The sequence below is a fragment of the Pangasianodon hypophthalmus genome, chromosome 20, assembly GCF_027358585.1.
Source record: "Pangasianodon hypophthalmus isolate fPanHyp1 chromosome 20, fPanHyp1.pri, whole genome shotgun sequence".
In the NCBI taxonomy this organism is placed as follows: domain Eukaryota; kingdom Metazoa; phylum Chordata; class Actinopteri; order Siluriformes; family Pangasiidae; genus Pangasianodon; species Pangasianodon hypophthalmus.
In genome coordinates this window covers 14,000,679-14,144,857 of record NC_069729.1, presented here as the reverse complement: position 1 = coordinate 14,144,857, position 144,179 = coordinate 14,000,679, and the positions used below count along the sequence as shown (strand labels likewise).

Genomic DNA, 144,179 nt, shown 5'->3' with positions numbered 1-144,179 from the left:
AAGCAAGCCGAAACAAATCCATAAATTAAGACAAATGTAACTATTCTATTAAGAAGAAGTTCGTTTATTGTTGTGCAACAATTCATTAGAGCCAGCACTAAGTGGCTGTTAAGTGACTGATCTGGTATGTCTCTAGCTGCAGTGTGCCATATATTCCTTACTGTGCTGTGGGCCTACATCACCTTCCTTATGGCACATGCCCTTCTGTTTATTCACCATGGCTTTGGGGATACTTCTGGTCAACAGTCGCAAAACATTTGCTTTGAGTAAGGAGTGTCCATGCTCGGTGTCCGTGATCTGCATACAGTACATATACTGTGTTATTTCTCCCAGTTTTCATATCAAACCATTCTAGTTTAACCTCACTTAATTCACACCTAATTCGCCTTTTCTGTAATTTGGATCCAGATTTACACTGCTAAACAGTATTTTTTTTTATTGGCATAGGCAAGACTCAAAATAACTTTTGCCTCTAATAAATACTCTTTCAGTTCTCTTTCTCTATAAAGCTTTGCCTTATATGGATTTTTGTGGGTGTCACTAAATGCAAATCAGCTGGGCTGTGCACACACTTTGCACTTTATGGGTGTTTGGAATTCATGAACATATGCACATGAGTTTGAAGAAAATCAGCATTTCCTAAACTTTTGTAAATCTGGTGGCAATTGACCAAACAGGGGATAAAATAGGGAAAAATCCAATAACAACAACAACAAAAAAAAATCCAACAATATGAATGCAAAAACCTAATATGAAACCAACTGCACAGTATTAATTACATTTTCTGATCAATATGAGATATTAAGGTATAATCCTGAGAAAATTCTCATTAGACCTTTGTCTTTAGCAGTTGGAAACAGACTTCTACAAATATATTTCCTGCAGTCTGGTTGTTTCACTGGTTGTGCAAATAGTAAAACACTTTAGAGTAAAACACTTTACAGGAGCTAAATTGATATCTTTTCATAGCCACTGCCATGCATTTTGCATTTTTAGGTAATCTAAAGAATGCATATTCATTAAGGAAAACACACAAAAACTGGACAAGACACGCTATTTTCCTCATTTAAAATGTGTGATCCTGTTAATAGATCGTTTATTCATTTGTTCATCTTCTGTAAACATTTTATATGGCATCTATTCCAGGAACACTGGATGTCTGCTGTCCCACTGTGCTGCACTGTTAATAAATCAGCCTGCATGTTTTTTTGTAGGTGTAACAAGTTTGCATATGTTGCATTACATTAAGTAAATCAGGCCCTTAAAGGCAAAAATGAATTGATTTCCTTCTTTCTCAGATGCTCATTGTTTGCTATTGCCCTTTGTGCTATAGCAACCATTTCACCTCCAACCTACTTTAGTCAACGGACACTAGTATGGTAGGTTCATCTGATGAAATGACCAATGTGTGTGGACACAAGGTAGGTACCTGATTAGAAAATTAGAGTCACTTTCAAAGTAATCACTTGGTGCGTTAAAGTAAATTAGATGCAAATTAAACTCTGCAATACACTCTTAACTTAAAAAAAAAAGTTAAATCTAGAATCCTAAAGCATTCTCGGGTCTGTCCCCAAGTGTGGAACCCTACAATAGAGTGTTAGTGCTTTCAGAGATGATCCCACATAGGGTTCTACATTTTAAAGAAAGCTATGAACTCTTAGCTGTCTGAAGAGCGCTTGGGGAACCAAGAGTATAAGATTACCCTTAGAATTTAAAACATTCTGGAGTATATGAGACTAAACGTGATGTCGAGTGGCACGGTGGTGCAGTGGGTAGCATTGCTGCCTTGCTGCTTCAGGGTCCTGTTTCGATCCTGAGCTCATATTCTCCAAATTTGTTTGAAGCCCCTTGGTTTCTTCCCAACTCCAGAAACATGCCAGTAGTTGGATTGGTTATGCTAAATTACCCATAGCTGTTAATGTGCTTGCATGGTGTCCTGTGACGGACTGGGGTCCCATCCAGGATGTCTTCCCACCTCACACCAGTGTTCCCGGGATAGTCTCCAGATCCACCATGACCCTGACAAGGATAAAGTGGTTATTGAAAATAAATGAATGAATTGGTTATGAGACTGAATGGGATGTTTCTGACCTTGAATTTTCAAATAGCTATATTGGGGACAGGGAATGCAGACCTCCTACAAAGACTGACTCATAAGTCAAGAGAACATTTGAATACATGAATGTGAAGCTCCATTTTGCTCTTTTGACAGAGCAATAACTGAAGTGGTAACAGGCTTTGGCTTACAATCTGTATTATGTCTCATCCACCTCAGAGGATTCATCTGTCAAATTTTTCAACACATGGTTGTTGTGGTTGTTAAAGACTGACTGCTCCAGGAAGATACTCATTTGGTGGCTTACAGCTTAGAGAGGCATGCACAATTTCGCACCAGAAAACTTAGAATATGACTGAGACTCATTTAAAATACCAATAATCACAATAATCACAGTGAAAGCCTGGCAAAGCAATGATTATGTTAATATGTCCAATTACTTTTGAGCCTGTGAAAATGGAGGGACTCTGAAAAAAAGGCTGTAATTCTATATACATATATAAATAAATATATATATATATATATATATATATATATATATATATATATATACATATATATATATATATATATATATATATATATATATATATATATATATATATATCACCATGTAAGCCAGGCTCAAAAGATTTTACATTGTTCTTAAACCTGACAAGAGAAATTATTTTAGCTTCTTTAATTGCAGTCTGACAAAAGCTACAAATAAACAATTTGTGTCAGTGTATTTTCAGCACAAGTTGGCTTAGTTACCATGTGAGTTGGATTATTGTGATCTGTATACTCCTCTGTGTTAAGATCCCAGTTAGAGTCCCTAATCATAAAAAGAAGCTAAAAAAAATTTACTAACCTGACAAACAATTAAATACATAAAAATAAAATATAAAAATACAGTATGTCTTTCCTAAATTAGTAACTAGTATTCCAGTTCCAGGTATTCCGGTTTCCTCCACCAGTACAAAGACATGCGTTGTAGGCTGATTGGCATCTCTAAATTGTCCGTGGTGTCTGAATGTTTGTGCAATTGTGTCCTGCAATGGGTTGGCACCCTGTACAGGGTGTCCCCCACCTTGTGCCCCAAGTTCCCTGTGATAGGCTCCAGGTTCCCCACAACCCTATGTAGGATAAGCAGTACAGAATATGGATGGATAATAATTATTATTATTATAAGCTTGCAATGAGCAAAGATAAAGGTCACAGGAAATAAACTGATAACACAGAGTGCGGGGATGAGTTTTTTGATGAAAGAGATTGTTGGAAGGGAATTAAAAATTTTGGGTGGTATGACACTAAAAGAACTGCCGTTAACTGGAGTCTACATCTATGAAACACATTCTGAGAATATTAAAGTATGTGTAAATGAATGGAGGCTCAAGAGCAAGGGCAAGACCACGCAGTGCTTTGAAGCTAAATAAAAGTAACTTGATAAAAGATATGAAACAAGTAGACTTTACAAAGCCAGAGAAATTCTATGGTCTGATTTTCTGTGTTCTGAATGTGTTTAGGTCTGGAAATTACAGGAAGTCCAATGAATAAGGCCAATGAACATTAGTCTAGATAGACAGTTCCGAAGGCTGTCTAACAGTTTCTAAATGTTTAAAAGTAAGTGAAGGACAAATGCAAGCAAAGTTTCAAAGGTGGAAAAATAGCAGGCTCAATCAAAAAACCTTGTTTGGCATCAAAAATATGTGACAAATGACATCTATTTTACTGTAGTTGCAATTTGTACAGAAAATATGGAACAGTATCACAGGGTCCATAATATGTAAATATTCTAATAATTGTCTTAATATTTATTAAAAAAGTAAACACAAGCTGATGTCAGACAAAATTTTTAGGAACTGTGATAAACATGAAGAATTTTGGCTCAAGTAATATCCAGCTGATGTTGTGATTACAGACTTTTTTTTTTCTGCTAATAAACTTTATCCTAAGTTTAATGTTAGCTGCTTTACCAGTGTTCATTTGACTAGCTCGCTAAGTGACAGCAACTGAAACACCATGTTTTACTTAACGGTTAGTTAAAAAACTTTATATCACAGCACTTTTGAATTGTTGAATCTGATTAGTCAGAAGGTGTTGATTATTTTGTATAACAGCAGCTCTGACAATAGTTCCAGCTGTAATTCAAATGACAGATTTATAGCAGACATTTGTTCTAATACATTACTGTTTCTATAGTAACAACTCACTCACAGGTATTTGTATGGAGGACAATTTGCATAATCTAAGGCTAAAAATAAACAGATTTTTAAAAAGTTACATATAATATGTAACTATGTATACAAAGTAGGTATACAAAGTATGTATAGTGTGTATTATGCATACGAAATATAGAATCATTGATATAGCGAAGTTTTCTGTAAGAAGCCGTTTATTTAAAATTTATGAAAGGAGTCTCCAGTGTCAGTTTTCCACCACAGGAAAGTTTTCAGGACAGAGGACTGACTTGTTGGTGATGTGATAAGCTGTGATTTTTTTGTCTTGTTTAAAAACCGAGAGACGGGTTAGGGAACTGTTTATAGCTGCTGTAATGTAAGTGATTACACTTAACTTGTCTCACAGATGTTCAGGAGCTAACTTGTCTCACAGATGTTCCAAAACAGTAAATGTAACTATAAATGGTTAAAAAGTTAAAAATGTGTCATTCGTTAATAAATTAAATTAACCACTGTCAAACTGCTGTGTTGTAAGAGAAATCAAACACTTTAGGTCACGCTGAAAATAATCAATTTTGGTGTGGTAAGAGCACGTTTTCTTAATAAGTAAATCAGTCATGTGAAAACAGGATACTTTCCAGAATAAATCCTGAAAAAAGAGGAAAAAACACTAAAGGTTGCAAGTTTTGTTTTTTTTATAATTAAAGATTGATTGAAGGCTTATTTGTTTGTATTTTCATTAATTGCTGCTTAGTATTTTACTTGGGAAACCTGACAACCTGATAAAACTTTTAATGCTTTTGGCATAAAATCATCTCCATAAACTATTTGTAAAAGACACAAGAGGCTCCTGACATTTTCCTGACATTCACACACAGTATAAAGAAATACCGTGACTCATCTGCTGTTTGTATGTTAACTATCAGGAACTGGTTCACTTACTAATCAGATATGTCCTTCATTATAATTAGTTCAAGAGAAGCACTCCAGGCTGTCAGGAAAATAGAATTACTGTTGATCTTAATACAGAGTAACATATCTTTATAATTAATTGGCCAATTCATCTGTATCGATCGCAGGGAATGATAATTAAGCATGTGTTGTGCATTTCACCTCCAGATGCAGCTCTTTGTCTTCTTCTTATGAGTATGTTCCCCACTTACATTCTGCATCATAAATAATGACTGTGGGATACCCTATGAGTTCTGTAATTAAAGTGAATACTCTGCACATCCACATAAAAGCAGATTTCTACCAGGAACTTTTTTTTTTTTTGGCAAAATATATTTATCTATATCCTAATCCATAGGAATGAGATATTTTTCAAAGCTATGGGAGAACAGAGCTGTAAGAGTTCTAGACACTGAGCTGTGTATTGCCTTCGAAGGCTAATTGCTTTGTTGCTAATCAGAGGTGAAACTGGTTAAAACAAATAAGCATTTCAATCAGTAGATGATGGCCTCAAGGCACGTTCTAACAAAAGTCGCATCTGTGACATTCAAACAACAGTTGTCTTTGAAGTATTTTCTACCCTTGTAATTAAATATATAATAATAATAATAATAATAATAATAATAATAATAATAACCTTCATGTTATGTAGAAAAAATGACAATGAGTTATTAAGTGGAAATAACGACATAGCACTTTTTGCTTTTTTTCATAACTTGTTGGTCAAGGTTTCTGTAAAATAGCACATTTCCAACACTCAAGGTCACTGTGCAAAAAAAAAAAAAAAATAGAAAAGACCAGTAGGAAGGAGAAAACTGTTGGGAGAAAAGAAATGTTTTATGTGAGAAGGAAATGCAGTCACAAAGGTCCTGGGGTGTGATATTCAAAGGTTTGGGAGCTATGGCTCTAAAAGATCTGCTCCCCGCTGATGTCTGGACCTGAGAGTCTGATCAGCAGTGTCTGGCTGTAGAGCTCAGAGATAGAGAATAAGACAGGGCAAAGCCATGTATTGCTTTGTAAGCAAGAAAAAGGAGTTTGTACAGGGAGCCAGTCTGGACTGTCGGTGTAATGTGTGCTGTACGTTTGGCATGAGTAAAGACTCTAGCAGCTGAATTTTGATTATGTGGGAGGTATATATGGGCTAGCAAAGCTAGGTCTTTGCTCTCTTTCAAGAAAATAAAAAAATAATAATAATCATAAAAATAAATTAAAAATAAAATAAAAAAATAACATTCAGTTTTTGTAACCCACATTATCTTATTTGCTGTAAACGAATGGCTTGGAGTGAATTATTCTTTCATTTTACTCAGAATAGCAGCACCATTAGGGGTCATAAGAAAAAAGTACACATGTAAAGGAGAGGCTAGGGCTGATTTCTTTCTAGCTCACACTGTAGATTTTTGCATGTTATCAGTTGGGCCAGGTGTTTACAGCTAAAGAAGATGTGTGTATGCATAATAGCCTTACGCCTACACGTACGAAGAGACCCCGTGCTTTACGGCTCCTAATGATTTTCTAAAAGTAATGGTAAATTTTTTGCCCTCCGCTTCAATATCATAGCTAGCTCTTACTGTGTGGGAGTCTATTTAAGTTTTTATCAGAAATGCCAAACAAGAGAGAATTATAATATTCTAAGTGTGAGGTTATGAAAGCATAAACCAGGGTTTCAGGTTCTTTCAAACTCAGTAAGGGTTGAAACTGATAAAAAGTGATTTTTGTGAGTGACCAATACTTAGTAACAATTAACAATAATTATAGCTAACCATTATTTCCTCTATCTTGAATAGAACCCCATGTGCAGCTGAAGAGAAGCATTATGCTGCCACCACCATGCTTCACCATGGGTATGGTGTTCTTTGGATGATGTGTTATTTTTTGATTCAAATATATATTAGACTTATGCCCTGAAAGTTCTACCTTAGTCTCAACAGACCATAACACTTTGTGCCACATGGTTTGGGGTGATTTAGGCAGACTTGAATGTTTTTGGTTGGTGTTTGTTTTGGTTTTTTGTGAGAAAGGTCTTGCATCTAGCCACCCTGCTGCATAACCTAGACATGTGAAGAATAAAAGAGATTGTTGTCACATGCAGGGAGTGACCAGTACTTGCTGGATATTCCTGCAGCTCCTTTATCATTGCTGTAGGTGTCTTGGCAGCCTCACTGATAAGATTTATTCTTGTCTTTTCACTGGTTTTAGAGGGACATCCTGTTCTTGGTAATATTACTGTGGTGACACCCCATTTTTTCCCCCCATTTTTTCACTTATTGATGGTGGCTTTCACGGTTTTCCATGGAACTAATGTTTTGGAAATTCTGGTACCCCTCTCTTGATTGATACCTTTCAACAGAGAGATGGTTTGTAAACTCTTTGCCATGGCTTCTTAAAACCAAGAAAATGTTAAGAAAATGCTAGAGAAGTAGCTGATCTTTATTTGGGGTTAATCAGAATCACTTTGTTGATGACCAGTGTATGATAATTACTTTTGAACATGAGTTTGAATGTGATGGATGAATTCTGAGCTCAGTCACATGCCCCATTATAAAAGCGTATGCACACTTGTGCAACCAGGTTATTGTAAGTTTTTTCTTGTTATTTTTTCCTTAAAACATTTCTGTTTGTTTTCACTTGAATTTTGTTGGTTGCCATATCACATTAAAGGTGGATTTATCTTGGTTTCATTTTTTTTTTACATCACAAAAACCTGCAGGTTTTGACAGTGTGTGAAGACTTTTTACTTTTTTCCACTGTATATATGCAAGATTCCTGGAACTTTGTAGTATTCTATGCCACAATTTAGAGATACTTGTTTAAGATGGCCCTTACTCTGCCCTTGCTGCTTCTGAGAGAAGAGTGAACGTGTCGTTGTCAATATGCACTTCAGAAAACTGTAGTTCACACAGAAATGTCAGGATATGCATTGGTTCGTGCTTGCAATGAAAAGATCACCACAGCTGAGACATTTCCTGTTGTTATCGAAGCTCACCCCAAAGGCTTAGACTTCAAATTAATAAGATATTAGCTATATCCATTTTATGTGATATCTCCAAAACACCTCAAAACTTATGGTAATTTAAAAGCAAGAAGCTCTGAATGTGATAAATTAAGGATTTTCTCCACATATGGTTTTGTGGGTGTCTTGAGCTAACTATAACAAGTTACTAATAATGCAATGTACAAAGAAAAAAAAAACATGTTCAGAATATACAAAGCTTAAGCCTGCATTTTTTTTCAAAAGACCAGGCCAAATGTCAAAGCAGAAATTTGATTGACAGAATTCACAACAGATTTGGAGCACAAAGGTTCCCTGAATGTCAGGATTAAGGCGCAGAATGCACAAACCATCCTCATCATGGAGTAATGGGTTCACTCCTCCACAGGATTTGAGCAGCTTCCATTAATTAGTTTTCTTAATTAACCCAGCATGAGTAAACATTAATATTCCATCCTCATAAGATAACAAAAGCCTGCTTTCCACTGCTAAAATAAGGTGACTTTACTGTTTCTGCAAAGAGTGAGTCTGGAAATTGAAGGCCTGGAAAGATATTTTGTGTCGTTGGTATTGCAATTATCATTCATTGGCAGCCTTAATTGTCATGCAAATAAGTTTTGTGCTCATAAGTAAATAAATAGGGAAAATTAATCACTATTGGATTGATTGATTTTCTTTATCTGCTATGCTGAAAACTTACTCAATCAAGTGCCTCTGTTACAGCAAAACTTAAACTTACACAGCGCTAAACAGCGTTTATTTTTTCCTTTGGCTCAGAAAAGTAATCAAGTCTTTTGCGAAGACAGATGCAAAACAAGTTGGTGTCCCAACTTTGGCTGGATCAGGCATAATAATCAGACTCGCTTTAAATCTCAGAGTAAGTTGTCAAGGAGTCAGGAATGAGTTTGCAGCACCACTTTGCACGCTGCTCTGCCTAAATAAATAATTTTATAATATATTGCCTCGTCTCCTCTGAGGTGGGACAACAAATCAATGCCGATGGCTTCAGGCCTGATGACACATGGAGACGCTGATAAATCAGTGAGAAGGACCTGCTCTTAATTACCATTTGGGCTGATGTCAGAGGAGCCAAGCGATGACGAAGCATTCGGTTGCTAAAGAAGTAACATTTACACAGGGGGACAGAGACGAATGGACGATGCATCCCGAGATCAATCAGAGCCCTTCAGATCATCTTTCATCTCCCAAAGGCCATTCCAGTGCACTGATCCCTGTGTTTGTGTAGCAAAATTGAGAAAGGAAGAAAACAAGGTGGTGAAAAAAAATGTAACTGATACAGACAGAGTGAGAAGAAAGACAGAGAGGGAAATGAAGAGAGAGTGAGGCAGATAAGACTGAGTAGGGAGCTATTGATTGTTTTCATCATGGTTTAATTGCAATTAAATGTTGCCCAAGGCCTTGTGGATCTGTTTCACTGCTGTCACAGTGCAGGATGTGGCATTGATGAGTACAGAACGCCTGCCGACTCCTGGCAGGAACTCCACTGCTAATGCATTCCCTGTGAGCATGTAGCATATTCTGAATTAGCTAGCTAGATGACAGACTACGAGCCACGGGATGCCATTAAATTGCCTACTAGCAGATATGATTTACTCGAGTAGAGCTGAAAGGGGTAAGATAAGCCACCGCAAGTATTTAGGCAACTGTGTAGAAAATAAATTGTGACCATATTTATAGGAAGGAACAACCATTTTATTTATAAAGAGAGCACTCAGAGAATGTTTTAGGGGTTCAGCGTTATAATAAAAAAAATAGGAGCATTTTCTGATAAAATAAAGTTTATAGCAATAGTTTAAGAACAAAACTTTACAACTTAGAATTCCCCCCAAATGTAGTTGATCAGACATTTAATGTTGCATACAGGTTACCCAAAATCTTTTTTATCTTAATATATTTGTATAATAAAATGTATTGGATCAGACATTTGGTGTCCAACATTAACCTCTTTAGTTTTGCCCCGGAGCTATGAGGCGAAAGTTGCATATAAGTTACCCCAAATCTTTTTTTTATGTTAATATACTTAATATATTCAAATAGTATTGTTAAGCTACCAACTCTCATTGTCAAGAAAAAAAATGATAGCAGTGACACAATTTACAATTGAAATATACTGTATTATAATCATCCATATCACTTCCACTTTCTGCTGCGAATCTGCCTTTTTACTTTGGAAGACTGGGCCTAAGGGTAAATGATACAGAAAGATTCTGAGTGGCTAAGGTGGCTGCCCCACAAGGTTATACCACAAACTGTGTCCTAAACCACATCAGAATGTCTGTGTAATATCACTCATGAACTGCATACAGATTGAGGCTGATATTTACAGAAAGATTTTGAGTATGACAGACTTCCATTACTTGTTATCCACATCATAGCTCCAGTACCAGATTAAAGTAGCATACTTTGGTTTTGGCTGATCGCATTTGGAGTAAATTTAGTAAATGTTTTTTTTTTAACCTAAAAAAAAAATATTTCTTTTTTACAGATATATTATAGTATATCGGAAAAAGACCAGAGATCTTCAACTGTCCAGCTTTGGTAAGCCTGTATCCACTATAGCCTCAGATTCTTGGCTGACAGGGATGAGATGCTTTTCTGCTCACCATGGTTGTAAAGAGTGGTTATTTGAAGTAGCTTAGCCTACCTATCAGTTTAAACTTATCTCCTTTCTCCATTCTCTCATTAACAAGGCTTTTCCACCCGCAGAACTGCCACTCACTGGATGTTTGATGACATCAGGCACCAGCAACCATGCTACAGGCAAAGTGACTAAGATTGCATTTTTCCCCATTCTGATGTTTAATATGAAAGGAAATAAAAGGAAAATGGCAATGAGTCTTTTGGGATCCAAAAGAGTTGGTTCTTACTGGTGAGCTGAGCCAGAATTCTCATAACTACTTCAAATGTATGCAAATGTATTACATAAAATATTTTTAAATAAAGTATATCAAACAAATCAAACAAGCAAATATTAAAATAATGTCCCAGCAAAAAGAAATGCACTGTTTGCCTAGAAATACTGATGGACATTTTTCATTTTCTTTAGAACTACTGGTGCAAATTCAATCAGTCAGAATACATGTTGGCTGGTAGGCAAACTGGAAATGAACAATGCTGAAATACTTCTTTTAAGTTGATGCAATGCTCAATTATAATGAAAGTCTTTGAGCCTGTCCAACATAACAATATATGATTTTGGTCTGGTATGAATTTACCCAGTTAAAGCTTAGTTTCAAAAAGGCAAAGCAAAAATTGGCTCCAGCTCCAACAGCACCTAATGAAATTATATGATAACAGAACACAATCTCCCCCATATGAAAGTAGGTGCTAACACAGGCAATCAATCATAGCTTATCATATATTTTGTATGGTGAACCATTAAATCCGGCTCACTTTGATGTCTGGTTTCATTATGCATTACCTCTGTTCACACTAGTGAGGATGATCTGTGAGGCAGCCAGCTTGAATTGGTGTTATTTTGGATGAATCTCTTCCTAGATAATATTTTTCTAGCCTACTGCATACCCCAAAATCAGGCCATATCTAAGGGCTACACTTGCTTCTTTGGGAACTGCTTCAGAAAGCTACACAATTAAAGAAGCATTACTGTAGAAGCATGATTGCAGTGCAGTGTCGCAATCAAATTCACCTTTTCTATAACCTTAACAATATTAACTCTGGGTGAGAACGAAATTGCAGCAAACTTGGCCATTGATCAAGCAATAATGGCTTCAGTCTCTACTGATGATTACTTCCTTCAAACCCCTCAGATAGATACCTACTTCCAAGTTTCTCCAGGAGAACAGAGTGTAGACTCATCCAAAGATGTATTATAAAAATTTGCCATGTATAATGATACCGAAGCCCTCTGGTAACAATATTACAATCCCGGTTGTTCTACAGAAAGATGGAGAGAAAAGAAACATCCATACCAGTCACTATTTACAGTATTCTCCTGTAATATCACTGTTCTGAAAATTACCACTGAAATTTCTCTGTAATTGTACCCATTGATATTTGATTGCTTCAGCACACCAAGCAATTCTCTCAGTTATCAACAACCTCTGTTATATGCTCATGATAATGTTGTGTTGAGAAAATAAGGGGACAAAAAACAATTATTTTGCACTTGCCAAATGATAATGTGTGCAGGGAATATTGTGCTAGGAAATGAAGGAGTGAGACATTCTTGCAGGATGAACTACAGTAAACCTGCAGTCCAGTTTCAGTTCAAACACAAGGTGTAAAAATGGAATAAAATGCAGTAGCTGTGTTTCAAGTAGTGTTTGAAGGCCATTTTTCATGCTGAGAATTTCACCACCTGGATGATATACAAGTGTGGACACTCAACACCACAAACACGAGGAGCAAAAAAATTTTATATGGAAAATTGGGGTTCTAAAATAGAGCAGCTCAATGGTATGAAATACACTGTTGCATTTAAGACACTACATTGTCTAACCCTCTGGGGGAACTTGTACTTGTTCTGTGTAGAACCTCTCAAAAGTAGATTCCACTTGCAGGAAAAGTTCCAACTTCCAACTACAATCCTTTTACTTCATGTGTAAAATTATGCAGATATAGGTCAAGAACTTCAGTTAATGCTCAATCAAACATCAGAATGAGAAAAATGTGATCTGAGTAACTTGTGTAACCTGAGTAACCATGGCCTGGTTGTTGGTTCCAGATGGGCTGGTTTGAGTATTTCAGAAACGACTTATCTCCTGGGATTTTCACACACAATTTACCCCGAATGGTGCGAAAAACAAAAAACATCCAATGAGCGATTCAATGCAAGTGGAATCTAAAGTTTTGTGGGTGGAAACATCTTATCCATGAGAGTGGTCAAAGGAGAATGGCCAGACTGGTTCGAGCTGACAGGAAGTCTATGGTAACTCAAATAACCACTCTTAACAACTGTGGTCAGCCAAAAAGCATTGCGTTCCACTCCTGTCAGTCATGAACAGGAATCTGAGGAATCAGGAATTTATTTATATATCTGTAAGTATATATGCATTCTATGTATGTATGTATGTATGTATGTATATATACAATGCATGTATGTATGTATGTATGTCAGCATCTGTCTGTCTGTCTGTCTGTATATACATCTGTCTGTCTGTCCATCTGTCTGTATGTCATTATATGACTACACTAAGCTCCATTCATGTAGTTTTTTTGTTCTTCATGACGTGCATATCATATTTTCTGCGGTACGTCCCGCTCAATGTTGTCACGTGCCTCGTTTTAGGTTCAGTGCTCAGGGAAATGTCCTTGGTTCTGTTCAGAGAACTACAGCAAATGCCACATGGCCGCATGTCCATAAGCAATCTCATGTCTTTCTAGACATTAGTCAATACATCAGGCTGAAGAACAAGAAAACAGAAGTCAAAATCAATATCTTAACTGAGCCAAAGCAAACCTTGGTGGGGAAAAATAAAGCTTTCAAGTCAAGGTCATGAGGATAATGTAATGGAATACTGCATACATCCGTGAACCCAACATTTGCGATGTGGATATAAATCCTGTGGGTGGAAGGTTCTGACCTGTTTTATCCTGTCCATGTAGATGACTTTCCTTCTCACTCTTCTCACGCTTCATGTGTTATGATGCAGTTTGGCTGACATTTTTACTGCTAATACTCAGCAGAAGGTAAGTAGTATTCGTACACCATCCCATAAATATGTCTTAACAGTAATTCATAGAATATAATGTCCAGGGCTTAGGAATACCATGCATTTCATGCAGAGTTTGTGTAATATGAACGAATGAAATTCTGTGTGGAAAGGAACAAGGTTTCATGTTTCAAATCCAGACACTGCATTTTAAGAAGGACCATTTGTCCAGGGGAGGGATTTTATGATGTGTTTTGTTGATACTCAAGCAGAAGCTCCAAGTTTGACCTAGTAAGCACCTTACTATATCTCAGACCACTGCAGTGTTTGAAATAAACTGCTGAAATTAGTCATTTGTTGAGGTTTTTCAAGTGTGCTTGTTCATTTTCCACTGTGGTGGACAAAGTGAACAGAAGAAACAGTGGGAAGAAGAATTGTTCCTGTGTGCTGGACGGGCAGCCAAAACCCCTGACATGAAAACCAGCATTCGTTCCTCATTTCCTTTTCTTCCTGCTGCGATTCCTCAGCAGCAGGATGCTATCAGCTGTGGAAGCTCTTCTCATGTTTTTGTGTTTCCAACTATCTGATGGCCTCCCGGTTTATCTGGCAAAACAAGGCTCCTGCTGCTGTCATGGCTGTGACGGTACGGGAGAGGAAGATACCTGCAGAGAAAGAGTTGGTGCAGAGAGGTTGATAGGACGAGAAAATAGATGACTCACTCCTCAGTACTAAATTACTTCCAAAGAGCAGGCAGCTCCCAAAAAACTGTGAAATAGATGCTGAAGACTGGCTGAAGTGTGTGCATGTTTTCTGTTCAGTGGGGCCAGTGTTTGTATTTAGTGCTGTTGGGAAATTCTTTACAGGAGAACAGAGTATTTACACCAATTTCTCCTTACTCCAAGTGTATTTAAAATGTGAAGCCATATGTAGTGGTTAATGTTTCCTATTTAGTTTTACCTCAATAAAGGGGCAGCTGGTGTAAGTGCAGGGATAACCCCTCTGTCTTTCAGATAAAAACAACAACAAATATAAAATTTCATTTTGGCTTCTGCATCAAATTTTTAAGGCCACTAATGGTCGTACAAAAAATACACAGAATGGTATCAAGACACAACACCAGAGCTGATTTCTGCCTAGCCCAGACTGTACATTCATGCAGCCTATCAGTGACAGTCATGTCAAGTGATTACAGAGTGATACACCCCCTAGATTTGACCTCCATTTGGGCTGATATTTTTCAGCCCATGTCGCTGACACATTTGTAACACATCACCAGCAGTGATTGAGAAGGTGCACGTGAAATACATTCACGGATGTAATGAACCCAAACAAGGTGGATTATTTACTCTGTCATCTTTTTTCCCCAAAATGCCTTTGGAGGAGAAACTAAAAGTAGACTAAACACACACTGTCCAATCAAAGTTCATATTACACAAAAGGATAGACAACAGAACTGTAAGTTCTGAACAACTTTTCTCTTCACCATGTTTGCTATTCTTCTACATGTACTGTAAAAATTAATAGTGATTATTTTCAAACCAGTATATTAATATAATCAAAAGTAATTCAAACTACATTTTCAGAATATGAAAATGGTGATATACTGGTTTACTATAATATAGCAATCTGAAATAGTTATACCAGTTACTGATAATAATAATAATAATAATAATAATAATAATAATAATAATAATAATAAAAAGCCCATTGAAATCTTTACAACAGGGTGGTCTACTTTTCAAAGAAATAAAAATGAAAGAAAACAGGATTTTCTGTGTTACTGTACTGATAAATTACTGAACATATTTCACTGTTCACTTAATTGACTACTTGAAAGCCACCACATTATTATATTGCATTTCAGTCATGTGATATACTGAAAACCATGATACACGGTTCCTGACTCCTATTATTCTTCAGGTTTGGCTGAGATACCTGTACAACATCATAGTTTACTCACTATTAAGTTAAAAGTTCTAAAACTAATGTACCATATTCCAGTCTTTCCGAGTCATTTAACAACTCTTTATAATTTGAAAAGTAAAGCTCGCACAAAATCCAAGCACAGTTTATTTTTGTCCACATTAAAACAGTGGCAGAAGTGGAGCAGCAGCGAACGCCCCCTAAGATTTCCTATCTCAGAGCCCATCACCGCAAGCCATTAACTTTCAAACCTCAATTTCCTCCCTCGCACTGTACTCGTTTATGGGAATCTTCCCTTCATTGAGAGATGGTGCACTATCAAGAACAAACATCTTTAATTAAAACATCCCCACCACTTCCTTCCCTTTCATGTGCACTTTGGATTCATCCCTCCTGTGCATTGGGACTGAGAGAAAAAGAAAAGAAAGCCAACAAATCGGTGTGAAAGTGTTAGGAGAGCCATGTTCTTTGGCTAACCTGACCCAATGGCCCTCACGTACATGTCACTTCAGGCTCAATTACCGTGCAGGACGACTATCTCTTTAATAGAAGGAGATAACAGCATAATCCCAAATGCAGACTGATTTAATGACTTTTGCTTTAATTAACAAAAATACAATGATGATGGTAATGGTAGTGGTCCCTGGTTGTCTTCGGCTCCATTGTTTGAGGAGATCATGCATTCGGCCCTAATGGGGCGCAGAAGGAAAATCTGAAAGGACATTCTTTAAAGAGATGGGCTAAAAGTGAGAACAGAAGTAATTTAAGCCAATGCCAAAGTCAATGTCAAAGCATGAGAATTTCTCTCACTTCAACTTCACCTACTTATGACTTTCTTTCCACCAACATCTAAAACTACTTAGTGTCAAAAGTAGATGATTCTGTTGAAAACAGGAATTCTCACACAAGTACCCATAACATTTTTGCCCTACATGGACACTCAAAGATTTTTTGTCAAAATGAGGCATTGTATGACACACAACTGAAAGGTAGGTCTGTTTTTCATATCCTTTTGCCAATGGAATTTGTGGCCTTCCTTTCATTTTATTTCCCACGCCATGGCAATTACACTCTCATGGTTACATAATTATCTGAAGGCACTGAAAAAAAAAAATATATATATATATATATATATATATATATATATATATATATATATATATATATATATATACATATATTTCTCTTGAACTTTAAAAGTAGCACTGTTCTTTTGATAAAACTCAGTTCAAACTTTCTTTATAGCTAGGAGACTGGACTGGCCCATGAAAGTAGCCTGGGGGCTTTTCTGGAGGCTCAGTATTGTGTCCTAGTGTATGTTCCTTAGTGTAATGATTAAAGAAATCTCTAATTGATCTAACTTCTGTAAAACTAAAGTCTGTAAAAATATGCTGATTTTGCTTTGGTTAATATGAATGCTAATAATACACCAAATAAAAAAAATAAATAAATAAAGATTTTTTTAACATTGTTTTTGTGTATTGTCACATTTCTCTCATTTCAGAGCTCAGTTCATCATGGGAAATATTGTTGATACTGAAAACATTCATCTTATTATCTCGCATTTTAATACACTCATAACAAAGGAACTCCTGAATAGTTTCAAGGATGGCTACACCCATGGTCAATATGGCAACTGACGCCATTGTGGGCTACTAATCGAAAGGTTTATCCCAGGATCACCAAGCTGCCACAGTTGTCCTTTAACCATTAATTGCTCCAGGGCACTACAATCTCTGAACCCAAGCTCTGACCACCAACTTCCTTTCAATATGTGAAGAAAAGCATCTCCTTATATTACTTGTGTACATGTTTAATGACAATAAAGGCTAATTTTTGGTTTAGTCAGGACATCATTCAAGATATCAAACTTCCCAGAAAAATGTTTTAATATGAAAAAAAAACAGCCTCCCTATATAAATATAGCAAATCATTTATCTTCTTAAAGAAATTCTTCAGCAGGTCCAGATTCTGATTTGTTTATGCTGCTAATGCACAGCCATGATTGAGTGATCTGATGAAGTGATTGTTTTGCTCATTAGAATTCCCTAGATTTCATGCTTATCTTGAACAAATTTGTATCATTTAATGGCTTTTCACCACATCAATCACATTCAGTATGAAAGCTGTCTCAAAACATGAGTCATTATGTTCCCATTATATCAGATCATAAGATGTGAGAATCCATTTAGGGCACAACTGAACAAACATACGTAAAAACTTTAAAATGAATGAGTTGTTCTAAACAGGAAGTGTAGATAGGACAAACTAAGCAAGGACATCTATTTACATAGTTATAGCAATACAAAAACGTAGAAAAGAAACCCATTATTTTTTCATCAGTTCCCAGAAATGTGAACAATATTGATAAAATTCAGCCTCAAAAGATTTAGGGAAGCTCCTGGCTTGTGGAAGCTCCTTCTAATGGCAAATGTGTGTGCAGGTGGGAGTGAAAATAAGATGGAGGAAGTGAGATAACAAGGGACATCCCCATAACATTAGTGGACATTCAGTTTTGGTCTGCTGGATGGAAATCCCTATAGTATTATGCAGAAATGTTAGAAGGAGGTTCTGGTAACTTTATAAATGTTACAGATATATCCTACATTGAGAACTTTAGTGCTATAGAGCTTGCTTTCATAATACTATTATAAAATACTAGTCCATATTTATGGGCAGAGAGGAGTCAGGGGCTCAGTGTAAGCTTTTCTCAGGGAGTTGAGGATTTTTAGCCCCTAGTCTCACCCAAGGCCCCGGGTTTTGGCTTCCTGCATTAGCATTTCTGATTTTTAGTGGTTACCGATGGGATATGTTAAGATTTGAATCATGCACCAGCATACGTGCAGAGTCAGGCTGAAAAAAAAAATGAAACAGTTTTAGCACTTCGATTTACTCTAGCTGTGCATAAACTCAATCTGGAGTCAGTGGCCCTTTCATTTTTCTTGATTGTCAGTTACAAAATTTGACTCCAACTGTTGCAAAATTTTCCAATCTCTGGTTGATCAAAACAGACTGGGGTCTGCGTTCATCCTGTACAAACTCACCGCAGAACCAATCATGAACTTGTAAATTACTTATGAAAAAAATCTAAAACATTTCTAACAACTGGGGGCCCTAATCTTAAAGGGAGCCACTAAACTGCAGCCAAGACTCTCAAGAAATAAAGGTACCAACCTGTACTTTTACTTGTTACTGTTGTGGTGCCTTGAAGGGTCTCGCTCACTTGGGAAACCTTATGTGGCTTTAACGGTATATGTGTGGTCCTTCAGGTCCAACTATGTACCTTATATGAAAAAGATACATACTGAAGGTACAAAAGAAGTATCCTTGATGGTTGACCCCAGCAACAAGGAAAGGTACAGTTTGATATCTTTATTTCTGAGAGTGTAGGCTAGTCTGCGGTTAATCCTCCCCAGTTCCAAAAAGGATAAATATTTCTAAATATTTTTTGACATTTGGTTACGGCTACGGCATCCAACTTTAAGCAGCTGCGTTTTATAGTTTGGCTCAAAAATCAAGTAAATTAATCAAGTAAACCACGCATTGCCAAAACCACGGCAGGGGGCAGAGCTTTCTCTTACCAAGCCCCAAAATTATGGAATAGTCTCCCAGTTAATGTACGTGAAGCAGACACGGTCTCGGTGTTTAAGTCGAGGTTGAAGACTTGTTTATTTAACCTAGCATTTAGCGACTAGTGTTTTTATCAAAGGAGTAGATCTGGGGGACTCGTGGATGTTGAGTTTTATCTCCATACGGTGACTGTGAGTGTACCTAACCACTTTCCTTCTCCTTCTGCCGAGCTACACTCCTGAGCTGCCGGTGATCCAGACCCCACTACGCTCTGGACCAGATGAGCATCACTCCTGAGCTGCCGGTGATCCAGACCTCCCCCCCTTCACTCTGGACCTGTCCACCGGCAATGCTTCATACTGCCACGAAAACGCTTCAGCTGTTTTCCATGGACTACACCAACACACATTGTGCTCACACACACGCACACTACAGTGTAAACCCATATGAGGATGGGTTCTCTGTTGAGCCTGGTTCCTCTCAAGGTTTCTTCCTATCACCATCTCAGGGAGTTTTTCCTTGCCACCGTCGCCCTGCTTGCTCATCAGAGACGGCACACACACACACACTTCACTTTACTTTTGTTTGTGTAAAGCTGCTTTGAGACAATGACCTTTGTAAAAAGCGCTATACAAATAAAAATGAATTGAATTGAATTGAATTAAATGCAATGCAACAAGTAAATTTTGGGCATAAAAAGGGAGCCAAGTGTAATTTTTGATTCATATCTTGCCTGAGATTGCTGTCTTCAGGATTGAGTTGTGTTTGTGCCATGGCAAATTCATCACTGTCATTTCACAGTGAAAGTGGTAAGTGTTTTTCGACGGTTAAATACCGGCTTTCGAATTTCGGTAATTTCTTAAAGTAAAAGTGCTCTGTGTTTGTTAAGAACTTAAGAACTTAAGAATTAAGTTCTACAATTAATTAAGAACTCTCTTATCAGGCTCTTGCCTCCACTTTTCTGTACTTAAGTAATGTGTTCAGCACATTATTGTACTGATTGATGACTAAGAGGCTTTATTAATCTTCTACTTGCTCCTAATGAATCAAGACCTGAATGCTTCAGTCCAGGGTCCAGACATATTTTTGCCAAATTCATACTCACCAAAGATATGAGTCAAGACTTCAGGTGCCATGCATATGAATAAAGCAGGTAAGCAGGTTTGGATTGACGGTACTCAAAGCATAAGCTACAAGAAAATGAACAAGTTTATATAAGATTGGAAAATTTGCAGGAGAATAGTGATTAATTTATGAGACAGCATAGAATAAGAGGAAAATTATGTTCCTCTTTCGGCTGCTCCCGTTAGGGGTTGCCACCGTGGATCATTGGTCCACATATTTGACTTGGCACAGTTTTTACCCCAGCTGCCCTTCCTGACGCAACCCTCCCCAATTTTATCCCGGCTTGGGACCGGCACTGAGAGCACACTGTTGCGTGCAACCCCAGCGGCTGGGTTCAGGAATCAAACCCAGGCCGCATCGGTGGCCTAACCACTAGTCTTCCAGGGACTCAAGAGGAAAATTATGTAATATCTATAAATAGTACTAATATAAAAATTTCAATATTAATATGACACAAGTATAAAATGTCTACACAGATACCCTCAGTGAACGGAGCTAACCAGAAAACACGGCATGATACTGTAATAAATAGTGACATTATCAGTAAACTTAAGCGAGACTGTGAGTAGTGGTAGTTACCCCTATTAGCTTGTGAAGCTGGAAGCAAGTATTCACCACTTCTATAACTCTTACAAGAATGTTCTCAGTCCTCCATGTTCTTACAAAGTCACTTTTCAAGAACATTTCTCCCAGGAACACAAGCCTGTGGAGTTTGGCTTGGATTCCGGTGTGCTTTGTTTCCAGTTTTTTGTAGCCTTGACCCCAGGCCCAGTTGTGGACATGATTATCGATTTACCTTGATTCACCTTATCTGGCAGAGTTCTGACTCCAGGTGTGGAGTTTGATGATGTTTCTCAGGAAAGCTGAAATAAATTAGCAAGTATAACCAGCTGCCTGTGGCTTCAGTGCATTCCCCCAGCTAATGAATGCCAAATAATCTTCCCATATTAACCCTTTGTGGGTTGTGTTCTATATGTATAAGACAGGGAAAAGCAGTTTTATTTATGTAATATTTGTAATTTGTAATATTTGTACTCATACTTGTATAGAAACAAGTTACCTTTGTTACAGTGGATATAAACAGTAGTTCCTTCACCAGCCTCTTTCTTTTTCTCTCTCTGCCATGCTACCAAGAAACTGCAAAGCCCCCCATCTTGAAGACTGTCTTGTGCCAGAAAACTAAACCTGATCAGGGTAAATCAGGGTGGCATGATGGCACAGCAAGTAGCACTGCCTCCTTACAGCTCCAGGGTCCCAGGTTTGATCCTCAGGCTCCTGTCTGTGTGGAATCTCTGTGCATGTTCTCCACAACGGTGTCCTCTGGGTTCTCACTCACCTCCCAAAAACATGCCAGTAGGTCTATTGGCTAAGATAAAGATGTTCCTGGGATAGGTTCTGGATCCACTCTGACCCTGACAAGAATAAAGTGGTTACTGAAAGTAAGTGAGGATAAAGTGTTTAATAAAGACGAATGAATAATTACAAAGAGATTATATATTTAAAAATGCCTACAAACCCAAAAATAGACCAAACCTCCCCTACCTGAAGGTATATATCACACCCCACTCTGCACAACCTTTCAAGTCTCTACATTGGCTCAACTGGACCCACTATTCCTCAAGGCACAAAGAAGACATGTATCAAGACTTCTCTCTATACAGGCACCCAGGTGGTGGAATAAACTGCCCTCAGCTGTCCGAACAGCTGAGTCACTGGCTGTCTTCAAATGAAGAATGAAGACCTACCTCTTCAATGAGCACTAAATTAAATTTTTAAAAACCTTTGACTTGTATTTTCTTGCTGTACTAACATCTCTATAACAGGGTTTTAACTTTTTTAGGTATTTTTAGACCCTGACTTATTGAACTAGCATGAGGATATATTTTAGATGAAGCCTACAAAGCACTTCTTTAGGATGCTCTGCATAAGGGCGTCTGCTAAAAGCTGTAAATGTAAACATAAATACGTATACAGTGTACTTATACACTGCTCTTTGATGGGTTCAAATGTAGGTGAAGTTTTATTTTATGGTTTTGCATATGGATTTAACCCTGAGTAAATACTGTTCAGTTTTTTTATAACCCAGGAGGAAAAGCTTTCAGGGTTTATCACCCTCAGCATGGCAGGAAAATAACGTTGGTGATAACCGTGAGATTGTGAGCACCTGTGGTGGAAAACTTCAGCCTGTAATCGATCATTCCTCTCTGTGTGATAGTATATAAAGAAGTGGCATAACAATACTGAACTATGCGAGTTCTGACTGACTGCAGTCATGCTGAGATTCCTTTTGCTGAGTGTCCTGGTGGCCCTGGGTAAGCCATCACTCTCATACAAACCTAGAAAATTAGATACATTCAGCAAAAAAAATAAAAAAAATGTAATGGATGTGACCTTAAGATTAATATTTTTTTGCTCATATTGTACTTGTTTTTGCTTAAGGCTGCATCAGACCACTACTGTTCCTGAATAACAAGTAGAATGTACTTTCACTGAAAGTGTATAAAAGGCTGTGGATGTATGTAACTGTGTATTGTGTGTGTTTGTGTGTGTGTGTGTGTGTAGCTCTGGCCGAAGAGAGGCCTGCGCCCAGGTACATGGAGAATATGGGGGAGAGAGTTGTGGGTGGAGAGGTGGCCCGACCTAACTCATGGCGCTGGCAGGTAAATTATTGTTCTTTTATAAGGAGTTGCAGACATCAGTTTATGGAATTTGCAAACTTAAAAACTCCCAAACTAAATATTTACCAGTAAACAAACTTGTTGAGCAAATGATTTCAAAATTGTGATTTATATATATATATATATATATATATATATATATATATATATATATATATATATATACGCACACAATCAAAGTAGAATTTTGTATAAACTATTTGTGCAGTCACAAATGGCTTCAGGTTGATGATATGTGATCACACCTTAACAAATTAACATTCTCTCTCGTTCTCTCTCTCTGTAGATCTCACTTCAGTATTTGTCTGGCAGTTCCTACTACCACACATGTGGTGGAACTCTGATCAGGTCTCGTTGGGTTATGACTGCTGCTCACTGTGTCGACACGTGAGTCATAAACTCATATAGAACACAGTTTAACATGGGTTATTAACAACATCAGATCTGTGTAGATAATCAGATTGTGCTCTATCTGTCAGAAAATGTCACAGCACAAAGGTCATTACAAAATGATCTCTACAGTCCAATAAGATTCAAGTAAATTCAATTTTGTTTGTTTTATTTGTTTAGTGCTTTTAACAATAGACTATAGAAATTCAGACTGTATAGAAATTCAGATGAAGATTTAAATCCCTCATGAGAAAGCCAGCAGTGACAATCACAAGGAAAAACTCCTTGATATGACATGAGGAAGAAACCTTCAGAGGAACCAGACTCAAATGGGGACATCCTCTTCTGGGCAACACCAGATAGCGGGATTATAAATCATTACAATATTCAGGTGTAGAAGCATGAAGTACTAAGTGTGTTGAAGGATGTTCAGTATGAGCTTCTTGTGAATAGGAGACCTGAATTGACAGTACACAGGACAGTCTTTATGATTACAACAAACATTAGAAGATAGTTAGTAATAATCAAAGGAAAATTTTTACTAGGAGTGTAATGTGGATAAAATAGGGGTAATATGGTCAAACTTTCTGGTTCTAGTAAGGACACTAGCTGCTGCATTCTTTACTACTGGAGCTAAGAATATAAGAGATAATAAAAGCATGAAATAGTTTTTCTTCACCATGCACTGGTATTATATTTTTTGAAACTGAAAAAAGGCTATCCTAAGACTATTATCTACATGGGCTTCAAACAAGAAACTGGACTCCATAATCACAACAAGGCCTTTTACTGCTGCACATGGTGTAACTAAAAAACACCATCCACAGTGACTGCATCTGTAGAAGTAGTTTTTATTGCCAGAATTCATTCAGAAAACATAACTCAGCATCCACTGTCTAATGTCCTTTATACATTCCGCAATATTATTAAGCTGGCATTGGTCACATGGCCTTGCTGAAACATACAGCTGTGTGACATCCACGTAGCAGTGGAAGCTAAGACAAAAACCATACTTTGCTTTGTATGCATAGAGAATTCACTATTAACATTTACAATGTGCAAGCCCAGAGCCACAGAAGAGCAGGAAATTTTTCAGTCTGTCTAAGAGAATATTGTGATCTATGGTATCAAAAGTTTAGATCAAGTTTGAGATCAAGTAATATAAGCATGGAGACACAAGCTTGGTTGGCAGCCAGTAGTAGGTCTTTTGCTATTTTAATCAGTGCTGTTTCAATACTGTGATAAGGCCTAAAGAGAAAACATATAACATATAAAATATAATCAAAAATTAATTTAACAAAAGATATTTAATGGGAAGTAATGAACTAAAGTGAAAGTAAAAGAACTAGGTACAAGAAATTAAAAAAATGAAATAAAAAATACTGTTGTCTTATTATTGTAAAATACTAGTGGGGAGACACAAGTGGGGAGACAATATCTTTTTGTTTTTAAATAAGCAGAAAAAATAAGTGAAGTAATAATATATAAATTAATACTTAACAGTCAGTGAAGTACTGATATTTCTATTGACAGTTTACTATTTCTACTGATATATAAACAATGAAAATATACGTATAGATATATAAACAATTGTTATGTGTTTCTTATGTTATACAAATATATCTTTACAGGCAGAGAACATGGCGTGTTGTCCTGGGAGATCATGACATTTATACCCAGGAGGGCACAGAGCAGTATAAGACTGTCAGTGCTGTCTACATTCACCCTCAGTGGAACTCCAACAATGTTGCTGCAGGGTACGAGATCACTAATACTAACATTTCACTGTACAGAAGATAAACTCATTATTGATACTAGCTGCAAATATTAACAGACATTCTGCAGTGTTTCATCATATTATATGAGCATACAAATAGAATCACAGAGCCAGTGAGGTTCTGAATCTGAATCATCGTGCTATAGAATCTGAATTACAGAACAAATGAGCTTCTATATGTGACTCAGACCTAAACAACTTCTGAATTTGAATTCTAGAGCTAAAGCACTTCCGAATCTGAATCATGAAGTCAAGGAGCATTTGTTTAGCTGTGTCTTTCCACCTCAGTTTTGGCTAAAGGAAAGCGTAAAATTATCTATGCTTGGAAACAAGGAGACCTCACATGCTCATCTGTTCAGATCTATCCTACTGTCCTCCTGCCAATTCCCTATTTGCATGTTTACTTCAGCTTTACTTGATAATGTCTGACATTGTTGGCATTCCAACCAGTGGCATTCCGATGGCCTTCTGCTGTGTTATCCAAGGCATTATAGACAGGATCACCCATAAGACTTTTGTGCACCATGTCAATGGTAATGCACTGGGCCTCCTTGACCATGTAATTTTCATTATCAAGAGGACACTTGGAATCATCGCCACCTTTCCCTGATTGTGGGATGTACAACATTAAGCGTACCTTTTGGTTGCAATCACCTAAGCTTTAAATGAAGGGCTTTTCATAGGTGACTTGATTCACCTGTTCCACCTGGATGTCATTAAATCAAAGTCCAGTGACCATTTTTGTGATCAACAAAGTGAATTCCCTCACTTCACAAGCTCATTCTGGAATCATGCTTCAATTTTCCATCATTGCACAGAATAGAGACAACTTGTCATGCAGAAAGACTTAGGACCCAGACTGAATATACCTGAGCAGGAATTTTTTTTTAAAGTCGTTTCATAGTCATTATGGTTTTTTATCAGACACAAAAGATTACTTATTCTACATTTAGACTCATAAATTCAGTTTATTTCCTGCCCTGTTCTCAGGTATGACATTGCTCTGCTGCGTCTGTCTTCTGATGCCACCCTGAACTCATATGTGCAGCTGGCAGCTCTGCCTCCCTCGGGTCAGGTCCTGCCCAACAACAACCCCTGTTACATCACGGGCTGGGGAAGAACTCAGAGTCAGTGAGCTAATTACACCACAGTATTGTTGAATTCTTGAATCTGGTTAGAAGGTGTTTATTACTATTATTTATTTTAATAAAAGCAGTTCTAATAGTAGTTCTGGACTTGGTGGAAACTCCACATAATCTAATAGTCTAATATTTAGACTAATAACTCTATTTTTAATAATAAACTAATTAACAAGTTAAACTATTTATCCAGGAAAACATGTAATTGTTGATATGGTAAAGCATTTGGTAAGGAGATGTTTAAGGAAGGAGTCTCGGGCGACAGCACTTTGTTAAAGTTAGTAAGTATTCTGCCATGGGCGAGTCTTCAGGACAGAGGACTTTCTGGTTTCGCATTCGCATGACAATCTGCATTTTTTTCTTAGTAACGTAAAGAGAGAGAATAAAAGAAAAGCTTGTGAGGGAATGACTGTTTATAGCTGATATAAGTGATAACAGGAACTGACTTGTCTGGTGGACATTCCATAAGATTAAATGTGTCTATGAACAGTTAAAAAGCATGGCATGTCATTCATTAATCAATTAAATTAAATAAATTTTAATTACTGGCAAATATATAGTGTAAGAGAAATAAAACACTCCAGGGTGGGCTGTCATAGGAAAATAATCATCTTAGGGGTGGTAATCACACCACCCTGTCGTGGACTATTTTCCTATAACAGCAAACTTCATTTAATCGCCAAATTCAATTGGGGACATACAGTATTTTATCTTGGAAGGAAGGTCAGGTCAGAGTTCAGCTACAGGACATAGTTTATATATGGTCTTTCAGGTCAAATGCACAGTTTGACCTCTGATTCCCTCTCCCTTGCAACTTGTTTTATACTGAGCCAGAAAATTTTGTTTATCCTAGCAAATGATGGTCCAATATAAAGGTTTGAAAGTGTGCTAGATATGTTAATTTAGAATTTATCTTAGGTTAAATTTAATGTTTTGTCATCTCTCCAGCTGGCGGCCAGATCTCTGCTCAGCTGAAACAGGCCTATCTGCCTGTGGTGGACCATCAGACATGCTCAAGCAGCAGCTGGTGGGGCAGCACGGTCAAGACCACCATGGTGTGTGCTGGAGGCTACAATGAATCTGGTTGCCAGGTCTGTGTTAAAATATGTTGATGAAGGTCTTCTGTTGTCTGGGTCATTTTAAATGTATAAATAGACAAAAAAGTAAAGTGTGACTTTCTACTAATACACCAAAAGAGATAAAACAAGTCTATGTGTGCACAACAGTAAATATAATAGTTCTTTTATGACTACAGGGTGACTCTGGTGGCCCCCTGAACTGTCAAGTCAACGGGCAGTACGTGGTCCATGGAGTTACCAGCTTCGTGTCATCCCTGGGCTGCAACACTGTGAGGAAACCCACTGTCTTCACCCGCGTCTCGGCCTACATTAGCTGGATCAGTGGCGTAAGTGCACTTACTCTTTAGCGCTTCATACTGACACTTCAAAATTAAGAAAGATTTGTTGAAAAAAGTATGCATCTTTAATGGGTAATTCCCCAGTTTTATTACTACTACTATGTAGTTGTTAAGTAAATACACAAGTACAGCCTTGACATAAACAACATGCTAGTTAGCTAGCTAGCTAAACTTGAGTGTATGCAGTTTAAACTTCCATACTGATTTTGTGAAATAAAGTTAAGATATGGGGTAGGTTTATCTTGATGTTTTCTTTACTCTGTAAGATCATCAGTAAGAACATTCAATTTCTGTCCCTATAGAAAATCACAAGAACAAAGCTATTAAGTTACTTTTGACTGATATTACTTGCTACATGATCTTATTTTTCTGTATTTCTTTCCCCATTAATTTCAGATTGTTGGATAAACTGGATGGATATGTTGAAGCCAGACTGACATCTGAATCACATGTCCCCTATGCACACAAGCAATGGAGCAAAAAAAAATCTGCAATAAACACCCTGTATCTGTTAAAGTCATTCTTGAATTAGTTCTTGTTTTTTGCAATCAAATGCCCAGAGCATGCATAATTCTTTATTACAATACATGATTTAGCAATGAAGCTGTTCAGTTGCTCATACTGAATAATATAAACATGATCCTAATGCCATAGCTGTAAATAAACTAATAAGCTGAGTGAATCTGTTCTGTCATGTTCAACTCAAAATCTACCAGAAAAACACAAACTCAAAATTCATGAATATGAACCAGAGAGTTACATTTGGTAAAGATACTACACAGCAAATAATGTAACTTTTAGTATTTGGTGTTGTTTAGCTAGATTATTGATAATGGTTGGAAAATTATTGAACAAATCCCATAAAAACAGTAGATAACTGTCAGCTTATGTAAGCTATGTGTAAATGGCATATGTGATTCTACACCCTATTAGTCATCTCAGTCCCTCTAAAATATTCAGTCAATTGATCTTCCTATATCTTAATTCAGTTCCTTTAAGTTTATAATCTTTACTTGTTAATGCACAGCAGTAAACAATCTGTGTCCCCAGACTCAGTTTAAACTGAACTGTCTAGTGCAAGCTTTCCAGATTTTTTTGCTCACACCACAAGTCCAAGTCTGCTCACTGCTGGTTGATGTTTCTATGGAGAATTGAAAGTCTTCCACTTTGTGATGCCTTCACCTGATTGGCTAAGCAAAACATGGCAGCATCACTCATTTGTGTTCATTTGAGCTTCACTGAACATTTGCCAGGAAACATCTGGATATGTATTTTCTAAAGTTAGATCACCCAAACCAAAAAACAGACATTCAGCCTACACTGCAATTTCATTATTTTGTGTGCATTACCATTAGCTAGCTAAGGTTGTGTGGTTTTGTTAGTAAGAAATGAACAGAGAATCAAAACAAGATAAATAGTTTTACTCTCTTATTACTCCTTGTTCAACTAGTAACAAGCATAACTTTTCAAAATATTAAGATCATTATTCATTTAGGCTATATTTGGATGTGGGAAAAAATGTTTTACACATAGCACTGCATGAGGACAGAGAGACGCCAGGACAGTGACACCACAAATGAAGGCAGGGAGAAAAAAAATAAACCAATTAATAATACAAAAAAGCCTGTGTCAAAGGCAGTGCAGAGAAAGAGAGAGAGTGCAGGGTGAGAGGTTATAAAAGATTAATTGTAATGTGTTTCCTGTAATAAAGTACTATATTTATGGGCTAAGAGTCAGTTGAAAAAATATATAAGTAGAACTCGACACCATCTTGCCCAACAAGTCCTTCTTGTTATTAATTTGTATGACTGAAATACCCTTAAAATATACTTCAAGGCTATTGAAGAAAAACTAGACATTTGCCCTTTTTGTGACCTTGACCCTGTTTGGAGCAATTCCAAGATCTAATCAGTTCATGTACTGGTTACAGTGATAGCACCTTGTTCTTGAGATATCACTCTAACAAGGATCCCAGATGTACAGATAACAACTGCAGTGGCAGAGGCATAAAAATGAATTCCTAATATTGTAATCAAGCAATTTTCCCAGTGTCCACAAATATGTTCTCTGAAACTCTAATAGAAACAAAAGTAAACCTATGAACAATATAAAAGTTCAACAGGTATTGTACAACCATATTATTTGCTATAGACCTTTGCTGTCAAATCTGTTACTTTTCGCAAAATAATGTATTTGATTAAGCCATGTGATTTTGATCAAATCAAGTGATGTCATTACACTGGTACTTCATGACGAGGTATTAAACTGTAGAGTGTGGTACAACCTTATTTTTTATTTTATTTATGCCATACCATGTTAAGGCAATCATATTACCTTTTTTAGATTTCATACATTATGCTGTTTTCCCGTATCCATCATCACATGAGGCTGACATATGCACAGAAATGTAAACCTTGTTATAGTTAAACCTGTTATTTAATAAGATATCAAGGTATGTACTGTGCAATACGTACAGTAACAGGGTTGACAGTTTGCTATAGTAGAGACTATAATAATCAGAAAGGGTATTTCTAATTATGTAAGAGCAAATATAGTATATAAGTAAAAAATTAATCAAACATTTAGAGATAAAGAACACTGTTTAGAAATGGCACATGCAGCCACAATATTATACATTTGATCATGAATGTGGACAAATGATCATCAAAAGATTTGAAAGATGAGAACAACACATATTCATGGGAAAATACAGATTGGCCAGTAAGGCTGTAATTTCCACCACCATTATCAAAAGACCATGTAATTGATGGTCTTCTGTCCAGAATCATGGAGATCATTTAGTGCTCTACTGACGTGGAAAATTCTCACTGTTTGTTTTGAAGCACCTGATTTACTGAACTGGGCTGAGTTTCCCCAAAAGCACTGCAGCACTAAGATCATTAGTAAATGCTAGAGTGAGAATTGCATTGAACACTTTCTCTACAAGTTAAGATAATTTTAACTTTACAGTGCTTCTGAAACTGGCATTAATGAGACAGTTCATTAGTTTCAAAAGTTAGCTCTGTTATTTCGACAACTACCATTACTGTTCATATTTTGCTGTTGGATGGGCCACAGTTTCCACAATTATTAGTAAATCTGATTTGCAGCATAAATGGGTTTTGTTTCTATTATAAAGTTTTACTGTTTTTCAAATGGTTTATATGGTTTGTTAATGGCTTGTATAATGACACAGCCTAATGTGTATTTAGTAGGTCAATACTGTAGTCAGAGCTGAACACACACGACTGTCACAATGGCTTTATCCAAGCTAGGAAAACCACCTTGTATAATGCACAAGATAAAAGTATATTTTGACATACAGTTTTACAGTTTGAGTACTCCTGGTCAAATCCCAAATTTTGTTGATTTTTGAATTGAAAAGTTGTAAGAATTATCTCTACAGCAAACTTTTTTTTTTTTAATTCCACAAATATAATGCACAGTTACTTTATATTTGATTGACTTAAAAAATAAGGGAAAAAAGATAGTAATTTTGGACACCCTTCCAGTTGTAAAATCCCAGAACTTAATTATCATATTCAGACTTAATTTACTTGTTTGGACTCATTACTCAGGTCAAGAATTGTCATTAGGAAATGTCATTAGGAAATGTCGGCAATTCCAGAACATAATAAATTCTCCGACTTTTCAAACCCTGTGCTAACTGTGCCAACTGAGGTTCTGAAAATGAAGCCAAGTGATGTCTACAACGCAAGGGAAGAAACCAAAGGAAGATACCAAGAAAACTCTCAGATAGTTTGCTGGGCAGAAAGACAAGCAAAGAAAAAAAAGATAGCAATGACCTACAGAAGGGTTTGGCTGACACAGGAGAGGCAGGGCACTGTTTTACTGTGCACTGTTTCTTGCAATACAATCTGCATGGAAGAGTCATCAGAAGGAAACCTTACCTGCAACCTCATCACAGCAGTCAACATCTGAAGTATGCAAAACAACATCTAGATGAGCAAGAGGCATTCTGTGGACTGATGAAGTAAGAATGAAACTCTTTGGCCACAATCACCAAATGTTCTGTATATTTAGAGAAAAAATGAGCAGCATTTGATAAAAAGAACACCTTGCCAACTGTTAAGCATTGGGATGGATCTATTGTGCTTTGGGGATGTGTCGCAGCCAGTGGCACAGGAAAAAATGCATGAGTATATGGAAGAATGGACTCCAGTAAATGTCAGAAAATTCTGGAAGCAAATATAACAGTCAATAAACTAAAGCTGAAAAGAGGTGGGCTTTTCTACAACAGGACAATGATCCAAAACACACCTTGAAATCTAAGAATTAGAAATGACTTCTAGAAAGACTCCTAGCTGGCTACAAAACGCATTTGCAAGCTGTGATATCTGCCAAATGGGGTGTTACTAAGTACTGACTTAGTAGGGTGTCCAAATGTTTTGCACATGCCACAATTACTATTTTTTAAGGTTCATTATTTGCAGAAAAAAATTTTATTAAAATAGTTTTCTGCAAAGGTTTTTTTTTTACTTCTTTTGACTTAAAGAATCAACAAAATATGTAATTTGGTAAGGGGTGTCCAAACTATTGCATACAACTTTATAGGCCAATTCCTCATGTTGATGCGTCCCCTGAACCCCACCTCATTTGCTCCCCATGACAACAAAGCTAGGTAAGGGTGCTAAGGGTTCTGTGCATACAACACTATTAGAGTAGAGTAAAATTACCAGAAACTTGAGTGAAAGTCTAAATAAGGGGCACTCTATAAGCAGATACGGAAATTAATTAAATGAATTTTAATCAACAAAATCTCTCTGCTATATAGATATATAGTGTTTTTCATTCAGGATACAGAGATCTGCTTGTTATTTCTCCATCTTCTATGGAGCGCCTAAAGTGTCAAAATATATGCTCTCCTTTTCTTTTTATACAACAGTTAGTTCCAGTGCACTAATTTGATTGGACAAGTGGCATTCCAACAGTGCTGATATTTAGTGTAACACCACTGGTAGATTTCACTGTTTGTATCACTCTGCTTATCAGTGTTCACTACATAAAATTCCAATTCTAGCAATAGTTTGTTACACTGAAACCATTACTATACTTACTGTCGGCTGTCAGTCAGACTGTGCATTATCAACACACAACACTTTATCCAGTATCCTTCTTTGGGAACTATTATTGCTGACAGAGCAAAAATAATAAACAAAATATGTGGTCATATTGTGGTGAAATGTCAGTCACTCGATATTAATTACTTAGAACTGTTGTATAAAAGCAGTATTGCACGAGGAAGAGTGCTGTTGTACTGCTGTTCAGCCTGTGGCATCGCGCCTATGGCCGATTCACAGCCATGCTGATATCCAATACAACAGTACTCTTGATCATGCAATATTGCTTAAATATGGCCCAATTATAGAACCTGTGACATAATTTCTATGACAGCAATGACATCACTCAGTCAGAAAGACAGACACTTTATCACAGTTTGTTCTAGACAAAGCTCACAAGCTAATCGACAAATGTAAAATCTGCAAAATCATGCAAAAGTACAATGGCATGTTGAGAATAATGTGAATGTAATGTAAAATAAGTGTATAAATTTTTACTTGGACAGTAGAATGAAAAGGTGACAATGAAATGCTTTTAAGGATGAATGAATTGAAAAAATCTGTTCATTCCCTCTGAAAAAAGCAGAAAACTTGTGTTCTTAATTTGTAACAAAATCATAGACTCAGCCGTAGAACCATCAATCCGTGGGATATGGAGCTTCAGATATCTTTTGCACAGTTTTCTGGCCGCAACCTTCAGAATGTTGAAGACTGTAATCTGATTGGCTCTCTGCTCTTCCATGTATACATATTTCCATCCACAGATTTTTTTGAATAAGCTTTTTCAAGCAATATATAGTCACTGGATTAAAAAAAGTTAAAGTTTATTTAAGAGTTTTGTGTGACATGCTTAGTAATGAGTAAACAAGATGTTCTTGTGTGTTTACTGCAGGAAAAGGCATGTAGGTAGTCATCTGCCATGTCAGTTAAACTGCCTCTTCCTGTGAAAGTAGTCAGGTCTTGGCAAAATTTATTGATGAAACATACCAGACTGTGGTGAAGCTAGAGGTTTGGCTTGTGGGCCTAATGAAATTGTGGTCATTGTGAAGAGTGGTAACATGAAGCACCACAATGACACCAACTTTTAATAAAACTATCCTGCAGAACACAAAACTAAAACTCTGTTCATTGGTCTTAAAATTCTCTGGTCCTGTAACTGTGGAACTTTGGTAAGTGGACCTCTAAGTTTTAATATTTGGCATAGCTCATCTAAATAAAAGTTAAAAATCTAAAATTATTATTTGATTTTAAGTGTGTGGCTGGAGCAGTTTGACAATAATGATTTTAATGATGTTAATATCCAATCATAAGGCTAGTATATAAAGAGTATATAAATGCAATCATACCACCTCTGACCTCAAGGACTCCATTTGGGGGTTGGTGATGCACATCAGGGGTAAGACTGTGGTTTACTATGGAACTGCATGTATTTTTACTTATTTAGCATTATCTGTTGTTTTGGCCTTGGCTGGCTATACTTCTATATAAGTCTTATGCAGAGCTGGATTCTGCACCCAGTACATAATGTCGGCCTATATATATTAGGAAAACAGAAGTCTATACAAAAATTAAAAAATAATCTAAAATTTGACTGTTTGTATATTATATTGATGCCTACCAGTAGATGGTAGGTAAGGTATAAGTAATTAAGTTTCACAGTTTTCTGAAACAGATTCTTTTTGCCTATAAATAACTAAGGACTTATTCACCGCTCTGTTGTGTCTGTCTGCTCATGCACACACACCCTGAATTTGTATGTGCAGCTGGAAGCTCTGCTCGCCTAAGGTCAGGTCGTGCCCAACAACAACCCCTGCTACATCACCAGCTGAGCCAGAACCCAAAGCCAGTGAGAGCCAAAGGCATCTGGCATCCAGACACTTTTATGTCCTACTTTAAGAACTTAAGCACTTCATGCTTAGATGGGAGAAGGCTGTTTTTAAGCCTCTCATTTGATTTGTGTCAAAATGGCCACTCTTTTCTCCCTAAACATAGAAAAACACTAATAATTATTTTACGTACATGAATCTTTATGATCTCATTAAGAAATTACTAATGTTTGTAGATTTAACTGCACGCGCACACACACACACACACACACGTCATTAGGATGGAGGGGCTTTTGGTGCTATGTGACAAATATTACTTGCTTTGTTTCTGCTTAAAGCTACCAGCTGAGGAAACCCATCATCTGCCAAAGTCTGCCTGCAAAACACACACAAATATCACACTTTACTACAAAAAAGTCACAATACATTAATTTACTTCAGTGCTAAAATATCATGAATATATTATGTACTGCTCTACTGATTTCTGGTTTGATTTCTGTTGCGAACAGTGGCCAAACAGGAGAATACCTTAAAGGGGAAAACTTAAGATCAGTTTATACAGAGTCTGACAACACTTTACATTATATTAGGCTCAGATATAGCACTGATGAATCTATCGTTGTTATACCTCTCACCTGTTCTCTATGGGCAGTTCATCCTTCCACTTTCATCCCCTAACCCCAATTATATCAACTGAAAACAAAAATATATAATAAAGAAAAAAATATTTTAAAAAAATTAAACTGTTTTAATTTTGTATTAAATTAAAATGTAATGTTTTAAATAAATATCAATTTCTGAAGCTAACATTTAACATAACATTTTAAATGGTCACATTTTGTTTTACAGTATTATTTTACAGGCACCAAGAAAACAAAAACTGCACTAAAAAAATCTTGTGTTTTGTTGGATGCAATTTCATTGGTTTATGATTCAATTGGAGAAATATGCACAGCACATCTATCTGTGTATGTCCCTAATAAAAGATCAGTCATCTTATATCCGCATATTCAGATATACAGTTTTGCAATCAGAAACTTAAATTTACTTGAATCATTTAAATTCAACTGAAATAAAAAGAATGTTTGATAAAATACATGTTTTATATCACAGACTACATAATTTACCAATTTGAAATGTCAGGAATTTGAAGAGGACATGGATGCAAGTGCATATTTCTATTTTAATAAAAACTGAATGATACAGACACCGCAAACTTAGACACCAAAACATGAGCTATGATTTCAAGGCAAAAAGGCATACATGGACTACAGCGCACAACATGACAACAAACAACAACAAAAGACAAACGCTAGACAATGTGTGCTGTGCAAGACAAGATTTAAATACAAGTGCTCATTAAACCAAAACCTGAATCAGGTGCAAACAGTCATGTGCCATGATCCGGTGAGGTGCGGTGGCTGATGAGAACCGTAGTCCTGCGCCGAAGTCAGAGCAACCATGACAAAATCATTTTGATAAAATAACATCCATAGCCCCATTTCCATTACAAATATATACAGTAATATACAGCACAGTAATATACAATCCATTTTATGGCAGAAAGAACTAAATAAAAAAAATTAAAATGGGGTAGCAATTTCAGAATAATGAAATGATATCTAACCAGTTCAGTCACTACTGCAGATTTTTCCCTAAAGCTAATACGACATTCATTTACTTGACAGATGCTTTTATCCAAACTGACTTACAATTGATACTCTGACAGTCTGGGGATGTAAACTCACAACCTTCCTGTCACAACCTTAAGGCAATGACACATACAGATTAAAGCATCATGTCCTGCATTGACATTCTCAGTTCCCTCAAGAGCAGTGGCTCTTACATATCCTTACATATCGCTCTAATACATGAGCATCACGGTCAGTGAATGTTTTCTTTCAACCCAGATGTCTTTTCTATAGATGTTAATGTAGGAATGTATTTCATTTTCCTATTGAAACACAGCCAGCAGAGCCATCTTTGTGACTGGAGCTCCTGCCATCCAGCCCCAATAATGAAACTTCTTTTAAAGATCTCTTCCCTTAGATCTTTTCTTTTTGCCATATTGGTCCAAAATCAAGGTTAATTAGGACTACTCAGCATTTATATACATCTACATACATGGTAGAATCTTAATTGCCTAATTGTATCATGCAGAAGTTCAGTCATTCATTATGTTTCTATGCTCAGTTAATCAGGTTTTCTCTTTAATTCATCACCTGTGTGTAGTCCTTACTAGTACTTGAGATGTAGATAAACAAATTAGTTTACATCAAGGTGAATTTACACAAGCAGCTTGAAATTTAAATGCTATTCTCGACCATTTTCAAAAAAAAAAAAGATTAGGAAGAGGTGAAGAGTTAGATACTCTGTGTATGCCCTTTTGAGTGTGTTATTTCTTTGCTTTGCTCACTCCATATGTCTTCTCCTGCACTGTTTCGCTCGGCTGAACAACCACTCAGTAAACACTGGCCTCTGACAGCAATTCAACATGCTCAATCAGCCAAACAGCACACGACACAATGCAAAAACTACAGGTGACAGTCGTCTTGATGTGTCACAGCTTTACTGACTGAGTAACCTTTAAGGAAGTTCAGCTGAAGAATTAAAACCTAGTCCTTAATAAATCTATTCCCTAATAAATGACTTGTTCTTAAAGAATGCTTACCCATTTATACACAAATAGAGTAATATATTTGTCTTGTACATACTATCTTCACCTATTTACCTAATGTAGTGCAAGAGTCATTTCATTAACAATTTAAAGGTAGCCTGATAATTTACTGTTCATTTACTTCTTAATAAAATTATGAAGAAGCTAATTCTACTACAGTGTAACAACAGCATGCACTAGGGCACTGAGTGACACTGTGAAAAAAACATGCTCCAGCTATCTTTAGTGCTATAAAGAATGCAGCACGCACAGCCATTTTATCGGACACCAAAACGTGACATTTGCTTTCAAGATACTGATTAAGCCTAACTGGGAAGAAAATCAGACTATGTCGATGTGACTTCATGGAGCTGCTCTGTTTGTGGGAATATCTATAAAGAGTCTATGTTGTACATTTAAGCTTCAATCAGCTGGTATGTTTGTTCTTTAAAATGTATGCTATATTTCATGGGATGTGCAGCACTTTAAACTGTATAATGTAACATGAATTGACATAATCATATCATTGCAGTATACTGGTGTATTGTCACAGCCCTACATCCAGCATTTGTCTTTAATCATTATAATCATTATAATGTTTGATGCAAAATTCAAACTAACACGTCTGGGTGTACAAAATTTTCCAAAAATATCTTCTGGGATATTTGGTTATCTGCCACATCTGATGCAGCCCATCAAGGACCTGATCACAAGCTCATAAATGGAACCAGGATTGATACAGCAGGGAGAAATCTACAGTATTTGTTTAATTCTTGCTAATTTCCTGACCAATGATTTGTTTTTAAGACCATTAAAAGCTTAATATTTTGCCATTTTGGGCCCTTTTTTTTTGCCCAGGCATGTACATCCTGTTTACAACTAATCAGAGTTCCACACACAATCTATTACTGTAGATCAAAGCAGCAGCAAGATTAAATACACACTCTGTGACTTCAGTACAATGGTGTCAATAAAATGAAAGAGCAGGTTAGAGACCTGTTACCTTTTCTGATCTGTTATGTGAGATGAGTGTCTCTACATTTTAACGTAAAGTTAAATGTCTTACGTATAAAGTATAATAATAGTTTTTAACACCAGAATCCAAAGCATTCATTCACTGCCATGCAGCAGAGCCAAGTTTTTGAGTGTCTTCTGTGAAAACCTCAAAGGCCCGCTGATACTCCTGCAGAATCTTCACGATGCTGTCATGACCGAACTGCAGCGCATCATCCAGAGGAATGTTTCCCCACCTGGATGAACAGAAACACAAATATTAGATGAATTATTAGGTGGATCATCAAAAGATGATGATCCACAAGTAACAGGAATGTGTACCTCTCCTTACTTTGCTGTAGCTAAATCTCAAATAATGTTCAATTAGGTATATAGTGCACTGTGTGAGTTATACCCTAAACCCGATGCAGTGGAGAACCCAGTCTGCAAAAAGTTAAGCTCTTTTACCACCACATGACCAACCACATTCTGCTGCACCACATTCATCATGAAGAGCTCTCTACTGATGTAACTTGTATGTGGTACAGTAAATACTCTATGCAAATGGACATGTACCATAAGAAGTAATAAAGGATGAAGATTTGATAGTTTTTAAGAACCCTCTGACCTGTCCTTCACAAACGGGTTCACTTTGCATGTACGTGTCAAAAACCGCACAACCTCCACGTGACCTGAAACGACAACAAAAAAAAGACGTAAATATATTTAACTAAATAGTGATAATTATAGTAATTACTCTTAGCAACATATTTAGAAATACAGACATATATTCTTCTACAGCTATTTTCTGCTACAGCTATTACTTATTAATCTACCTTCTGCAGCAGCAACATGAAGTGCTGTACGACAGTCATAGTCCTTCTGGTCCAAATCCATAGAAGACAGTGCAAACCTGAAGGAAGAGAGATACACAGTTTCTAAAAAAATATGCAAAAACATGAAATAGTCACAAGGAATCCAATACAAGGAATAATTACATTAAGTAAGCAGAGAATGCTACGTGGGGGGAGATATCAGATTGGTTAGCAAGTTTGCCTCACTCTTCCGGGGTTAGGGGTTCGAATCCTGCCTCCACCCTGCGTGTGCGGAGCTTGCATGCTCTCCCTGTGTTTCCGGGCACTCCAGCTTCCTCACCCAGTTGCACCCAGTTGGCATTTCCAATTTGTCCATAATATGTAAATGTGTGTGTGTGATTGTGCCCTGCAATGGGTTGGCACCCTGTTCAGAGTGTCCCAAGCCTTGTGCCCCAAGTTCCCTGGGATAGGCTCCAGGCTACCCTGTGACCCTGTGACCCTGTGTAGGATAAGCGGTATGGAAAATGGGTGGATGCTAAGCAGTGAATTACCTCCTGAGGGCTGAAACATCTCCACTATGAGCTGCAAACATCAGGTTCACCACAGACTTGTTCTAAAGATGGTCGATTAAACACAGAGATGAGAATATCAAAGTTCATTATTTTCTGAAAAAAATATAATGGGTGAATGTTTCTGTGAATCACCAATAGAAGCAAATACACTTTTACAAATAAAATATCCTTATTGACTGTGTGAAGATTGCAAAATAACTCAACTACGTTTAATGCAGTGGTGTTTATGTCCAGAAGATGGAAAAAGCAACTAAAATGAGACCTAAACCACATATGGTTTTGACTGAAATAAAGAAAGAAACTTAAACCTCCTGAATTTTTCCAAGTAAACTCACAAAGACTAAACTATGATCATATTGTATAGGTCTGAATTATATATTAAGTGAAATAAGTCAGACTTTTGTGAAGCTAGACTAAATCTCATACATTTTACCAGACAGTAAAAGCAAGATGTTGTTAGTTGGAGGTGTCATGTTGCACAGAAATGCTGTTATATTTAAATTTCTTCTTAAGTTTGCAGGATATCATTTTAAGATAATTTCTAGGCCTGTAATAATCATAAAAATTGTAAAAATATTTTAGAGAAAGACTGATTCTGAATATTGCAATGGTATAGATTTCACTGGCCTTTTTTTCTTAAAAGGCAGCCCACAAATTATATGTAAATGACAGGTAAATGACAGAGAAGGTGAAGGCTGGCCAAAGGTTTCTTTGAAATTGCAACTCACCTGGCAGGCAGCAGAGGGCTGTAACTACACATTCAAAATGCTCCTTTAAGATTGTGTTATAAGCTAGCGCTAATATACACTATATTACCAAAAGTATTCGGTCACCTGCCTTGACTCACATATGAACTTAAGTGCCATCCCATTCCTAACCCATAGGGTTCAATATGATGTCAGTCCACCTTTTGCAGCTATTACAGCTTCAACTCTTCTGGGAAGGCTGTCCACAAGGTTGAGGAGTGTGTTTATAGGAATTTTTGACCATTCTTCCAAAAGTGCATTGGTGAGGTCACACACTGATGTTGGTCGAGAAGGCCTGGCTCTCAGTCTCCGCTCTAATTCATCCCAAAGGTGTTCTATCGGGTTCAGGTCAGGACTCTGTGCAGGCCAGTCAAGTTCATCCACACCAGACTCTGTCATCCATGTCTTTATGGACCTTGCTTTGTGCTCTGGTGCACAGTCATGTTGGAAGAGGAAGGGGCCCGCTCCAAACTGTTCCCACAAGGTTTTTAAGCATGGAATTGTCCAAAATGTTTTGGTATCCTGAAGCATTCAAAGTTCCTTTCACTGGAACTAAGGGGCCAAGCCCAACTCCTGAAAAACAACCCCACACCATAATTCCTCCTCCACCAAATTTCACACTCGGCACAATGCAGTCCGAAATGTACCGTTCTCCTGGCAACCTCCAAACCCAGACTCGTCCATCAGATTGCCAGATGGAAAAGCGTGATTCATCACTCCAGAGAACGCGTCTCCACTGCTCTAGAGTCCAGTGGCGGCGTGCTTTACACCACTGCATCCGACGCTTTGCATTGCACTTGGTGATGTGTGGCATGGATGCAGCTGCTCGGCCATGGAAACCCATTCCATGAAGCTCTCTGCATACTGTACTTGGGCTAATCTGAAGGTCACATGAAGTTTGGAGCTCTGTAGCAATTGACTGTGAAGAAAGTCGACGACCTCTTTGCACTATGCGCTTCAGCATCCGCTGACCCCTCTCTGTCAGTTTACGTGGCCTACCACTTCGTGGCTGAGTTGCTGTTGTTCCCAAACTCTTCCATTTTGTTATGATAAAGCTGACAGTTGACTGTGGAATATTTAGGAGCGAGGAAATTTCACGACTGGATTTGTTGCACAGGTGGCATCCTATGACAGTTCCACGCTGGAATTCACTGAGCTCCTGAGAGCGGCCCATTCTTTCACAAATGTTTGTAAAAACAGTCTGCATGCCTAAGTGCTTCATTTTATACACCTGTGGCCAGGCCAAGTGATTAGGACACCTGATTCTGATCATTTGGATGGGTGACCGAATACTTTTGGTAATATAGAGTACATTTATGAAACTAGCAATTAATTGTTAATCCTTCTTAAATTCTTTGTCTTTAGAGCCTCGCTGCCTCTCATGTCTTTAATGGAAAATAATGCAGTTTGTTTCCTACGAAACAAGAGCAAAGATGCCTTCAAATAAAAAATATACTATAGAGAGTAGAAAACAGTAACGGTAGAAAACAAAGTCAATATTTGGTATGACGACCCTTGGCTTTAAAAAAAATATATAGTAGTCTCAGGTACAATTTTTGCAGTTTTATAAAGAAATTAGCTGTACGTTTTACTGAGCATCTTGAAAATCAGCCACAGTTCTTCTGGAGACTTTGATTGTCGCACTTCCTTCTTATTTTTGCAGCAAAACCCAGCAGCCTTCATTATGTTTTTTGTCTGAAAAGTGGCATGTTACATAAGAAATTTGTTGCTTTCTATTACAAAAAATAGGGCACCTGAGACTTTTGCACAGTATGCGTATACCTGGGGAAGAGAAGAGAGGGCACCAGGATGCACTATGGGAAGAAAGCAAGCCAGGCAGCGTGATGCTCTGGGCAATGTTCTTCTGGGAAACCTTGGGTCCTGGCATTCATGCGGATGTTACTTTGACACGTACCACCTACCTAAACACTGCTGCAGACCAAGTACACCCCTTCATGACAACGGTATTCCCTAGTAGCAGTGGCCTCTTTCGGCAGGATAATGTGCCCTGCCACAATGCAAAAAAATTGTTCTGGAATGGTTTAAAGAACATGACAAAGAGTTCAAGGTGTTGACTTGGCCTCCAAATTCCTCAGATTTCAGTCCGAGCAAGTATCTGTGGGATGTGCTGGACAAACAAGTCCGATCCATGGAGGCCCCACCTTGCAACTTACAGGACTTAAAGGATCTGCTGCTAACGTTTTGGTGGCAGATAAAACAGCACACCTTCAGAGGTCTTGTGGAGTCCACGCCTCAACAGATCAGAGCTGTTTTGGCAGCACAAGGGGGACCTACACAATATTAGGCAGGTGGTTTTAATGTTATGGCTGATCGGTGTATACAGCCTCTGATAGGTTAGATCACGTCCTATTCAGGACTGTGAAAACAGCAGGTGCATTTTATCAGCTCTGGTTAGGGCATCACAGTCAGTAAGTGTCTTTTGATTGACAGTAGAACTTAATCTATTTGGTGTCATGACAATATAGTCGGTCTGCAACTTCTACAATTTCAAAGCAGGTCAGAAAAGGTTAATCCTTCTGTTCTATTGGGGTCAAAATAACCCCAAAACAATTTTTCCAACATGAAATGTTATGTCCATGGATCCAAGAATGAAGCTAAAAATCCTGGGCCCTCTGAGAAAAGCTTACATTGAGTCCCTGATCCCAACCCAATATAACAGTCTTAAGACATAAATTCCATAGTCTGTATCTGGCTCTGGACCCTTTGAACCATTCAGGGATTTCTGTGCACTTATCTTGTCCCTGCTTGGATCTAATTTCCTAAATAATATACATATTACATGTATATTACAGAAATAAAAATGATAAAAGTAATTATGTTATTAGCTACCCCGTTCCCACCATTTATTATTTGCACTCTCATTTACTATCAGAATCCTCTTTTCTGTCTGTAAAATATATTGTATAATATATTTTTATTGTATTAATATATTAATATAATTTTATTTATTGTATTATTTTGTAAATATATTGTAAATATATTATTGTATTATATATTTTATATATACATTCTTGCTGTAAAATCTAAAAATGTGGACTGCATTAATCAGCCATCACACATTGTTGAGACCAGTAAGATTCTTTATATCAGAGCTACAGCACCATCTGCTGGACAAAAATCCCAACTGAACTGATAGGATTTTGCAAAACAATAATAGTTTTCAATATTTGTTCTCACCCTTTCATCACCGGATTGTCGACGTGGATCCTGTTTCTTAACAAAGTGTCTCAGATTGTCATAATTATGGAAGTTGAAGTGGGACACCAGTTCCTGATTGAAGAAAATGTCCATGCAGTATATCAAATCTAATGTCATATGAAGCCTAGATTGTTAGATAAAAAAGTGAACACGCTTACAGCTGCAAAGTGATATAATAACTGAAAAAAAAAAAGATTTTGGCAATAATTCATTAAACGATTCGTTACATGCATTTAAAACTCCAGGTCAGCATAAATGAATGACTCAAATAGTAATTGAAAAAAAAATCTTTTGTATTTGCAAATGCACTTATACAAATATCAAATAATAATTACATGCATAAAGACACATTCAGTGCAATGAAGAAAGGGCATATTGATACAAATATACTTATCACTGCAGTACATTCTGAAGTGATGTACCCTACACAGGAAACTTCAAAGGAGGACCACCCGTGGCAACTATCTGTAGTGTAGTTACAAACTGAAGTGATGAAAGGCGTTTACTGCGAAGGGTCCTTAAAATGTCATTTTTGAAGGGAACAACTAATGGACACACTGCTCCTGGGCAATTTTAGCACTGAAATCTTGGCTGCAGCAAACATTCAGCATTAAGTACAGGTCACGTTCAAGTGAAAAACAATTCACATAGCCAGTCAAACTTTTCAAACACTCCATATTTTTGCATTTTTGTTTAAAGTATCTCATTTTAAATACTCTAAAATTTGAAACCCTAATAAAGGGAAAGTTTATTATAAAATGTTTAGTGAATTGAGAAATGTTGGAAGTGACTATTTTATTGGAACGATCTAGCACTTTAATCAGGCACTTGTAGCACATCACATATTTATGTTTTAAAGTTAATAGCTGCACTTTATGAATCTTTTATCTGTAGGCTAAACGAGTTTACCTTCCGAGTCTGCCTGCCTTTAATAAAGCATGCATTTAGAGTCCCATCAGGATCTAAGAACAATCAGTTTTAGGTTTCCTTATTTAATTTCTATTCTGTAGCATTTTGTTAGGTCTGTGTCAATAATAGTGATTAAACTTTAGAGAATAAACTCCATGTGTTCAAAAGCTTTTGCTTAGCAGTGTATTTAGTAATATTAAATTGTAACTGAAATGTAAAAAAACAGCTGCAAGTAGTAGTTCTGTAGTAAACGATCTCTGTGATTTTTTAATAATCTCTAGATTTTATGGAGTTTTTTCTACTACGTTACAAACCCAGAGCATTTGTATTTGTTTGTCTCTACAAATTTACAAAAGCAGACTAAGTGAACAGAAGCTCCTAAATGAAACTGGTGGCAGCGTCGAGAAATGTTTGTTTCTTAGTCCATTTGTTCCTTACTAAATTGCAATACGTGTTCTTGTTTGCATGCGCGTCAGTGATTGTGTGGAAAAAAACACACTGGAATTGGCTTTATAAAATAACGTTTAAGCATGGTCCAAATGAATGGTAATTTTAACTCCTACAGAGGGGACCCATCACAGTTCTCACTGTGAAGTTTTGAGCATGCAGACGAAGTAGGGCGTTGTTACAATTACTTCAGAATGGACCGCAGTCTATATTTAGGAGAAATCAGAGTTTAAGCTGACCTGACAGAAGCGGATGCCTCTTACACTGTTCCCCAGCCTGTCCAACGGTGGTGACCAGCACATGACCCCCATCACATTGGGCACCACTAACAACACGGCTCCTGACACCCCCGACTTAGCAGGCAATCCCACCTGACACAAAAGCACAAAGCTCACACATTTATATTTTCACACTTTTACAAAATTATTAAACAGAATATCTAAGTTCTAAACAATAAGGCATGACATACTAATAGCATAAGCTTTATTTATACAACACCTTTCCTTTCCAATAAACTCTCAAGATCTTCTTCAATGATCCTTCCTGGGTGTGTGTTTATGATCTAGCCCTGCATTCATAGCCTGCTTTTTTCCTTATACTCTTATCAGCTTACACTTCCCACATATTCTATAATTACAACCAATTTCAGCCAATAAAATGATCAAATGAAAAAGATAAAATGATAATAAATTCATAATTTCCCATGTTTTCATCCAAATCCAGTTGGGACTTACATGAAAGGCAAAGTGGCCAGAGTAGTCATACATGCCGCATGAGTGCATGAGGCTGAGTGTGTTCCTCACAGCCTCAGAGCTCAGTACTCGCTCGCCAGTGATGGGACAGATTCCTCCGTTGGCCAGCGTGGCCGCCATCACACTGCCTGACTCACATGTCACCTCAATAGAGCACAGCTGAGTGGGGAATAAAACACAGAGGTTTCTATCTTATCATCATAAATCTGTTTGTAATGTCACCCAACATTTTAATACCGACCTCTGTTCACAATTTAGAAGTGTGTATCAACTAATTTCTCAATCAATTTATCTCATTAATCTGTTATACTCCTCCCAGACGCAATAGATAGATAATTATTCATTTAATAAGAAAAAATGTTAAACAAGTGTTCCACCAAAGACCAAAATCTTTGTATTTAAATGCTGTTCTAATTTAAGGCTCAGATCTAATGGGACTGTAAATGATCCTATATTAAATGCAGATGCACTTGGATGATGAGCCAATTAAGCCTACAAAGGACACAGAGACAGTGCTAGTATCATTTGTAAGACTCAGTTTACATCAACAGTGTTTTTTACTATGATTTTCCTATTTCAGAATATTTAAAATAATTTAAGTTATTCAAAATCTTTTAGCTAATGATAACCAAATGATGACAGCTTCTTCTTTTGACTTGATCCCTTTAGCCTCCAACAGCTCATCCAACAAACTTCCCTTCAATTAAAAAAAATCACCAAAGGAGAAATGGCTAAAAGAATTCAACAAGGGCATCTGCGGCTATTTCTGTAGCCATGAAAAGTAATTATCAAGTATTATCATAGAATAGCTAGTCATTTACATTCCCTGCAGTCATTTCCATTTTCAGTGCTGTGATATTACCCACGTGCTTCAGTACACTATTAAACATTACAACCTGTGTTAAAAAAAAAAAAAAAAAGATTTTTTTATGAATTCTTAAAGCCTATTCGTATTGGATTAGTTATTCATGGAAAGGTGGGGAAAAGACAGCCCAGGAAGCAGTCTTTTCTATTGTCTCCTGCTGAAACCAAAAAAAAAAAAAAAAAAAACAAGTACTGACTGAGTTTAACAATAAAACACAGAACAATAAAATACAGATGATATTTAAAAGACATTTTAAAAAAGCCTACATATATATTATGGGCATGTAACCTACTAATGCTCAAGCACAACTTGTGCAGCCACAAGCCCTTCATCATAAGTCCTACATTATAATAAATGTCAAACAATGTGCTGGATATGCCTACATTGTGAAGACAATGGATCTCTTATCCATATGAATTGAACATAATCATATGATCTACTCATTAGGGTACAGCTAAACACTAGCTGGAACCAGAAGTAAGCTCTGGGATAGTAAAATGTGTTCATGGCAATATAGCAAATCACAGGTGTTATCTTTAAAATTAAATAATTATTAGAGTATTATTACACACTTTTTAAAACTGCAGTCTTTATTAATATTGTTCTCTGCTTTTCCAATCACCCTGGATGATTTTACATCAATTACAAGTGATCAATTCATATACAATTTTCTGTTATGCTCACCTGGAAGTAGAAGTCTAGAGCATCAATCATATCTGCCCCATGAGGAAAACACTGCAAACAAACACAGCCAAGTAACCAATAACTGTTTTGTTGAGTGGTTTAATTAAAAACTTGAAAGGCAATTACAGAACAAACCTTTTTCTCTTTCAGGTAGTAGCCTATTGCAAAGTTTCTGTCTCCCGTCTCCTTTTCTGACTGAAACCTATAAACAGAAACTGCTTTACACAAAATCAATGCCAAAAATATAAAGCCAGTTAAAGGCAGCAATATAGATGTTAAGGACTCACGTGGCATTACTGAAGCCTACATATTCCTTGCCTGCCATTTTCTGCACAAAGTCCATCACCTGAAGAAGAAAAACAGACCATCTGTTAGAAAACGTGCGTCACAAAAATAACAATAAGAATACTTTTATATTCAGACTAGAACAAAATTCCCTGTTTGAATATTTTTCACATTTTTTATATTTACAAAAGGCAAAAAAGGGGGAAAAATCACATTTAGATGTTTAAGATCGCATGTTCTATATTTAGTTATCTAAAGTAAATCTATCATAGCACATTACATTAACTTTTATCTATGTTTTGTTCATGTGGAAAAAAGACCTCAGGATATGTACATGGCATTTATGATTTTTTTAATTCTTTGCATGGTTAATGCTTTGAATGGCTAACAGTCACCTCACCTACTGTTTCTGGAAATCTCCAGCTATCATTAAAAACAAATGACTTTTGGCCACTTTTTCACATTGCTGACAGTGTAAGTGCAGGGTAAAAGTTATGGTAATGGTTTTGATTTTTTTTGTTTACACAAACACAAACTTATTTTGTGCGTATATGCAAATGAAACTGATAATGTGGGCAGTGGTGTTCAAATGAATACTAAATCTTTTAACTAAAAAATATGATTTTAAACAAATGTATCTGTTTATTTTTTATTAATACAGTTGCCAGTGTCTCCATCATGTCCCAAATAAGAAAAATTTGAAAGTTCTATTTCAGCCACAATTTACTGTTGACGTACTTACATAGTCAAATTTCTCTGCTTTGTTGGCCCCAGGCTGAAGGGGGAAAAAAAAACATTTAACACGCTCAAACAGGACAGTAAACAGTACAAATTAATACATAGACTAAAAACAAAATCATATTCAAACATGAGACAGTTAAAGTGAATCCTGTCAGATCTGTTATAAACCTGGCTGGGTTACTGTAATATCACAATTCATATAGATACATTTCTTTCCTGCACTCATATTCTACTGAAGATGGCAAGACAGGAACACACAGATGATAGATTGAAAAATTTGTTCAAACTTGATATACTTTCAAAGCCTCCCCTTTAATTGATTGGACAGATGCCCATATACTTACGCCCAGCCAGTTCAGGTTATCAGTCAGTGCAGTGTCATCTTTGATTGTGGGGTCAGTGACTCGCCAGTATGACGTACACTAGCTACAACCAAGCATGATGGATATGTGTTTACCTTGATAAGAGAGCTGATGACAATTGCTCCTGCATTCACCATCGGATTGTGAGGTTTATCTTAGAATAAAAAAAACACTTGTTAAAACAGATACCACACAAATTTTCTCAAACCTTCTAAAACCTGTGCTGTAATAAAAGGCCCTTAAACCCTTATCTGAGCCTTAAAGTCGAATTGCACCCTTTATGCCCTGCAATTCCTTTTGTTTATGAGAGAGTGGTTGGGGTATATGTAGAAAAAAATCATACATAGCGATAAAACAACCAATCAAGGAAGTCATAAACGTCATATGCTGTCTTTGATTAAGGGGAATGAATATGCATGTACAGGTTTGTCAAAGTGTAAAAACTATCACTGTCACTGAAAGTTTGAATTAGAAAATCTGTGTTAGTAATAAACATGTGACAGGCAAAAATTATTGCATCATAAAATACAAGCAATCGTGTATGCAAATGCAAGCAATTGAACCAGGGAAGGGAGCAGGCATATATTATATAGGTTTTGGGGGAATTTCTGATTTGAATATTCACATAATTTGAAATTCTTGATGAATAATAAATGATATTTATCATTCAATATAGATGGCTGACACTAAAAAAGAGCTGTATCAATGAAATTTTAAATAATTTGTTTAATTTGGTATGTACTTGTGTAAATATGCTCTTTCTAAATGTTTGTCTACGTGTAATAGCAGCAAACACAGCTCATCTCAAGGCCACTATGCAGGACAGCTGAGTGTTCAAGGACTCCCCAAACACTGATCAGGCATTTTGCCCAAAATCAGAAAAGGCTTGCATGAATCAAATTCTTCTCAGCTATTTTCCAGGTGAAGTGTCATTAGAAGAGAAATTACACTTCTTCAGTAAGACATTTTTTGGTTTATGATGCAGGATATTAGTAGAATATTGCTAGTGGTTATGCTACATGAGGAAATATTCACCCAAAAATACTAATGTGCCCACCAAGTGTAAGGCAATTAGCATGATCCATCTGCAGAATGTTAATAGTTCACCACTGGCATACACATATTAGTGAGGTAAGCAATCCTTGTGGAGGAATATTTTGTTATTATTAAAACAGAAGTAGCACTGATCTCATGCCCACCATCATCATCAAGGGAGAGCATGTTGAACTTTAGCCCACTGGGCTCCTTCCCTACAAAATGGTGCACATGTTCAGTTCCGTGCTCATGTACAGCAATGGCATATTCCAGTGGCTTCACACATGACTGCAGGCAAAATGGCACCTTGGTGTCACCTACTGAGTGCCTTTTAAGGAGATAGAATTCACAATTCATAACAAAATCACTGACGTACAACATGCAGTGGTGGCAACACATAAGGTTTTGTGCAATAATGAATTCTTCTTTTTACCTCTGACCGTCCACTGTGCACAGTGAAATCCCCCAAAGACTGGGACTGAACTTGGCAAGGTGTGGAATGTAGTCTGCTACCTGACACACAAAACGTTTAAATTTCAATTTTCGTAAATCTTACAGAAATACAAGATTTGGTGAAGAATATAACTACTCACTTGACCTTCGTGCTGCTGTTTAGCTCTGTTATAGATCTGATTTATGACACCAACAAATGTATCAAACTCTGGAATGATAAATTTCTTTCTGAAAGCTTGGGAGAGCAGGACGATGTTTCTGCCTACACATCTGATAGAGAGAGCCTGAGTTATGAGTTATCTCACCATTCTTACATTCAAGTCAAGAATACCCATAGAACAGAATACCCATAGAATAAATAGATAGAATGGATAGACTAGGAAAGTCTAGCTTGTCTGGAAAGCAGTCTGCCACTCAAACATTTGAGATGTTCTTCACATCAGCAAAAACTGGACATTCATCTCCATTCCAATCTTCTCATTTGTTCAAAGTGATGTGCTTGTGAATAAGAACAACTAGCCAATCAGTTTTCAAACAAACATCAACTTTAGTCTTATTCCAAGCTATTCAAACTTATTGGAGTTAACTGTTAGTACCAAATTCTTTCTGGTAATTAATCAAAAATACATATAAATTTAGTCAATAGCTTCCAAGGAACAGTCAATTATCAGGTTTGTGTAAAACTATAATTCAGAACTTTTACCTTCACAAATCAATTGATTTTTTTAAATGTATGCCATAATTAATCCATCTTTATTATTATCATTTAAATCACTGACATTTTTATGCAAACCAGAATGCATATAGCAAAATGTGTATCATAGTCAAACTACAAAACACATAATTAAAACATAATACAATTATGTCATGATGGACCACAAACACACACCTGCGAAATAGTTTGTGGTCCATCATGACATCACCATTGGATTCTCGGACAGCTTGCCGCAGTTTGTCCATACAGTCCCGCAGACGGGGGTCAGAGGACAGCAGACCTGTGCTTTTAATAGCCTGAAGCACAGCATACAACATACAACACAGAATAAAACAGGTTTATAGACAATCAGATTTGACTTTATCATTTGCATTCTACTGTGATTTAGTCTTGAATTAATAACAAAAGTAGCCTATAGTGTTGCCCAAACTAGTAATATTTGTGACACTCTACTCCATACACCAAAGGAAAGAGACCACCTTAGGACCACCAGTGAGTGTTGTTATCAAGTGCACCTTGATGATAGGCATACCTGACAATATTAGAAATTAATGTATAGGTATTTTTAGGTGTATCTAATAAAATGGCAGCTGAGTGCATAATGAAATACTGAACAGGTTAATGCACTGTATGTATTATTTAAAAGTCAATTTAAACCCTGCAAATTTTGCAGTCATCGGCACTTTGATTTTACTGATAAGTTTTTAGGTGAGTGATGAAATCTCACCATTTTCTGTGTGTTCAAACTTTGTCTTTTATAGCTGACAGTGTGTAGTTAATTATTGACTCACACTGATGAAATGAGAGATGGGGATCCTGTCCTGCCCATCAGTTATGGTGTGGAACAGCAAATCCTCCAATCCTGAGAAGAGACCTTCACCTGCCCTACCTCTGAATAAATACAGAGAAAACATTAATGGCCAAGAGATTTCTGGTGTTTTGGTATCCGACATTTGCTTCTTTAGTTTTGCACTGGAGCTACGTGCCTAATGTAGCTAACAAATATATAAACAATATTGTAATCCATATTTACAAAACCCTGTCGGATGTCGCTGTGACTGAATTCTGGAAAACCGGCAAAAAAAATCAAGAAAAATATGGGTTTGACCAAAATCTATTTTTTTTCTGTCAGTAACATACTTTGACATCTCTACTTTAGAAAAGATAAATATAAATATGTGGGTATGTTTTTATTTAGGCTACTTTCTAACCATTCCTTGGCTTTCTTCCTGCAAAAATCATGTTGTGTAAGAAATCTAACAAATACAGTGGTTAAAAACAGTCAGTATGCTTAAAGATTTCTAAAATCGTGTGTGATTTTCTGATGCAATGAGTGCAACAATTTGATGACATTATTGGATAGTTATATGTCATAGTGAAATGGACATAAGAATAATCCAATCAGTTTGTAAATAGATGCCGACTGTCCATGATAAGCGATACTCCTGCACCTTCACATCATCATCATCAAAACACAGAAGAGCGATTACACACTCTACAAATGACAGCAAAGTTTTTAAATGTTTCTCTGACCAAATTCAAATTAATAGCAAGAAATTTAGCCAACAGAACAGAACTGAATAAATGAATCAGCAGTTATTTCCCCTCAGATGTTAATGTGAACATAGCTCGGTCAAGAGAGGAGACAGTGATGAAGCTCATGTTTAAATGCTGTGAGGGACTTTTACCTCAGGTCTTGAGACTGAGGCTGATGTGGAGGATGCTAATAATCAAAGCATAACTCATTCAATTTAATTTTTTACAAAATTTTCAGTACCATAAGTAGATTTGGTATGTATAGTGGAGTGAAATCTTTAAACAGGATTTTCTCCCTTTTCACTTTTGGGGTAACCAGGCTTTAAAATGGTATATCTTTCCTTCTGGTTGAAAATTATACAAAAGTGAAACATATTTCAGCTCAGGAAAACGTGTAGCTAGTTTTAAGAACTGTATATAGTAGAAAATGTCAGAAATTGGCTTTGTGAAGGGTTTTCCCAGGCCACCACACATACTACTGTCAAAGTTTAATAAAGGTTAATATAAAATTGTTAATATTATACAACACTGAAAGTGGTACGAGTTTATTATGTCTATTGAACTATGTGTTTTTGTGTAAACTGTGTTAGCTTACCCCTCTGGTATTGGGTGTTCAGTATGTTCAGTAGTTGTTCTGCTGAGGTAAAGCTGTGAAGAACCGTTACTGAAACACCGCCTCTGTCGCGAGACTCGGCGCGCGCTGCCGCAGTACAAGCCCAGTGCGCTGCTTTTAGCGACATTTTCCACAAGAAACTCCATCATTCCGACATTAATCCGCCCAAAAGTTCTCAAACAGGACATCATCTTCCACTTGCACACAGACGAAGATTAAACACACAGTTTTTCGACAGTCTCTGGACTTTGCAGAAGGGGCTCGTGCGGAAGACTAGTGCGCACGTGCGGCACTGAACAGCAGCTGTCTTTAAATGCACAAATCAAATCCCTCAGTGTCGTGTGAGCACGTGCCTCAGTGGAAGAGATTAGGCATGAGGAATATCTGACCTTTTGTACAATGCAGTTATAGTCAATATCACAAATGTGCTTACATTTAAAGATAGATAGATAGATAGATAGATAGACTTTATTGATCCCATGAGGGAAATTCTTGTGTTACAGCAGCATGGTCAGTAGATGGACCAAGAGATTGAGCATTTACTTATTTCAAAATTCTGAAACCTTCTGTTTATTTCCAGTTTTGAATGAAAAAGAAAAATCCCAGGTTTTCAGTGTGGACTCAGACTTTTGGACCCCACTGTAAAAAAAAAAAAAATCACTGATCAGAAAATTACCAAGAATTAAACAAATGCACTCCTGAGAGCTCATCCACCACCATTTACTCATTTACTTGACATTTGCTTTCAAGATACTGATTAAGCCTAACTGGGAAGAAAATCAGACTATGTCAATGTGACTTCATGGAGCTGCTCTGTTTGTGGGTATATCTTAAAGAGTCTATGTTGTACATTTAAGCTTCAATCTACACAGAAAAATCCTCAGGACATATACTTTACAGAGAAAATTATATTGTTATATCCATTATTATTAAGAAAATACTCTCTTAATTGCAGCTGGTATGTTTGTTCTTTAAAATGTATGCACTTAAAACTGTATAATATAACATGAATTGGCATAATTACTACAAAACTCCTCATTGCAGTATACTAGTGTATTGTCACAGCCCTACACCCAGCATTTGCCTGAGGTATGTCTGCATACACTCCTGGGCAAAAAAAGGGAAAAGCTATCCCATACTAAGTTCCGTTATCTATTTTGTTTAATTCTTAATTTCTGACAAAGGATTTGTTGGTAAGAGCATTAGAAGCTTAATATTTTGCCATTTTGGGCTTGCCCCCCCCCCCCCCCCCTTCTTTTTCCCCTTTCTTTTTCCCCCTTTCAGGAGTGTATATTAATTATTTTATCAAGTACACTTACCATACACGTGATTTTGTTGGTTGTAATTATGTGGTATTGGTACAATTGTGGTCAGGTGCAGCAGAGTTAGAGGTTTTTAATCCCTTAAACTTTTTAGACTTTATATTTATTAGTTAATAATATCATCTTGTCTAACTCTTCTATGGTGATTTTTTCCAGGAAATTTTAAAGTAAAAATCTGGCGGGGGAAAATTAAAGGTTATGTCTATTAGCAAGTACAAATAGATGCCCTGGCGGCACGGTGGCATTGCTGCCTCTCAGCTCTAGGGTCTAAGGTTCAATTTTACACTGTTTCTGTGCTTGCACTCCCCATGTCCATGTGGGTTTCCTTCAGGTTCTCCAGTTTCCTCCCATCTCTCAAAAATGTGTTCATATAAAATAAATTTTGTCTGTGTAACAGACATTAGCTATTAATTGTATGTGTATACAGTATAGACATATGATACTTATACATCTTATGATATATACTTAAAAATATGCCAACAAGATATAGAGATATATGTACCTTTTGTGATCTTTTATGATTCTTAAAACATTTGATTAAAATAGAATTGTAATGTGTATGATTACTGAATGTATTTTTCCTGTAGTCTTCGGTCTCAAATAATAATGATGGATGTAATGCCAAAATTGCACACCCATGGGCAATTTAATAAATATTTATTACCTTGTAACAGATTTCATATATAAATTTCTCATATGACATTTGCTAACATTATTCACATGTTCTGTTTGTACTTTAAATCTCACTCTATGGGAATATAGATGATCGTTTTACATGTAGAGTTAGCATAATTTGTAGCTTCACGAGTTTATAGATTACCTTTTGAAAAGTTTAAGCTCCATCCCCCAATTAGTGGCAGTTTCAGTCAAAACCCTTACCTTGTAATCTAAGGAATAGAGTGATTACTAATGTTTTAAGATCTGATATGTAGTTCTGTCTGTTTTTATCGATCACAGTGTTTCATACAGTTTGGGAAACCACAAGGAAATCTGTATGATGTAATGAACAACTTGATGCAGTTTGAAGTGAGTATCTAAGGATTTATGCATGCAGTTTGAACGATGCAACATCAGCCTCGTAGATCCAGTACATAATGTCTGAAGCAAAGTTCAGACACTAGACATGTCCTGTCCAATTAACCACATTTGGGTTAAAGGGTAAATTCAGTTTTTGGCAGAATTATTCCTTTAATAATTTGGCCAAGATGAATCATTTTAAATGAAAAAGGCATACACACTGTTGAACAAAGAGTTGTAGGCTGACAATTTTACCTTTGAGGGGTTGATAAGATTGTTTAATTCAATTTTATTGATTTACAGGTATACATTGGTGTAATTTACTTTATTACATAAACTTGACTTAATTGTATTAAATAATGGTTTTATTCACATCTTTAGTGTTTCCGAAACTTATATTATACTTTCTTTAAAATATTGCTGTTGCTCAGCCAAAAAAATTATAGTGAGAAAAAGGCACAGGCTGGTTATAAACAAAATATTTGGTCAGACATTTTTGGTTTACTGGCAGCTAAGGCAATTTTGAATTGATCAAGATGTCACCTGTAACATAGAAGAACAAACGATAGCAATTTCTCAACTTAATCGAACAAGGCAAAATATACACAGGCAAGATCAGTTACTTTGCATCACTTAAATACAGTGGAAATACAAGTAAATCATCCTTTTGAGTATACTACTTTAAACTCTTGTCTAAATTACTTAGGGAACACTTGATATGGTCAATTTCAACTTAAGTTTGGATCTATAAAACACTCTTGGCAGGCCGTGGCAACACCAGTCTTAGTGCAATGTCAACAACACAAGCTGGCATGTAAGAGAGAGGGATCCAGAGGAGTTTGGCATCCCAGCCAGCACTGTATCGGGTCCTTGGGTGAGCAGCAGACAGAGCATGCTCCATGCAGTTGGTCACTTTACTCAAATCAGCATCACAAATAGCATTCATAATCAGCCTCTGTACGTTGATGTCTGGATTGAGAACAGCAAAAAGAAAAGGAAAACACAGAGGTTAAGAAATGACCAGTGTTTTACAGGCTAAAAAAGCACCACGAACCATCTGGTAATTTAGAAGCTGGTGATAATACGTGCAGGGTTGCCAGGTCTTGGCAGAATTTCCCAGCCCAACTATGCCCCAAAAACCACACAAAAACATCTGAAATTAGTTCAAGTTTGGGCATTGGAAGAAAGAGACACATTTTTTCTCCTTTTTCTCAGCCTTGCTATGGAAGAGTTGTTTACCCTGGTGAGCATGCATTTCTGATACAGTTATTATCCACGCCATAATTAATAACTGACTAATTAATAACTGTAAGTAAACTAGTTCAAGTGGTCATGAGCTGGATTTATTTAACAGTACTCAAACACGTCACAATATAGTACCATAAATAACCATGGATTTTCACGATTACGTTTCACTTTAACATAAATATAACATTAATATGGTAGATAATTAGCTAACTTAGCAAGCAGGTTTTGTGGCTAAAAGGTTCTGTTTACTAGGTTATTCTCTAAAACTATCACATAAAAAAATGTGAAAAATGTGAATTTATCTCTGTGATAACAAATTTTTAAATAAACTAGGGTTAGTTCGGCATCCAAGGTATCCAAGAGAAATTAATCATTTAAAATCATACTTTAAGGTGCATGAGTACCTTAAATATAATATCAGGTATACCTACACTTATCCAGATATTTTTCTCCATAGCTTTCTTTCACTTCAGGCGTCAGTTGGTTCCACAGGCGATGAAGTTCCCGTTCGAGTGGTTCCAGGCTTGTCACCTGGGTCTTGAAGAACCCAGGTTCTATTATACACACTTTGATTCCAAAATGTTGAATGTCCCTCCTGAAACAAAGATTTGAAGTGTTTGTATTTATGATGAACTCATAGCACAATCTAACTGTCATAAGATACAATTAATCCTTAATTTGGCAAGTGTATTGTTATATAGGAATTTTTTTTTCCACTTTTCTTGTGCCACATGGAAGAATGTGCTGCGTCGGAGGTTTGAGGTTAAAGATCCAGCCTTGGCTGGACAGACAGTCATTACAGGCATACTGCTATTAACTGCTACCTGGATTTGAACTCAAGATCTTCTTGTTGAGGTGCTTAAAGGAATACTCCAGTGGCTCTTAACTTGGAAATACCTGAGGCAATCAGAAAAGGCTTCCACTGCAAACTTGGAAATGCAGTATCCACCTCCGTTCGCTGCCACTCTGCCCAGCACTGAAGCCACATTAACAATTCGGCCACGGGCTCTCTTGACGAGTGGCAGAAAATTCATGGTCGTCTCGATCACACCAGTCATGTTGACCCTTAGAGTGCTGTGGAAATCCTCAATCTGCATCCATTCAGAAGGACCCATGGGTAACGAGCATCCTGCATTGTTCACGATCCCCCAGAGTCCTGCCATTGCAATAAGTGCAAATTTGTTGAGAACTCACAATGCAGCTAACAATGAAGTAACCAGTTAGCATATTTCACCTGCATAATGCTATCAATTCAATATTGTGTGACTGAAAGCAATCTCCATTTACAAAGAAAAGAATGGAGGAAAAGTAAATTGCAAAATCCCACTTATTGCAACAGTAGCCGTTCATCCAAGAAAATTTTGGTGTACTATGTAACATCACTAAGGATGACTGTCACCACTGAAACTGTGAACTCCCAAGATCCTCAGAGAAGTCATGAACTACAAACCACACCATTACCTATCACATGATTAGACACACCCATTCCCAGTCACACATATTCCTTTACACATCTCGGGCAGATCATTGTGGAGTCTGCCTCCTGCCTTTGTTTGTATTTGTTCGCATTTGACTGTGTTGGCCTAGTTATTGATTTTGCTTTAACCCAGTCCAGTCTGATGTTTAATCGCTTGAACTATTTCCTGTTCTATGTCTTTGAGTATCACCCTGCCCTTTGGTTTTATCTGCATCTAACCTGCCCATGTCTGATAGTCTGGAGTTTGCTTCTTTACTTTTGCATCAGAGCTACTATGCTATTGTAGCAAACAAGTAATGATTCACCTGTTTCCCTAAATCTTTTACACAAATATTGGCCCAATTCTTCATATATTTGCTTCAAGCATCATTGTGAAGTTACCCAATTTAATTTTTTTCAATAAATTGTAAGTTATTGTGACATTACTGAAGAACTGAACACTGTCTAAAAAAATATATGCAGCTCAGATATTGGAGAATATATTTACATAATTCAACAAATATTTACTTGTTAGCTCCATTAGCTTTGTAGCTGCAATGTAAAATGAAAGAATAATCAATGGGATTAGGAGCAACAAACATTTGTTTACATTATGCATTAGGATTATGGAATCCCTGGTGTCACAAAGTGTCTTCCTTTCATGTTTAAATATCTCAGGAAGAAAAACAATATAACAGGGACTGTGCTTGTCACATGTGCAGAACACAGAGCATGAAGTCTATTTTTTTCAGAAATACAAAAGGTGCACACAAGACCTTAGGGGACAGACACTAAACCTTTGGGGGAAAATGTATTTTGCAAGTGCAAACATAAGTGGATCCTTATTCTACCTCTTTTTCTGGCATTGTATGGCATGACTGCCAAAATCTGCCCCCTATGGAGTTTACTTCCATTCTGAATTTAACACACACTATCCAGCTAATAAAGGCCTTCAGGATATTCAAGATCATCTGAATATCAGAGCCATGTGTAATGGAGCTAAACTCTACTGGGTGACAGATGAAGAGCCTGGACATTTCTGGCTGTATCCCAAATGCTAGTGTTCAGGGTATAAATGGCATAAATGGGCTAAGCCCCTTTATTTTAATAACAAAAAAGATATCAATATATTATTGTTTATTGTTTATTGATTATGTTGGACTTTAGTTTAATTAGGTGCAGTAGCACCACCAATGGTTGCAAGAAAAATACACAGAATGGTATGAAAAAGTGACACTGGGGCTGATTTCTTTCTAGCTCAGACTGTAGATTCATGCAGCCTACTGGAGCCATGTCAGATCGTTACACAGAGTGACACACCCCCTAGATTTGTACAGTTGGGGCTAATACTATCCAGCCCAGTTCACTGACACATCCATAACGTGTCATCAGCCGTGACTGAGAAGATGTATAAGAAAAAAACTGGTGGGGTGTAACAAACTGAACAAGGTGGATTATTTTAAACTAGCTCAATCTGGCGACCTTATTAACTGTTGTGTCTGCTGCTCTTCCCAGTGTGATTTCTTCCCCAATGGGTCTCTATTAGTGCTTGTTGCATTTCCCATTTTTTGCAACATCTAGAAAGGCTATCAAATCAAAAGAACATCAGCTTATATCTGTCAAATAGCAACTTTTTTTTTAAATCATTGGTCAAGCAAAAGAGATAGTATTTAACAGAATTTAAAATGTATAGAGTTGTGAATGAGAATTATATGAAGGTTAACATTTGTTGAACAGCTGATATACTGTATATGATGGAGCTTTGCCGCAACTCCTCCCATGTATGAGGTACCACTTTTACACATTTACACTTTACATCATTACTCAATCATTTACATTATGTTAAATGTCAGAACCAACTCACAATTTCTCAGTCTTTATTCTGCCATGCACTAGTAGTGTATTATGGATAATACGCATGGTCTCTCAACCACCAAACCTACACTGTATAAGCACTCAAAAATAACAATTATCAAGAAGTCTTGTTACGACTGATTCTACATTCAAGTATTTAGGAGTTTTTTTAAGAAACACTAACTATACATTAACTAAGACACAAGCCTGGTGTTGTACACTGACCTCTGTCTCCAACCTCTTTCTTCGTCCATTCCACAGCGTTCTGAATGCTAGCTGTTCTAGTAACATCCAGTATGCAGGTCTTCAGATAAGGTCCCGTCACTCTCTTCAGGTCATCTGCTCCTTTTTCTGTCAAGCAACCAGCCAACACACGGAAACCACGTTTGTCCAGTCGTTTACATAATAGGTTCCCGAAACCTGAATCACAGCCGGTGACGAACACGTACTTCTCTTTGATTTTGTCGATTTCCAGGCTGTCACGGTACAGCCATATCAAAGCCCACAACAGCACAAAGGCACCAAGAGCGTACGAGAACAGGTGATCTTTACTGCATGGAAAAAAAACAAATTCATACATAAATACACTCATGTCAGTATGTAAAGGTACAGTCATGTCAGAATACAAAGGTACAAAGGCACTGTCTCATAATACAGATAAAATTATTATAAGATCTTAAAGAAATTCTAACATAATCTCTATATACTACATGTGTGGTATATGTGCAATTACCAGCACTTTTGCCACTTTTCCTTGTACTAAGAAAAATACAGAAAACCATTTTCTCAAATTTCACTTATAATGAAAGGGCAATTGTATATCATGCACCCTATGGAAAGTGTAAGTGCTAGGAATTTGGATAAATCTACACAGGAAGAGCTTTGGTAAGACATTCTCTGATGTCTGTCTCATTGTAAGACCCTTATTGCTAGACTGTAATGGTTGTAGTTTTGAAAGGTTTTAAATGTTTATTGATGGAAAACAACTTCCCCAGACTCTATATAAGTGAGTTTTGAGTAGAAAGGTTTTCCATACTTTTCTCAGTACAAGCAAATGTGTTGAAATTCTTCTGTGTAGTAATCACATGTATGATATAGATCTGGTACAAAGGCATTTAAAAATAATTACGCAGACCTGTAATGGAGTTGAAAATGAGATTTTGACTTCAATTTTTTTTAAAAAAATTACTGGGGTATTCTGCACTTTATAGTGAGATTTTATTCATCATATTTTTCAAACATTCCTACCTGATATATTCGTATATTAGCTCCATGTCCATGGGGAGTGCTGAATGATGCAGGTTCCAAACAACAACTGTAGAAAAAATATTTATATCAATAAAAATTTAAAAACTAAATAAATAAATAAAATAAACAATTCAACCATGTCAAACAAAGACCTCTTGAGAAATATGTTTCATCTACTTAAAATGTGAAAAATAAATTTTTATGTACATTTCTTTTTCTACACTACAGATTGCTCACAAGTAGCCCCAAGCAGCCCCAAGCAGCCCCACTACTTGATAAATGCCTGGCTTTAATTAGGTGTGTTCACTCAGTTGGCACCATAGCCTTCATTAACTTTGGTCAGTCAGTCAGAAACATAGCTTTGCCATTATAACCTTTGATAGTTTGGTTAGCACCATGGGCTCAGCGAACACACCAGACCCATGGTAAGAAAGCATGTGAACTTTTATTTACTGATGCTTGTGCTTCTTGGCATGGTCAATGGGCAGTAATGTAAAACTTAAAGAAACAAAAGTGAGGCTTTTCAGCTGACTTGCGTGCATTCATGTGCTATAAAAATAATCAGCTCACAAGATTAATGTAAAAATGGAAATATGAAATATCAAAAAATGTCGTATTTTGCCACCGCAGAAATGACTGGTATTCTTCCAGTTGCCTATTTTTCATATGCTTCAGCCACAGCAATTCCTGGGAATGAAATCTAAAAACTTTTTACATATTAAGTCCTTTCTGAGAAAATAACTCCCCTCCCTGATCACATTACTGAAAAATTGCAAAAGGAACTTTTACATGTGCTGGAGCAGACACATCACCCAAATCACCCCCATCCTGTGCATACAGCTAATTCAGAACTAATTACTAATTACTTATAAAATAAGTATAAATAATAATAAAAGCAACATACGACGCTGTCAATTTCAGTTACATAATGAAATAGATTGCAAAATTTTATATATAAATATTTGTGATTGTGTGGGAGTATATTTAAATTATACTTAATATCTATATCATATTTAATATATATTGTATTTCTGCTGTTGCAGAATTCATCCAATAAGACCTTGTTAATGCTAATAATATACAGTATGTGTAGGCAAACATAACTTACACAAATTGTAATTAGTTTTGTGATTTGTGTAATCTTGTATGCTATGTCCTATGTTGAAAACACCCTCACAACCTAAATTCAGTCACATAAGCATTGCTTTGGATGGAATTAATGTAAATTAATTTAGCTTTGCTATACACTTTATGACTAACAGTTTTAAAGGTACACTGTTCAAGGTACACATCCAAGCCAGCAATGTGGTGACCATGCCACTTGAATTGCTTAACAACTTACAAATACATGATTGAGCAAGATATATCAATACACAATATTATTGATATATGCCTACTGTATGCACACAGTGATAAGAAACTGTACTTACAGGTCATTAGACACACACAGACCTACAAGAAGTATGGATAGATTATATAAATAGATTATAGATTAACATAGATGACTAGATTAAATCTATAAATTAAATCTTAGAAATGTATATAGTAATCAAATTATCTGTAATCTGTAGAACTTCAAGCATATAACTTACACTACATGCCAGTACAGATCCAGCCACTGTTTTATTTAAGTGTTAAGTGGGAGCATGGAACAGGGACACACAGTCAAAGGTAAATCCATACTTATGACCAGGAAATCAAGTAGAAAACACAATACACTTAGAACCAGGAAGCACAGGAGCAACTATGAAAAAAATATATACTTGACCTAGAAACAATAGCTTAGAACTGCTGTATGCACATAAGTCATTGCAAAGACTGACAGTTAAAGAAGGAGCTTAATTAAGGTAGTTGGAAATGAGGAACTGTCAAAACAGACTGTTAGTAACACCTTGAAGAGAGAAGGGTGTAAGGTAAGTGGGAAGCCAAAAGGGTCACAAACATACATGTGCTGAGTCCGGAAAGCGAAAGTGGTCAGAATCATTGAAAGTTTCACTGTTTTTTCTTCTCAAATTTTAACAATATGTTCTTTTAAAATTACAACACACAAAAATGAACAATTTTTTAAAATGTTAACCCCTGCTTAAATGCAGCATTTCTTTACAAATGTGTATTTGCCTTATAGCCTTCGGCCTTCTCTGATGTGCATTGGTTAAATGCAGTTTTTCCTAAAGGATAATAAAGTTTATCACAAAAAACCTTTTCTATATGCAAAAAGTTGCTAATGTCACCAAACAAGTCAGGACCATAATATAGTGCCACAGGAATGAGTCCTGAAACCTGGAAATGAGTTAGCATTTTAGCACTTCCGGTTCTATCGTCCTGAAGTCAATGGGTTTTTTGAATGGGTTTTTGGTTAAATGCCTGAAATAAGGTCTGTGGTTAACATAGGCTCAAGATATTTTCACGTTTTATTCTATGATATAAAATACATCAGCAATACTCCACTCATGATTTTTTAAAGCTTTTACGTGTCTTGAAAAAAGGCAGTTGCTAACAAGTGGTTAAATGGGACTACAAAAGTTGTCAGGGTAATTAAACGTCATCACAACGAACAGGAAAACATCTACTATAGGAATAAACAAATGGAATTTTCTCCAAATACTGCAACAGGGACACATTCCCAAAAAAAGGTGGGGGTCGATTCATCCACAAAAAGAGCACCTTGGATCCTTATCAGGGAACATGTTTTTAAAATAAAGATTGAAAGAGTAGTCGGAAGCTTAGTGGTGGTGACGTTGAAGTCATGCGACTGTCGTGTAGTTTGTTTATAGCCTAACTTTAGCTTGGCCTACAAAAAAAAAAACGACATCCCTGCAGCACTCTATAGCATCCCCAACCACTAAGACTTACCACTAGCATGCATACTCAGTACAGAGAAAACAAATCCAGAATATATCTATGGCGCCCTCTTGCCTCTCCCAACCAACATCATGTTTTAAGTAATTCTCTTGAATAATCATCTTTTACAAAGTGAAAGCACTAAGATGAGGGGAATAGCTATGTTCAACTGAGGTTCTGACACTTTCATCAAGTTTTTTCATCAGGGATTTTGTTGTTGTTATTGTTGTTGTGGTTGTTGTTGAGGAAATGTCATTACATTTCATCGTATATTTTGAGTAGCTAAATTATGATTTAGTTATTTCTTTGAAAATGGTTGTTCATTAACATTTTAACATTTGATTGATTAAAGGACCCTGAATATATAGTAAATACAAATGTGGAACACGGAGACTTAGAAATACATAGTGTAAACTCCATACCCATTCACACTGCAGCCTAAGTTCTTATACAATTTGACATCATTGGAGCAGATGCACAAGGCAGTGTTTTTGGAATGCATGACAAATCCTGAGCTAATGCTATTATGAAACAAAGAGGCATTGCTATTGCTAGAGAAGTATGAGAATGTCTTGACTGTTTTCTCCCATATTGGCCAAAATGTCAAGTCTTTCGATGTTTCAAACCTATATGTGTTTTCAACATACAGATTCAAAGAACAACAGAATGAAAGGAAGAGGCTAATGAATTCAGAGTATGCATATTATTTCATCAGAAGTAGTGGATGTATAGATGCAATGTGGAATATATTTATTTCCCACATTCACTGTTATGACTGGTGGTATTTCACAGTCATTTTACAGTAATGAAGGTTTTAACAGTTTGAAAAATTAAAATGTCATAGTGATGTGTTCGTGGTAATTAATTAATGCAATAGCTTTTGACGTCACCAATTTATTCATTTGGCAGACACTTTTATGCAATGCAACTTACAAGTGATGTAAGCAATGGGCTGAGCACTTGAGGGTTAAAGTAGATTATTGGGTAACCACTATGAATTATTTAGTAACTACAGTGAAACTAATTGTAAACCCCTATTACCTATATTTTACTTTAAGGTTCCTTCACGCACAATTGTGATTATCATTGTTATTCCCTAGTTTTTTGTTATTACTTATACTACTCTACATAATATACTTGCTGTACTTACTGATGATATTGGTATCGATTATTTAACTACAAATCAAACATTTTTCAGCAATTTTTGTTAAAATCGTACATTCAAATTTACAAACACCCTGACCGCCAAAGGTTAAGTTGATGAATAAAGAAACTATCTATGTTCATTTTATGATCAGATTTGACTGTGCACAACTTTGATGAGCCAGTGTGACATACTATAAGCTTTCAAAAACGAAGAAAACTTCACCATGTAGCTAAACACTCTAAAATTATGGGGGCGGCCACTTAAAAAGGACAATGGAAGAATTCCTTTTTTTTAAGCCCCGGTTTGAAGACTTGTATGGAATTGTACAGGAAAGATGGAAGTTTTGAGGATAATAACAGTATCATATTATCCCTTTGTATCCATTATGTCTATCTTATGATGATAAGAGATGAAGTTTTGGGCATGTATGAAGAGAAAAGGTTTTTGTCTAAGACAGATTATTATATGTTAGCTACACTGGCCTCATAGCTTCATATGCAAAATTAAACAGTCAACAATCATGTTGATTGGTCACCTGCATTTGGATGGGAATTTTTTTCCCCAAAAAATACGTTTAGGGATTTACATACACTTAAATCAAGACAGAGCAGGACTGACTAAAATTGAACCAATAACATTTTCTGGTCCTGCTTCAGTTGCACTTATGAACATCTCTGGTTAGTCAGATTTGACTAGGAAACTTAATTGTTCAAACAGTAAAATTAATATTATTCAATAAATATTGTAACTTAAACCAATTTGGCATTACATGAACCAATATCTGTACAAATGATTAGATGTTGTATGTTAGAAATTTTACACAAGGCTAAATTGCAATCAGTGGAAAAGTATCATATTTGTCCTACCCACTCTGTTCTTACTAAAAGTCCTGTGTGCCCTCCTGAGCGTGTCCACTTGCTGCCTCAGAATGGGAAGGTTTCACAAAGGGCTTTATCCCTTGGGTTTATCCCTTAAAGCAGGTCCACTATTTGTAATCTCCAAGCTGTGCATAATGCTTCTTATTTGTGAGTGCATGTGTGTGTATCAGTGTGTGTGAGGGGCGGATCAGAATGACATGAGAACAGATTCCAGAAACAAAATTCCTAAATGCTTATATAACAGTCTTTCCTCCATGTTAAAACTTAAGATACTGCTGGAATGTCTTGTTATTCAGTGTATAACTGTATTGTCATTTCATTCATGTCATTCATGTTTAATTGGTTTTGCTTCTACTCAGATTAGTTTTACAGCCATATATCCAAGTTTTTTTCACTGATTCTCAGTTTAGATTTATGACCTTGCATTTGTGTTTCTTGGATTTGTAAGACGCTAATATAATAAAGTCCATAAAGCTAAGCTCCTAGTTAAAAAGTTGCAGACATTTCAGAACCATAGTTTTGATAATGTAATTGCAATAATTATGAGTCACTGGATTAAAGTAATAGCTAAATACAAAGATTACTCAATGTTTCTTTTACTTTGAATATAGTCTGTTAACCAAACATGTTGGCTTTCTTTAAGTTTGTATTGGAGCTACAAGGCATGGTAGCGCTAAGCTTCCTTTACATGTTAGCAACTCTAATGAAACACTAAAGAAACAAAATCCAGACACCAAATACATTCCCCTCTAAAAGTATTGGAACAGCAAGCCCAATACTTTTGTCTTTGCTATACACTGAAGACATTTGAGTTTGAAATCAAAAGATGAATATGAGATAGATCAGAATTTCAGCTTTCGTTTCCTGATATTTACATCTAGATGTGTTAAACAACTTAGAAATTGCATCTTTTGTTTGAACGTACCCATTTTTCAAGTGATCGGAAATATTGGAACATGTGACTGACAGGTGTTTCTTGTTGCCTGGGTGTGTCCTGTTAGAGTGGTTGTTTAAATAATTAATAGCTCTGAATGTCTACTCTTGGTTTAGGCCTGGGTTTCACCTGTGAAGACTGCATTTGTTGTTCAAAAGGATAAACGAACATCAAGGCCAGAGAGCTGTCTATGGGAGAAAAAACAAATATTTTGAAGCTGAGAAAAGAGAGAAAATATCAGAGCCATTGCAAAAGCATTAGGCATAACCAATACAACAATTTGGAATGTCCTGAAAAAGAAGGAACCCACTGGTGTATTAACAACGTGACATTGAAAAGTTTGGCCATGGAAAATAACAGCAGTTGATGACAAACATTGAGAGAGCTGTGAAGAAAACCCAAAAACAACAGTCAGTGACATCTCCAACAACCTCCACAGGGCAGGGATGAAGGTATCACAATCCACCATTCAAAGAAGACTTTGAGAGCAGAAATATAGAGGCCATACCACAAGATGCAAACAGATTGGAATTCACAAAGAAATACAGAGATGAGCCACAAAGGTTCTGGAACCAAGATTAACTGCTACCAAAGTGATGGAAAGGCCAAAATGTGAAGAAAGAAAGGATATGCTCATGATTCAAAACATACAAGCTCATCAGTCATGCACAGTGGGGGGTAGTTTCATGGCTTGGCTTTGCATGGCTGCTTCTGGAACAGGCTCACTAATCTTTATTGATAATGTAAGTCATGATGGTAGCAGCAGAATGAATTCAGAAGTCTACAGAAATATTCTGTCTGCCAGTTTACAGAGAAATGGATCCAATGTAATTGGGAGAAACTTCATCATGCAGCAAGATAATGACCCAAAACACACTGCCAATACAACAACGCACTTCATCTGGGGGAAAAGTGGAAGGTTTTAGACTGGCCAAGCCAATCACCAAACCTAAACCCTATTGAGTATACATTACACCTTCTGCAGAGGAGACTGAACAGAGAAACCCCCCAAAACAAACAAATGGAAGAAGCTATGGTACAAGCCTGGAAAAGCATCAAAAAGAAGAATGCAACAGTTTGCTGATGTGAGTGGGTTGCCGGCTTGATGCACTTATTGCAAGCAAGGGATATGCAACCAAATATTAAGTGTTTGTCGGGGCTGGAACTCGAACTGGGGTCGGCGGCATGAGAGTCAGATGTCAGAGTCAGAAGTTCAAAGATTTTAATGAAGTCCAAAGTCTAAAACTGCAAACATAGAAAAAAGGCAAAAAACAAGAAACAAAGGTTATCCACAAAATTCAGTTGGGAAAATCCAGAAAAAAGATCCAATGAAAAAAAGGCAACACAATATCTCTTCAAAGGAGCACTCCTACATAAAAAGTCTCAAGAGAACAAAGGCAAAAATCATAAAAGGTTTCAATAGTACAACAGGCAAAAAAAATAGAGAACTTACACGAGACACGATGGGCTGGCTTTAACACAACTTAAATACCAAGTGAGGAAACTAAGGAATAGGGCAACTTAAATACACACTTAAGGCGCAGCTACTGAAGCACCAAAACTTAGGAGGGCCCCAGACCCCTGGATAGAGAGATGGCCATGATGATTACAGTGACACCTGATGGGGGAATCGACGACGAGCAAGGAGACGGATCGACGTCCTCAGCCGAGCGGGGTGGGGGGGCGGAGCGAAGTCTGAAGTGGGGTAGGGCGGGTGGAAGACGTCTCCAGCCAGGATGGGAGCCACTCTTCAAAACATTCTCAGAGTGGGCACGTGGCATCAGGCCCAGCCGTGAGTTGGTCCAGAAGGGCCCTTATGCGGCTGCCTTGCCGAAGGGTTAGCAGTCACTTAGACACCTCACAACCACTGATGAGATGATCAAGGACCCACTTGAATTCTTCTGCAAAGGGGGAGTAGCTGGAACTGAAGGGACTCTGAGTTTCCCAGATGGCTGCAGCCCACAAGAGGTCTCTTCCTGAGAGGAGGGTGATGTATGCAATTTTGGCTCTGTCCGAAGGGAAACATGATGGCTGCAGCTTGAATGTGAGGGAACACTGGGTGAGGAATCCACAACAGGCACTGGGGTCTCCCAAGAAGCATTGTGGTGGAGGCAGGTTAGTCCCAACACAACAAAACAACTCCACAACAAAAACACAAAAAAACAAGTCCAAATCCTGACAGTGTTATTTATTTTAATTTACTTTAAGTCTATCTGTTCATGGTCTACCACCAAAGGTGCCATGTTCTACGTTGTTTAACAAATCTAGATGTAAATGTCAGGAAATGAAAGCTGAAATTCTGATCTGTCATTTCATATTCATCTTTTGATCTCAACCCAAACTGTCTTCAGTGTATAGAAAAAAAAGAATCAGCCTTGCCGATCCAATATTTTCGGAGGGGGCAGTATATATATCAAACACATGGGAATCTCACTGTAAAACACAAAAACTGGTAGCGTTACTGCTCTTTTTCTACATTATCCTTCCTTGACCTTTGGGCCTGCATACTTTATACAACAGATAAAGTCACACCTACTGCTAAAGTTTTTTTGTAGTTAATATAATAACAATAATAATAATAATAATAATTTGTATTTATTTAAATATAATAAACAATACTAAAAGATTAAATAAAACTAGATTAGATAAAACTGCTATTTGGGTAGAGTGTATATATTCTTTTACACATCACTAGGCTACAGTAATAATTTGCAAGTAAAGACACAAATAATAATTCAGTGAGACTGTGAGGTTTCGAAGTTAACAGTGAGGGCAGATAAGTGACCCTCATGGCTTTGAACATTAACCCAGTAAATAACAAGCTGACAAATCCTATTGCTGTGTGTGAGCACTCTTTGTTCTAAATAAGGGAACACTGTACAAGGAGCAAAAGCAGATCGAAAACTCAGTGTGGTTTCTTTCAAAGGACTTGCATTGTATAACGCTAAAAATCTGTTGAACATGTGAGAGGTAAAAAAAAAAAATCATCTCTATGCAGTACCACAGAAATTTATAACCCCGGCAGGCTGTGTACAGTTCAAATGGCCATGAATAAGAGCTGTTTTTACTTTAAAAAACATTTTCAAAAACAAAAGAAATTTGACTTCTCAACCAGTATTTTATCCTGCTTTATACTGCAAATTCAAAAATTGCTTTCTTTCTGAATGGAGGCAGCAAGCATAACACACACTTAAGCTAAAACAATTAACACATAACAGTAATAGTGTGCATGATTTTCCATTTGACAAATATATGACACTTCTATTTGGGGGAAAAAATGAATCAAACAGTATGTGAAATGGACATTGAAATGGATTTAAACTATGTATAATTTCAAGAATTTTAGTCTTACATATTTACCAACTCAGTAAAATTTCAGGTTTTTTTTTTGATAAATAAAAATATTAAAACATTTGTTCACTTGCCTATTTTTATACAGTACTGTTGAAATGGTATGTTGAAACTGTACGGTATTTATAATGAAAATACAGTGGTGAATTTCTCCTACCTCAACCTGGTTACATGCTTCCTTGTGATTTTACTGCTTGCACAGTCATTCTGAGGTTATAAATATGGATTTTAAACTAAGTGTATTATCTATAATACCACCACACACACCAACCCATTACATTCTGTGGATTTATTAGCATCAGTGGCAATCACACAGATCACCAATGATATCTTTTTGTTTGAACTGTTTTGAATCTGAAAGCCACATTTGTGAATGTGATTGTAGGCTATTTGGACTAACCACCAAACACACTGTAGCTCCAAATTGTGAATGTGCTCTTGTGTGGTGTGGTGCTATATAAATGAGAATATTAGATTCATAAGCAGGGTTGCCAGGCCTAGGCTTCCAGTGACATAAGCAGACAATGAACAGGCAGAATTCAAAACTTGTGTGGAGTTTGCATGCTCTCCCTGTGCCTCGGGGGTTTCCTCTGGGTACTCCAGTTTCCTCCCCCACTCCAAAGACTGTAGGCTGATTGGCCTCTATAAACTATCTGTAGTGTAAGAGTGGGTGTGCTATTGTGCCCTGCAATGGATTGGTACCCCATCCAGGGTGTCCCCTGCCTTGTGCCCCAAGTCCCGTGGGGTATAGACTCCCTGTGTAGGATAAGTTATATAGAAAATGGATGGAAGAATGTTGTGTCTCTTTTTGTGTCATGTTAACTTTATATCACAGCACTGTCAAATTTTGGAATTGGATTGGCCAGAAGGTGTTGATTAAGTTTCCAAAGTTACTGTCTTACATATTCTAGGCTAGTAATAACCAGATAAAATGTGTTGCTGTTTAAAAAGAAAAGTGTGTAATGTTTGATATAGTGAAGTTTTCTGTAAGGAGCCATTTATTTAACATTTATGGATCTCCACTGTGAGCGCTTTGTAACAGTCAGTAAGGTTTCCACCACAGGAAAGTCTTCAGGACAGAGGACTTTTGCACTTTGTAGCTTCTCGCTAACATGAGAAGCAGCACTTTTTTCTTATTAACTTCAAGAAAGAGAAAAAAAGAGAGGATGGTGAGGAAACAGCTGTTTGTAGCTAATATAATATAACTGATAATAGGAAATAACTTGTTTCATTCCACATTACATGTAACTATAAACAAGTTAAAAAAAGAGAGGTTTCATTCATTAGCACAGCAAACTGCTGTTGTATAAGAGGACTAAAACACTTTGGGACATGCTGTTATTGGAAAATAATCATTATCCTTACTTATCTTTACTTCCAGCCTTGTTTATTTATAAAAACCCAGTAAGCACATGCTGCAACTTGCCGGTTTAGTACACTGACATTTCATTTACATTTATTAATTTTTATTCAAAGTGACTAACAAGCGAGGCAATCACCATCTGGCTTATCTGTGCTTCATGTTCATGTTGGACTTGTGTCTGAGCCTTCAGGACTGTTACCCTCCATCCTGACACTAACATACGACAATGCAAATGCTGAATCATTAAAAAAAAAAAAAAAAAAAAAAAAAAAAAAAAAAATATTTACAGACACAAACAATAAAACATTTGTAATGCAAACATTTTTTTTCATAGCTCAGTGTTATAAAAACACAGCTTCTCCTGATATGAGTTGTCTGGGTGAAAAAACATTTCCAGACAAAATACATAATCTTTTAACAACATCATCTGCAAACATGTCTAGGTTTAAGCTGAAAGTCTCAGTCAGGAAATTAGCAGTTCGTCATAAGCAAGTCCATTCGTCCGTCCCTGTAGCAGTAATCCGAGATCTACACTACTGAAGAATACTAAAGCGCAATGTGTTGTCCCTGTTCTGCTGTCCCTCTGCAAGGGCATTCTAGGACGATGCTGTCTGAATCTGGCCTTTGTGTACATACTCCAGAGCTGTGGCGATAGTCCTCATGTCCATCTCAATGCTGCGTGCCCAGTTCTCCACATCACCAATTTCCTGATTTAAAAAAAAAAAAAAGGAATGGGTAAATGGGCAAGATTTAAAAAAAAAAAAAAATCTGTCTTGTACCATATTTTCCAACCTGTACACACAATTTTTCCCTATAGCAGTAGCTGTAACTTATAGTGATGCAAAAAGAATGTTTGCAATATGTCCAACTGTTAGTTCTTAATGGAAAGCTTGCTGATGAATTACAAGGTTTCAGTATTAAAAACTGCTTGGGATGGATTTACAAATAGATATGTGTAAGGTCGGACTTAATCTTGGGAGAGACAAAACATCTTTTCAGTTTCAACTAATCCAATAAACCTAGAAGCATGACCCAAAAATTAGCAGATGCAGCAAAGACATCATTTAGGCTTTTACAGGAAAGTGAGAATACAGGGAATAAGTGACTAGAAATAGTTATGTTATTAGCATTATGTGATGTGAGTATAGCTTGAAATGTGCTATTATTATTAGATTTTTAGGAGCTATTAATTTTTTTAATAAATGGTTGCCTACCTTTTAAAATACATACCAGGCCCAAATCAGACAAAGTGCTATACTACCGAAGATCAAGCCACTGAATTATTAAGATCTCAGATGGATAATTTAAGTGTGTTGTATTGCATTTTATATCATCCTATTTAAAAAATAAGCTGTATGCAGATGCCATTATATACTGAAAGCTGTGATATTGGGTTTTATGGTTATCATGCTGTGTATTCACACTGGTTATACTGGAGCACAAAATACAGACTATTCTGTTCCATTACAAAGATAAACTACACTGAATCCAGAAATAACAGTCAGTGTTGAAATCAAATCAAGACTATACCAAGTCATAATTTGTTTTTAGGAATGTGAAGGATCCTCAGAGCTGATATGGGACAGTAGGAAATCTAGGTTTATGCATGCTGTACACAGACTTTTTTTGTTGTGGATAAAGCTCGTGACAAATCTTGCCTGAGGACAACTTTCTTACAAACTACTGCCAGACTATTTGCCAAGTAAATTAAGCAAGAAGGTTAAAAAACCCACCAGAGTTTATGCAGTCCAAGAATATTACACAAAACAATATTAGGGGAGCACTTACTTTCATAGTAGTATGCATCACTGAAGTGGTGGCTCTGTCATCTAGTAAGGGTTCTAATATGGACGTCTATAATTTCATATCTAAATGTAAAACTGTACACCTGAACTCATGAGAACAATAACAATAAGACTGTACCTTTAATGCCTGGTTGAAGTTTTCCACCATGCTGATCCACTGTGACGTCTGTTTAGCAAACTGAGCTGCCTGCACCTGCAGTGTCTTCACCTCATGGTCCAGTTTGCGCTGATTAACATACGCCTGAGCCACTCTGGTAGGAGGGACAGAGTGGTGGACAGGTTAAAGGGAAGAAACCAGATTGAAAAAGAGGAAACTGGCAGATGCAGCAAGTTCCCAGAATTCATAGAATCAAAATATAGCCTATGGTAATGTCAAGTCAAGATAATCTGATTTATTTTATTTTTCAAAGTGCATCTAAAGAACAGAAGCTGAAAAAAGTGCTATACAGAGCAGATAAAATATTTAACCAAAAAAAGAGACACTCATTTATTTCATTAATAATAAAAAAATAAACATAAATAAAAATAAATATTACATATAAAATAAAAGACAGGATGGTATAAAAGGTACATAAAATAAACAGGATAAGGAAAATAAAATCTGCATAAAGACAATAGAAAACAAAAGACACGGGAAACTGTACACATGTATTTGCAATATGTGTATAAATTATTTTCTTTTTTTTTTTTAAATCTTTGCCCAATTAAGAAATATTCAGTCTCGTAATCTTAATAGCGCTTTTGTGCTATTCTGGTGCTTTTCATTCTAATCTTTACTACCCTATGCAGTTTCTTCACTACAATCCCGGATTATGATTATGACCACGGAGCCTCACGTCACATGCTCAGTCTCATTCTTTAGGCTTTGTGCTTCTATTTATGTGCACTGGCTCATAAATAAACTATTCATTACTCAAACCAATATGAAACTGTCACACTGACATCACAGGGAATAGCTCTACTGGACTCCATTCATTACCCCACATTCAGGTGGTCCACCAAGGCCTCCGTTAAACAGGTGGCAGCTGCGATGGCTTCACGTCGTCGCCGCTCTGTGTTAAAGGGAAACATGGAGAAAAGTGCTATGTACGGGAGGTTAAAATAAAAGTTATCTTAAATACTTGTTCATGGTAATCACACAAGCTACTGTGTGATTCACTAGATGAAGATTAGGTTAAAAAAAAAAAGCTGGAATATTTCTTTATTAAACCAGTTGACAGAAAAGTGCAAAGACTAACTGTGAGCAATCAAATTGTGACAATTATTTCACTTATTATACAACAGCACTGTTGAATTCACAATAAAAAAAGACCAATCACTGATCACCATTGTTCCCAACAATTACTAATCACCATTGTTCCCAATGACCAATCACTGATCACCATTGTTCCCAACGACCAATCACTGATCACCATTGTTCCCAATGACCAATCACTGATCACCATTGTTCCCAACGACCAATCACTGATCACTATTTTTCCCAACAACCAATCACTGATCACTATTGTTCCCAACGACCAATCACTGATCACTATTTTTCCCAACAACCAATCACTGATCACTATTTTTCCCAACAACCAATCACTGATCACTATTGTTCCCAAAGACCAATCACTGATCACTATTGTTCCCAACCACCAATCACTGATCACCATTGTTCCCTCCTGTGAACTTTGTCCTTTGTTTTAAACTCTCTTCTTATCTACATTTTACAAGTAATAAAAGCAAGTCACTCCATCCATGACCATTTCTTTCCTGTCTGGTTCCTGTCTACTCACTACCACTGCTTCTTTATGTCAGAGTTCTTGATAGAAATTGGCGCAATTTCTAAATACATAAGAGTTTGTGGTGCCATAACCAAAGACCTTTTCTTTGTATAATGAATAGGTTATAATATTTATTCTGATACAATATCCCATATTATGCTGTTTTAAGTGTCTTCAGAAAATCTAACTTCTTCATGTAACAAAATGATATGCAAATGATCATGATGATTCAATTAATATGCAAATTACTATGTGACATCATCCGGTGACTTCTAGGGACTTCTGGAGCATACATTAGCTACTTTCCCCTGAACAGAGTCTGTGTTTGAGTTGCCAGTAAAAGAGCAAGCCCATTATTTTTACAAACAAGCTCCAGGAAGCCACAAACCATATGAACTTATCATTAAGCTTTATAGATGTGTTAGAGGAGGAAAATGCTCCATCTGTGCTGGACTGTAGTTATACATGACTATAATCTGACTCAGTTTGGCGGTAATTGTGTATGTATGCATCTCATTCCCTCCTCCAAAATATTGCAGTTTGACCAAAACCTCGTTAGGTTAAACATTCTGGCTCTAACTGCTCAGAGACCTCAGAGACAAATCAATATCTTATCATACAGAAATGTAAAGATCAGGCTTTATTCCCCTTCATCATACTGCAGAAAATCCTACATCCTGACACGTCTCTAATATAAACATCATACCTTGAAGCTCTTTCCTTTCGTTTTGTTTTGCTTGATGTTCCTTTAACAGCCGCGACAGCATTGCTACAATGATTACTGCATTAACGTTATATTTTAAAAAAAAGGCACAATATAGTCAAGGAAAAAAAAAACCACCCTGAATTATTTGTTGACGGTGTTTGGGCCAAAGTCATGTGACGGACCAGTGGGTATACTGACGGGTCGAACGACTTGTCAAATTAAAAGTCTCAAAACGTGTAGATAGTGAACATGATACAACAATTTATAAGAATAAATAAAATGAATAAAATCATGAAAAAAAAGATTCTAATGTAAAATGCAAATAGGAAACATTTTACTTCCTGGCGTTTTAATTTTAAGAGAACAATTGTTGATACAAGACCTGACACTGTATGTTAGTCTAATTTCTTTGCTGAGAATGAAGACATCTAGGGCTTGGATTTATTATGCCTATTTACAGGCAATGAAACAAAGTTTTAGAATATATTCCACATATTACATTTACAGAATTTGACCTAGCCATTATGTAGAGGATTTATAGATGATTTATAGATGTTCTTTATAGTCTTCATTAAAAACACATCCTCATATGGTGGAGGCTAAGAGGGTGATCTTGGAAGTCCACCTCGCCACCTAGCTTTCTAAAATGGCTGTACAATCTGTTTTCAGCTCTTAAAAAGATACTCGAGGAAGGGGCCCCAGATCCTGTCGAATATTTTATTTGATTTTTCAGGATTGGCAGGATCTGGGGCCCCTTCCTTGGGTATCTTTTTAAGATTGTGCACCTGTCATATATGATGGATAACTTCTATATTGTTTTACACTTCCCCATTTCCTGTGTATTTTTGTGGGGTTTAAGTGCCTAGAGTCATCGGCGTTTTTGTAAGGGTGTTTAAATCATATAGTATCTGGTGTGTGTTTGGGTAGGGAGGGACAGTTCAGGTTGTGGAAGGGGGCCTTTTTCACTCTCTTTGTGTTCTCTTTTGTACGTATTATGTGAGATTCTACTCATTTTTCTCCTGTTAATTTGTCTATTGGGTTAGGTATAAATAAAATATATATATAAAAAACACATCCTCATAACAGTACAAATAGGTCAGGGTCTAAAAATTACTATAAAGTGAAAACCGCTGTTAGAGCGGAGATGGTATAGCATCAAAAACACACACGTCAAAGGTTTTATACAGTATAATTAGTAGAAAGAGAGTATAGTGCATTTCACTATAATGATTCCCTAAATAATCTCACTAAGACATAAAATAATGGCATCTGCACATTTGTGCATGTTATGTAGTCACAATAGGTCACACCAGAGAATAAGGTGGCTAATTTTGAGACCAATTCATCCAAACAATGTCCCAGTTTTAGACTGGTGTTAAATTATTCTATTATCTATCTACCCAAGTGTGGGGTGTGTAGAATCCAATCTTTAAACATGTTAGATATGGAAAACTCAGCATCCTGTAGTGTGAGAGGGATGCCAACTCTTTTGTATGAAAACACAATTTAAATGTAAACAAATAACCAAAGACAGCTGAGCTGAACTGACATCATTAACCCTTTCTAGTAGTACACTGGTGTTCCACTCCACCATCGGAATGAAAATCAACTTATCAGATATTTTCAATCAGTATAAACAAATGAAATATTTTATCACTGCAAGTCTGTTATAAGATTAGTAAGGACAATGTTGGGTTTCTGTGTGTAAAGTATCATGACTCTGTATATACCTGCTGGTGAGCAGAGCGATGGGAAAGGGGAGGGGTGTGACCCCCCTGTTGAGCAAACAATTCACACCTTTCCACAACAGCACTGGTACAGAGCTAATACAAACAACACAACTAAAGCTATTTGATAGTAAAACACCATATACAACTACTACAATAAAAAATGGCAAAAAAAATGTTGTCCCAGGTTCTTAAATTCTGGGATTATGGTACTGATTTGTGAGCATAATCTGACAATGTGTGAGTTATTCTTGGCAAATTTTGTTTGATGACTGAAGGGTGATCACTCACATTTTCCATGTTGATTAGGATTATTGTATTAATCCTAATAATGAGTGTGACCCAGGAATTATGGAGAAGATTGTGTCTGTGTGTGTGTGTTTGTGTGTTTGTTGGGGGGTATGCAATAAATGTTGATTGGATGTCAGTGATTGCATTTTAGTGCAACGCTATTGCAACATACTGATAAAAATGAAATGCAATGCTAGGGTGAATTACATTCACTTCTGACAGGAAGTCAGCATTTTAATACAATTTTTTAAAGCAATTCCTTCCTGAAGAGATAAAGCGAAAGAACAGCAATGGTTAGAAGAGTTAAGGTTCTGCTTTTCAGTGTAGCACGTTGTCCTCGTGTCACAAATCAAAAGCAATACCAGTCTTTGTATTGCATTTCACATTTCCCCCCTTGGCGTGATTGCTTTTCTGATTGGCATAGAATGATCTCCATAAGGCACAGGTTACTTGGAGGACCCCCTGTCCTGCACATTATAGTATTTTCCTTTCTCTAACACACCCACTTCAATTCAGCAAGGGTTGTTAATTAGCTGATTAGTTTAATCAGGTGTTCTGAGAGTAGAGAAACCACTAAAACAGGGGGTACTCCAGGATCAAGGCTGGGAACCTGTACCACACCATAAGGACTAAAGGTGTGTGTCAGGAATAACAGGAACGATAGATAGGAAACTGTCAGAGTTGGGCTTTAAGAGGACTTTTATTTTGCTAGAGACTGTCATGCTGATGTTATTGTGTCTCACTTCCGCATAGAGAATGCCAGCTCAGAGAGGATGCTGTACAGTACAGCCAGCGCTATATTTGTAGCTAATGCACATAAAATAATGTCAGTTATGGCTGTTTTTCTATAGAGATCTGAATATGTGTGAAATGTTCGCGTTTGATCGGTGATCATTGTTAAGCTTAGTAAAACAGTAGTTTAATATCGGAGTGGTCGTGGCCCTTTTCGGAGCTGTTATGCTAGCTGTTATTTATTGAAGAGAATCAGTGATGTGCAGGAAATCGGATGGCACTGGTGTTTTCACTGCAGGTCCTGCGAGCTGAAGATAAAACACAGCCGTGTTGTTGTAAAATGTCAACAACATCATGAACCTGAAAAAGTCTAGAAATATCGGAGCCTCCTCCATCTCCTTGGATGGGGTTGGAAAAGGTAAAGCTGCTTGGCTAAATAATGTATCACAAAACAAACAAACAAAAACTCAATAGATGGCGGTTTGTTATCTCCTCATACATTACTGTCCCAAATACTGTGTTTTTTCTCCCCTTAATTATATCAACTTCTCTCCAAATATCAATATGTTGTTAAAAAGTAAATTATTATTGGTGTTAACTATTAAATTATGCACAAAATGAGTTAAAATGAATAATCTTAAACCACGTATTTTATAGAAAAGTTAAATAATTCGATCTTAACACTGATACCTGAGGAAAAGCTTCAGTTAGCCTGTGATGCTACCAGATGTTCCTAAACCTTCAACACGGGTTTGGCGTGATATTAACGAATATCTTAATTTTATCTTTAAATGCCATTATAAGCATAGTTTGTATAGTTATATATAACTTTGAACCCGTGTGAAAATAACTTCATGTCAATATTAAAAGGTTTTTTTTTTAAAAGGACTGTCTAATGACTCAAAAGAAAACCTCAGAGAAAACGACACCTCTGAGGCTGAATCCCAAATGACGCCCTGCTCTGTATATAGGTGCCCTATATAGGGTGTGAATTAACAGTTCTTACACCTTATATAGAGCACTATTTATCAACCATGGAGGCATTTGGGATTCAGGCTCTGTTTGTTTATGCTTAGGGTCAGTGTTTTCAGGAAAATAACAAGATTGAGGGAAGAGGTTGAGAATGACATTTCATTTCACAATGTCTGTCTTTGGCTTTCTGTAGCACTGAAATGTTTTTGCAATAATGTTAGGCAATATTCCTGGCGCTGTTGACGGATTGTGACTGTGTGGGTGTGTGCAGATGCTGACTCTAAGAGGAAGAGGAAGATGGCGGAGATCACACAGGCTCTGAACGCGACACCTGTCGACGTGGCCACACTGAGGAGGATGGCCATCAGTGAAGGAGGGCTCATGACCGATGAGATCCGCTGTAAAGTCTGGCCTCATCTACTGAACGTCCCTGTAGACAGCATCCCTGAAAAACTTGGTAAGTTGTAAGTTTGGTAAGGCGAGCTGAAATTGTTCAATACTTGGTATAAGTGGTTGATGTGTCACAAAAACGGTTTCTCTCCAGATGAAGTGGATAGAGAGAATAATAAGGACTACAACCAGGTGCTGTTGGATGTGCAGAGATCCCTGAGACGCTTTCCTCCAGGTCAGTGACACAAACATGCTGCCATTAGTATATTATGCCTTTTTGTCTATTATTATACACTCTGGGGCATAAAAAATGGCTCAAGCCCAAAATGGCAAATATCATGCTTTTAATGGTCTTAATATCAAATCATTGGTCAGAAAATGAGCAAGAATTAAACAAATGCACTCCTGAGAGCTCCTGTGCCACCATTTGCTGGTTTACTTTTGCTGCAGTGAACTGTTTGTTTGGGGAACTTATATAGTCTTCTTGTACACAAAGGTAAGATCATGATAATGATTAAAATGTTTGATGTCAAATCCAAACTAACACATGTCTGGGTGTACAAAATATTCCAAAAATATCTTCTGGGATATTTTTTTTTTTTTCTTAAAAGATTAGTCATTATTTGGTTTTCTGCCACACCTGATGCAGCCCATCAAGGGCCACAAGGTTAAACATTCACAAGGTTCAATAAACATTCACAAGGTTCAATTCTTGCTCATTTCCTGATCAATGATTTGTTGTTAAGACCATTAAAAGCTTAATATTTTGCCATTTTGGGCTTGGCCAATTTTTTTGCCCAAGAGTGTATATAACAGTGAGTCATACAGTGTCAGAAACCACATATTGAAGAGCTTGACACAGTTTGAGGCGAGTGTGTGATGATGGAATGGATGCATCTCAGTGGACTGGTGGCTGTAATCTTACGTATTAGTCTTGTAGCTCCATTAAAAAACTAAGAACAGAATCTTCAGATGCCAAACTTGACCTGACTCCATTTTGGGTAAGGAGAAAATTGTATATGTTTCACTTTTGGCCAAAATGTTTCTTTAACTGTGATGGTCATGAAACAGTCAGCTTTTCTCAACATCTCTTCATTGACAAATATTGCCGTGAAAGTTTACTTTGATGTTCACTGTGTGCAGGTATGCCTGATGAGCAGAGGATGGGACTGCAGGAGGAGCTGATCGACATCATCCTGCGCGTGCTGCAGAAAAACCCCCAGCTGCACTATTACCAGGGCTATCACGACATTGTGGTCACCTTCCTGCTCGTGCTGGGAGAACGCCTCGCCACTGCGCTGGTGGAGAAACTCTCCACACACCATCTCAGGTGGAACAACAATTTCATAGAAATACATTTCAGATGCATATATGTGTGCTGGACATTTCTGACATCTTAAATCACACTTAATCAGATTTAGTAGTAAAAAAAAAATAAAAAAATAAAAAATTCTCTGTATTTGTAGAATTGTCTGAAACATTTCACTGACTTATTGCCAGACGTCCACACATTTCATTTCTTAATGCTTGGATTGATTGATTGATTGATTTTTTTCATGCATGTATGAAACCTTTACATTTATCTGTATATAAGCGCTTGCCTCATTATGAATTTTGTCTTCACTTGTTTTAAGTAAGATTTTATCATTTGTATTTGAGAACTGGCCGTTTTTCCATTACAGGGACTTTATGGACCCCACCATGGACAACACAAAACACATCCTCAACTACCTTATGCCGATTATAGACCGAGTCAACCCAGAGGTGTACGACTTCATGCAACAGTGAGTAAATCTATTGGATAGTTAGATGGCTGATATTAAGTTTTCTTCTTTAGATATTTGTGAGTTGCCTGAATCATCTTCACGAGTGTTGAATGTACGTTTAGACTGTTAAGGAATGTTAAGATGAGTTTCCAGTTATGACAGTTTTGTCCAACTTTTAATGTTGTATATATGGAATTAAGCTTAAAATGAACCTTAAAATTATGAATACTATAAAAAAAAATGGCAGAAGTTATGATCTTAATGGTAATGATGTTTTTGCCAAATGCTATTCGTTATTTATATCCTACATTTTATGATTATTTAAAGTGAAATGAATATACTATCTTTTTTTTTCTCTCTCTCTAGAGCCGAGGTGGGCACCATCTTCGCCCTGAGCTGGCTCATCACCTGGTTCGGCCATGTATTATCAGATTTCCGCCACGTAGTGCGGTTATACGATTTCTTCTTGGCCTGCCATCCACTGATGCCAATTTATTTTGCTGCTGTGGTGAGTTTGGTCATTCAGCTTACTGAATGTTTCTATGGTTAGGCTTACACAGTGTTCTCTTGTTCGGGACCGATATTCTTAGTCTCTGCTATTTTGGGTAAGCAGTAACAAGTGGACAAGTTCAAAGGAGGCTCTTACTGAGCTTTTGACAGCCGAGTTTAACAGAGCAAATATTTACAGTCATCTGTGCTCACTTTTGTAAAAGCACTTTGTGTTTGCTAAGGCTTATACAGTATCATCAATATTTCAGTAGCCCTTATCGGAGAGTGCTTTTAATAGACATGGCACCTCCGTTCATTTTTTGTTAAACTGTCTTCCTATGCAGTTCATTTGAGAAGGACAGAAAAGAAGCACAAACTGTTAATCCTACTAATATTGGTGGGAATATCTAGGTAACCTATGTTTTGATCGAGATAGGTAGATAGATAGAGTACTAGAGAATAGTAGAGGATGTCATTTTGTGGTTATAAAACATTCTCAATTTTTTATTTCTGTAAGATATTTTATAACTTTTTTTTACAGTATGACTACATCCATCATGAAAATTATTAGGCTTATTGTATTTATATGAAGGCTGCCAGAATGAATTTCACTGTTTGACTGCTAATGAATCAGTCTGTATATTTTTATAGAAATCAAGATTTAAAAAGTCTAAATGCCGTATAGTTAATATAATTTTGTGCATTGATATAGAAGCTATTCATTTTTTTTTTCTTATCCCTACTCATCATCTTCAAAATCTCTGGCTACCTTAGATATGTAAGGAATTAAAACACCTCGGACTGTGCTATTATAAGAAAATAATCAACAACAGAGTGGTGTGATATGGCGAGACATGAAGCAGAATTACTGATACCACCCTAAAGTTGACTATTTTCCAACAACAGTACATCCCAAAGTGTATACCACAGCAGTTTGCCAAGGATTATAATTGAAATTTTATTAAGAAATGACTCATTGTGCTTTTTAACCATTTATAGTTACAATTAACATCTGAATTCAAAACCTTCATGATGAAAGTCTTGATGACTTTCCTGCAGGGGAAAATTTATTGACCATTACAAAGCACTGACACTGGAGACTCCTTCCTTAAATACTAAGTAAACTTGTCCTTACAGAAAGCGTCATCATGTCAATGATTGTACTTTTTTTTTTTTTTTTTTGTTAAATAACATGTTTCTTTTAATCCAACGTGTTTCTTTAAAAAATTCTTTTAATTATGTAGAACGTATACCATACAAGTCCCTGTGAATTAGCAGTTACTATAGAGACAATAACATCAGATTCCAGCCCTATATATTACATTTTCAATAGGATAATTGCCTAAACATTAATTCTGGTTCCCAGTATTATAAAAAAAATTACATACAAAATATTACATATTCTATGTATTGTAGTAGGTATAACTGTGATTGTACTTACTACAGGGTATAATCTATATAGTGCCTTGTACATATTGATGTAACCCATGATCAGCCCATTCCTCATCTGTTTATCATGTCTGTGTTCAGATCGTCCTGTATAGGGAGGAGGAGGTGCTGGACTGTGAGTGTGACATGGCCATGATGCACCACCTGCTCTCTCAGATCCCTCAGGATCTCCCCTACGAGACCCTGATCAGCCGAGCCGGAGATCTTTTTGTACAGTTCCCTCCGTCTGAGCTGGCAAAAGGAACGACTCAGGAGCGCACTCAGCAGTGAGTCACCTTTCCTGCTATCCATTCACTCTGACTTGCTGTCCTTCTTTGGCTTTTAGCCTTAAGGAAACTAAACATGTCTGACATAAACATTTAGCCTATCATAGGGGTGTCCAATCCTATCCACAAAGGGCCGGCGTGGGTGCAGGCTTTCATTCCAATCAAGCAGGAGCCACACATGATTCCACATGTTTAAACAGTTGCCCATGGCGTTCAGTAGACTCAGGTGTTGCTTCTGCTTGGTTGGAATGAAAACCTGAACTCACACCGGCCCTGTCCAGATAAGATTGGACGGTTCCCCTTAACGGTTCCTTTAAATAACATGCAGATATGTTAATTTTGTGGTGGCCTATTTATGGATCAATTGCAGAGTGTCCTGACCGAGGATTTCATTCTCTCTTCCAGAACGGCCGTGTCCACCTTCAGAGACTTTGATTTGGCCTCAGCGCAGCAGCGGCCTGACACAGTCCTCCGCCGCAGGCGGAGAGAGCAGCAGCAGCAGCAGCAGCAGCATGGCGGCACCATCGATGCTCAGCATGGCACCATGGCCGTGATTCGACCTGCCGCTCGCCGACTTGTCAGACTAGCAGTGATGGGCATCACCGTGGCACTGGGGGCTGCTGCATTGGCTGTTGTGAACTCTGCTCTGGAGTGGGCACCTAAACTCGACCTACTGTTCCCTTAGCATGCACCAACCAGACCTATCTCTCTCCAAGGACTCTGGGATGGGCTGTCTTCATTTCTTTTTTTATTTATATTTGTGAGGCCTAATTAATGTCTTGCTAAGAGAGATTACAGTAAAGTGTTTTTTCCCGCCATCAGTCGAAGCTGAGGATCTGGAATGGATGATGAGTAACACACTACTGAGCCATGAGAAGTACTTGTGTTGTGAGAGAGAAACAGTGTAAGTTTTTATTTGAACAGGTTTGCCTAAATATGAAGTTGAATTGTTGTCAGAAGTAATCACATGTAAATGCAGCCTCAAACTAGTAATTTTATGAATTCTGAATCCATAGTCAATTTTGTAAATCTCTAATTTGTCAAGATTTGTTTGCTTATCATGTGATATTGATTTTGTACAGTACATCTTGTACAATTGGTTTATACTTTACTCTTTTACACTTTCGGGACCCATCCACTTGCCCCTACCTCCTCACCTTTCTGGATCCATCCACTTGCCCCTACCTCCTCACCTTTATGGACCCATCCACTTGCCCCTACCTCCTCACCTTTCTGGACCCATCCACTTTCCTCTACCTCCTCACCTTTATGTACCCATCCACTTTCCTCTACCTCCTCACCTTTCTGGAACCATCTACTTGCCCATACCTTCTCACCCATCTGTACCCATCCACTTGCCTCCTTACCTTTCTGGACTCTTCCACTTGGCCACACCCCCATCAGTTCTCTGAAGCTGACCACTTGACCTCGCCTCCTTACCTTTCTGGACAGATCCACTTGGACCCACACCATCAGCTCTCTAAAGCCAGCTACTTGGCCATGTCTCTTTACCTTTCTGGACAGATCCACTTGGCCACACATCCATCATTTCTCTAAAGCTGGCCACTTGGCCATGTCTCTTTACCTTTCTGGACAGATCCACTTGGCCACACCTCTATCAGTTCCCTAAAACTGACCACTTGGCCCCACTTACTTACCTTTCTGGACAGATCCAGTTGGCCCCAACCCTCAAAAAGTAAGATTTCATAACCATTGTAATCATGTCCTTTGGCAGCATAACCAGGAATTCGGAAATATAGCATTTAAGTTGTAGGTGCAACATTAACATTGTAAGACATTTGAAAGTAAGATTCGTAATAGTAATAAAAAGTTTGTACCTGCAGGTTTGTACCTGCAGGTTATTGGGTTTTTCACATAATTACAGATTCACAAATCTGATTATGGATTTTCATGAGATTACAGTGTCAACGTTGCATTTACGCACAATTATTTTGAAGTCCATCTAAATGAGCAGAGTGCTGATATGTCCATTATAAAGAGGAAGTGTTTTCCCTTTACATTAGAATAATATTGAGACCAAAAACCTTAATACAGCTCATTATTTTCAATATGTGCTCTTTAACTGAATATGAATAAATTGTCACAGTTTCTATACTCTTTGTTTAGGCAAAAAAAAAAAAAAAACAAGAACATTGTATTTCATTTATTATGGTATACCATCAGATTTGATACATGATACTGAAAACAGAGCTCTGAGTATGATCCAATGGCCTTTTTTTATTTAATAACTGCACACTCTGTCAAAAGATGTTGCTGTAAGATTTGCCCTATTTTCTGTTATTTTCTATCAGCTAATGATGAGCTGCGGATATGAAACAAATAATGATCCTACTTTTAATAAAAAGGAGAAAAATGACAGTTCCCATCACATGCGTTCAATGCATGTACAATAATACACCAGATTGAACAATATGTGAAATCAGTATCAGCAGTCTGGACGTTTAATACAAATTCATTATTCTTGAAAGCCTATTAATCTTTCTTCTAATGGTTTTACAGTACAATTTACCATGAAACTAACAGCTATAATATTTTATGCAACAATCTCCGTTATGCACAATTTCTGTTCCATTACAGTATATTCTGTAAGCAGGGGCCTTAATTAATTCTGTATTATAACATGTAAAGAGTAAACAGTGGGATTGCGTTAGTTACTCGATGGCAATGGTTATAGAATTCAGTGTAATATAACAAATGGTGCATACAAATATCTGGTTTCTCTATTTTAGATATCAGCACAGAATATATCGTTTTCACTAATTGTCACTTTATAACTCAAGTCTGAACTGCACCAACACTCACTGGTCATACGCATTCACAATCTGTGCTTAATCCATATTTTTACTTGATCATAAGTTATTAATAAATAATTTTTGCTAATTTATTTGCACTGAAATATGTTCTTCATGTTTGCTGGTTGCACTTTGCAATTGTGAAAATATGTCTCTGACTTGGTAATTCTTTCAACAATGTTTAATTAATCTGCAAAGTATGTTGACCAACAAATAAACTTCTAGGAAACCATGAATATGTCACAAGTGATTATTATTGCAAATGTTATGAAAGATCAGTTTGTATACAATGATGCACATTATGACATTCATGTTTCATAATTTACAGATATTATTAATGCACCATTAATGTGTACCGTATGCTTACGTTTAATGGCTAACTGTAGTTTTTTTGTTTTTTTGAATAACTATCTGAAGGCTAACTTCATATGTACCTGTGTAAGAATTAAATGACATATTTGAAGAATAATGCACTAGTTTAATATGCAAAGCTCCTGAGTGGCACAATATTATCAGGTGATCACGAGTTCGACTCCTGATGATGCCATAGCCATCCTGGCCGGGAGTAAAGAAAGCAAAATTGGCCATGCTTTCTGGGTGGGTGGGAGGGATGGCATATGCTTTTTTTCCCCATCAGTCACAGCAACACTAGCTAATCGTGGGCGTGTGTTGTCTGTTGTGAAGCATGTATGCGGAAGAGGGCAGATAGCACTTTCCTCTGAGTGTGTTACACTGCCCTGTGACACAGCAGTTCAAAAAGATGCAGTTGGCTTGCTTCATGTGTCTTGACGAAAGCACGTGTTAGACTTCACGCTCCATTGTTGGTAGCTCTTGTATGATAGAGGAGAGCTGGGTAGTGGGTGGGAATTTGCAAGTGAAGATAAGGGAAAACTCTCCCCCCTCCCAAAAAAAATGTCATTTGCATTTTCAACACAGCAATGCTACAAAAATTCTCTCATCCTTCTAATGATATTAGTGCCATGATGCTTAATGTGCAAGGTCTGCTTTGGTCATTATCCAAAAAACAATTTGGTCATCAATATACCCAAATAACAAACCCCTATAACGAAGATGATCTTTTTTTTTTTTTTTTTTTTTTTTTTTGGTAAACAGTTCATGTAAAGGTTATGAAGATTGTGATCACATACCCAACTGATGATTCATAATACCATCGAATAAACTGATTGTATTATGGATAGATGCTTATGGATCAACAGCTTCAGTCTGCTAAGTTACAGAAGAGGTTACTTCCTTACTCCACAGTGTTAGTGGAAATATGATGTGTCCTCACAGGGCGGATTAGGGATCAGTGACAGTTTTGACAATTTGGGTGACAAGGGGCGCCGTTGAGGTGACATTTACATCCACCTGAGACATCTCCATGACCCTGAGGGCAAATAAGAGACAGTGATTCAACAACAATAGAAACATCACCATCTGAGCAACAAAGTCACCAGAAACCAGACCTAAGTATACAATAAATTCTACAACAGTGCTGCTAAATGCTCAATTCTGATTGATCACAAAGTTTTGATTCATTTTAACAACAGGAGCTCTGACAGTTGTTCTGACTGCAAGGTTTATATTAATGTGCTTGTTATAATTTGTTATAGTTTCTATAGTAAAACCTTATTGCTATTGTGGACACTTTACGTAAACAGTTAAAAAACAGCATATAATCTTTGATATGCTCATATTTTTTGTGAGGAAACATTTATTTAACATTTATGGAAGGAATGTAAGTGTTGTAACAGGAAAAGCTGTTACTTGAAGTTTTCTGCTACTGGAATGTTTTCAGGACATAGGGGTTTCTGGTTTTTCTGTAACTTGACAAGCTATGTTTTTTCTGTGTTGTTTAACAATCTGCGTTTTTTGCATGGCAGGCTGATGAGGGGATGACTGGTTATAGCTGTTATAACATATGTAACTTGTAAGTAATTAATTCTTAGCAAATTGGTGTGATATAAGAGGAATAAAACACTTTGGAACTTGCTGTTCTTGGAAAATAATCAACTTCAGTGTGGTAACTCTGCTTAACGTCAGGTGGATATAACAGATTATGTTATAACAGCACAACGGAAGGATAATAACAATTCCTTACTTATTCTTGCTTCGTATTTCAAGAGGCTTGCTGCACCACGAAATGTATAACTATAACTGTATAACCATACTATAATTCTATAACTATATTTAGATTTCCTTATCTCAGTACCATATCTGTGAACCCTCACACCCCCTAATTGAAGAAATGTCTTTGTAAGTGAACAATATCCTGAATTAAGAAACACTAATGCAGTTATACCTGAGGACCCCATCTGGCCTGTTTGGTCACCCAACAGATTTCCGTCTTACACATGAGGCAACAGATCCAGTCACAGCCATCTTTCTTCTGGATGATCACTTTGCATTTAGGACAGTACATGGCTTCACCATTCTGCAACATCATCTGCAATACACACTGAGCATGTTACCAATCGGAGGAATGTCTACATGTATAGTTTTAAAGGAATGGTTCAGTGACAAATCTCATTAACACCATATTCTATACATGTAGTTGATCAGCCAAGACAACAAACATGTATATGGCGATAATGAGATTTTTGACCAAACAATAATAAATCTGCCTCAAACTACATGCAGTTCCTCAGTGACTTGATAAACAAAAAAATATCACCATGTAGCTGTACACTGTAATGATATAGGAGCAGATATCTTGGATAATCAAGTATATTTCCTTAGCACCATTTAGTATCATTCTCCAAACATTTGAAGGTATAATTTTACTGGAAACTTTCAACTTATATTTCTATTTGCGAGTATTTCATATTTTGGCTACATCTGCGGTATGTGGAACATAGACTACGTTTACATGCACATCAAATTCCGTGTAAGGTCTATATTCTGGTTGTAGCCATATTTCAAATACAATGTTTTACATGCGTACAGGCTTTGCAATGTTCCCGTATACATGGTTGTTGTAAGTATGCCGATCTACACATGCGCTTTTCCTTTCCCGGTGATGTTTGTTGTGAGATTCAAGATGCTGCCGTTGGTTAGAGAGCATGCTCAGTTAATAGTTTTATTACTACTTTTTCACACAAATTTAATTAGAACTTTAACACAACTCACTGTCAATAATGCCTGACAACACCGCCTCGAAATGGGAAGGGTCGAGTAAGCATCTATTAAGCTAAGTACCTGTTAGCACCCACAATTCCTTGCAGAATGAGCATGAGCATATATCTCCTTTTAGTAGATTTTCTGAATAAGGAGTTTACATGCAACAAATTTCCGATTAAAACAAGCATATTCCAGGGGTGGGAATCAGAATTTGGGGAATCAGAATATTGTCTTACTCTCAATCGGGCAATCGGAAATCGGATTGCGGCGTTTATATGATTCAATACTAATTAGAATATTGCCAAATTCTGATTAATATTGGAATATTGATGTGCATGTAAACATAGTCATTGTATACATTAGATTTGCCGTTTTATATATAAAATTTATGTAGTATGATAATCTACATGCATGTATGTTTACATTTATATAGCTACTGTAGTTTACATGGTGTGTGTAAATGTGTCTTTGTTGGCTAACCTCTAGTGTCTCTGTGGTTCGTTTGGCTGCTGCATCGTTCTCTGCTCTGAGGCGAAGGTCATCTTGGTACTCTTTACAGTTCATGCCTTTGTGAATAGCCTATAGCATACACACACCTTTATATACCCTATGCCTTATTTTTACAATCATGTTATAATCATGAAATCACAGATTGGGTTTCTTTCTCACCTTGCAGAGGAGACAATTGGTCTCATTGCAGATGTCACAGGCAAACTCGTTGACATCGTCTTCAAATATGCACCAGCCAGGGCAGTCCAGTGTTTTACAGTGGTAACTGTTCTCACTGCGTGACTCAGCAATTTTCAGCCTCAACTCCAAAAACTTCTGGTACTCCTCGGGTGACAGGAGCTGGAAGAGAAATTACAGCCAACAGCTGTGTGGATGGAAGTGTAAAAACCTGTCCTGAAATCCTTGCACTGCATTCACTACTCAGCTGTGGATGTGTTAGTTTATAGCAGTAGATATAAAATAAAATGTCTGTACCTTTCATAGCAATGCCAGAAAAATAAAATAACAGATACATCTAATATTATAAGTGCTATAAACTAAATCTATCAGTAAATTTATTCCCCAAATGCAATTCCCACCCTTAAAGGAGGGGTGTATGTGTAAGTAAGAGATGAAAAGTATTGGAATGGCCATTAACATCACTTTTTAGTTTCAGACACACGGCATTTCTCACTTTCTTTAGTTGTGTTTGGGTGATACCTCAAAGTTGGATCTGACTTGGCTGTTATAGTTGCACTTTAGACAAATATTTAAAGTAGTAGTTTGGTTTGTGTAATTGTGGTGTCCAAGTGGTGTTATATCTCTTCCACTCCCACTGTGAACAAGCCGCAAACAGCACTGTGCTGTAAAATATCATAAATTGTTTTAACAGTGAAAGACTAAAGTGCAAGACAGTCACAACATCTATTGCATCTATTATACTTTGATTTTGAATGCAAATTAGTATTTTCACCTACTTTATTGTTTAGAAAAAATATATTTATTTGAATACAAATGCTTTACTATTATATTGTGTATATTAGCCTCAGTAGGTTCTCCTATCTGACATCAGCTCATAACTGAGCACAGTTGATTTGTGTAAGAAAACTCCACCTTAAAACATATTAAATATGATTTTATTATAATATCTATAATGTGATTAGCTATTTTGGTGCAAATTTGTTGATTGATGGTATTTTCTCATTATTTCTCTGAGAAGTTAGCCATTGTCTGAGGCTCTGACATCACAGGGTGTTTAGCAGAAGAAGAAAATTCAACTATCTCAAACAATGTGGACAGCAAAAAAAGAATTTCATTGTACAGGGAAACTTGGTTTTCCTCACTGTGCACATGACAATAAACACTTTGAATATTTGAATCTTGAATCACAAGTGACAACAAAGTTCCAGAATGCAATTCGGCTGCCCGTAGTTACGGCAGAGACTTGGCTAAGCTAGTTATTGAGCTACGAGATGATGAGTGTGATGGCATTGATGGTGGTATTAGCATGAATGTTGAAGCTTTGGAAGCTGATCTGTTTAATCAGAGTGTACAGATGAGGAGCTGAGAGAACTGGACGGACTAAAGGACTAAAGTGCTGCTGCATCACTCTCGAGGTAAAAATGAAGCAAGGGTTACATCCCACTACACCACAATCAGCAGGGAGTTGAATGGCATGCTGGGTAATGTAGCTGTTCAGGGTGGATTTTTCCTTTAAGGGGGGAATAGAGCCATAGAGCTTGACTACACAAATCAATTTTTATAGTTTAGTATAAAAAGTATAGTTTAGTGTAGTATAGTATATATTGCACATCAGGGCTTACTGTTTTAATCTCTCGGTCCTGAAGGACACAGTCACAGGCGTACTCCCCATCTGCATAAGGACACGCCACTTCTGCATCCACACAGTTCAGAATGGTCATCTTCACACATTCTCTGTGAAAACAAAATTGTCACATAGTCACTTTTATCATGTTTATGATTGTAATTAGTGGTGGTTATTTATTACCTGCAGAAGCTGTGAAGGCACTCTCGGAGAGTGGCCCCCTCTCCTGCCTGGACCTGCTCGCAGCAGATGGGGCAGCAAATCTCCTCTGTGTTACTAACCAGGTCGAGATTGTCTGTCTCCAGCAGACTGAGGAAATTCTTCTCTCGTTCCTCTATAATAGACTGAAAGATTTCATCACATCAACAAAATTAAAATAATACAGAGACTCATTGAAAACAGCAACAGTGTGTGATTCTTATAATCTGGTAATTATTAGACAGTTACAATTTCATAAATAACATCACATTTAAAAATACATCTAAATACGATTCTTATAGATGCTTCAATTCCAATTTTTTTTTTCAATTTTCAATATGATAACAGATCTGAGTATCAGGCTTAGCAAATATATGCTAATAAATCCTAAGATACACAATCTCCAACAATGCAGGAGTGGTTAAGAATATTATCTTTGTCTTCAGTAACTTTAAGTTATCCACCACAGGAAAGTCTAAGGATGGAGGACTGTGATTTGAAATTTTTCTGTAACAAGCTATTTTTTTTCTTATTAACTTCAAGCAAAAGTGACGGAATGACTGTTTATAGCTATTATTACATAAGTGGTAACAGGAAATAACTTGTTTCATGAGTGTTTCACAACATTAAATGTAACTATAAATGGATAAAAAGTTTTGTTTTTTGGTAATCGTTGGAAAATTGTTGTGGTATAAGAGGAATAAAACAAAATCAACTCCAAGGTGGTAATGGTCCTCCTTTGCTTTATTTTCCTATAACAGCACATCCCGAAGTGTTTTACTCTTAACTAAATACATGCTCCAGCTTCCAAAATTCTGGTACCAAACATATATATTTCATCAGTCATCAGAAGTTATTACAAATTATTGGCTAACGATTATTACTAAAATGCATTATATAAAAGTTAAATGACCCGATTGTATTATTCAATTCAATCTGATCTATTTTGGAGTGTGTTGCATTGAAATAAATTGTAGTTTCCATTCACTTCATATATTAAAATATTTGACTCAATATATTTTACAAGTATGTGCTTAGCTCCTGGTCATAATTACTGATGTCTCTTCATTGCTAAGAGTTAGTTTCTTCTCCATATGCGAAACCCCATATGCTGATCTTCCAGTAATTTCAGTTAAACAATCTCTAGAGTTTTGATAGAATGGTGCAACAAACAAAAAAACATCCAGTGAGACAAGCCTTCTTGATGAGAAAGGTCAACGGAGAGTGGCCAGAATCGTCCAGGCTGACAAGAAGTCTGCACTAACTCAAACAACCACTCTTCACAACTGCGCCTATCAGAAAAGCATCTCAGAAGCACACAACTTGCCAAATAGTACAATAAGAATAATAGAAGAATAAAAGTCTTACCTGTTGGTACTGTAGACTGGCCAGCTCTTCTTGCTGAATTCTGCGTGCTTCCTCTTCATCTGGTTGGTATATATCTGGTATTTTATAGTTTTCTGGTCTCGCAGCACTGCACATTGCACACCCTGGCCGTGTGGGTTTGTTTACATATGTGCACTGCAAACAACACCATCCTATCTAGAACCACAACACAGACGTTTCGCCTGTGTGATTAATGGTGAAATCATAATGATAAAACACAACTACAAGAAGTAGTAATCATTTGTATGCTCATCTATACACTCCTGGGCACAAAATGGGCCAAGCCCAAAATGGCAAATATTAAGCTTTTAATGGTATTATAAACAAATCATTGGTCAGAAAATGAGCAAGAATTAAACAAATGCACTCCTGAGAGCTCCTGTGCCATCATTTGGTGGTTTAATTCTGCTGCAGTGAACTGCACTTATATAGTCTTCTTGTATGCAAAGGTAAAATCATGATAATGATTAAAATGTTTGATGTAAAATTCAAACTAGCACATGTCTGGGTGTACAAAATTTTCCAAAAACATCTTCTTCTTCTTCTTTTTTTTTTTTTTAAAGATTAGTCATTATTTGGTTATCTGCCACAGCTGATGCAGCCCATCAAGAGCCACAAGGCTGAAACATTTAAAGAAATCAAAGGGAAAAGCTTCCCATACTAACTCCCTTTATCTATTTGTTTACTTCTTGCTAATTTCCTGACCAATGATTTGTTGTTAATTGTTGTAAATTTGTTGGTCCATTTTTTTTTTGCCCAGAAGTGTACTGTCAGTTCAAAATACTTTAGATTATGTGCAAAACATGACAAAGAGGAAGAATGCTCAAAAAGCATAAAATAATGTAGGCATGATGTCAAATATACACTCATTCACATTTAGAAAAAGACAACATGGAGAGAACAAGCAAAACTCCACACAGACAGACGTTTGTGTCACTTCAAAATGTATTTCTGCATTTTTTTAAATATAAAATTATTCTATTCTGTTAATTTTTTTAGGTTGCAGTATTTACTGTGATACATTTTAATTTATGGCATTTATACTGTACTATGTATCTAGCAGGATCTATTCCTTGTGTCACTCCCTTTACTGGACTTGGCACTGTGTAGATTGATCAGGCTCCTATCTAGAGAGTTGTATCTTTATTTTTTTATGGTTATGATCAGGAATTTGAACCGTCCCAATTTTCACAGAGAGCATATGTAAAACAGCACAAGGCATGTCACTACAGTGAGTCAATAAAATTAATCAAATTTCAACATTACACTAATACTACAAAATAAATGTGCTAAGAAATATGTAATAATATAATCAAACAAGAATTTTGTGGTTGTGGGTTGGTCCTACAGACTAATATCCCACAGGCTTTTAATACTTTTTATATTATGACTATTTTATATTATTGAAAAAAAAGGATGGTTCAAACCTCACCACTGGTTTGGAAGGAGGCTTTGGACAAGGTTTTCGCACAGGAGACACTTCAGGTTGTTTGTGGCGTGCTCCCAACTCTCCCGGACCTCTACTGAGCACCTCAATGTTCTCAATTATACCTAAGACAGCAAATGAAAGCAATAAGGTGGCATTCAGGCTGCTATGTATTAATTTTCACAGCTTCAGATGTACATGCAGCACATTCACCACTGATTCGAGACCAGTGCCAGTACATTTGCAACTAAGGGTATAGTATTAAATGTCGCTAATGTTGAATGTCAAACAGCAGGGTTGTATGACCTTTTATAGTCAGTTTTATGACATACAGACTTGAACTACTGTCACATGAACACTGTAAAAGCAAGAGGTGTGTATCTCTGTGTAACAATAAAATTCATGAAAAATACAATTAAAGCAGCTAGTGATTTAATACACTAAAATAGAGAGCTTCATTGCAATATGATTTACTACTGTACACATTTCCAGAATAAGCTTTAAGGAGGCTGCGTGTCCTAGTAAAGGGACAATGATTCCCTAAAATTCAGTGCAATATGATTTAATTCAGTGGCAACATGATTCAGAGCAATGTGATTTACTACTGTACACATTTCCAGAATAAGATTTAAGGAGACTGCAGTCTCCAGGAAAGGAGGAACGGCCTTTGCGTTTGTAAGGAGCTGTGGCCTCCTTAATGGGACTGACAAGAACATATTCCATACCTCCTTTACTAGGACTGGCAGGCAGAGAGACCACACCCCCTTCACTGAGACTCATGGGTATTGGGACCCAACTTGTCAATTGCAGAAGTTATCAGATTCATTCAATCACTATAAATGTACGGTATCATTACAAAGGCTACAACAATGAATAACAATAAATGTATTGTGTTGCAGTTCCACTGCAAATATAAAACCATGTCAGCGCTACACTAAACAGTCACATGTCATTGTTTTATTACTTATGTCATTTAGATATTTGCATGCTTTTTTAGAGTTCTCATTTATGTTGGAACCCTGATTAACTGTGTTACAAACCACATGACTGACTAATTACTCTGTAAAACTTGATTTTTACACCTAACTAATGATATGTGGTATGCTCTCACACTCCTGTCCTGAGCAAATGTCATTCAGTATAATATATAATTCATCAGGCTCGAATGACCTTTTACAGTTTTTGAGTACAGATTATAATATGCACAACTGAACTGGATTTATCTGGTAGGTAAAATCCAGCCAGAAATAAAGTTTACCATTTTTACAATTGCCCAAATAACACAAATGTAGCTCAGCCAAAACACGTTTGGTGTCTCACCACTGCACTGCAAAAAATAATGCCTTGGATTGTTCCAAAAACATAAAATTAGGCTTGACTTATTAATGTTCTTGCTAATGTTACAAGTTAGGTTGCAGAAATGTTGTAGGAGTTTTCAGAAAACCTTACAGATTGAACATTCTAAGATCCATAATCTTCAGAAAATTGTTAGCTGGATAACAGGTTAAAGGAACACTGAGGAGAAAGTTTACCGCCTATCTTCCTGTCCTGCTCCTCTTGTTTCTGCTGTTCACGGCTGAGATTGGCAGAATGGGCAGATTTGAGGAAGAGAAATGCCTGATCATCATCACTGGTTACGTTGTGGCTGAAGAGAGTGTCTCCATCCTTAGCAAAACGCTTCCCTATGATCCAGCACTGTAGTGACGGGTGGAAGCCATAGTCTCGGTTAATCTGTGAGTAAACGGGAAAAAAGATATCCTCACACAGTTAAGGATAAGAACACTAATGTTTAAATGGCTGAACGTTCAGGAGTTTTAATTACACTGAAACAACAGACACAGTTGCACCAAACATTTGTTAATTACTCGTCTAAGTTATAATAATAGATATGAACCTTTGTATTTAACAACTTGGGGAACCTGACCAGGATAAAACGATTACAGTATCTGACTGAATGAATGAATCCCTCAGTGATTTCAAGCCCCAAACCATGATGCTCCCACCACCATGCTTCACAGTTGAAATGAGATTTTGTTGTTGTTGTTGTGCCATGCCATTTTGTGAAACACAGCTTTGTGCCAAAATTTTCTGCCAAAAAAGTTTCATGTTTCTCCATAATATTGTTTCAAAGGGGTTGTGAAACATCTTGTTAGTATTGTGCACACAGTAGCAATGTTTGTCGAAAATAGTAGTCCCACATCTCAACTATGCCAGTATTGATTATTGCTGCTAAAGGAGGTACGAGATATTACAAAAAGATTCACAAACCTTTGTGTTCAATAAAGACATGAAAATACACATATTTGTGTGTAATTAATTTTGTTTGCTTATTAGGATGACTTGAATGAAGATCACACCAAAGTTTATGAGAAATTCACAAACCACGTTTCCTTCTATACACATGTGGAGTTTGTGACAACACCCACTTACACATTCTTACAGTAGTCACTTTCATTTTCATATCATGGGAATTCCCAAAGCAATGAAGACCAACTGCATTCCTGAAGTAGTAATAGGAGTTAGTGTTAGAACCCCAAAATTCATTGTTTTTCAGTAACAGCATCTCCAGATGTGTTTTATTCCTCTTATATCACAGCAATTTGCCAATTATTATATTTTTTATGAATTGAAGAATGACACATCATACTTTTATCCAATTATAATTATGTTTAATGTTGTAGAACATCCCCCAAAACAAGCACTTATGTTATACTAGCTATACACAGTCTTTCCCTCATCTGCCTCTCTATTTTTCTCTTTCTTTAAATTAATAGAAAAAGAAAGCAGCTTGTCATGTTACAGAGAAACCACAAAGCCTTTCACACTCGAATACTTTCCTGTGTCAGAAATCAAGTTATAGCTTTATCACTGACTCTTACAAAGCACTCACACTGGAGACTCCTTCCAAAAAGGCTTAATAAAAGTCTCCTTGCAGAACTGCCATATCCTATTTTTAAAATCATTTATGTGGAGCATCCACGATACAAGTCCCTGTGTAAGCTGCTACTATAGAAATGCTAATGTGTTAGAACACGCACATTAATATATAGTATAAGGGAAAAATAATACTACCATACATCTTTGGTTAAAAAAATAAAACATTGCTGAAGCCTTGTGCTGGTGCAACCTTGGTGAATGTAAGAGTATCTCCACAGTCGAATACATTCTCAAAGACCTTCAGTCGAAGGAAAACTAATCTACGATCCCTGATCCACAATCTCAAGTTGCTATTCTGAGAGTGCCAAATGGAGAGAGAGTTGTCCTCCTGACCATTTTTCCAGATTACTGAACATTGTCAAAAGATCTGTATAGCATTACAGCAATAACTATACAGCAGTAATTAATAATTACTGTTATTAATGACATTATTTCAAACCTCTAGTCAACCTAAAGCTGCTATCTCTATTAAAGTCTAAAACACACAGCTATGCTCCATTCACACCTGAAGAAAAGCTCAATTAAAGCTAGATATTGTAAATATCTCACATTTGCATTATGTCAGACAATGAATAAAGCCAAATAAAAGAAAAATGTCAGCAAGTGTGAGAGGGTGTGTGACATGCAGATTACTCTTGTTGCATAACTTCTGGATTTCCCGAAGAGGAAACATAATTCAGCTGTTTTACTGACAGAGATTGAAGTGGCAATGGTAAAACAACCTTTACTCTGCAATCCATTATTATCTGGCTCTGCCAGTAAAGCCCCTTTCAGGGATATTTATAGCTGCTTTACAACTCTCTGTCAGAAAACTTTAATTTTAGGGGTGATGTGGTGATTATTTTAGCCTCAATCTGTTTTTCAGTGCTTACTGAAATAGCTGAACTAGAGCTGAAATACTGACATTAGGCAATATTCAATAATATTTCAAAGGCTCCTACAAAGAACTGGCAAAATTCATTCCCTTGTTCTTCATAGTTACTTAAGATGAGGCTTTACATGGTAGAAGGCTTGAGGAAGATTTTTCTAGCAATTTACATGCCATTAACTTTACACTACCAACCAATGATGCAACAGCAAAATAAATCTCTGTTCTCTTAAAACCCAGCCATAACCTAAACAATTGACAGAACACACAATATTGCAGTAATGCAGTAACGACCCCCACCTCACACCATCCCCGGGCATTTGAATCTATGCTGATCAGTAGCACCAAAACAAATCCCTCTACCCATCTTTAGCTAAATACTAAATTGAATGTGTCATTGGACTGCACTTTACTAAGCGACACACCCTACATGAATCACAGTGCAATACTGAGAGTAGTTTGTACCTTCTGTTTCAGTTCTGAGATCGTCATGCCAGGAGTTACCAGCATTGTGATGTAGGCATCAGACAGCGCATCCTCAACGCCAACTCTCAACCTGCAGTGAGTCAGTGGAGCACAGTGTTCAGCTCTCAGAATCTCCAGTCGAGATGAAGGGAAAGTCAGAAGGATGTTGTGAATATACCTGATGCACTCTTTGGAATAGACCTCTGGAGTAAGTCGCATACACACAGGCACGTTCAGCGTAAGGAGCTGCTCTACACATCGGATGGCCTCGGCTTTGTCCCCTGTATTGATGGCCTCACTGAGCGACTGTGCTGTTTCCTCCGCTGGGATTCACACATCACAAATATCAGACTACTCAGATGCTGAGGTTTTATTTACACAAACATTTTTAAGGCGTGAGGATTGACAGACCATTTACTTTCTTTGTTCTAAATATTTCTAAATTCTAAAACTTTCTGTTTATTTCCAATTTTAAATAAAAAAAAAAATCCTAGATTTTCAATGTGGTCTCAGAATTTTGGACCTCATTGTATACATTCAGTATAAATGTATTTTACAAAAGAAATTATAAAACATTGCTACTGTAATTATTGATATCATATATTGTTTATTATTGTTGTTTTCATAATATTCTTACATATAAGTACCAATTATTATTATTATTATTACTATTATTATTATTATTATTATTATTATTATTAGATATGTGGTTGCTATATAATAATTTAAAAATAAGATTATTATTATTATTATTATTATTATTATTATTATTATAAGTAGTAGTAGTATTTGAAATCTTATATGTTTTCAAATAGCTATACTGTATTAGTAAATTAAATATAAGTAATGTTAAAGTTACCTTTCCTCAAGTTGCTGGTGGTGTAGGGCCCAGCCATGCTTTAATCTATATGAAAAACAATAAATAATTAATTGTAGTATTTTGCTTATCTAAACTTATTTACAACACGACTGAACCCTTTCAGTACTGTGAGTTCATGAGAAGTAACATTATAATAATGTAAACATTTATACAGTATAATGAATATAATGAGTATAGACTAGAGTATAAGAAAACTACAGTCTACCCTGCTTTAAAAAAAAAAAAAATACAGAAATTCTAATGGTTTCCACTACAAACCATCCATACCACTTATCCTACACAGGGTTTCAGCGGGCACAAAGTGGGGGATATCCTGGATAGGGTGCCAATCCATCACAGGGCACAATCTCACACACACACTACGAACAACATAAAGATACCAATCAGCCTACATGTCCTTGGACTGGGTGAGGAACCCGGAGTACCTGGAGGAAACCCCCCTGAGGCACAGGTAGAACATATAAGCTCCACACACACAGAGTGGAGGTAGGAATTGAACCTTCAACCCTAGAGGTACAAGGCAAACATACTAACCACTAAACCACCATGCCACTCACCTCACCTGTTGTAGAAGGCAATAAATTACCAGTAGAGACCCACAGAGACCATTACAGTTTCCATTAAAATCAATACAATTCCCATTATAACCATTAAAACCACTACAAATTCTATGAGAGTTTCTATTTTTTTTCCCAACAGGGAGGAGATTAAACTGTAAACAACAGTGAGAAGGTATCCAGCTCCATTAACAACCAGCAGCACTTCCAACTTCCAGTCAACTAACTGAGGCAGACAGAGGGAATTTTAACTTACCTTCATGCAAATACTGTTGAAGTTAGCTTTCTGTCTCGAGTTCGAGCCACACCAAAACGAAAAGTGAAAGAAAGTAACATTTGAGGAAGTAGATGACGAGACGCCGAGGACACAATCCACCCACTGCTGAATTAACTCTTACTGTAACTACTTGACCCTTCCGACCGTGAATTAACCCTTAAACTGATTAACTGAATATACACTTATGTTATACACATTTTAATAGCATACCGGAAACAAATATGCGCAATAGCATGTATTTTTAATCTCCAAAATTCTGGGACATATTATTCATTCTTTATTATTCGGCATTTGTCCCATGTATCGCCTATTTTTTTCTTTATTAAATATGATTTTTTTCTTATTAACAATTATATGAAATAAATATTAACAATAATTATTAACAATTGTTTATTAAATACAATTGAGGTCCCACTCGACTGCGTTTTTTGAGCGCATCCAGGAAGCTCGTGAGTGCACCGCTCTACAACTCTATGGCAAAATGTGCGCGTGGTGGTGCGCATGCTGAAGAGGGACACTTTCAAGGTAGCTTTCAGAAATGATTCTGTAATTTTCCAGATTGTCTTTAAATCTTAATATCTGTGGCTGCATGAGTGAATGTCGTAATCATACATAATGAAGTCTATGCCAGTAAACAAAGACTTTGGTGTAGTTTTGCTAGATGGATGAACTAGCTAGTTAACATGCTGGCAGTTAAACCTCTTGACATTGTAGTAGGTAGTGTAACATAATACTATCTGACTATCTGATCAAGTTTATATGTCTATGTGATATGGATTTCTGAGCATGACCTTTATTTGTTTACTAAATTGCTAACCCTGCTACGAATGCTACGGTACCTTGGCCATCTCCGCTGCTATGTTTAGATGATCAGAATCTGAGTCATTTCATGAGCCGAGTTGGTCCTAGATCAGCCTGTATGGCTTATTATCGATTAATTTGAACATAACAATTGTTTCGACTCATTTCAAAATCTAATTCTACTAAATACTTGTAGATTCGTGTAGTCCCTTTGCGAGAACTACGTATAGTTACATCTGACCGGTGAGTGAATTGTTCTTATGAACCGATTCTTTTTAATGAATCATTCGAACCGGTCCATCAGAATCGAACTTTGTTAGTGTTACAGGACTTAAAAATGCTGTGTTGTTGTTGTGTTGGCACTGTGTTTCGGGTCATGGTCTTGCTGCATGATGAAGTTCCTCCCAATTAGATTGGATGCATTTTTCTGTAAATTGGCAGACAAAATGTTTCAGAATTCATTCTGCTGCCAAAATCATGAGTTGTATCATCAATAAAAATTATTGAGCCCATTCCAGAAGCAGCCATGCAAAGCCCAAGCCATGACACTGCCTCCACCATGCTTGACTGATGAACTTGTTTTTGGATCATGAGCAGATCTTTTCTTCCTCCACTCTTTGGTTTTTCCATCACTTTGATAGAGGTTACTCTTGTTTCCAGAGCTTTTGTGGCTCATCTCTGTATTTCTTTGCGAATTCCAATATTTTTGATCACTTGAAAAATGTGTCAGTGCAAACAAGGTGCCATGTTCAAAGTTGGTTAACACATCTGGATATAAATATTAGGAAGTATCCTCTCACATTGCTAATCTGACACCCTCATGTCGATTTCTCCTTTATAACATCAGAAGAATTCGTCCATTTCTATCCCTCACAGGCCACACAGGTGCTTGTTCAGTCCCTTGTCATTTTCAAGACTGGACTACTGCAACTCACTCCTGGCAGGTCTGCCTCTGAGCGCCATTCGTCCTCTGCAACTGATCCAGAATGCAGCTGCACGATTGGTTTTCAACCTTCATAAATTTTCCCACACCACCCCATTGCTGCGCTCCCTCCACTGGCTTCCTGTAGCTGCCCGCATCAGATTTAAAACACTGATGCTTGCCTACAAAGCCAAAAACGGACCAGCACCCACTTATCTCAAAGCACTTATCACACCTCACGCGGCACCACGCTCCCTCCGATCCTCTAGCACTGCTCGACTGGTCCCACCATCTCTCAGGGTACAAGGAAGGCATGCATCGAGACTCTTCTCTGTTCTGGCACCAAGGTGGTGGAATGAACTTCCCCTAGATGTCCGAACAGCTGAGTCACTGGCAGTCTTCAAACGACGTCTAAAGAGTTACCTCTTCATAAAATACTTAAATTAGCACTTTCACCAAAAAAAAAAAAAAAAAAAAACAGAGCTTTGGACTGATGATATTCCTAGTTTGTGACCTAGCGAGCCAATATCAGAATGTATTTTTGATAGACTTCAAAGCACTATTGTAAGTTGCTCTGGATAAGGGCGTCTGCCAAATGCCATAAATGTAAATGTAAATGAAGTGAAAGCTGAAGTTATATCGTCTCATATTCATCTTTGATCTCAAACCCAAATGTCTACAGTGTATAGCAAAACCTGCCTTCCCATGGTAATACTTTTGGAGGGGACTGTAAATCGGTTGAGTGTTGATGTTCAACGTGGTGGCCATATTGTACAAGTCCCACCCCTTAATAAAAAAAGAGCAAATTGGCTTGTTGGTAAAGAAGTTTGAAAATGGCAGACCTATCTGATTTTTTTTTTTATCCTTCGTTCACACTAGCTAGCGACTTTAAATTTTCTATGTATGTGCATGACATGGAGCCACGACTTCATATAGCTGTCAAGCAACCAAGCATCAGCATTTTCTCAGTTATATTTAAATTAGGTATGACACAGTAAAGCGACAAGTCCAAACAATTTGCTTGAATAATTCCTTGGACCAGTCCTATGGTGCGTGTGGTCTGACATTTTTTCAGTTCCCCACTCACAACTTTAGTTTCAGAAAAGTAAACCTTGGTAGGAAATAGCAAGAGCTCGTTGGTGCCTCTGATGTGTGTAAGTAGGTTGTACAGCCACCATGAGTGACTTAGGGTAAATAGGGCATCATAAGGTAATATGGACACATGCACAGACACTGTATATGGTGCTTTGCTTCATTAGTTATGAGAAATATGCAGTAGCCAGAGCAACCTAAAGAATTTGTGTTATTAGAGCCACAGACAGGCCACTTTTGTCAGATTTTAACAACCATTTGATATGTCATCTTGTCGGTCTGTTTCTTGTATATGGGTCTCTCCCCATTCACCTAGATAGGAACCTGGTTTTATGTGAATGAAAATAACTGCTTGTGCACATTGGCAAAATGGCTGCCTAGTAGAGAGATTTTACTAGAAGGACTTCGATAATGCACCCAGGTTGAACCTTTAAATGACTGTCCACTTTACTCTGTCAACTGAACGTCATTGTTGTTCAGCTAAAGGAACCAACGATGCATTGTGACAGTGATGAACGCACTGATTTTTGACCAAAGCCTGACCAATTGGGTGAAACAGTTTGTCATGTTCAACTCTAAATGTCTTGTAATTCCCCAAAACTAAAGCATGAAAAACAAGAATCTAACAATATTCTGCTATTTCAGCTTATTTTATTTATTTTTCTACTTATATATAAAAGCAAAGTATGAAAAATTTGGGAAGACATTTTGCTAAAAAAAGTGTTAATTTTCCCTATGTATGGAGATTTTGGGACACCCTGTATAATGCCTTTAAGAAACTAATTGTATACGATTATGATTAAATTATTGTTCTTGTTTTTGTTTTACTCTCTTACATGCTCAGTCTGTACAATTGTATAATTCCATCTCTTCGTACATGTTGTATATGTGAGTGTAAAAAATTTTATGAATCTAAATAGCTTTTCATCTCCAGCAGTGTGATGCTCAGGCGTTATGGAGGAGAAACCTGCATCTTATGAGCGAGTTGTTTACAAAAACTCCTCAGAGTACCACTACATGAAAATCAAACTGTAAGTGGAAAGTAACTGTCGCTCTTGGACTTAATGCATGGTGTTTTGTAGCCTGCTGGTTTTTTGCTGGTTTTTTTTCACATCACCAACTAACAGCTCTGGCACCAGCTGTACGTGAAACGGACAGGTTCCCGGAACCTCCACATCATTGCTTTGCATCAAATGAACATGAATATTCGTGGTGACTAGGTGCTGATAGGTACAAATAGTAAAATACCACTTGAAAAGACAACAATAAGGTTTTGAAATGAAAAGAGATGCATAACCAAATGAATCGTTTATTATTTGATGATAAGAGGTGTGTAGCACTGCTATGTGTCTCTGTCATTGAGTGAACTATTAAGCACAAGACAGTGAGTTAGTTTCAGTGGCAGTGAGAACATCTGAAAACAAGAATGCACTAAAGGAGTCAAAATGTAGAATATAAAGAACTTTTAATTCAACAACAGCATGAACACAGGTAAGTGGGCCAATACTTTAATCTTCAGTGAAAATACATAGTTTATTAGACAATATTGATATCCAACAAAAACACAGCATTATCTGTGGCCAAAACGGAATGGTTCTACACAATGCATGTATAGCCCCATCATTATAACTATGTAAGGAAAATACAAAGTGAATAAAAGCCATTTGGGCTATTTCTATAACTAGATGGTGACAGATTTTGATCATGGCTAAGAAATGTAAAATCAGGCTATATAGTGACAAGACAACATGAGTGTTTGTAAATAAAATGAAAATGACTCTAAGACTTCAAATTAGACAATAAAACACTGATGTTAAAGAAATAGTCCATCCTGAAATACATTAAGTTTTTTTTTTCCCCAGTAAGATCTGATTGAATTCATTTTTCTTTAGAGTAACAAAATTCTAGTAAATTTTTGCAATAAATTATAACTAATTTTGTAACTAATAATGGAATGCACAAATTACCCTGATTTTTTTCATTTCAATTCACTTCAGAAAGTTTGTGTAGCCTGAAGCCTGATCTTGTTGCATGCTGTTTTTCATTCTTGCTCAGAGTTTGTGAAAACCGCAGCAAAACCCTGAGTCCAGAACAGTTTAAGCAGTTGATAATCTCTGGAGTCAAAGACCTATACGGAGAGGTAAGAACTCTCAACTCCTCAAATTTCACTTTTCAAATGTATGCACTTTATATACAGAAGTTTGTATTTTCAAATGCTATCATATCACCCTTATTTGCATTGATGAATGAGAGTATTTATCACTCTGATGCTGTGTTTTGTTGTAGGTTGGAGCTGCTTTTCCATTTGATTTGCTGACATTTGATCAGAGCACATTATCAGCCATACTGCGTGTGTATAACAGGTACGCTACACTTTGTTTTCTGTAACCTTCAAAATAAAAGATAAAGATATAAAATGTAAAATGGGGGTTTCCAATTAATGCAACGGCAAAGCGTTCGCAGATTGTCTGGAGATCATGAGTTGAAATGGTGATGATGCCACAGCCATCTGTGACCAGGAGCCAAGAGAGCCGCATGCTCTCAGATTGGGAAGGATTGCATACTCTCTCTCTTCTTTGTAAAATACTAAAAATAATCTGTATCCGTAATGTTACACTTGCTAAGCTGCTAAACTGCAGCCTATGTTAGCATTCAAGTAAAATTTAAAAATAGAACAAAATAAGTACAATAATAATATAATGTACAAAATACAAAATATAGTATACAGTGCAGTTCAGTTCATTTTCGTTAACTTCAGCTATATTTGGTATAAGGCAGAAATTTTTTTTCTACTTAAATATTCCTTTAAATTTCCACAATTAGTGTAACCTTGGCTAAAAGTATACATCATTATCACAAAATTGTAATTTAAAGAGTCATCTGCTTGATAGTTTGATGATTTCATGTTACTTGTCTGGTGAACGGAATCATATTTCTTTAATGGTGTCATCCAAATTTGTCTGAAATAAGGAACCTAGTCAGATGTCTGTCCTTTATATCACTGATTTATTTCAGTTTAATTCAAGAGCACAGACAATGCTCAGATTCTGCCTTGTGAGGCAATCTCCTACCAAAAGGAATGTAGGGGAAGTGATGACTTTTTATATAACACATTATCTGCATGTACCTAATATATACTGTATGATTATTATTATTATTTTTTTAACTGAACTCATTGCTTTATATTCTGCCAGGGGTCTGGTGAAATTGTGGAGTGCACTAACACTGATCGGAGCATATGAAAATGAGCCATGTGCTTTTAGAGTCACACAGGTAGGTTTGTCATTAGATATTGAAGGTATCCGACTTTGGCTAATTATATAAGCTGTAGTTATTTTTTACCAACTGCTGTAGTGGTTTAAAAGAATTTCTCACAGATATAAATATGGTTCTAGTACAAGCATTCATAGCACTCATAGGTTCAAGGTTCTTTATTTGTCACATGCATATGAAATACATGTGATGTAATTTAGTGTAATGTTTTTCCTTAGTTCCATGTCCCACAGTGCAACAATGAACAAACAACAATGAACTAGACATGCACATACATAATAAAGACAGAATATAATAAAATCTAGTAGACTATATAATAAATAAAAAGTTTAGCAGCCTAAATGTGACCTTAGTGACTTCGGCATGGTTGTTGGGGTCAGATGGGCTTGTTTGAAGTATTTCAGAAACTGCTGATCTTGCTCCTGGGATTTTCATGCACAACATTCTATAGAGTATAAACAGAATGGTACAAAAAAAACAACCAGTGTGTGGAAGACAGAAAAGCCTTGTGGAAGAGATAGGTTAGTGGGGGATGACCCAACTGGTTTGAGCTGACAGGAAGGCTACAGTAACTCAAATAACCACACTTTACAACCGTGGTGAGCAGAAAAGCACCTCAGAATGCATTGAACCTTGAGTCAGTGGGCTGCAACAGCAGAAGATCACGTTTTCTTGGTACACATTGGGTCGCTTAATACAAATCAAGCATCATTTGAATGCAACAGCCTATCTGAATATTGTTTCTGACCACATGCATACCTTTATGGCCACCATTTACCCATCTTATAATGGCTACTTCCAGTATGATAATGCGCCATATCACAAAGCAAAAATTGTCTCAAACTGGTTCCATGAACATGACAGTGAGTTCAGTGTACTTCCGTGGCCTGCCCAGTCACCAGATCTGAATCCAACAGAGCATTCTGGGATGTGGTAGAACAGGAGATTCGTAGCATGAATGTGCAGCTGACAATCCTGTAGCAAGTTTGTGATGCAGTCATGTCAACATGGGCGAGACTCTCAAAGGAATGTTTCCAACACCTAGTAGAATCCATGACATGAAAATCTGCGGCTGTTCTGAGAGCAAAGGATGGTCCTACCCAGTTTTAGTGTACTGGTAATAAAGTGACCTGTGAGTGTAATTCTCTTGTATAACAGCCTAGTCGACATTGCTGTGTGTAGAATCATCAGCCATACCACACTTCCAGAGCTCATAAAACATTGGTATACCAGCAGATGGCAGTAATGAGTCTTTCTGGGAAACGGATGACTCGACAAATTTTTACATGCATGGTGACCTATGATGGGTGTTTACATCCTACTACTTTTCAGTCATATTATTACGACACTATGGTGTTATTTTACAGTAATTTCCATTGTGAGCATGATTCCTTCTGCTTTAATAAACCCTTTTTTGCTCTCATGCAAAAATACATGTGCACAGATTTTCCCTGCACATGAGTGGATGTACTTCCCTCTTGAGTGCACACTAAGGCCCAGTTTATACTGGACGCTTGACTGCACATGTGGACGTGGCAAGCATATATCTTATGTACATCCAAAGAATTAAAACTGACTTCCACTAGATGGCACATCAGAGGCAAAACATGCCTATTAATCAGGTTTCTATGTTGACCTTTAAAATGCCATGTTTGTCTCTGTGCAGAAGAACGGAGATAAAACACACAGATGGGCTCTATTAACTTCTCTTTAAAGCTTTCCCCTGTCGTTGTGATTGATGTCATGAATTGCGTTTAAATTCTAACACAATGCCCTTACATTCAAAAGTATTTACTACTCTAGAAGATTGAGTATATTAATATGCAAAACCCATTTTTTTAGTAGGTTTGAAGGCTTGAAGTTTTTAAAACTCAAACACCAATAGTAATATGGAAATATGTTCATGTTAATGCTCAAAAACTCTCTACGGGTCCTCAAAGATTTTGGAATCATTGGAGCCAGGCACCCTCTTAACTCTGAATTAACTTTCACGGACTCCTTCATTAAATATTGTTAAAAGCAAGTATAAACTCAGCTATTGCAGCTTTCACACTATGCATTTTTTTTCCTCAACTGTCAAACTGCGTTTTACATCCTATGGCATCAGACAAAATACAGCCACTTTTAAACAGTGTTGGTGCGGGTTTTTTTTTTTCATACCTGGTATGTGTTATGTTTGAGCATAACTGATAATAATTAGCTAATTTGCATACCTACCCAGTTGGAAAGCAGAAGCGGTAACAGCATTGTTATGGTTACAGTGTCTGTGTCACATGAGCCAGGTGCTCATGCCAGGACCTAGTGTGAAAGCAGCCAAACACTCAAATGCAGGAAAAGAGAGAAGAGAAAAATGACTTGAATTGGGGGTGGAGGCGGGGTACATTTTGAGAAGTCATAGGCTATTCATTGTTTACTGGGACTGACAGGCACAGAGCCCATTCCTCCTTTGCTTCATCTGGGAACAACAGAGGCCACTCCCCCTTCAAAAAGATGGAGTGGCACAGAGGCCATGCATCTTTCATAGCAGAAGGAATCATGCTGACAATTTTACAGTAAACTAACAACAGTGGATCATGTTAATGAATGTTACCACCCTTTATTTTCTGTCCTTCTAGGTCTCGCCATTCTTGTTAGCTTTATCTGGAAACAGTCGCGAGATGGAGCTGTACTAGTTTGCATGTGAAATGGCCTTCATTCTCAGAAGAACCTTGTTTGGGAAAAGTGTGAGCCATGTTCTGAGCGCAGCAGTATTCGGGACGTCGAAGCGCCTCATCCCAGAGTCAAGCGCTCTCAGAATGCTCCATGTTGGATCCCGAGCCTCACTGACAAGAGTTTTCAGTGCCAGAGATGTTGCACTTTTTGCTGAGCTAACAGGAGACACGAACCCGCTCCACCTTGACCCTGAGTTTGCCAAAAAGACCTCTTTCGAAGCCCCCATTGTTCACGGCGTGCTGATTAATGGCCTCATCTCAGCAGTTTTGGGGACCAAAATGCCCGGCAGAGGCTGTGTGTTTCTCTACCAGGAAATTCGCTTCCCGGCTCCTTTGTTTGTCGGAGAGGAGGTGGTGGCTGAGGCAGAGGTGAAGAAGATCAAAATGTCATTTGCTTTCATTTCCGTTTCCTGTTCTGTCAGAGACAAAGTGGTGATGGAGGGGGAGGTGATGGTCATGCTACCAGAGGACATGCAGGAGGCTTAGTTATTATGAAACTTAGATAAATGTCTTTCATTTCTTTCCAAAAGATTCTTCTTGTACTTTGAAAGCTTATGTTGTTACTCATCCTTTTTTAACATAGTACAAACTGCATGAACTGTTCTGTCTTAAAAGAAGAGTTCAGCCAGAAATAAAAAGCACACGATTTCCCCAATCTTTCAGTGTTGTTCATTAGCCTAGGCATGTTAGGTGCCTGAAGTTTGCTTTAGTTTTGTATTGCAGTTATAAAGCTAATGTAGTTAACAAGTAAAGATGCTTATAGCTAACAATCGCAAGCATCACATTTGTTCTATTATGTTGTCATTTCTATAGTAACAACTTACACAGAGACTACCCCATATAATCTAACACTAATGATAAGCAAATTTTAAAAAAATTGGTTGTTATTTTACAAAAAAAAAAAAAATTGTTGATATGGTGAAGTTTTCTGTAAGAAGCCGTTTATATAACATTTATGGAAGGAGCCTTGTGTGTCAGTGTGTTTGTAAAGCCTAGTTCACACTGCACCGACACACACCAACCAACACCAATAGACACGTTTGTCGGGTTTTTTCAGATCAGTGTGTTAACCCTGTCGGCGTTTGTTTTCACAGACTGAACATGTTCAATTGGTGTTTGTCGGGTTGTGAAATGTCTGAGCAGTGTGGTATGATGTTCCAACAAACTCTGACGTAATCTGATCTAGGCATGAACCGTTGCCATGACAATGAGGCAAGTGTCCCTGAAAACTCCGTAGAAACGAAAGCCTGCGCTCTAGGTCCTAGGCGGGCTAAATCATTGTTCTATGTAAAGTGGCAGATTTCTGGACGAATCAGAAAGAAGAAGAGTTTGTGGATCTCTGGGAGGAGAGGCCAGAGCTTTATGTTGTGGGTGTAGCTATGTGTACCAACCGCAACGCAAGGTGGAATGCGATCAGGTCGATTACCACAGCCCTTGGGATATCAGATTAATGACTTGAAGGTTTACCTCAATACTTCAATACAATAATAATATATTATTGATATGTCAAATAAACTTGCTTGACATTAATGTTAATGCGGTTACTCTTAACTTAGTGTAGTTTTTGTTCTCAATGGTGTTTCAATTTAGCAATAACAGGACAGGCTGCTTTTATATTTGTTTTTTAAAGTCAAGTTTTATTAATGTCAAGAGACTGGAAAAAAAATTAGTGTCTGGTGTGAGAACGATTGTTTATAGCTGCTGTAACATAAGTGATAATAGGTACTTGTGTCATGGTCCTATAACAGCACACCCCATCGTGTTTTATTCCTTACTAAACTACAGGGTGTCCATACATAGGGGAAATTAACACTTTTTAGCAACATGTCTTCCAATATTTTTCATACTTAGTTTATATATATATATATATATATATATATATATATATATATATATGTGTGTGTGTGTGTGTGTGTATATATATATATATATATATATATATATATATATATATATATATATATATGTATGTGTTTATATATGTATATATATATATATATATATATATATATATATATATATATATGTGTGTTTATATATGTATGTGTTTGCCTTTAAGAATGCCTTTGACAAAAGAAGAACGTATTGAAATCATTCTCATGGCTGGATCAGGAAGCTGTCGCAAGGTTGCGATGGACTTTAACAGGAAACGTGGGAAGCACATCACACATGACACTGTTGCCAAACTTAATAACAAATTCAAAAAGACTGGAAGTGTTGTGGACCAGCCGGGAAGTGGACATCCACAAACATCCACAGACGAAGGCATAACTGACGTGGTGCTGGCGTACCTAGTCCCCTATGTATATTATCGTCTGAATCACCTTTACATTTCGGCCACACACAAAGTCTGATGTCCACACCTGCACCGATGCAGTTTGCGTTATCATTGTAGCCCCAGTGCAAAAGCAAACTTTAGACACCACAGGGGAATCGTATAAATTTTTTTTTTTTTTTTTTTTGTGGCTGAACTATTCATTTAAAATGTTAGTTGTTTTCCAAGCATTTACATTTAGGTCTTTACCTAAACTGCATTTAAAAATTGTGCTATTAGCTAAATTACTATAACTTGTTATTGATTGATTTCTAATGTAGAATCATTCCACATCACTCATGTATGTGTAATGGTTGTAAGTTGTATTGTGGCTTACTTAAGCTTTCAAAATTAAAAGAAAGAAGCCATATCAAACTCCTCCTGACATTTTGATTTGTGTGAATTAACCTGTCTAAAAATATAGTTAATTTTTATAGTCCACATATTGGCATACTACTTTTATTTTTAACATCTAAATACCTCTTCATCTGGTTGAGAGTTTAAAGTTTTGTACAGTCCCACATGTGTATATGTTCTTGTTGTACATAAGTTATACAGTTATAAGACATATACTATGTATAAGACATATAAGACAAACTATAACACATGAACATTGATGTTCTTGTTCATTAGTCATTCATGTTTGAAATGCCATGGGGTTTAATCAGATTTTCCCTGTGCACCCTGAATCAGTTGAGGTTGTTTACGTGACTGCTTGCACAGGCAGGATTTCCAGGTGAGTAAGTCTGTGCACAGCTGCATGTATCAAAAAGAGAAGTTAAAACTACCACTATACTGCAGTGCCTAATAATTTATTCATAAAGTAAGAGCATGTGAAAAACAGAACTAAAAAGTGGTTCTATATATTATTGTAAAGGTATATATTATTCATTCATTCATGTATTCATCTTCAGTATATTATTGTGTGTTAAAGGGAATAAACACAATGTACACAATGTACGCTATATGGCCAGAAGTTTGTGGACATAATGCTCATACACTATATTACCAAAAGTATTCGGTCACCTGCCTTGACTCACATATGAACTTAAGTGCCATCCCATTCCTAACCCATAGGGTTCAATATGATGTCGGTCCACCTTTTGCAGCTATTACAGCTTCAACTCTTCTGGGAAGGCTGTCCACAAGGTTGAGGAGTGTGTTTATATTAATTTTTGACCATTCTTCCAAAAGCACATTGGTGAGGTCACACACTGATGTTGATCGAGAAGGCCTGGCTCTCAGTCTCCGCTCTAATTCATCCCAAAGGTGTTCTATCGGGTTCAGGTCAGGACTCTGTGCAGGCCAGTCAAGTTCATCCACACCAGACTCTGTCATCCATGTCTTTATGGACCTTGCTTTGTGCACTGGTGCACAGTCATGTTGGAAGAGGAAGGGGCCCGCTCCAAACTGTTCCCACAAGGTTGGGAGCATGGAATTGTCCAAAATGTTTTGGTATCCTGAAGCATTCAAAGTTCCTTTCACTGGAACTAAGGGGCCAAGCCCAACTCCTGAAAAACAACCCCACACCATAATTCCTCCTCCACCAAATTTCACACTCGGCACAATGCAGTCCGAAATGTACCGTTCTCCTGGCAACCTCCAAACCCAGACTCGTCCATCAGATTGCCAGATGGAAAAGCGTGATTCGTCACTCCAGAGAACCCGTCTCCACTGCTCTAAAGTCCAGTGGCGGCGTGCTTTACACCACTGCATCCGACGCTTTGCATTGCACTTGGTGATGTGTGGCTTGGATCCAGCTGCTCAGCCATGGAAACCCATTCCATGAAGCTCTCTGCGTACTGTACTTGGGCTAATCTGAAGGTCACATGAAGTTTGGAGCTCTGTAGCAATTGACTGTGAAGAAAGTCGATGACCTCTTTGCACTATGCGCTTCAGCATCCGCTGACCCCTCTCCGTCAGTTTACGTGGCCTACCACTTCGTGGCTGAGTTGCTGTTGTTCCCAAACTCTTCCATTTTGTTATGATAAAGCTGACAGTTGACTGTGGAATATTTAGGAGCGAGGAAATTTCACGACTGGATTTGTTGCACAGGTGGCATCCTATGACAGTTCCACGCTGGAATTCACTGAGCTCCTGAGAGCGGCCCATTCTTTCACAAATGTTTGTAAAAACAGTCTGCATGCCTAAGTGCTTGATTTTATACACCTGTGGCCAGGCCAAGTGATTAGGACACCTGATTCTGATCATTTGGATGGGTGACCGAATACTTTTGGTAATATAGTGTATGTGCTTGTTGAACATCCCATTCCAGATTTAGTCCTTCTTTGCTGTTATAATAACCTCCACTCTTCTGGGAAGGTTTTCCACTAGATTTTGGGGCGTGGCTGTGGGGATTTGTGCTCATTCAGCCACAAGAGCATTAGTGAGGCCAGGCACTGATGCTAGCAGTCAGGCAGTCAGCGTTCCAGTTCATCCCAAAGGTGTTCAGTGGAATTGAGATCAGCGATCGGGCCACTCGAGCTCCTCCACATAAACCTTGGCAACATTGTCATGCTGGAACAGGTTTGGGCTCCGTAGTTCCAGGGAAGGGAAATTGTAATGCTGCAGCACACAAAGACATCCTATACAATTGTCTGCTTCTTTGTGGCAACAGTTTGGGTAGGACCCACATATGGGTGTGATGGTCACGTGTCTACAAACTTTTGGCCATTTCAGTGCAAAATTTAAAGGTTGGAAAAAATGACCACATTACACAATGTTTACTAAAAAAAAAACAGGATGTTTAAAATGGAAGCAAAGCTTTACACTTGTCTAACTGATAAACTCACACATTTATACTGATTTGGGTGGCTGTTGACCATATGATATGGTTATTGAGGTAATTTGTTAAAGTAGGCTTTTCTGAGAGTATTGTAGGTATTATCATTATTCCTGCAACATAAACAAACACCACTGATTGGTTGTTCATTTTTTCCTGCTTTATAAATAGTTTTTCTCTAATATTTTGTAATCAGCAAAATCACTGGACTATTTTTTCCTGTTGTGGCAAAGCTGTTTTGCTTGTATTATGTATGTTTCAGCTCCAACAAAACAAAATATTGTGTAGCATATTGTGTAACATAAAAAAATATATTTACGTTTTTTTTTTCATACCTATACACACAGGTGACAAATTATAGGAATTGGCTCTGTTATGCTGGGGAGGCATTTTGCTGAGTCACCTTTATCCTATGATGAAATGTTTATATCCTGATGGGCGTGGTCTCTTACAGGATGACTCCGCCTCCATCCACAGGGCACGCGGGCTCACCTGAATGCTTTAATGAAGACAAAAATGATGTAAATCATATGCTGTGGCCTTAACAGTCACCAGATTTAACCCAATTGAACACCTATGGGAGTTTTTGGACTGATGTTTTAAACAGTGCTCTCCACCACCATCATTAAAACAGCAACTCAGGAAATATCTTTTCAAAGTACACTGTTCATTTCCCCAGTAAACTTCCAGATAGGGCCAAAGTGCATTGAAGCTGTTCTGATGGCTCGTAGTGGTCCATCACCTTACTAAGAAGCTTTTTTTCCTGTTTGTCACCTTGCCGTATATGTGTGCATACTGTATACCCTGTATTGTATTAGAATACATATTTCTATTATAGTCCTAAACTATACAGGCTGTGTTTTTGTATTTGGTAGAGCTTATAAAGCAGATTGAATGGATTCCAACAGGAAAGTCCGTCCAGCAGTCTATAATATGGCTGCTTTGATTAACAAGCCTAGATCCAGTTCGAATAGAAAAGGAAAGTGGTTAAAACCCAATATTGCTGTCGAAAATCGATGTATACTCCCCAGTTGATGTTTCTGTGTGTGTGTGTGTGTGTGTGTGTGTGTGTGTGTGTGTGTGTGTGTGTGTGTGTGTGAGTGAGAGTGAAAGAAAGATTCTTTTTTTTTTCTTTTTTTTTTTTAAGTGAAAGGAGATTTGGGGACATTAAGACATTGGAGTACCAAATCTCAGACAAAACACACACAAAGTAAAGAAATACTTTGAAAATTATTGTTCATTACAAACAAAAATCAAATCTAGAACACAACAATGTATGTTAAATTTAACTGAACCAAAGCATGTGGGGGCAGTACAGCTGTGAATAAATCATATAGGATTGGGAATCAAATTGTTTCAGATCTTTAGTGAATGGAAGTGTTTCACAATGGAAGTGTTTCTTTTTATCTGAAAGAGGGAGACTCACACCCTTTTTGAACCCTTTGCTTCTGTTTATGTGTTTCCATAGGAGGCACCATCACATATTGTGTGTGTGTGTGTGTGTGTGTGTGTGTGTGTGTGTGTGTGTGTGTGTGTGTGTGTGTGTCCACAAGGATAGGAACATCTGACAGTTTTGACATTGTGGGGACATTTAGCTGGTCCCCATGAGGAAAACAGCTTTTTTAGTTACAAAAACAGCAGCTTTTATTTAAATAAATAAATAAATAATAATAAAAGAACCAAAAGTAAGGGTTAGATTAAGGTATAGCATTAATTTTTGTATTTATAATTTTGTCAGTAGAAGGTCCTCACAAGGACAGTAAGACAAAAGTGTGTGTGTGTGTGTGTGTGTGTGTGTGTGTGTGCGTGCATGTGTGTGTGTTTGTATGTTGTGGGGACCAAAGGATAGAAATATCTGACACTTTTGACCTTGTGGGGACATTTAGCTGGTCCCCACAAGGAAAATAGCTTTTTGTTAGAAAAACAACAGCTTTTATTTATAATAATAATAATAATAATAATAAAAGAACCAAAAGTAAAGGTTAGACTAAGGGGTAGCATTAATTTTCTGCATTTCTAATTATGTCAGTAGAAGGTCCTCACAAGTGTGTGTGTGTGTGTGTGTGTCTTTTCTTGCTCTTACCGCTATGGGGCGGATCTTTGCGGTAAAATACATGTCCACCTCTTCGCCTGTGCCACAATGACAGATGAAGCGTGTTTTTATCGGAAGGACGTCTCCTAGCTGTGGGATTTCAGTGATTGCTCTGTGTTAAGGCCAGGCGCAGAGCGGAATGGCTTTAATGGAGAAACCGGCGGCCGGGAAGCTCCTGCTGGACGATACGGTGTCGCTGACGGCGGTAATCGAAGCGAGTCAGAATCTCCAGTCTCACACGGTAAGAGGAATTCACAGCCTGATTATTAAATTACAACCTAAAATGAAACTGTCACCAACACGACACGCAGCTATAATAATAATATTATTACTATTATTGTTATTATTATTATTGTAAACGAGGTGTGGTGAAAGGGAAACAGGAGATACCCATACCCGCATACTACTCTACTAAATAGTGTGTCAAAATAGTACGCCAAAAAGACAACTGTGGTTCCATAACACACACTACTTAGTTCTGTAGTATGCGGTTTGGATCAGAGCCCTGTGCATGTTCCTATATTGCGCACAACACAACCTTTTATATAACGTAATATTTATATTTAGGTTCAAAGGCGGTTGTACAAACTGAATATGAAGCGACAAAATGAATATTTTTGAAAATATCAGTTTTTTTTCTAACGCTAGCTGTCAGTGATGGCTAGCTAAATCATGTGAGTGCCATAGCGACCTAGCATGTTAATGTGTTTAGCTAGCTAGCTTGGTAACCATGACAATTTCATTTCACGAAAATTAGCTACATTGCCAATTAGGTAGGGTTTAAGTAACGTTAAACGTCAGCACTACCAAGCTAAAAAGGAAAAAAAAGTATAGCTATTTAGCCGGGTTAGTTAGCAAGCTGGGTCTTTTAATATGTTGGCAACAAGTTGGCTTGCTGGCTAAAGAAATGATTTTAAGACTTGTTTCAGCTATTTGTTAGTCGTGCTCGTGTTTGTGTAACTTATTATTAAACACACAGCCTGCTGGGAAGCTACCTAGCTATATGACATTCACATGATTAGCCTGCTGGAACACTGATGACTAGCTAACTCTGAGGAAGCTGTGATGCAGATAAACTGCCACGATGTTTCCCAACAACTCAACCAGCTAACAGCACATTTCACATATTTATATTTTCATATATATATATATATATATATATATATATATATATATATATATATACATTTTCTGTAAGCTGTGTGTTTTTTTCTGAGGATCCTACATGTTGCAACTCTTTATTGCTGTAAATAATGTACTTATACACACTAAAAAAAACAGCATGTAAACATACAGATCACAAGAATGTGTGTGATGTTTAATATCACTTGTGCAAAATGTTCTTCTCTTAATACAGGGAATTATTAATGAACAAAACATCACTGTATTACTCAGTAATGAGAAAAGCCTCTTGTTCTTTGATGTAGTTTTGTAGTTTGTTAGTGTATGCTTCCAAATAAATTGTGTGACTACCTTCAGAAATTAATCCCAACCTACCCAGAGCCAAAAAGGGATAAGCAAAAGTTTGTAAACTTCTAGATGAAGGACGTTCATGCCACATTAGAGCCTGTTATAGCTGGACTTTGACCTTCAATTTATCCTCCTTTCCCTCTTCTAAGTCATGCTGTGCCAAATGCGTCACAATCACAAACAAACTGGTATTACTACACGGGGTTAAAGGACTAGGTTGGCAAAAATCAAATGTTTCCTTTACACCAAATGTAGGTGATCGGCAAGATCAGATTTTGAAGTTTGCTTCTTTAGTTTTGCTAACAAGTAATGAACGTCTTCTCACCTAGTATTTTCCACGTATACATGCTTAAACATGCTATATACATGCTTCAGATGACAATGATAACCTACATAATCTCAATTTCCAACTATTTTTGTAAAGTATCAGTTACAGATTTAAGTTTAAAGTGGAACTACGCTATCATCTGCATAACTTCCAGATTTCTTGCACAATTCAACCTTCAAACAATGACACTGGGTTGTGCTATGAAGAATTTCAGGTTGTCCAAGATGGCTGCCTCTATAACATTACAGTATTATTAATGTTTATAAGTAAGGAGTAAAACACCATAGGGCATGCTGTTACAGGAAAATAAGCCACGATGGGGTGGGATGTAATCCAACGCAAAGCAAAGTTACTGTTACAACCACAAAATTGATGATTTTCCTATAACAGCACGCCCCAAAGTGATTGCTAACAATTTTTTTAGTAATTACAGAACATCACATCATACTTTTTATTCGTTTATAGTTAAGATTAATGTGGTGTAACGTCCACAAGACAAGCTAGTTCTTGTTATCAAAGATTTATAGAAGCTATAAACGGTCATTCCCTCAGAATGACAACAGCCTCTTTTTTCTGTTCTCTTGAAGTTAATAAGACAAAAAAAAAAAAAAACATGGCATGTCATGTTACTGTATAACTGGAAAGTGCAAAGTTTGGCAGAAGACCTACAGACTATTACAAAGTGCTGAGACGGGAGACTATTAAATGTTAAATAAACGTTTCCCTACAGAAATCCTCACTATATCAGTGATTATGTTCGTTAAATAACAATACTCTTTTTTTAAATAAGTTTATTTTTAAATCTTAGACTATGTGGAGAAGCCGGCCAAGTCACTGTGAATGAGCTGTTACTACAGAAATGATAATGTATAAGAATGAGGGCAGTAACATTAACAATTTGGGACAAAACTAAAGCACATTAAACATGTTTGGGCATTTCAGGGGAAATTGTGCAAATGTGTTTTTAGCCAATTATAACTATGAGGAAGTAAATCCTTTGCAGACATACATAGCTGCTTGTGCATAGTCATTACCTTTCATACATATTGTTATGCCTCTGTGGGTTTTTATTTAATTCTTCTCTTTTCATCGCCAGGAATACATCATCCGTGTGCAGAGGGGAGTCTCTACAGAAAACAGCTGGACGGTAAGTTAGTGTCGAGTTAAGAATCTGTATCATGCATCCTTCTGTTTGAGTCATGCAGCTGGAGGCTAAGTCTTTGAGGTCACTGGTGATTGATAATGTGAGTTAAATGCCATGGATGCATGTGATGTTGACCGATACACACAAATCCTTAAAGCACACTGCCATCAAACCTGAGACGTTTTGCATAGTTTAGCATAAACGAGAGGAGATTCTGCAAGTTAATGCATAGTTTAGCATATAAGAGAAGACTCAGTATGGCACCCATTGATTTTAGTTATGTGATGGAAATCTTAGGATTGGCTGTACTTCAGTTTAACTTCAAATTCATCCCAGACTGCACAACTCAAAATAAAAGGATGTATGACTTCTATGACTTATACCGCAGTGCTGTTGAATTCTCTAATCTGACTGGTCAAAAGGTGTTGCTTAATTTTCTATAACAGCATCTCAGTATTACAGTAGTGCCAGCTGTACTTCAGGTTTATATTAATGCATTTGTTCTAATACATTATTGCTTCTATAGTAACAACTCCCTCACAGGGACTTGTAAGGCAGACGCTCCACATAATTTAAGACTAGTAGTAAACAGATTTTTAAAAATGTGCTGATGTTTAACAAACTATAATCGTTTACATGGTGAATATTTCTGTAACGAGGTGTTTATTTACTGTAAGTGATAATGGGAACTTTTTTCACAGATGTTCCACAACATTAAATGTAACTATAAACTGAGTTTGTTTTATTAAAGAAAGTTGGTGACGCCATCACGCTAGCACGTCCTCTAACAGCATTCCCTGTCACGTTTTATTTCTTACTTAACCAACAGCAGTTACAGAAGTTATATAAAGAATGATGATGAAAGCAGACCAAATCAGGCAGCTTAACTAGGCTTTGTTCCTTGTTTGACCACTTCAGTCTGTTTAGGATAATTCATTAATAATCATCTTATTTGTCCAGAAGCTCTAATTAAACCCTTAATCCATCTGTTTTCAACCCTGGTCCTGGCGTACCCTCATAGTAACCTAATATGTTTCTGTTTTGCCTGCTCTAACACATCTGATTAAACTAAAGTGTTTATCATTAAAGTGATAGAGGTAAAAACTGTCTGCAATTTTTCTTAAAGTAGTTTGATTCAGTTTTGCACTGGAGCTACAAGGCAGACGTAATTAACTCATAAAGAAAACATTGACAGGTTAGTATTGTATAAACAGCATGTCTTCGTCATTATTCACCTGCCTTAAGCCATGTTGTATTGTTCAGTATCTCAAATTGATTTGCTTATGTGGTTTCTGAGACTGTATGATGCTGTTACTTATAACAGTGGACAACGATGCCACTCTGCATCAGTCTCATGTGAGGAAAAACCTGTTTCTCAGAAGTGATTCTGATGATATATAGTTCTGATTTAATCTGGATATTTAAAATTTCTATAATATTACTAAGCCAAACAGTGTGTCCTGACTTTTTGATGAACATATGACTATTTAGACAGATTGCATTTGCTAAACTGGTGTCTGTTGGCTTCAATTACCTGTTACATTAGGCTTGTCATTCTACTGCAAAACTAACAAAACAGACTTCATGCATCAAACATATCTTGGTTTATTGACTACATTTGGGTTAGGGGAAAACTGTGTTTAACAGGCTCTTTCCCTGAGCTTGTGTGTGGATGTGTTACAGCTGAGAAAATCCCCAAAGTATGAAGCACATGAGTACTCAAGGACCAGAGGGGAACTACTAAGAAATCCGTGACTCAATATGTTTTTGCTTTCTGATACTTGCAGGTGATCAGGAGATACAGTGACTTCGACATGCTTAATAATAGTCTGCTGGTGAGTAAAACCACCAAATATTTTATATTTTTGTAACTTGAAATTCCTGGCACTCCGGCCACAGTGTTGAAAGCATGACCAAATGATGTTTCAGCATATTTTGCTGACCCTCTACAAACACATTTCCCATTCAGTCCCGGAAAAACACGTTCCAGTAAAAGTGATTGTAGGCATATTTTTTCTGTCTTTTCTCCTACTCAACAAATACTCATTTCTTGCCTCAGATCTCAGGCCTGAACCTGCCACTTCCTCCTAAGAAGTTAATCGGAAACATGGACCGTGAGTTCATAGCAGAGCGGCAAAAAGGTCTACAGGCGTATCTGAACTTTCTCACACAGCATCACATCCTCTCCAGCTGTGAACTTGTCAAAAAGTTCCTTGACACCAACAATTATTCTGCAAACTACACAGGTATGTATGTGCAGAATTTGGGCACACATCACATGTGAAGCAAAATAGTTCATTAACGAGGATTCATTATCAAATGACACTGTTTTCATGAACTGATCTACTGAGTGTATGCAGAGTTATGATGCAGTGCAGTAATTTGGTATTGTGCAAACAGTTTGATTTTAATTAAAGAAAATAGCATTGGGGAGGAGGTGAAGGCCACACTCCTTCATTCAGACTGACAGCCACAAATGTCACACCCCAACCACTGAGACTGACAGGCACAGAAAAAAAAGACAGAAAGAGAGAGGACATGCACAGTGCCTCTATTAACATTTATCTCTGTTGTATATTTCCATTTATCCTTGTAGATATCTGCCTCTATTAATGTTTAACCTTTATAACTTGTCTATTAACATTTCTGAATAATACCTGAATAACACCTGTAATAAAAAGAGCTGTATCACACTTTGATACAATTCGCTCATGACTGCCACTCAATTTTTGCCCAATAAACAATGTTTTGAGACTGGTGAACTGATTGTAATAGATGGAATCTTTACACCTCAGGGTCTTTTTGCATGTTCTTATAGAATTAATTTGTTTGGCTTCCTTGTTTTAGTGCCCTTTACAATTCTAGGACAGAACATGCTAAGTAAGGGATAACACACAACAGACCATGCTGTTATATGAAAATAATGCAACCGGGGGTGGGGGGGGGAATTACAATGTTCAATTTATTAATGAGCGACACGACATGTCGCACATTTTTAGATTTCATGTTGTGGAATGTCTGAGAGACAAGTTAGTTCCTGTTCTCACCAAGTTATAGCTGTGACAAACATTCATTCCCTTACCAGTCTCTCTCTCTCTCACTCTCTCTCTCTCTCAAAACACACAGCCTGTCATTTTACAGAGAAAACGGAAAATGCTTACAACCAAGATTCCTTCCATAAATATTAAATAAATTCCTCTGAACAAATAAGTCCACCACATGAATGATTTATGATTATAACAAATTACTTTATTAAAAAACACTTTTCAAAATTATGCTTATAATAAGTCTTCAGTTACATGGCGCGTCCACCATACAAGTCCTTATGTATGAGCTGTTACTATGTAAACAATAACATATTACAAGGAGTGCATTAATATTAACCTATTGTTCATGTTACAGCTGGAATTACTGTCTGAGCCGTGCAGTTCTATGAAAATAATGCACCTTCTGACCAATCAGATTCAAGCACTCAACTGCACTGTGGTGTATAACCTAACTATCTTCACTTATCTTTTTTCAGAAATCGCCTTACAGCAAGTGTCCATGTACTTCAGATCAGACCTGATATGGGAAGTGGTTGAGCCTTTAAAAGACATAGGTAAGCCAGAGCAGATAATCTAACTATTAATGCTGATGCCGCAGGAAACCATATAAAGCCATTTTCTGATCCAGCTCAGATAAAACCAACTGCATGCACAGCCAGAATTCATCAGCGTCAGGTCTTTGAGTGCCCCAGTTATTGAGTTACAAGCGTGAGATATCTGACAGTACATTATACTCTTTCATATAAGATGAAAATCCATAGTTATTGTTTGAATTCAGGAGGCATTTATGAGCAGAATTGAGCAGTATTTCCAGTAAGACAGCTTTAATGGTTTTTATTGGCTTTGTTTCTGTGGTTGTAAAAATATTTGCTTTGTTTAAAGCCTTTTAAACTTTGTTTAAATACCACATAAATTTCCATACACATTTCTAAGCGCTTTTCAAAGAGGTTGAGTACTTGGCAGGCTCAGGCCATGGCCACCAGAACATTAAGGGTGAGCTGGCATTTAACCTAGCACTTTTCTATTGCTTTTGCAGTGCTTTTGTAAAATACTTGTGGAAGAACATTTACTATATTTGTCTGTGCTGTGCATTTGTCCATTTCGCAGATTAGTATTATGGCTCTGCACATTTCCAACGTAGATAGATGCAAAGTAGCTATCTAAGTAGCTATCTTAGAGAATGCAAATATCACCTCTTGTTGCTTCTGATGTGTGTATTTTTATTACCCCATCTGTGTTCTCAGTGTATTTTATTATCTAATCTTTGTATTTTGTTATCCAGCCTGTCAAAAATATACAGACAAGCCAGATTGTGTTTGCATACTAGCTACTATGCAACAATAAATATACATGCTTCTCTCACTTGATTAGCTGCTGGCTCTTGTCTGTCACTGTGAAATTGACTACCAATTCTGACCCAACAACTCTGACACAGCGCTGAATTACTATTACAGGACTGTCAGGATGACTCACAGCCATTCGAAAACATCATGTTATAGAGTATTATTGTTGTCCCATAACCCTTGTCCCATTTTTTTTTCTATGCACTGTAGTTTTAAGTTCATACTTGCTTTGCTTGCTTGTTTGAAGAAAAGGAAGGATCCTCTTTTTCCAAGCAGACAGTCAGACAGTCAAACTCAGTGCAGAATGTGAATGTATTTAACCAGAAGGCTTTTTCAGCTCATCAGTCTTGTAACCCTTTTGTTTGTTTGTTTGTTTCTTTCTTTCTTTCTTTCTTTCTTTGTTTTTTGCCAAATATGAACTCATTTTTGTGTGTGCTAACACTTAATCTAATCAAAGTGAAAGTTCCTAAATGGTGACTCGCTAAGCTTGCTTTTGATGCTCCTCACAGATGCTAGCAAGGGTTTATGGTTGGAGCCAAATGCATGTGCAGTGCCAAAATAAACGAGTACAGCTGCAGTTCTTATTTGGAAGGATCCACATAATCAATATGCACACCACAGTACAATATTTAATTCTATTTAGGCAACAAACATGGCTGTATGCATACAAAGCACACATGGTGTGCCCTACATGCACTTTCTGTATATGCACTTTGTCATTCCTGGTGAAGGAGATGAGACATCCTGCTCCTCAATGCTGACGCTTTTTATACCCACGCCACTGAATGGCAGAGGCATTATGTTTTCAGGTTGTCTGTCTGTCCATCCGTTTGTCCAGCCATGATATCTTAAGAAAGAGTGGTTGAATGTTTGTAGGATTTATAAGGAATTATCACTGTAACCAGCAGATGAACTGATTAGATTTTGGAATTGATCCAAATAAGATCAAGGTCACAGCAAGGCCAAATGTTTGAAATGGCCGTTTCCTTTTCTTCAATTGCTTCCTTCCTGTTTGTCAAACAGAGATGTTTCTTACACATTCATCTTCAGGAACTTAAAGCCCATTATTGGCTAGCTACAATTTTTGCCATTGGTCTGTTCGTTTGTCCGTCCTTGCATCAGTCCTTGCATCTGTCCATCTATGTGTATGTTCAGGTTTTCGTAAGAGCAATATTTTAAGAATGAGTTGTTGAATGCGTGTAGGATTTTCATGGAATTATCACTGTAACCAGCAGATGAACTGATTAGATTTTGGAATTGACCCAAACAGGGTCAAGGTCATAGCAAGGTCAAATGTCTGAAATGTCTGCTTTTCTTCAATAGTTTCCTTCATGTTTAAAGTATATTTTAAGGATATTTCTGTCACACAAATTAATAACAAGAAGCACTTGACTAGACACAATGCCGCTGGTGTTGAGTTTGATTTGTTTACCTCTTTTAATGAATAATACTGAATCATTGGCTGCTTTACATGCTTTAAATCCTCCTCTATTCATTGGATTATTGACCCCATATCATATCAAAGAAGTTTTGTTTTTGTCCACAATGACCCAGCTTTCCACAAGACATTGTGTGTTTGAGTTTATATCCCAAATTAACATTTGTTCAAGCAAAAGTTTGAGCCTGTCTGATGAATTTAACTTGAGACCTGGAGCAAATGATAAAAAGCCAGTGAAGTGATTATAAGTATGAGGTTTAGAGACTTGAGTTGGAACTGGCTTATTTCAACCATTATTTCATTTATTTAAAAGAAGACTAGGAAAGCCTACATGTAGTCTGACATTCGAGAATTGGTTCACGGTATTACAGCAAAAGAGTGGAACTTGAGAAGCATCAGAGACGCCTTAGGTTTTTTCTCTCCATATTCCCAGATTGTGATTAATCTCTGTTTGTTGGATGTACATTTCCATTTTCAACAATCTGGCTTCTCAGTTCTCTTGAACCATGTTTCAAGTGTACACTGTCACCCAGTTTATGGATGTTGAAAATGGCTCTTCTAGGCCAACCTGCTTGGCAGTCCTACAAAACCTTACAGTCTGACTGTAATGAGCCAATATTACAGTCACCTTAACCTTTATAAAATGTTTTTTTTTATGATTAAATCTTGCTGGGAATTATTTTGATTGTGCAAAAAGTCAAATTGTGAAAACTGTAATTTAATTGGTCTTACTGCAAACTTTTAGAAAACAGGGAGCTTAAAATCTCATTGAAAAATCTGAGTTAGTATTAAACATGTGACAGTGAAGAGTTATTCATACAGTGTCAGAGCCAATCATGCTCAACAGGTCAAACAAGGAGAATGATGGATATTGGGTTGGATGTGATTTTAATTTGCATATTCATATTCATGTTGTCTGGCTTCATGGTGGCGCAGTGGATAGTTCACCACCTAACAGCGCCTGAGTCCCTGGTTTGATCCTGAGCTTGGGCTATGGTTTGTGTGGTGGTTGTGTCTCGCATGCTATTCAAGGGGAGTGAAAATATTTTCATAATTGTTTGATGTACTCATTAATAATATGGTTGTACATAATTTTTCTGTTGTGCTTTCTCATTATTGACCACAGTGAGTAACCATTAAAAGTAATAAAATGATGCACTTTTTGACAGGTTGGAGATTACGAAAGCGGTACTTCTTAGTTAAAAACAAAGAGCAGCCCAAGGAGCGACAAGTCTTAAGCTGGGTGAGTTGTGTTTTTACCCCAAACATTCAAATGCATGCACAAACACACTTTCCATCAACTCAGTGTAATCCTGTACTGTGCTCCATTATTGCTTAATTCTGCTCGTTGTGCAACCTTGATTTTGCTCAGATCCACTAAGAATATTTGTACAAATCACCATTCATTTGTCTACACTGACTAAATACTTGGCTCATATGCAGCTTCCTCATAGATATTTTTACATGAAGTTAAAAAAAAAAAAAAAATCAGCAAAAATCCGATTACACTTTATTTTTCTGATGTATTGTCTCTTATTTCAGGTCGATTTCGGTCCTGATAAATTCTTATCAGACAAAGATCTGCAGTCCATGATGAAGCTGCTCCCATCCCTGGCTGTAAGTCTTCAGTTTGGATCATGTGTGTTAAAGTTTCCAACTAATACTGAACTGAAACTTTGGGTAATCTCTATGAATGAACCTGGGGGTTCCCACAGTTGTGTTCGGCCATTTAACCGTTAGAGATTGATATTTTCAACTGGCTGCAGATGAAGCCAATTGTGTCACTTCCTGTTGGGTCTCTTGTGCAGTGGATTTCCAGAATGCACAAAATTGTGTAAGCATGTGGACAAACACAATTCTCTGGTTTGTGACTCAGAAAAGCCTGACTCTTCACAATAGCAGTGTTGTAAGTTCCTTTGGGATGGAAATGCTGACGCAAAAATCACCACAACTTGTTCTAGAAATTTGATGTATGAAACTATTCTCATACAGCATAGTCCGGCAAGTCATTATTCCCAAAGTATTTATGAACTTATGAACTTTTGAACTAAAATGGGCAGAGCTAGTATTTGGGTAATGCGTTTCACCTTCACCCATCACAGGGCTGATGTCACTTGTCTCCCACATGGCTTTTATCAAAACTATCCACATTTGTGTGATCTCTCTGAGTCTGGGCAACCTAGAGAATAAAACCTAGTGAGGGTTGACTGATCGTACTTCTCTGTTATTGTGCTAATGTGTTTAGTTCTGCTTGAACGCTGTATCAGGATGGGAGGGATGTTGATCAGGAATACTTACTAGAATATTAGGCAATGCCTTGAAAACTCTCAAATTGGTCTAATCAGTGAATTCAGCTGGTTTTTAAGCAGTGAATTGTATATCTTCTGTTGTTGTTGTTGTTGTTGTTTTTAATTCAAAATGTGCTGGATGAAGCTGATTGAGTACATTTTGGATCATATAGGCAACCATTATACCACAGTGCTGTTGAATTCTCAAATCTTATTGGTTATAAGGTATTCATTAATTTTCTATAACAGCAGCTCTGACTGTGAATGCAGTGCTCAGTGTAATTCAAATCACAGGTTTATTTTTAATGTGTATGTTCTAATACATTATCGTTCTATAGTAATAACTCATTCACAGAGACTTATAGCAGTATAGCAGATGCTCCACATTATCTAAGACTTACAAAGGAGTCTCCAGTGTCACCATGGGAGTAATTTGCACTTTTTATTTTCTTAATTACATGACAAACTGTTTTGAATAAAATTGAGCCTGGGGAGGGAACAACTGCTATAGTGTAAGTGATAACAGGAACTAACTTGACTCTTCCATGTTCCACAACATTAAATGTAACTATAATTTGATAAAACGTATGACGTCATTCATTAATAAACAAAAAAGTAGTTGGCATAGTTGACATATTGCTGTGGTATAAGAGGAATATAACACTGCAGGGTGTCCTGTTACTGGAAAATAATTCATTTCAGGGTGGTAATGGCCCTGCTCTGTGCATCACATCACCCAGTTATGTTTTATTCTTTAATAAGTACATTTCCTGAGAGTTTAATGTTTTGTGATGCCATCCATAGCATAATTTAGACCATTCACCATTTTGCACTACTGAATGTTTTAATTCTCTGAAACTAAGCTGATTTATTAAAAATCCCAGCTTTACAAACCCGATAGTTAGAGCTCGCCTATATTTTTCTGACTCCTAAAGAATTTTCTGGATGAGTACTTATTATTATGACAATTCAGTCCTTCCTCTATACAGTCTTTCGGTCCATCTGATCATGTGAAAGAATGAGGGAGTGGAAAACCTCATGACTGTGTTTGATCAGGCGAATGTAAAATGCCTTTGTTCTGCTGACAAAGAAAAGGATTATAGGAAACTTCTCTTTCAGTGCAGGCCTACATCCTGTCCTTTCAAATCATAATGGTCAGGTTTGTAACAGTCCTCTTTGTCAGTCTCAGTGAAGGAGGTGTGACCTCTGTACCTGGAAGTCTCAGTAAAGGAGGTGTGGCCTCAGTGTCTGTCAGTCTCAATGTGGCCTCTTCACCTGTCAGACTCAGTGAAAGAGGCGTGCCCTCTGTGGCTGTCAGTCTCAGTGAAGAAGGCATGGTCTTTGTATCTGTCATTCTCAATGAAGGAGATGTGGCCTCTGGCTATGGCTGTTAGTAGCATTGAAGGAGGCATGGCCTCTGTCAGTCTCAGTGAGGAAGGTGTGGCCTCTGTACCTGTATCTGCTGTCTCAGGGAAGGGATGTGGCCTCTGTCAGTCTCAGTGAGGAAGGTGTGGTGTCTGTCAGTCTCAGTGAGGAAGGTGTGGTGTCTGTCAGTCTCAGTGAAAGAGGTGTAGCCTTTGCTAATCTCAATGAAGGAGGTGTAGCCTCTTGTCAGTTTCAGTGGAGGAGGCATGGCCTCTGTGCCTGTGATGTATCAAATTGAATCATTGGCTGTTTATGATTCAATATTGACAATGATTCTTCTTAGAAAGAGAGATATAATACACAGCCATATGGTTCACTCTCTTTTATGTAATAATGAAGAACATAAAAATGTTGAACCTCTGCTATGTGTAACTTGTGCTTTTGCTGTCTGTTTGACTTTTAGCACCCATATATCTGTCCAGTCACCTATGCTTCTACTATTGAGTCCTCAGCAGTAGTAATCAGAATTTTTAATGAAAAAGGCACACTTAGGGATCATATTTGCAAGGTATGTGTCATTATAATGTATATTACATTTCTTTATTGCTACCAAATTGTTTACAACCTTCAGAAGGTTTTGTTATACCTATGTCTACCAAGTTAAGCTTTGTTTTTAAGCTTTAATTAATACTTTAATTTCTTGCGTGCTGATATTTTAGGTAAAGCCAAAAGAAGCATTCCTGAAGAAGTATTGCAACCCTAAAAAGATCCAGGGTCTGGAGCTCCAGCAGATCAGGACGTACGGGAGGCAGATTTTGGAGGTTTGGCTTGATTACATTTTTGCCTCATGATTTAATCAAGGGTAACTTTACTGTTTATTTACAGTCTACTACTACTACTTATCTATTTATTTAAAGTATAAACAGTCTTATCATGCATGTGGGTCAGTCTCAGCAAATCTTTTGGGCATGTCCAAGATTCACTTGTCTCTCATTCCGCAGATTGGTTGTGCCAGTGAGTCCTGTTGGAGCTCATTTGGTCCAAATAACAATTTATTAACCATTTCCTTCATACTTCTTAATTGTAATGCTAGCTAGCTTACTTAATACCAAGCTAGCTAGTTTCTGCAAACAGTTGCCACCATTATCTTTGACGAATTAAAAATCTTTCCAGTTCATTTCATTCTGGCAAATAAGACAGCCACACTGAGCAAAATTAGCAGAACAAAAAAAGCTTAATAGCTGTTAACCCACCTTTCCTGCTTATTAGTTGTGCAGTGAAATCTTCTAAATAACTGGCAAAGATGCATTAGATGTGATTTTGTGTCATTCTCCCATCCTCAGCCATTGGGTTTGTTTAAGCCTACTTGTCCTTTACACCTGGATGATGCAGGGAGAATTTCTACCTATCAAGTTGTATACCAGATGTGGTGTTAAAACTAAGGGCTTATTTGGTTTGTCCCTCTGGGAAAACCCTTAGATTTTGTACAGGAAAATACAGGAAAATCCTACAAGTGGAACCCTTTTAAAAAGATGAAACTGGTAGTTTTTTTTCCCATTCGGCCTGTGGTATACTCTCAAAGACTGCTTGAGAGTATACCACAGGCCGAACGGGAAAAAAAATGTTGTTTGTAGTGTCCAACCAAATGTGTTGTGGGTATATTTTGACACCATCTTTTTTCCAAAACACAGCAAGTTAGATCCTGATAAGATAAAAAATAAATAAATAAATAAATAAATAATAAAAAAAAAACAGTAGTTGGTATTTTGTAAGTATGGAAAATCATTTACTTCAGTATCTTAATAAAACAACTTTTGTTAGATCACAAGTAAATTACATCATGATTTTGAGATAATGGGACATAAACTAATAACAATGAATGGTCATTTGTAATGGACTGAGTGAGAATAATGCTGTCTACACAGTTAATTTCTGTCGTTCCTGTAGTTAAATGTAACTCTTTGTTGGTATTTTTTTCCCTCATGTTTGATTATCTCCCTTCTTTATCTTGATTTAGGCCCTGAAATTCCTCCATGATAAGGGTTTTCCATACGGGCATCTCCACGCCTCAAATGTTCTAATTGAGGACAACACATGCAAACTGCTGGACATAGAAAACTCCATCCTGGGACTTCCCTCTTACTACCGGCCTTATGTGACCCAGTTCAGGAAAATTAACGTAAGAACTTGATTGCAGTTACACAAAGATAACATTGATGATCAAAAGAAAATTTTGTATTTTAGTGTATTTCTCAATGTTTTGGGTAAAATATAATACACACTCACGTTAGTATGTCCTGATAATCTTTATACAGTGTACTGTGATATTTAGCATGTAAAATATTGCTATAATGGACACTTCATTTCATATCACTACTCCTGTGTTTCATTTGGGGCTACGCTGCTTAGGTAGGAAGCTTTCTTTGACAGGATGTGTGCTCTTAGAATAAACTCTGGCCAATTTAGAAAGGAGGAAAAGGACAGCTGTTTTATAGGCCTCCTTATTTTAGACACATTTGAAGGAGCATTAGGTATAAACTTTCTATTTTAAAAAAAAAACTGTCATACTGGCTGGGAAATAATTTTATGGCAATATAGTATTTTCTACAGTATTGTAAAATGTTATGATAAATGGTTATGGAATTATAGTGATGAGAAGGTAATCAGCCTCTAATACATAATATTTACAGTGAGTAACTACATAGAGCTTTCCCACTACTGTAATACTCGAGCAAGTGCCTTGTCTGAAATCATTAATTTCTTTTCCATGATAAGAAGAACCAGTTCTGTTCTGTCATCAAAATATTATGGTTTGGAAACAAGGAACCGGTGATGTCAGCACTTAGCGTCAGGGTCAGTTAGTTGTCAAGTTATATATATGATCGCCTTAAACAGTGCGAATACTTTTTTAACAAATACAGCCCATCAGTCACATGATTTTCAGTTGTGGTCACCATATTTGGGACCGAATTTCTGGCTATTAGCTCTTCTCATCTTGGTGAAAAGGCTTCCACTTCATAAATGATTTGCTTGTTGGCTTCCCAAGTGGCACAGCTGTCTGTTGTTTTATTCTGTAGTCACGAGATAAAGTTTACGAAGATAAAGTAATGAGATCACACTTACATCAGCACTACCCAGTGGAAAAACACATTTATTACTGTACTTCAGTAATATATGTAGAGATTTGAAGTATTTTAATGCAATGTACTATACAACCCCCTTTTTCTATATTATAGAAAAATATTTCTATTATAAATAAGTATATTATATTTATGTGTTTATTATGCAGACCACAGAGAGCATTGACGTCTACTCGTTTGGTCACTTGTTGTATGAAATGACGTATGGCAGGCCTCCCGATGCTGTTCCTGTGGATCAGTATCCTTCTGTGCCCTACACTTCAGTCGGTCAGTAAGGAAAAAATCTGTTCACTCACATATTTTTTAAATAATTTTTTTAGTTTAAGTCAAATAACTAAACACGTGTACTGTAAGTGTGGTGATGACCTGTCTGTATTTCTCTCAGTCTCGGTCCTGCAGTCCATCCTGTCCACTGAGGCATGTAAAACAGGGATGCCCACAGTTCCTCAACTCTTACAGACACCGTGAGTAGCAGTCCATTGTTCTGCCACTGTTGTTTAATTGTCATTGAAAAAAAATGACAAATGTGTGCTTTTCTGCCCTCACAGACTATTCAGTGATGTGCTCCTTTTCAACACAGAGAAAGCTCAGTTTAAGGTAATTGTACTTTTTAACATGCACACTGTAAAGAGTATATATTTGAATGTTACTTAGACCACATCGCTGTTCAATTCTCTAATCTGATTAGTCAGAAAGTGTTAATTTTCTATCACAGCAGCTGCAAAGAAAATCACAGGTTTTTATTATTTAGCTTGTTCGAACACATTTTCATTTCTATAGTAACACTTTGTTCTCATGAACTAAGGCTATTAATAAACAGATTTTAAAAAAATGCTGTTAATGTGCTGTTGTCACATTTGTGGAAGGAGTCTCCAGTGTCAGCACTTTTAGCATAGGAGAGTCTTTAGGACAGAGAACTTTGCACATTTTTTGGTAACATGACAAGCTGAAATTCTTATTAAAAAGTCTTATTAACTTCAAGAGAGAAAAAAAGAGGCTGGTGAGAGGACAACTGTTTATAGTTGCTGTAACACAAGCGATAACAGGAACTAACTTGTCCTGTGAATGTTAATTGTGACTATAAATGGTTAAAAAGTACAACATCTTTATTAATAAATGAAAAATTGAAATCATTGGCAGATCACTGTGGTATTAGAGGAATAAAACACTTCGGGACACACCCCCTGTCGTTGATTATTTTCCAATAACAGCACTCCCTGTTGTGTTTTATTCCTTACATATACACACATTTAATAGGTTTACCTGCCTTGTAGCTACTCTCGTTGTGTCAGGTAAACCTTATATATATATAGATGCACTTTGTAGGTATACAATTACTGACAACCTGAATATGATGCTATTCAGAATTTTCCTGTATTTACAGTACAGCAATTCATTTGATTCACCATACAAATCATTTCTATCTAAATAATGTCCAAGTAAATGTATGTGAGCATATTAAGGATTTGCAATATATTATAATTGTATCAGTTTGCCATGGTGTGTAGTGGTGTACTCTTATGTCTTATTCATGGTCTTTGTTGAAAACAGTGCCTTACATTAACCAGGTTATAGTTGTTTAAACACAGTTATTTGATCAGAAACCCTAATCCAGTGTCTGAGTGTGAGAATCAGGTGATTCTGATTAAGGCTGCAGCATAACTCCAGTTTTATGCGAGGCAAGTGAAGAGGCAGTTAGCTGTACACTGGCACTCCAGACATTACTACATATTACTGTAATATGAATCGGTCAGTTTCAGGAGAACAGAGCTAAGCATAATGAGAGAAAAGACATAAAAACTTGGTTAGATAGAAATCTCTAGCTTGGTTGACAGAAATCCAGATGTTCTCCAAAACACAGCTAAAGCAGAAATATTGATGCTGGAAGTCTGTTCACAATGAAGTTGCTGATTTCATTCTAGAGTTTAAAGGTAAATTTGGGATAACCCTTATCATATGATTCCCATTTAAGTACAGTAACATTACAGCCAAAATAAGACATACTAAGACATGGTGCTTAGAAGTTAATTCTTTCAGAACCTCAAGATTGGAACACCCTGGTTCTACATAAAAGCTAAATCATATTTCCCAGATTTATCGAAGCCACACTGACTGTCTAAATTATAATTTGACAACAAATTTATTAAACTGTACATTATAATCATATATTGTTTTTCATCCCTAAAATATAGATCACTTCCAAATTGAAAGAGGCCTTGAAATTGTCCAAAGAGTGTTTGGAAAAACGTCTCCAAGAGGAACAGAGAGCGGTTAGTGTATTATGAAATTTTAATTTTGCATGATGTGCAGAACACATAATTACATATAATTGATTTGCTGGGTCTTATTAGTGCTAACCAGAGTACTGGCACTGGTGGTTTCCTCTGTGCAGGTTCAGCAGCACAGAAGGCTGACCCGGGCACAGTCCCACCACGGCTCTGAGGAGGAGAAAAGAAAGAGGAAGATCCTTGCCAGAAAGGTATGCACACATTCAAACAGCTACCAGAAAGCGTTCATTTAAAAAATATGGATGATGAATGGAAATTTATATATACTACAAATAAATTGCTTTATGCTGCCCTCAGAAATCCAGACATTCTGCTTATGAAAATGAGGAGGACATTTCTGTCAAATACAACAACAACTCTGGTAAGTCAATTTAAAACTCTGGTGAGCCTTTTATTTAGTTAATTGCTTCATTTAATAATTATGGCTTTTTTTATGGATTTTTTTTTTTTATTTAATGCTTTCACCAGTGTTTCAAATGGTGTGTATATACACTGCCTGGCCAAAAAAAAGGTCGTTGTTTGGGTTTAAATAAGCAAATACTTAAGAGCCTATGATTGGATCATTACTGCAGTGATTAATATGTTTCAGCTGGCAACAGTGCTTTTAACCTTAACTGATGCAGTGTGTAGCTTCTCATTTCTTGAACAACCATGGCAGATTACGTATCCTATGGTCGTGGAAAAGATGTTACTGAAGGGGAAAATTGTTGGCCTGTATCAAACAAAGAAAACAACTAAGGAGATGGCTGAAATCACTGCAACTGGGTTATGAAATGTCCAGTGCATTATTAAAGCCTGGAAGGATAGTGGTGAACCGTCAACTTTACAGCAGAAATGTAGTCAGAAAAAAATCTTGAATGATCGTGATCGAATATCTTTAAAACGCTTGGCGATGTCACATCGTAAAAAAAATCAACAGGAGAACTTATGGCTATGTTTAACAGTGAAAGTAAGAGCATTTCCACACGCACAATGTGATGAGAACTTACAGGATTGGGACTAAACAGCTGTGTGGCCACAAGAAAGCCATTTGTTAGTGAGGCTAATCGGAAAAAATGACTTCAAATTTGAGCATAAAGACTGGACTGTGGAGCAATGGAAAAAGGTCATGTGGTTTGATAAAATCAGATTTACCCTATTCCAAAGCAATGGGCGTGTCAGGGTAAGAAGGGAAATGCATGAAGTGATGCACCCGTCATGCATAGTGCCTACTGTCCAAGCCACTGGAGGCAGTGTTATGATCTGGGGTTGCATCAGCTGGTCAGGTCTAGGCTCAGCCTCATTATGTGGCAGTAAAATGAAGTCAGCTGAGCACCTGAATGTACTGAATGACCAGGTTATCCCATCAATGGACTTTTTCTTCCCTGACGGCACAGGCATATTCCAGGATGAAGATGCTAAGATTCATCAGGCTTAACTTGTGAAAGAGTCGTTCAGGGAGCATGAGGAATCATTTTCACACATAAATTGGCCACCACAGAGTCCTGACCTTAACCCCATTGAAAGTCTTTGGGATGTGCTGGAGAAGACTTTACGGAGTGGTTAGACTCTCCTGTCCTCAATGCAGGATCTCAGCCAAAAATGAATGCAACTCTGGATGGAAATAAATGTTGTGAAGTTGCATAAGGTTGTTGAAACAATGCCAGGACGAATGTGTGCCGTAATCAAAGCTAAATGCAGTGCAACAAAATATTAGATTGTGCGACTTTTTTTTTTGGCCAGGCAGTGTATGTGTGTATATATACATATACACACACACGCGCGCGCGCACACACACACACACACACGTGTATGTATATATATATATATATATATATATATATATATATATATATATATATATATATATATATATATATATATATATATATATATAGAGAGAGAGAGAGAGAGAGAGAGAAATGTTTGTATATTTTCACCTCAGCTTTTCATCTGTTTCTCCTGCTTTCTCCTGCATACAGTATATTGCTTGAGGATCTGTAGTAATTATGAGTGATTCACACAGGATAAGAGATGGCTCTATAAATTAACAGAGAATCGTCTTGAGATTGCGAATTCAATTCCCAGTGAGCACAGTTGACTCTGCTCTCTGGGTGGAATTGATGATATGAAGCTGACCAGTCACAGCCATCTGTAACCGCATGTATATGGAAGAGGGCCATTAGCTCTTTCCTCTGAGTGTGTTCAGCTGCACTGTGATGTGGTGTGTACAGCAGTTTGAAAAGATGCAGTGGCTAGCTTCACAGGTTGTGGAGGAAGCATGTGTTTCCATGTGTACTATGTAGCACCTCATATCTTTAAAGCAAAATGGATGACCTTTATTACAACTGCTTGTTGTAATGCTTGTGGAAGTACAGGTTGTGCTTGAGCATTAGTATATTACTGCACATTACCTGTATGTAGGCTATACCTGTACTGGGAACTCAATAACCTACCTAAAACCCCAAAAACCATTGCATCTTTGACAAGTCATTTCATGCTTCTTGGAGTGTCTCCATACTTCCAACAAAGCTCAAAGAACAATGTGTCAATTTGGACATGATATCTATTACCTGGGGTTATTTCTAAAAGTAGGGTTTATTTCTATAGTAGATAAAAGATGGCATAACCTTTCCAGACACAGAAACATGATTCAGACAGCAATTCCCAGGGATATACTGGTGATAATTGCATTATTATCCCCACTTCCTCTTGTAAAACTAATCCCATCCGAATAGGGAATATGCTGAACCAACCAAATCTGATATCATATGATCATATGATCTACCAACCAAATTGGTTGCAAATCAGTTACAAACAGCTTGTACAGCTTAGCTTTTGTAAAAACATGGTTTCTGAATGGAAGTGTCAGTCAGATCAAGTGTTGAAATTTGTTACCTGTGTGTCCATTTTCCAGGTTCAGGAGCAAGTTCCCCACCTACTTGTCCTTCTTCTCCTACTCCTCCACCTGCACCAGGTAGTCACAGTTTTATAAATTCTTATATTTCTGAACATACACTCTTCATACTCACTGGTTGTTAGTAAGTGAAATTATCTGAAAGCCATTAGGTACTATATTTTCCGGACAGTCTCTCCAGAGACACCTGTAAAGAGTCACTTTAGAGATCCCAGGTTAGTTAACCCAGGTTGGTGTTTAGTGCCATAGTTCAGAGCTGTTTTGTTTCCTGAGCTGAAAAGTTAATAGAGGGAATCTCTACATTGCAACAGAGGGAATCTATATAACATAATGTTTATTTATATTAGTGTTACGGTAAATCTTTCTTTTGCACCTGGAGCTGCAAACTAACGTATTTGCTGGAGCCCTGCTTACCGTAAAACCCTAACAAATTGGCATACTAAAAATATCTACAAGCAGCTAACTTGTATAAGTTGCAGCAGCCACTAGAGGGCAAAAAAACCTTTTGTAGTCCGGAAAATATGGCAATTAGAAAAAGAGTAGGTTTCTTCCAAATTAGATCTCTTCAGGTTTACTGAAATTATATTCGTTCAGAACTTCTCATTCTCATTCTCAAACCCAGTCTTAGTAAAACTAATCTAGACTCTTTTTATACACACAATACACATCAAATACGTTGTGTATTTTAATACTTCTTGTATGAAAATGAAGAGTAACATGTATCTGCCTCTTTTTTCCCTCCTGTGCTGTCTTCAAAGTAGAGCATGCACCATATTGAACATGTTTGGGGTAAAGTAATCCAATACTAAATTATTTCTGTTATAAAGTTGCAGTGTGTCCTTCCTCAGTAGCAAATAAGGAAGAAAATAATGGCATATGGCATACGTGATACTTATAGTAAATGTTGCTATCCATCACCTGACGTGGTGTTTATTTTACTCAGTGAAATGTTATACTGTGATTACAAATCAGACCTACTGAGAAGGGTTAATGCAACTTTAAGACATCACAATCTGCAATGGCCTGCTCAGCTGTCCTTGACTTTTTAAATATTCTTTAGAACAGATGGTGGGATATTTAAAATATTTTGGTATTAGTAAGATCTGACTATACAGCATGTTTCAGTGCGGTGGATTTTTTATTTTTATTTTTTTTGTGAGGAAACATCATTAATTGTGGTGACTTTGGGCATTTTTAAATATTTTACGTATTTTGCTGGTGTGGTTTGATGTAGAATAAAAGAAATATTAATCGGGGCATCAGCTAATATCTAATATCTAATAGCTTTCAATATTTTAGTCATAAGTTTGATGGATCAAGTTTGTAAATCTGGACAGAGAGCACTATTACAGGTTGCATGCCGGGTACTTTGTACCCACATTTGGCACTCAGTAGTGCTTTGCTCACTTCCTGCAAAAGAAAAGTCCCATGGCAGTGGGCATATCGTTATGAATGTTTCACTGCTGCTGCATGAATGTTAGCCCACATGGTAAATGCATCAATCTGCTTAGCTTTAGATGTGGCATGCAGCTGTGTTTAATCCTTAAGCAAATTTTATTTGTTGCAACAAATGTGCCCTGCGTTCACACTAGTGAGCGGCAAAGCAAACAGCCTTCACTGTGATTCTGGAAAATGGACAGATTGATATTTTTAAGATATTTCAGACAACCAGACAGAATGTGGGTACAAGCATAAAACTAGCATTCAGTATGTTATTTGTTATGTTATGTTGTATTCACTAGTGCAGTATTGCTTTTCTCAGGCTGTGCATTTTTGTAATTTTGTATCCTTGCTGCAATTTGTTGCATTTTGTCTGAGCTCAGCATGCATTCTAAAAATGGGGGTCACTACCATGATCAATCAGTCTTGATTGCTAGCAGCAGAAATAGGCAGGCAAAAGCTAAAGGTGTTCAACCATATCCCCCAAAAAATGATGCTGAACTTCTTGAAAATGGTTGGCAGTTATAGCAAAAGATGTTAATACCCCCTCTTGTCCTTTTCCTTTTCTCAGTGCGTATAAAAAAATCCATGCATATAAAAAGTATAATGATTAAGTAATCTGACCTTTCATTATAATCAAAAGTTGAGAACAGTTAGCAAAGTCACACATCTGTATATCTGTATAATAAAAATATGTGATTCCCTAGCAGTGGCTACCTGGCTTTTCTCTGCATTAGCATAGTGGCTATGCTATTAGCTAGTGAGCCCATTAGCTTTGGTCTGACATGCACTGTGAATTGTGGGACCATTTACACACAGGTGTGTGTGTGTCTCTCTAAATCATGTCCAATCAGTAGAATTTGCCACAGGTGGACTCCAGTCAAGTTCTACATCTTAAGATAATCAAAGCAGACAGTATGCACCTGACCTCAATTTGGAGTGCCTTAGCCAAGGGTCTGAATACTTAGCTAAATGAGATCTATTTTAAATTAAATCTATAATTCAATAAATAGCAAAAAACTAAAGGGGTCTATATACTTTCTGAACCCACTGTACGTCCATAGCAATTAACACCTAAACAAGCAAGCTAGCTACACTGTATAACCTACGTGATACACTAGTTGATGCTGTATTATGTAATGAATAATATGTCAATCTTATTGCATAAAGTCTTTTGAACCACCAACAAAGCCACTCTGTGAGGAAAAATACAGGATGTTGTTTAATTACTACCACTTTTCAGTGTATGACGGGCTGCTGTGCTAAATGTCTGCTTCCCAGCAAGCTATGCTCAGAAAGCCATGCTGATGCAGTCTCCGTTCTCTTGCCGTACACCTCTCAGTGATTTTCAAATTTGCAGAGTCACGAAAGAACAAATCCAAATGATTGCCTTGATTTGCCATGGGTTGTTTCCGTATTTCCTCCAGTTTAAACTCTTTTAACTTGTGTCTGGTTCCTATTGGCCTCACTTTCAGCAGATTTTGGCAATAGAAAGCACAAATAAAGCAGGATGTTCAAACTCATGGCTTATTACATTATTATATTATGGTCTCTCACTCTCTTGCTCCCAATTGGCTGCCTGTCACAGTGGAATTTAAGTTCTTTTGTGCCTAATGTTGGAGTGTGATTACGTTTGATGTATTTGAGCTGGTGCATGAGGTATGTGTACAAAATTACTGCCAACACCCCTGATGCAACACTAACTGTGATTTACAGGACTGTCAGGGGAAGTTAAAGCAGCTCAGGAGCATCAAATTTTAAAATATTGTTTGATCCCACACAATAATTCATTTTTTCTTTTTCATTTTTAACAAAAGATCATATGCACTTTAGCTTTACAGCTTATTACGCCTTTATTACTTTGTGTTCTTCAGTAACTACAATGAAACTTATAGGAAAGGTAAGGAAATGTCTGTAGTTAGAACAAAGAGCAATGTAAGTCTGGATCTTGGTAGTTTAGGAGGTTAATTCAACAAAACTAACCATCCTATAATATATTTTAAATTAAAGTAGTGGTGGCAGTTATAAATTTTGGGTACTATAAAAGTGGTGGCAGTTATAAATTTTGGGTACTATAATTCCTTATTTAAACGCTAGCTGGATCAATCATGCCCACATGCAACTACAGTAGTGGTCATGACACCTACAAGAGGCAAACTTGGGCCAGAATGAACAGCTTGTTGCCTTCTGATGTGAACGCAGGGTTATGTGGGTTATTTGTGCATCCCTGGTCTCACTAACATTTGTTATTTGTTCATCGCAGGTGTTCAGCCAGTGACCCTTCCACCACCTCCACCACCTCCTCAACCTTCTTTAGGGATTGAGTCTAACCCTCCGTCCCTCCATCCTCCTTCCGTTAATGGCAAGGGCCGAAGCGCCCTCCTGAGCTCCATTCAGACCTTCAGCAAAGACCGACTGAAAAAATCGGAGACCAATGATCGCAGCAATCCGCACATCTGAGCAACACTTTTTATGGTCCTTAGTTCTTATCGTGTGCAATTTGTCCTTGGCCCTCTTATCCGAGGCTTCCAGGATCTGATCTTCAGGAGTGCAGAGATGTTTTAAAACTGGACTGCTGGGGGAAACTATTTTTAATATTTCACTCCCAAATCGGCTGCAGATCAGCAATGGTGAGGCTAAAGTGTGGGGTATCTGTGCTGCTATACAGGATATGACCTTGGAAACTGCATTTCAGCTGTCAGGTTTATGAATTGGACTTGCATATTTGTGGTAAATAATCACACACACCCTACAGCAATGTTCCTAACCCCCATAAAATCAGCCTTCAGCTGCAGCACATTCATCATGTGGTGTTTTCAAGCAGCTTACAAGAATTTGGGTTATGTTTCAAACAGAAAGACCTTTTTTAATGCTTTGACTTTCACTTTTGGGTTTTACTTAAAACGTTGTGTAGGTTTTATCTTTTTAATCCGTTGCATAATGTTATAGTACGTTCAAATCACGCCGGAACTGCAGTAATTATGAGATGATTCAGAACTCGGCAGTGCAATAGTGTCCAGAATCGCTATTTTGACATCTACGATAGCTAGCATGTTGACTAAACCAATTTTTAATGTCGTTCAGTGGTTGGTTTTAAAAATGGAAGCTATGTTCTGCAAACAAAAATGCTAAACAAGACTCTACTCTTAAGTAGATAATTCAGTGAGCCTTTGTGCCTTTGGAAGAGAGCACTACCATCAGGATAAAAATGTTTCACCATAGGGTAAATGTGCTCAGTCAGAATAACTTTATATTAGGTTCACGAGTGGCGTAACACAAAAGCATTCAGAAAAGCGTAGTGAGTTCAAATCCTGATGATGCCACAGCCATCTGTGGCTGGGAACCAAGGGAGCAAAATTGGCCATGCTCTCTGGGTGGGAGGGATGGCATACTCTATCCCCCCTATCAATCAGAGTGACACTAGCCAATCTTAAGCATCTGTGAGCTCATGTATGCAGAAGAGGGTAGAAAACACTTTCCCCAAATGCACTCTGATGCACACAGCATCAGTGGTAGTTCATAAAGATGCGGTAGCTGGCATCACGTCTCGGAGGAAGCACGTGTTTGACTTCACCCTCCCCAGGTGGTCGCTGTTGTGTGATAGTTGAGAGCTAGCTAATGGGTGGCAAATGATGAACCTGGGAGAAAATGGGATAAAAATATTTAAAAAAAAAAAAAAAAAAAAAAAGGATAACTTTGTATTGACGAGTGGACCCAAACCGTGCCAGCAAAATGCCTCCACAACACAATGTTTTTCCTTTAATTTGTCTTTGTAGAAGTCAAAACTCATAATTATTATTGTAGCCTGACATGATTTTATTTTTTTTTGGGGGGGGGGGGGGGGGGGGGGGGGGGTTGTGTTAAAAAAAAAAAAAAAACCACTCTCTAAGTGCGTTTACATCATGTCAGGCTACAATAATAATTATGAGTTTTGACTTCTAAAAAGACAAATTAAAGGAAAAACATTGTGTTGTGGAGGCATTTTGCTGGCACGGTTTGGGTCCGCTCGTCAATACAAAGTTATCCTTTTTTTTTTTTTTTTTTTTTTAAAAAGAAGAAGCATGTTGGGGTTTGTGCCACATTTTAACCATTGTGCCTATACAAGACGATTGCTATAATTCCCAATGCCAGATTTAGGAGCTGTATCTCATTCTCCTAACAGCAGTGTGAATTGTTACACAGTTTTACAATCAAGCCTGTACAAAAATAGTGGATATTCCATTTGATCAGATTGCTAATGCTGAACCAGTGCATTCAGTTAGGGACAAACGTCCAGCTTTATTGGTCAGGTAAAGGATTTGTAACCAGTCCAATAAGGATGAGTTTATTGTTATAGGATTATTTTATTGCTTCTTTCACCTTGTAGCTCCAGTGCATAACAAATATAGCTAACAAGTAGTGGAAATATGTCTAACCCCAAATGTTTTCCATAAATATCTGCCTCAAAGTACACACAGTTCTTAAGACTTGCCAATGTGATTTGGGACACAGTATGATTTACTGTAATCTATAAACAAAAGATTTTGTATTCCTTAGTGCAATTTGATATCATGCCCTCCCCTAGACCCCAGCAAAAGTTTGAAGTTGAAACTGCTACTTAGTAGCGCCACTGTTTATTTAAAAATATG

General features: G+C 37.1%; 9 protein-coding genes across 16 annotated transcripts; 5 read left to right on the top strand and 4 right to left on the bottom strand.

Moving 5' to 3' along the window:
* The first annotated feature begins 22,632 nt into the window (after nt 1-22,632).
* On the top strand, nt 22,633-28,333 carry cela1.6 (chymotrypsin like elastase family member 1, tandem duplicate 6). Its single transcript, XM_026932416.3, has 8 exons — nt 22,633-22,724; nt 22,975-23,072; nt 23,377-23,477; nt 25,112-25,237; nt 26,248-26,384; nt 27,345-27,487; nt 27,652-27,801; nt 28,210-28,333. Exons 1-8 carry the CDS (start codon nt 22,685-22,687, stop codon nt 28,219-28,221), a joined length of 807 nt encoding a protein of 268 aa, XP_026788217.1. The 5' UTR covers nt 22,633-22,684; the 3' UTR covers nt 28,222-28,333.
* Nucleotides 28,334-35,883: 7,550 nt separating this feature from the next.
* Nucleotides 35,884-53,449, bottom strand: gls2b (glutaminase 2b (liver, mitochondrial)). Its single transcript, XM_026932802.3, has 18 exons — nt 53,101-53,449; nt 51,761-51,860; nt 51,144-51,265; nt 50,395-50,524; nt 50,235-50,314; nt 49,966-50,129; nt 48,862-48,920; nt 48,406-48,438; nt 47,666-47,724; nt 47,514-47,580; nt 47,379-47,429; nt 45,812-45,988; nt 45,317-45,448; nt 43,701-43,793; nt 39,736-39,797; nt 39,206-39,282; nt 38,998-39,061; nt 35,884-38,626 (listed from the first exon to the last, which is right to left on the bottom strand). Exons 1-18 carry the CDS (start codon nt 53,307-53,309, stop codon nt 38,491-38,493), a joined length of 1,815 nt encoding a protein of 604 aa, XP_026788603.1. The 5' UTR covers nt 53,310-53,449; the 3' UTR covers nt 35,884-38,490.
* Nucleotides 53,450-55,422: 1,973 nt separating this feature from the next.
* On the bottom strand, nt 55,423-66,279 carry rdh5 (retinol dehydrogenase 5 (11-cis/9-cis)). 5 transcript variants are annotated; one of them, XM_026932803.3, is made up of 7 exons: nt 62,856-63,018; nt 62,694-62,715; nt 61,264-61,330; nt 60,241-60,566; nt 57,603-57,861; nt 57,137-57,300; nt 55,423-56,426 (listed from the first exon to the last, which is right to left on the bottom strand). In XM_026932803.3, exons 2-7 carry the CDS (start codon nt 62,698-62,700, stop codon nt 56,203-56,205), a joined length of 1,047 nt encoding a protein of 348 aa, XP_026788604.1. In that variant the 5' UTR covers nt 62,701-62,715; nt 62,856-63,018; the 3' UTR covers nt 55,423-56,202. The 5 variants fall into 5 exon arrangements, with proteins under 5 accessions (XP_026788604.1, XP_034170310.1, XP_026788607.1 ...); XM_034314419.2 differs by lacking the exons at nt 62,694-62,715; nt 62,856-63,018 and adding an exon at nt 63,032-63,158 and having other exon boundaries at nt 55,439-56,426; XM_026932806.3 differs by lacking the exon at nt 62,694-62,715 and having other exon boundaries at nt 55,439-56,426; nt 62,856-63,017.
* Nucleotides 66,280-71,779: 5,500 nt separating this feature from the next.
* Nucleotides 71,780-76,242, bottom strand: bloc1s1 (biogenesis of lysosomal organelles complex-1, subunit 1). Its single transcript, XM_034314000.2, has 4 exons — nt 76,055-76,242; nt 74,562-74,634; nt 73,701-73,833; nt 71,780-72,484 (listed from the first exon to the last, which is right to left on the bottom strand). The coding sequence occupies exons 1-4, from the start codon at nt 76,113-76,115 to the stop codon at nt 72,374-72,376; spliced, it is 378 nt and encodes a 125-aa protein (XP_034169891.1). The 5' UTR covers nt 76,116-76,242; the 3' UTR covers nt 71,780-72,373.
* Nucleotides 76,243-78,793: 2,551 nt separating this feature from the next.
* On the top strand, nt 78,794-85,728 carry tbc1d20 (TBC1 domain family, member 20). The gene is made up of 8 exons (XM_026932638.3): nt 78,794-79,222; nt 80,048-80,233; nt 80,321-80,401; nt 81,310-81,496; nt 81,849-81,950; nt 82,299-82,440; nt 83,952-84,136; nt 84,542-85,728. The coding sequence occupies exons 1-8, from the start codon at nt 79,159-79,161 to the stop codon at nt 84,819-84,821; spliced, it is 1,227 nt and encodes a 408-aa protein (XP_026788439.3). The 5' UTR covers nt 78,794-79,158; the 3' UTR covers nt 84,822-85,728.
* A 557-nt stretch (nt 85,729-86,285) lies between these two features.
* On the bottom strand, nt 86,286-101,494 carry rbck1 (RanBP-type and C3HC4-type zinc finger containing 1). Its single transcript, XM_026932632.3, has 13 exons — nt 101,357-101,494; nt 100,523-100,567; nt 99,842-99,986; nt 99,664-99,754; nt 96,926-97,124; nt 95,400-95,518; nt 93,950-94,123; nt 92,567-92,727; nt 92,382-92,493; nt 90,739-90,918; nt 90,550-90,648; nt 89,252-89,395; nt 86,286-88,336 (listed from the first exon to the last, which is right to left on the bottom strand). The coding sequence occupies exons 2-13, from the start codon at nt 100,557-100,559 to the stop codon at nt 88,256-88,258; spliced, it is 1,542 nt and encodes a 513-aa protein (XP_026788433.1). The 5' UTR covers nt 100,560-100,567; nt 101,357-101,494; the 3' UTR covers nt 86,286-88,255.
* On the top strand, nt 101,362-110,219 carry rpp14 (ribonuclease P/MRP 14 subunit). 2 transcript variants are annotated; one of them, XM_026932636.3, is made up of 7 exons: nt 101,362-101,499; nt 101,786-101,902; nt 105,127-105,223; nt 106,248-106,332; nt 106,479-106,555; nt 107,387-107,465; nt 110,081-110,219. In XM_026932636.3, exons 3-7 carry the CDS (start codon nt 105,147-105,149, stop codon nt 110,135-110,137), a joined length of 375 nt encoding a protein of 124 aa, XP_026788437.1. In that variant the 5' UTR covers nt 101,362-101,499; nt 101,786-101,902; nt 105,127-105,146; the 3' UTR covers nt 110,138-110,219. The 2 variants fall into 2 exon arrangements, with proteins under 2 accessions (XP_026788437.1, XP_026788438.1); XM_026932637.3 differs by lacking the exon at nt 101,362-101,499 and having other exon boundaries at nt 101,767-101,902; nt 105,130-105,223.
* On the top strand, nt 110,150-112,028 carry LOC113537924 (hydroxyacyl-thioester dehydratase type 2, mitochondrial). The gene has a single exon (XM_026932635.3). The coding sequence runs from the start codon at nt 110,150-110,152 to the stop codon at nt 110,660-110,662; it is 513 nt and encodes a 170-aa protein (XP_026788436.1). The 3' UTR covers nt 110,663-112,028.
* Nucleotides 112,029-117,355: 5,327 nt separating this feature from the next.
* On the top strand, nt 117,356-143,264 carry pxk (PX domain containing serine/threonine kinase). 3 transcript variants are annotated; one of them, XM_026932654.3, is made up of 19 exons: nt 117,356-117,605; nt 120,259-120,309; nt 122,094-122,141; nt 122,366-122,552; nt 123,830-123,907; nt 127,304-127,377; nt 127,677-127,751; nt 130,251-130,355; nt 130,507-130,608; nt 131,805-131,966; nt 133,077-133,194; nt 133,313-133,391; nt 133,476-133,524; nt 135,120-135,197; nt 135,320-135,406; nt 135,513-135,576; nt 138,112-138,171; nt 138,873-138,900; nt 141,815-141,953. In XM_026932654.3, the coding sequence occupies exons 1-18, from the start codon at nt 117,504-117,506 to the stop codon at nt 138,887-138,889; spliced, it is 1,536 nt and encodes a 511-aa protein (XP_026788455.3). In that variant the 5' UTR covers nt 117,356-117,503; the 3' UTR covers nt 138,890-138,900; nt 141,815-141,953. The 3 variants fall into 3 exon arrangements, with proteins under 3 accessions (XP_026788455.3, XP_026788454.3, XP_026788452.3); XM_026932653.3 differs by having other exon boundaries at nt 138,870-138,900; XM_026932651.3 differs by lacking the exon at nt 138,873-138,900 and having other exon boundaries at nt 141,815-143,264.
* The last annotated feature ends 915 nt before the right edge of the window (nt 143,265-144,179 follow it).

Coding starts and splice junctions, on each gene's coding strand:
- gls2b (XM_026932802.3), bottom strand. CDS start 53,309: ATGATGTCCTGTTTGAGAACTTTTGGGCGGATTAATGTCGGAATGATG. Junction 51,861..53,100: donor GAACACCCAATACCAGAGGG/GTAAGCTAACAC, acceptor GTATTTATTCAG/AGGTAGGGCAGGTGAAGGTC. Junction 47,430..47,513: donor ACTACCTGAAAGAGAAAAAG/GTTTGTTCTGTA, acceptor GTTTGTTTGCAG/TGTTTTCCTCATGGGGCAGA.
- bloc1s1 (XM_034314000.2), bottom strand. CDS start 76,115: ATGCTGTCGCGGCTGTTAAAGGAACATCAAGCAAAACAAAACGAAAGG. Junction 74,635..76,054: donor CGAAAGGAAAGAGCTTCAAG/GTATGATGTTTA, acceptor CCTTTAACACAG/AGCGGCGACGACGTGAAGCC. Junction 72,485..73,700: donor ACTTCAACCAGGCATTAAAG/GTACAGTCTTAT, acceptor TTTTTAAATCAG/GAAATTGGTGATGTGGAGAA.
- LOC113537924 (XM_026932635.3), top strand. CDS start 110,150: ATGGCCTTCATTCTCAGAAGAACCTTGTTTGGGAAAAGTGTGAGCCAT.
- rbck1 (XM_026932632.3), bottom strand. CDS start 100,559: ATGGCTGGGCCCTACACCACCAGCAACTTGAGGAAAG. Junction 99,987..100,522: donor CACCAGCAACTTGAGGAAAG/GTAACTTTAACA, acceptor TGTGAATCCCAG/CGGAGGAAACAGCACAGTCG. Junction 90,649..90,738: donor CCAATTGTCTCCTCTGCAAG/GTGAGAAAGAAA, acceptor TGTATGCTATAG/GCTATTCACAAAGGCATGAA.
- cela1.6 (XM_026932416.3), top strand. CDS start 22,685: ATGCTGAGATTCCTTTTGCTGAGTGTCCTGGTGGCCCTGG. Junction 26,385..27,344: donor GGGCTGGGGAAGAACTCAGA/GTCAGTGAGCTA, acceptor TCATCTCTCCAG/CTGGCGGCCAGATCTCTGCT. Junction 27,488..27,651: donor ACAATGAATCTGGTTGCCAG/GTCTGTGTTAAA, acceptor TTATGACTACAG/GGTGACTCTGGTGGCCCCCT.
- tbc1d20 (XM_026932638.3), top strand. CDS start 79,159: ATGAACCTGAAAAAGTCTAGAAATATCGGAGCCTCCTCCATCTCCTTG. Junction 79,223..80,047: donor CTTGGATGGGGTTGGAAAAG/GTAAAGCTGCTT, acceptor GGGTGTGTGCAG/ATGCTGACTCTAAGAGGAAG. Junction 82,441..83,951: donor CAATTTATTTTGCTGCTGTG/GTGAGTTTGGTC, acceptor GTCTGTGTTCAG/ATCGTCCTGTATAGGGAGGA.
- pxk (XM_026932651.3), top strand. CDS start 117,504: ATGGCTTTAATGGAGAAACCGGCGGCCGGGAAGCTCCTGCTGGACGAT. Junction 127,378..127,676: donor AGCGACAAGTCTTAAGCTGG/GTGAGTTGTGTT, acceptor CTCTTATTTCAG/GTCGATTTCGGTCCTGATAA. Junction 135,407..135,512: donor GGAAGATCCTTGCCAGAAAG/GTATGCACACAT, acceptor TGCTGCCCTCAG/AAATCCAGACATTCTGCTTA.
- rdh5 (XM_026932803.3), bottom strand. Junction 57,301..57,602: donor GCCTTTTCTGATTGCCTCAG/GTATTTCCAAGT, acceptor TCTTTGTTTCAG/GAGGGACATTCAACATTTTG. Junction 56,427..57,136: donor AGAAAAATATCTGGATAAGT/GTAGGTATACCT, acceptor TTCTCAATCCAG/ACATCAACGTACAGAGGCTG.
- rpp14 (XM_026932636.3), top strand. CDS start 105,147: ATGGAGGAGAAACCTGCATCTTATGAGCGAGTTGTTTACAAAAACTCC. Junction 106,556..107,386: donor ATACTGCGTGTGTATAACAG/GTACGCTACACT, acceptor ATATTCTGCCAG/GGGTCTGGTGAAATTGTGGA. Junction 107,466..110,080: donor GTGCTTTTAGAGTCACACAG/GTAGGTTTGTCA, acceptor CTGTCCTTCTAG/GTCTCGCCATTCTTGTTAGC.